The sequence below is a fragment of the Protopterus annectens genome, chromosome 3.part1, assembly GCF_019279795.1.
Source record: "Protopterus annectens isolate FY-2018-M chromosome 3.part1, PAN1.0, whole genome shotgun sequence".
Classification (NCBI taxonomy): Eukaryota; Metazoa; Chordata; order Ceratodontiformes; family Protopteridae; genus Protopterus; species Protopterus annectens.
The window spans coordinates 1,650,519,289-1,650,663,467 of NC_056732.1; positions in this window are offsets into that span (position 1 = coordinate 1,650,519,289).

The following is a 144,179-nucleotide window of genomic DNA, read 5'->3' on the forward strand; positions in this document are numbered from 1 at the left end:
GAATGACATGGCATTCTAATCAGCTGTTGAGAAGTAAAATATCCCCTTTAAATTTAGTAATGTAAAAGTAAAAGTAAAACATCGCCATCAGTTTAGCAGCTAGAGTTGAGAAATAAATCTACTTATTTTGATAGACAATTTTTATACTGTTTTTGTAGGATGTAGATGTTATTAAATGAAGAGCATCTTCAGGCTCAACTAACAAAATACCTTTTCCTATAGTTAATCTAGCAGCAAATGGGAGAAAGTATAAGAAATGTACATTCCCAAAATAGAAAGTAATTGATTTTGGTCCTGTTTTTTTACTACATGAACAACTGGTCAGGCCAAATGCCCAAGTGTTTAAAATATGTTCATACAGGGGACAGGCATATGGCCTTTTCTATACAGGTAACAAATGCAGAGTTTAACAATCATTTGACTTATCATTCTTTAGTTTGACATTTGGCTTATTCTTTAGCATGTTGCATTATAATTAGCTTCCATTAGGCATGGGTATTATGCCATCTTATCAGGGTGAAGAATGCTATATGTGTCCAGAACACACCTTTAAATATTCATTATATCAGAAGGAAATATCATTCATATTTCACTAGAAAGGCATATCCTTTTTCATTCTAAACATGCATAACCAAAACTGTTTGGAGAGAAGAGACAGTGAGATGTGGTTAAATTCAGCATTGAGCTGCACCGAAGCCCTTAATGGCAGAGTAGCAATTTTAAGAAATGTGCATATTGTGCCCGAGTAACTTACTATTGTTCCCTGAAACTATATTCAGGGATTCTGAAAGGGGAATAACATTTTTTTATACAGACACCAAATGTAAGGTGTGATATGATTATATAATTGCTGATTAAAGTTAAATAATTCATCTTTGCTCTCTATGTCTATATGATAGCAGATGTATATACATCGTTCATTTTAAGTTGTTTGTCTGAAGTCCCTAGCTGAATTATTTGAGCATAAAGACCAGTTAATGTATGTGCAAACAAATAATTTTACTCCAAATACACTCGTGTCCCATAGAATTTCCTTACTTCATAGCATTTAAATCATTTTACATTTAATCGAGATTAAACACTTTTAAAGATCTACTGTCTTTTTAAGGAAATGAGGAAGTGTCTAGGGGCACATACATTTGCGTCGCTAACATGTATTTCTTCGGACTTGTATAAAAAGTTATGTTGTAAAGGATAAGATTCCCTCAGTATTTAGTATGATAATCATTAATTTCACAGAAAGAGAGTTTGGATTACACAAAACGTTATACGGAAGCTGGTTTCCTATGAAACAAGCAGAAGACAGCTGGTAATTGAATTTTATCATTAGACATCATTGTTGACTTTTTATACACTTTGAATTGTTATTAAACCATTTAGTGACATGTGTTAACTAAAATGAGATGCTTAAAAACTGAAAAGGATGTTTCCTCTGAGTGAATGAAAGAAATGAGCATTCTGTGAACAAATAATGCGATGAGCGCATTTGTATGCTCATGAGTTGAACAGAAAGATTGTTCACAAGACACGAGTACAGGAAAGACAATTTTTTAAAAAAAAGATAGTTTAACTGAAAAATCAAGACTGCGCTTGATATAGTGATGCCATGGAAACTATATATCATCACATTTAATCAAAAATCTTGTTTCATTACGAAAATCAAATAAATATCCACTTGAAACTCAAATGTCATTTAGCAAAAAATACTTAATAAAACAAAGATATCCTATGTGAATTTATTATTACATTTCAATGTACAGGAAGTGCTAGCTGGCATCTTTCCCATATATCGTTTTTTACACTTTCCCATCCCAGATTGGTAAGAAATAGCAATGTCAGTTAACTTTTATTATTGGTCTATTGTGTAAAAGATAACCAGTGAACCTAAAGTATATAACTCAGATAATGACAATAGTTAAAGGAAATTTGTAAAATTCTTGAGTATATAGATAGACAAGACATATTTTATTACCTTTAGCAAGGATTTTTAGTTTTAGTTGATTCTTTGAGACAAGCAGCTGAAGCAGTACTTTTTATATCAGTTCTTTGCTTTTTTTTCTTCACATCAATCCAAGTATTTTTCTCAGAGGTTCTTTTCAGTAAAGTAGTAGAAGACCAATCCATTTCCTCTGGAACTGTCATTATGTTGTTGTTTTTTGACGAAATTAATTGCTTCCCCAATGCCATTAAATGACCTCATTTCATTTGAAAAAAAAAATCCTTATTTTTGTAGGGTATGCCAGTTGTGCCTTTATTTTGTTTTGTTTGATTAACTTCACAAGTGGCCAAGCTTTTTTTCTCAATTCTAAGACTCTGGAGGAATAGTCATTATCAAATCTGATTAGAGACTGTTTGTACTTCAGTGGTGATTTCCTCCAAGCACATTTAAGAACTAGTTCTTTGTTAAGATAAGAAAGACATTTTACTACAATAGATCTGGGTGTGGATGTTGAGGATGCAGGAATGGGTTTCCCAGTAGCTCTATGGGCTCTTTCTATACCATATGAGAATCCTTCTTTTAGATCTAGGAAGTCAGGTAACCATGAATTAAGAAATTATATAATGTCCTCACCTTCAGTCTTCTCAGGTAACCCAAAGATTTTTACATTAGATCTTCGTTCTCTGTTTTCCAAATCATCCATCTTGTTGGTAAGCCACTTATTCTGTTGCAGAAAAAATTCACCCTGGATTTCTTCCTCTCTAAGCCTTCCATCTATATCAGACAGAGACTCTTCAATGTTTAATATTTTGGTTTGATGTTGCTGTAGTAACTCTTAAAAGGTTTTTGTTTGGTTATGACAACTTTCTGTTAAATTTTCTAAGTTGTCCTTTTAAAACTGTCCATTTTCAAAGATAACTCTTGTAAAGTAGAAGATATCAACTAGATCTCTTTCCTCAGGGTAGATTCAGCATGAAAATTATTTGAAGCACTCATTTTCCCAAAACAGTTTTAAACTCCAGATATTTCTGACATGAAATTTTTCATGAATATATAACAAAGTTAGTATATTGGTAGTAAAGATGTTAAAGAATGTTATTTAACAGTTTTTTTTTTCTAGAATAAATTAATTATTTTCCTGTTACTTAAAGTAGTTTTATGGAGCCTCTAAACAAGTGCTGCCTTCAAACTGCCATCTAGGCTCCGCCCCCAGAAGCTCTCTTTCTGACAAACGGAAAGTCTGTCATGCAGTATTACAAGCAAAGCTAGTTAGATGTGTGATTCTTCATTTAATTTGGTAATAAGGACATGTATGTAACCTGTTACATCAATGGAAAATCATGTAATGCTTTATTACATGAAGACTTAAACAGTACACTAGCACTGGCGGACTGTATATCCTATATAAAACCAAACAGATTTACTTCCCTTTAACGCTTGCTCCGACTTCTTCACTGCACTGCTCACCTCTACAAAGTGTATGTCATGAAAAAAAAAAGCAACATGCTGTCATTGCAGTTAAAGAAACAACAACAGTATGTTGTTAACATTTCATTGCTAAGACTCCAGAAAACAAACTGTATTACTGAAAATAACACAGTATTTCACATTTCAGCAACATTAACAAACACATTTCAGGATCAGGAAGCAACCATTACTGTCGTGAAATATCTAGTTGCAATAATAAGTAAGTACCATATTGCCTTCCAATGGAAATGCCAGTAGTGAAATGTGCACAAGTTTAATTTTTTCTAGCAATCCAAATAACTCCAATCCTTAATTGTAAGGGTACAGTTAATAAATATTCTTTTTACGGATTCCAAATTATGCATGTACAGAAAACTGATGTATAGTTATTACATAAATAGTCTTCCCTTCTGGCAGTCTTTTACCCTTCTAGTATATTACACAGCTGGTTAAATTTGATAAAGTTTAGACATTTTTTGTGTTTTGCCTGTCAATTGTATTTATGAATATTTTACATTTTGCACATTTACTTAAAATCTTCTAGACCATAACTACTGAATGTGTCCATCACCTTATAGATTGCTACTTGTTATAATCCTAGTTTGAGTTTACAAAATAATTCTGTATAAATGACTCAGAACAAAAAGGATTAGAGCTGATGTCACTGTTATTCTGGTTACTGAACAATGTGGTTTTACGTATAAAACAAGAAAACTAGAACTGATATTATATAATCAGCTAATTGTTATTTAAAAGCCACAGAAGGTATGTGTTTCTGAAAATTATAACTTGATAGAACAGAATGTATAAAACATATATAGCCAATCAGACTCAGAAATGTAGAATGTTTACCTACTAATACAACCACATATGTTCAAGTGTTCAGCACTTACTATTTAAGCAATAACCCACACCTGGGTGTGGGTAATGCTGGATTTACTCACAGTTGGTGTGATTTGGTCACGAGGGCGAAGCCCAAGTGACCAAACAAAGACAACTGTGGGTAAATCGAGCATTACCCTCACCCAGAAGTGGGTTATTGCTATGATACAATGACATTATTTAAGAAAAAAATACTTACTTTTCTTAAATAATGGCATTGTATAATGCCTCCGTGCTGCCCTTCCTCAGCTGTCCGGTATCCTGGGGCAGTTCTGATGTAATGAGCATGCATATGCTTCTGCAGTACATCAGAGCTGTGTGTAGAGGAAGCAATGGAGAAAGGAATATCTCCGTTGCTTTTTTAAAGCTGTCTTGCTATGTTAAACGTGAGATATCTTTAAAAAAAGCAACGGAGAAAGGAAGATCTCCGTTCCCTTTGTCAAAGCTGAATCACTATGTTAAACAAGTTTAACATAGTGAGATATCTTTAAAAAAAGCAACGAGAAAGGAAGATCTCCGTTGCTTTTTTTTAAGATATCTCGTTATGTTAAACTCATTTAACTTTTATTTTATCATTTGTTAGCTAGGAAAGTCCGACTTGGAACAAAGCCAATTTTCAGCGGAGGCCCAGGGAGAAATGCTCAAGATGCATGTCTTTGTAATGTGGGAGGAAACCCACACAAACGCAGGGAGGACATGCAGACTCTACACAGAAGGCACCCCAGCCGAGAATCAAACCGGAGAACCTCTTGCTGTGAGGCGACAACCCTACCGCTGCACCACTGCGCCATCCATATAACATAGCGAGATTACAGCAACGGAGCTCTTCCATACTCTGTTGCTACCTAACACACACAAAAAAAAATCAAGTATTATACTAATGGAAAAAGTCCGGGTGACCGGACCTTTTTCCATTAATATAAGTCGGAGTTACAACAGGCACGCTGGTTGGGCAGGCCAATCATGGTGCACGTTTCAGAATACTAATAGGCAGTCATTGTATAATTCATCATAATTTAATATTGTTGTAGAATGAAATAATAACTCAATAATTCTAAGCTAAAATATCAAGAAAAATATGGTCAGAAAGATCAGATAAAGAAATAAAATAGGATTAATACTGACACAAAGAATAATAAATTGCAATAACTATGATGGAATAAAATGAATGAAGATTTCAAAATCTGTAACTAAGCCTGATGCTATTTAATAGAACAATTTGCCTATCTAAACTGTAGATAGTTCAATATGCTAAACATTGAACTAAATGCCACCTAGTTTCAAATTTCAGACTACTGTTGCTTAGACTCTCCAGAAAGTAAATAACATTACCTATAGCAAAACCAAAAATTGAGTCAGAAGTTGAGTTTAATGTCATCTAATTTCTGTTTAAACTAATAACATATATTATGACATACCTTTCAACTTCTTAGACCAAAAAATCTGGACAAAGCCTAAAATAATGGGGGGAGACAAAGGCGCAGATTTGGTGCAGATTTTTAATGATGCACTTAGAATCTTAGAAAGTTGCTAGAATAACATGATTTGTGTTAGCATGCATTTTATGAAGGATATGAAGTCTGTAACTTAAATATATGTCATTTTTCAGTGAATTCAGTCCTCAGTGATTTGCCAGAAAACAAGAAAGTTTATAAGGAACATACCTAATATATGAGACAAAAATCTGGACATTCTATGAACAGCTAGGCAGTTGAGAGATATGCATTGAGAGCATAAATGAACACCACAGAGATAGGCTGCTACAGAGGTATAAAGATTTTTCCCAATTAAAAATGAACTAATAAAGTGAAAAAAAGCGATATAGTTCAAACCTACTACCCTTTGGGAGGAGGTGTAATGGTATAATAAAATATCCTCAGAAATTTACCAAGTCACCTGGGGTCATAGAATAACACAAATGTGCAAAGTGCATCTTTGCATTTTTGTGTAAGTGCAAGATGCTCTGCTTGCATCCACTTGTTGAAAGGAATGTTTTAAACAAAACAGCAACCTACTATTGAACTCTTGACTAGCACTATGTATTAAGAAGTATTGTCTTGTGTTTTTATTATTTATTATTAAATATTTTTAAACCTTTCAACTGTGGCTGTTTTGTGTAGAGATAATTTACGCTCTAAGAGTACATTGCATGTATATAGTGATACTGTACCAAGTCACTCCAAATAAATCTTGACTCTTAGGTTGCACTTACCATTTGGATAATAATATTGCACAGTAATAATTGGACACCCTTTTAAGGGCTTTTGAGTAGCTGATAAATATTAGCTGGGTGGTGGCAGTGATTTCTACCATATAGTCTGGGTAAAAGGGGCACAGCTGGAAAACCTGTGCCAGTCTTCCCCAGGAGTGTCTGTGTGGTTGTATAAACTCTTATCTCATAGTGTGTGTGTGTCAGTTACTTGGGCAGGGACACAAAGCACTGGTTGGACCGAGAGGGTGTTGGAGGTTTAAGATTGCCCATTAGGCTGAGATCTGAACCCTATAGCTGTGCCAGTGGGGAGTCTTACTGGAGACCTGGAGAGAAAGGGAGAACCCAGCCCCAGACTGACTGTGATCTCTGTGTGGTCATAAGGGAAATTGTACTTTACTGTGTGTGCATTTATTATCCTTTCCCCATATGGACATCCCTCACTGGTGTTAGTGGTGAGGATTGAGGCTCCTTGATTCCTGGGCCAGTGCACAGGCATCACATAGGCATTCAAGATGAATGTGAAAGGGCTTACATACTTTTTACTTTGTCCGTTGTTTTTGTTTTGTGAAATAAAGCCTTTTATCTGTGACACTGTGATCTGTAGCCACATCAGTTAAAGCACTTAAAGCTCTTACTAATGGTTTGTTTCAGACCCTGTGCACTGTAAAATGGCATGTAAATAATATATTTTTCATTGCTTTACAGTAACTCTGAAACTGTTTTTGTTTGTTTTATTTATTTTTCTTTTTTTGGAACTCGGAGAAGTGTTATAGATGTTCATGGCTTCTTTCTCTGTGATATACAGATTTGTAGTACACTGCCTTTTCAGATACTCCACTCAAAGGCAGGAATAAAGTAAATTTCAAGATCCATGTTACAAAAGCAGTTTATTGATTTATACATTTATTTCTTCTTCTCAGCTTTTCCATTACTTAAAAAATGTTAATTTTTTGAACCCTGTTGGAGATGGTGTCGCTTTTGATGAAACTGGAAATATAATTGGTATATATGACATTTTGAATTGGCAACAGAGACAAGATGGTGCTATGAGATACCAGAGTGTGGGAACATTTTATCCTAAAGCACCATTAGGCCAAACACTTTTTATTAATGATACTGCCATCATGTGGCGTGGAGGTCAAAAACAGGTAAAACATGTTGAACTATGATTTATTTTTAATTAATTTAGCACTTTCTAAGATGTCTTTGTGGGTATCCATCTACCCCTATAACTGCTAAGCTTTTGAAAAGACAGTAGCATACTCTCTTACGTTCTGCTCCTTATGGATGAACATATAAAGGAAGTGATCATGGCATCAAGCTCCTATTATTTTTCTTCACTTAAATGCTGCTTGAAAGAATTCTTTGTAAGTATCTTGTTTAAAATATTTGCTTTCTGACCATCTCAAATTATTCCATTATTACTACAGTAATTGCTGCATTTAAGCTGCCTCATTTGATGCAAGTTGAGAGTCCAATGTGGTGAGCTATGGTAATGAGCTGCAGATGGCGTATTGACATTTGAGATTCATTTCATCTATTGCAACATCTAAGTGTAAAGTGTAAGAAGTCCTTCCCTCCTGATTTTAACCGAGCTAAGATCATTATGTTACAAAAAACCCACAGAGATACATATAACATAAACAATCATAGACTTAGTTCCTTTTTACAGATAAAAATTACGATTTTTGTCAAAGTGTTGGCTATTAGACTAGAATCAGTCCTGGCACAGGTATTCCCAACAAGCCATTAGGGGTCCATTAAAGGGAGGATGGACAGTCAAGGGCTTGTTAGATTTGGGTTGAATATGCAAACTTGGGAAGTTTCTAACAATAAAACACTGTCCTTTCTGAGAATTAAAGACTGATTAACAGGACCAGATGCTGGATTTTTCAGGATTTAACTTGGCAAACATTAGCCAGCTAACAGATAAAAAAAAAAAGTACTAGGGGAGGTGATCTCTTTGAGACTGCAGAGCATGGCATGCAGAGCCAAAGACCAAGGAAAGCATTCACAAGCTCAGTGGCCTCCCTACTAAAAATGGTGACAGACAAAAATCACACAGAATCACAAAGGAAGGCAGGTAAGAAATGTCAGCCTGGTCAGAATCCCTTCAGAACCATAATCTTATTTCTGACAAGATGGTTGGTTAGGTGACCCAGAATTTGAGTTGGACATGGATGCCTCTGGGACAATGGGTATGGTGATTATTTTGGAGGGAAATGGTTCCAGTATCTTGGCTTGTAGCCTGGGTGTAGTCAAGGATAGTTGAGGACATTACATTGTTGGAGCCGATGCCTATATGAATCATTTCACTGTATGGGCATTTCAGTTAACCACCCAGAGTATAATACTTTGAGCTGATATCCAGGAAGTAGCTTATGGACTGATCATCAAAACTGATGAGAGAATGCCTTCTCAACAGCTATGATTTAAGTATAGTTCTATGATCTTTACCCTCATATTTAGCCTTGCTCCTAGATTTACTGATTTTCTTTACAAAGTTATACCTACTTATAGATGCATCCTTTATTAAATACCCGGATTAAGCTTACATAAAGACTCATCATCAATAACTCAACATGTTTAAGTAAAAAAATATTCTTTTTATTGACCCTGCTATGAATTTTAAAGGCTAGCGCTATGATTTTTATGCACAAATGTTGAGCGGTATTATTGAGGGTTCAGGTATTGCTGAAGAGACAGGTGTTGCAGAGTTTGAATATTAATGTGTCTGTATGTACTGTCCAGGAACTACCAACGTCATTGCAAAGGGTTTATCATGGTTAAAGTTTTACAGGTTCCGGACATTGGCTTCATAGGCATGTAAGTTAAATATAAAATGTGGGTCATTGGTGGTATCAGGAAGACTAAATGATAAAGGAATCATGGACCTGTGTAGTATTAAGAAAACCTATACTTTAGCTTGTAAGGCTTTCCTATATTTCATTAAAGGACTCTGTACCCAAGAAACAAACCATGTCCTTGCAAGTGCTATTGAGGTATTTCTTGGACAAATGGCAAACAGGGGTCTCAGAATCTTGAGGGTGCAGCTAGAACCACTAATCTTTTATGCCAGGTACTTGCGAGGTGCAAGGACTATGTGCAGCATTGAGTAATAAACATGATACTGAAAGGGTAAGTCTGGCTTAGGTCTCCACAGGTAGATCAAAGGCAACCATCAGGTTCATAGGTTCATAGGTTCATAAGTTGGTACTAGGCTATCAGTCCTAGGGCCTATACAAGCCTAGCCATAACAATTCCCTGGCTATTTCTTCCCACAAGGATAGGGTAGGAGTTTCTCATTATGCTCATATAAGAAATATATAGGCTCAGCATCACATATGATGTCTGTACAGTACAGGTTAAGCTAATCACATGCATGTATCATGGGATGTCCAGAACCAGTGAATTCTTGGACAGCTAAAAGGATGGAAGAATTCATCTGCAGCTGTATGAAAAATGATACAAAGGAGCAGTTGTCATATTGTTGAATCAATCTAATACTGATTATTTGGGCAAACAGCAATTGATAGTATTACAAAAACATGGCAAGTATTTTACTTGTCCATTCAGGTGGACAAATAGTTTAAGCTACTTATATGGGAAGCAATAAGGGTCCTTGCTAGCTTTGTCAGTAAGTTAGGTTACCCTTGTGACAGTAGCTATATTTATCAGGCTGCTAAGGAATGTGCTGCAGTAAATGGGAATTGATCAAAATGCATTTTGCTATGCATTCCTTTAGATTTTGCAGTGGAGATGGAGGACCACAGTGGCATTCATAAGAGGTTTTAGGAGGGTCATCAAGAACTTGGTAACTTACGCTTTGCTAAAAAGATATAGATAACACCCTGACCCCCTGGACTCCTACTATTATCCTGTTCCCCAGCTAAACTCTGGAATTCTATCTCTACCACCCTTCAAAATACTCAGAGCCACTCAAACTTCAAAACTCTTCTCCAATCTGGCCTCCTTTCAAAGTGGGAATGTTCCTGTACCCCTATCACATAAACTGTTTAACAACATCTCCCATGCACTATATACCTCAACCTTCTATCTCTGTGGTCTCTTACCCTTTGCCTCTACTTCCTCTCCTATCCTATACCTCATAAACATCTCCACAACCCACTCCCTTTCTCTACTATATACCACTTTTTACCTCACCTTCTTCTCTCTTTCCTCTCCTCATATTTCTAACTTCAAAAAATAAAAGTTTGTTTTTTTTATCTGCACATAAATGTTTTACTTACATGTTTTTTTCGTCTGAAATGCCTGTACTTTTAATAGTCATCAAGCAGAGCACCTCACTGGCCCTCTTCAAGACAAATATTGATGAGTGGATGGGAAATAGAAAGCTCACCCCAGGGATCACTCCAGTGGCTCTACTTGATAGAAGGACTAGAAACTAATGTCGGGCAGCACAATGCCAGGGCACTTCTATGGGCTAGGCTTGTAAAGGCTCCTGGGCCATTAGCCTAGTACACACCTATGAACCTATACATACTAGAAGGAGAAGAAAGAAGTTGGCAACCAGAAGTTATACTCACTTTCTATCAAGGTCCTCTTTTACAGGTCCAAAAGCAATCTGTCTAGTTAGTGATTCTTTACAGGACATGGCAGAAAGGAGGGACCCAATGTCATCCAGGAAGGCAGCATTTGGACATGGCTGTAAAGTGGCACTTTTGTTGGAAGAGATAACATGACATCAGATTGCACCAAATGAGGTCCACCTTTAATCAGATGCCAAAGGATCTGGGACAACCAAGCACTGTGTAAGCATATGGGGAACAATAATATTGCCTTATTCTCAAAATAGTTTTTAAAGAGCTATGTGCAAAAATGTTGCATTGGTACAAAATTAAAAATTACTGGAAATAGGAGACATATGAATGGGAAATGTATGGGATAACAGCACACATAATTAGAAGATAATGATGTAGTCTGGTTTTACACAGCTATCCAGATGAGGTATACCTCTCAGATGTGGGGAATGAATACTCTGACTTCCAGTTCAGCATTGCTTTACGGGAGTTAAAGGCATAGGATGCAATTCAAAAGGAAAAAGAAAAAAAAAGAAAGAGAGAAAAACAAGAAAATAAAAGAAAACGAAGGGCATTAGGCCCCCATGACAGCACCCTTGGAGATTTTGCTAAAAAAAGTAATATCTAAGGGCATTCAATGCATTATCAATGGGGAAGGAAATAACAGAGGCTCTAGTCTTGGTTGAAGCCAGAAGTGGCAGTGAGAAAGTACTAGGGACGTTTTGATATCTAGTGGTACACCAGGAAGAGGATTCCTCTCCCTTACTGTTGGAATGGTGTAAGGGGGACATCTCATTGAGAACATGTGTCAGTGGAGCCCTGTTCTCAAATGGCATCAGCAGAGCTAATCTCCTTAACACCTGTAGCCATTGGGTCAGTTGGTAGAGGTTTTAAAGTTATTGGTTATGGACAATTGACAGCATTCTAAATTCTGAAAGAATAGGCAAGTACAGTCTGGATATGTGGATATCTAGTCTTTGGAGTCAAGGTTATGAAAGAAGGTCCATCTGACAAAATGTCTAGCTGTGCACATGTATTACTGACTGGAATCAACTGAATATGGTTTGAAGATCAATAAAAGAAATAACCATTAATTCAATATAAATGTATTATTATGATAATGAAATAAAGGAGATAAAGAAATGAATTTATTTGGATTCATAGGTTCATAGGTTCAAAGAATGCCCTGCATAATAAACAGTGGTGTAATTCAAGTCTATTGCTATTTTATGGTGGGAAGGGCAAGGCAGACAAATTTTATGTCACTGACTACAGTACCCTGCCCTTCCTCCTCACAAGGTCAGTGCTTCATTTTCATTTTCACTGTAAATGGACAGGACATTCCAGAGTGATTCACAAGGGAAGAGGAATGAATGAGAAAGTGGGTCACACAGCAGAAGAATGAAAGGCAGCTGTGTAGCAAAAGCAGGAAGAGCTGAAACAAAGCTATATAAGATGAGCACATAGCAATCTCAGCTTCTTTCTATGACATATCTACCCAGGCTCCCAAAGTGGAGAGTATATACATAGTGGGAGGTACAAGAGGGTAAGGACAGTGAGTCCCCACCACAGCTTCTATAGGGCTGTTTCCAAAAATAATATTTACGTGCAACTTGGTGGTCTTGGTCAGTGGCAAAGAACAGGACAGAGATCCTGGCTTTGGTTGATAAAAGTAACAGACTGGAAATACTCTGGATGTTTTGGGGCCTGGTGGTGCACTAAGAGGGAGGTACCCCTCCCTTACCAGTGGGAGTATGTGATGAGATAGTCCATCAGAAACATGTTTTTTTTTTCCAGTGGAATCCCTGTTCTCTGAGACTCTCTGAGTCTGCCAGCCAAGCTGATCCCATTAAGATGTGCAGCCTTTAGCTCAATAGGCGGAAGGTGCAAATGATAGGCTCAGGACAGTTGTTGGAGTCCTAAATTCTCAAATAATATCAAGCTGCAGTCTGGATGCCTGGTCTTTGGTGTCAGGGTTATGGAGGATGGGCCTGCTGATAAAGAAGCAAACTGTGTACATAAATTACTGACTGAAATCATCTGAAAATTATCTGAACATCAACAAAAATGATTTAACTATTAAAGAAACAGAAATATATTACTGTAATGGCAGAATGAATGAAATAAATTAATGAAGTAATTTGGATTTATAATATGAATTTACATAAAGATTGTTCTACATAATAAACAGTGCTCAGGTCCTATCAAACACCCTGACATTGGGTGATTTCAATTACCCAAACATTAACTGGGAGACCTACTCAAGTATGTACTCCCTTGCCCAACATTTCCTAGAATTTATAAACTCAAACGCCTTGGATCAACTGGTCAACACCCCCACCAGAGGTGACAACATATTGGACCTGGTCATCACCAATATGGGTGACGGGTGTTCAACACCGAAGGTCAACCCCTCGCTGGTTAGATCTGACCATAAACTAATCACTCTGGATATCCACATTCTGCCCCCACCACCGGTCAAAGAAACCACTATGAAAAACTTTTCAAAAGCAAACTTCATGTTGCTTAAGACTGAGGTGGAAAGTTTCAAATCCCCCATGCTAAAGGATAACGCTGCCCAAACTGCAAAATCCTTTACTAATGCACTCTATGGGCACCTACAAGAATGCATGGATCAAGCTATCCCAAACAAAACCAAGACTCACTCCTCCAAGAAAAGGAAACCAGCCTGGTGGACCCCTGCCATAAACAAGCTATGCAATAGAAGGAGGAAACTACTACAGAAAAGAGTAAAATCCCAAGAGGGGAAGACATCCCTGATCAGTATCAGTAAGAAACTATGATCCCTCATAAAATCATCCAAGGCTAGCTTTGAAAGAAAGATTGCCAAGGACTCCAAAGATAACCATAAGGCATTCTTTAGCTATGTCAAGAATCTAAGTGGCAATTCCCAGATCTGCTCAGAGTTAGTGCAGAATGGCACAAAATACCCTGAACCAACCAATATCGTCAACATCATGGCAGACAGGTTCAGTGCAATCTTCACCCCCCCCACCCCCAAAAGGGCCCATAACCATACCAGAAGAATGAAGGGTCCCTGAAATCACAGACACACAAGTTAAAACAGCCTTCTCCAAAGCCAAAAAAACACAGCATCAATGGGACTGGATGGTGTCCCAGGCTGCGTCCTACATGAGCTCAAAGATGAACTAACCCCTCATCTAAACACACTGTTCAAACTCAGCATCTGCACAGGTTACATACCCATAGAGTGGTGCACAGAAACGGTTATTCTGCTCCACAAAGGTGGAGCCACAACAGACCCCGGTAACTATCATCCTATAAGCCTGACTAGCTTGGTCTGCAAGGCTATGGAGCACATCATCATGGATCTCATTAACAGAGACATTGGGACTGCCAAACACTGGGCCGTACCCAATTCGGCTTTGTTAAGTGCAGAGCATACCTCCTAACCCTGGTGGACTTCTTTGAGACAGTTACCAAGGCTATAGATGAGGGAAAGGTGGTCTACACAGCCTACCTAGACTTCGCAAAGGTCTTTGACACTATTCCCCATTCTGGTATTACAGACAAGCTCACCAGCCTGAACATAAACCCCTACATTACGAGATGGGTTGCCACCTGGCTCATGGACAGAACCCACATGGTAAGAATTGCAGGAGCTAGGTCTGACTCTAAACCAATTACAAGTGGCATTCCCCAGGGCCTAGTTCTAGGACGCCTCCTGTTCGGCATATACTTCTAAGAGGTGCAGGCAAGCACAGGAGGATTATGGCTGACCAAGTTCGCAGATGACTGCAAACTAGGGGCTATAATTGACTCTTCGGCTGACACAGACATCCTCCAAAAGGGTCTCACTGAGACAGATACCTTGTGTCAAAACCATGGCCTCAAGCTAAATGCCAAAAAGTGCATAGTCATCCCCTTTGGAAAAAACAAAGTACCCACAAATTACCACATAGGTGGTAGCTCCCTAAATATGGAAGATGAAATAAAGGATCTGGGGACCCAAGTAGATAGCAATCTCTCCTTTGATAATCACATTGCTAAAGTGGTTAGAAAATCCTTCTATGTGGCCCACCTAATCACAAAAAGGTTTGCATCCAGATCAAAAGAGGTCATTGTGCCCCTCTACGCATCACTCATCAGAACCATCATAGAGTACAACTCCCCATTTGGGATGTACCTTACAAGACACCTACAACAGCTGGAAAGACCACAGAAGTACCTCACCAAGAGGATCACTGGCCTCAAACAGATGCCCTATGCAGCTCGACCAAAGAAACTCCAGCTCTACTCAGTTGCATACCACCTACTCAGAGGTGATCTCTGCCTGACATACAAGGCCATGTCCAACCCAGAATTGATGGACATGCTCCACCTAAAGAAAATCATATTCTCTCGAGCCACACTCTCTAGGGATCTAAACCTCACCACAACAATAAATAGGACATGCTGGAGAGATAGATTCCTGTCCCAGAGAATTACCATGCTCTGGAACAAGATTCCAATCTATATTAGACAGAGCTCCTCACTAATACTCTTCAAGAGAAACCTTGACGAGTGGATGGGAAACAGGAAGTTTACCCCGGGGATCACTTCAGTGGCTCTGCTGGACAGAGGCACAGGGAACTAATCTAAGGGGGCGGCAAAAGCCAACACATTCTGGCTAGGCTTATAAATGCCTTTGGGCAGATAGCCTAGTACCTGCCTATGAACCTATGAACCTATGAGTGAACTGAGGGCACTATTTGGTGAAGTGACTTGTTCTATATCTAAGAGTAGGTAAATGGGGGTGGTAGGAATCATACCCCTGTATCCCTCACTCAGAGCCTTAATCATTTGTCCTAGATGCCAGACACTTAACTACGTCTTTTCTTTTCCTTGTTTACCGACTCCTATGCAGTTTTTCATTCTTGACTTCTGTCTAATTTGTTTTCCGTTTTAGTCAGTTATGATCCCTTTCTAAGGATTAATTGTCAAAAAGTTTCTGTATGATTCAGAAGTTCACTTATTTGTAAAGTTTCAGACATTCATTCAGTTGAGGAATCTTTGTCTTCTCCCCATGAACCTGACCCTTGGTTTCAAAATAAATCATTGTTATTCTGCTAAGGCCTGGCACTATATTACTAAGTCTTTTTGAAAAGGATGTGGGATGGCATTGTGGATAAAACTATAAAGAAATTAATGTCCATATAAAGACCAGACCAGCTTAAGATTCAGTCACTGAGTAAAATGCAGCAAAGGGCCTTAGTTCTGAATAAACTTCATTTTCCCAGCTGATACTATTCTTCTGGTATGTTCTTCCAGAAAGAATCATACACCATAACTTCATGTGTATCCTGCTGATAGTACTTATCTTCAAATTTTTCAACATGTACAGTTATCAATCAGAATGCAAGTATCATTAAAACTGTATTCTGCCCCATTTTCATGTTTGGATATAACTGTAAATTCAAAGCGATAACTACTGAAACAAAAGCCACATTAATTAGAGCCTTTATTGCCCATTATTTCATGCTTTCTTTAATATAATAATTCTGCACTGATCAAGCATATTATTCATATATGTTAACATTTTTGAGGAATTATGCTTAGTAACAACATGCTAAAGTAGAAATAGCATCTAAAAACACAACAATTTTTCACATTTTTGTTTACTGTATTTCACTGATTTTGTATTGAACTCACTGAACAAAGCTCAGTTTTTCAGTACTTACATAAGGAAACAGACATATGATGCAGGCTGCAATGGTGATGAGTTATATAAACAATTAAACACAATAATGACAACCAATGTATATCTGGCATTCTATTCATTTGTAATGCTAATGAAATTCTGTGAATGATTTTGTCTTGTGCGTGTGATGGCTTTGCCAGTTTTAGCTTTTTAGCTTGCGGATGTAATACAAAAGGGATTCCAATTTTATTCAAAGAAGAGCTTCAGCTCTGGATAGTGTGTATCCTGCACATCCTGATGTCGGTTGTTTAAGATGGGGTGGTCTCTGCATCACATTTTCAAGTCTGTTTTCCTTCCTGCATGATTTAGTCTTTGAGTGTTAAAAACATGTTAACGTGGTCTTCATCCCAATGAAAGGTAATACCATATGCATCAATAAATGCTTTGAAAAAAAACATGTTAGCGTGGTCTCCATCCAAATGAAAGGTAATACCATATGCGTCAATAAATGTTTTGAAAAACAATATGTTAGCGTGGTCTCCATCCCAATGAAAGTTAATACCATATGCATCAATAAACGCTTTGAAAAAAAACATGTTAGCGTGGTCTCCATCCAAATGAAAGGTAATACCATATGCGTCAATAAATGCTTTGAAAAACAACATGTTAGCGTGGTCTCCATCCAAATGAAAGGTAATACCATATGCATCAATAAATGCTTTGAAAAACAACATGTTAGCGTGGTCTCCATCCCAATGAAAGTTAATACCATATGCGTCAATAAATGCTTTGAAAAACAACATGTTAGCGTGGTCTCCATCCCAATGAAAGCTAATACCATATGCATCAATAAACGCTTTGAAAAGCTAAGGGAGACAAAAGCTCAATAACTAACTCAATTGTTTGTTTGTGTCTTTTCGGCTTTTCCCGGTTAGGGGTGGCCACAGCGGAACTCTGGTTTGCTAATGATTGGTATTTCATTTTTACGTGCCGAGTTACCAGCCCTGATGCACAACCTTCAACACAGATGAAAAATAGTTTTCCCTCACACATGCCCATCAAGGTTTTAGAAATTATTTATTTCATGAACTGTTTCTTCCAGTGTTTGGGATACATTCTCATCACTTGTGCAGTTTTTGTACAGTTTACCATATCTCTATCAGTCAGTCCCCATTCAACATTCCGGAAAATTTATCTTCATCATTATATATAGTATCCTGTTTCTATAGTAATGTAAGTAACCATAGTAGCATCTGTGTTTTAATTGAGCAATAACTGATGATGTGGTGTGGTACACTGAAGATTTACCCATGGTTGGTGTGGTTTAATCATGAGGGTGAAGCCCGAGTGATTAAATAAAGCCAACCGTGGGTAAATTTCAATATATAACAACCATGCTATTATACAATGACATTATTTAAGAAAAAAAATTCTTACTTTTCTTAAATAATGTCCTTGTATGACGGCGCTGTACTGCCCTTCCATGGCTGGTGGTATCCTGCTGCCTTGTTTTGATGTACAGCGCATGCGTATGGGACTTGCATTCCCATGCATACCCAGTACATCAATGCTTTGAAAAGGAAGCAACGGAGAAAAGAAAGTTTCCGTTGCTCCATTTTTGTTTTGTTTTTTTTTTTTTTTGTTTTTTTATTATTATTAAAAAAAAAGTTTGGGCTACTTTAGAGGTAGAAGAGAGAGACAAAATGGAGGGAATGCAAAAAAAAAAAAAAAAATCAGGTACGTGTCTTCAGTTTTAAATAACGTACCTGCTTTTATTTGTATTTCCTCGATGCTGCCTCTCGGGTATGTCCAGAGTACAGACTATAGCTTTTTTTTTTTAAATTTTTGTTGAAAAAAAAAGTTTTGGAATATACGAACGGAAAGATGTCCGGGTGACTGCACCTTTTTCCATTGGTATATTCTGGGCTTTACAACAGGCACTCTGGTTTGGCTGACCAATCAGTGTGCACATTTTTGAATACTAATGGACAGTCATTGTATAATCAGCCTTATTCTCCTGCTAAACATTTGGATTTCAGCTGGAGATGAAGCAATGAAGTACCATAAAGTAGCATAATGTATATATTCATACCACAATTCTACAAGATATATGGTTTTGGAACCCTGAATAGACTGCCCTTCACTAAGGGACACTTGCACATTAGTTAACTGTTAGAAGACAGATACGAAACAACTCAGACTTATCAGAAAATTGAAAACTTGCTGGGATATTACAGAGAAATGTACACACACACACACACACACACACACACACACACACACACACACACACACACACACACACACACACACAGAAACACGTATATACATACATACATACATACATACACCAGATGTGACTCTAAAGATCATATTCTCAGCTCAATACTTTATAAACAAAACTTAGCTTCTCTCATTTTCTCATTCCTTATACAACATCAAATTTAACTGTTTTTTTTTTTACCACAGATGAATTATAATATTTTCATCTATATGCACCCCTGAAAAGAGACCAAAACAGAGTGGTGATGAAGTAGTTATCTCTGATGCCTTTCTGATATGATATTTAAGGTTCATTACTGACCTCCAGCAAGCATTTGAGTAGCGTTTACCCATATTACTTGTATTTGTGTTGGCATCCTTTGCATATTTCTCTTTCTTCTCTTCCCTCCCATCTTACAAAGAAATGTTGCTTAAGTTAAATATATGTTAAAAAAATAAGCAAATTAATAAAATAAGAATTCTTACAGTTCATGCTTACCCCAAAAAAATATACCATAAAGCCTCCTTCATGCTCACTGTTCTGGTATACATAATGAGCTATACAAGTTTTCTATCCTTTCCTGAAAGAAGCAAATTAATTATGCTAGATACTCACAACCTTAGCCATAATTTTTGTATACTGAATCTCAGCAGACTAGCAATTCTCATGAAACTCACTTAATGTCTGTGCTCCTCCTCCATGATGCCGACTCAGGTACATGCCTTCTCATTTGCTGTTGCTGCTGTAGGCAATGCCCTTGTCTGTAGCTTGTTTGTAGCCTTAGAATAAACTCTACACAAGCAGAAATGTACTGCTTTTCCCACACCCCTTTATATATGCCCAGACATCCCATCTCGTACCTCTGTCATTCTGCCAGTTTGCTCACTCTCTATCATTCCAACTAATAGCACAAGATGTTATCTGTTTCATTGATTTCTGTAATATATTTCTCCATTTGAGTTATTTTACTACCTCCTCAGTGGCTCAATGAAAGTACAGATGGATCTCACTCACGTACCAGGCTAAATGTTAAGTATTTTGCTTTACTTGGTATACTGTTGCCAAAAGTACTATGATGTCAGCTTGTTTATCTGTTATTCTTCATCAGGGTCTGCTATCAAGTATCACAAATATTATTTATGTTCTGAATTTCTATTATTCCAAACAACAATTAATGCATAAATGTAACTATTAATACATCCTGTAATTAAAACTACATAAACCACATTTATGAAAATGTATCTCATATGTCAATAATTGTAAATGGTTTAGAAAATGTTTATGTATCATATTTAACTTCAATAATTCAAATGAAATCATCAACCAAATAAAAACATTACCTCAGCAATCTCTTGGACTAAATATTTCTATAAATTAGATGTTGGTGTATTTAGGTTCAAAGGTTCATAGGTAGGTACTAGGCTATTGGCCCTGCGGCCTATATAAGCCTAGCCAAACAGTACCCTGGCTTTTGCCACCCAAGAAAATTATTTTCCTGTGCTCCTGTCAAGCAGAGCCACAGAAGTGATCCCTGGGGTGAATTTCATATCTTTCATCTAATCATCAAGATTTTTCTTGAAGAGTGCTAATGAGGAGCTTTGTTTGATATAGATAGGTAGTTTATTCCAGAGTATTGGAAGTCTCTGAGACAGGAATCTATCCCTCCAGCATGTTCTGTTTATTGTGGTGACAAGGTTTAGGTCCCTAGAGCATGTAGCTCGGAGGGATTGGGATTTCTTTATGTGGAGCATGTCCAACAGCTCTGGGTTTGACATAGCTTTGTATGTTAGGCAGAGATCACCTCTGAGTAGGCGATATGCAATGGAGTAAAGCTGGAGTTTTTTGAGATGGTCTGCGTACGGCATCTGTTTGAGGACGGTAATCCTCTTTGTGAAGTATTTCTGTGGCCTTTCCAGTTGTTGTAGATGTCTTGTGAGGTACATACCAAAAGGGGCATTGTACTCTATAATGGGTCTAATGAGTGATGAGTAGAGGGGAACAATGACCTCTTTTTTCCAGATGAGAAACCTTTTGTGATGAGGTGTGCCACATAGAAGGATTTCCTGACTACTGTGGCGATGTGATTATCAGAGGAGAGACTACTGTCCACCTGTGTCCCAAGGTCTCTTATCACACTTTCGGTGTTAAGTAGACTACTGCCTATGTGGTAGTTCATGGGTACAGAGTTTCTACCAAAAGGGATGACAATGCACTTTTTGGCATTGAGCTTGAGGCCATGGCTTTGACACCAGGCATCTGTCTCAATGAGGCCCTTTTGTAGGATGTCCACATCATTAGGAGATTTGCTTATGGCTCCTAGTTTGCAGTCATCTGCAAACTTTGTTAGCCAAAGACCTTCTGTGTTAGCCTGTACTTCAGGGAAGTAGATACCAAACAGGAGAGGACCTAGGACTGAACCATGTGGTACTCCACTTGTCACCGGTCTGAAGTTGGATTTTGAGTCTGCTACTTTCAAAGTGTGGATTCGGTCAGTGAGCCAGTTGGCAACCCATCTTGTGACATAGGGATTTATACCTAGTTTAGTGAGTTTGTCTATAATTCCAGAGTGGGGGATGGTGTTGAAAGCCTTGGCGAGATCTAGATAGGCTGTGTGTATCACCTTACCCTCATCTACAGCTTTGGTGACCACTTCAAAGAAGTCTATCAGGTTTAGGAGACATGATCTGCCTTTTACAAACCCGAACCGGGTAGGGTCCAAAGTTTGGAGATTACCAATGTCATTGTTTATAAGTTCCATGATGATACGCTTCATAGCCTTCCAGGCCAGGCTCGTCAGGCTAATGGGGCATTAGTTCCTAGGGTCCATGGTGGCTCCCCCTTTGTGGAGTGGGATAACCATTGCTGTGTGCCATTCAGTGGGCACAAAGCCTGAGGTGAGGCTATGATTGAACATGGTACTTAGGTGGGGTGCCAGTTCGTTCTGTAGTTCATGTAGAACGCAGCCTGGGATGTTGTCAGGTCCCATGGAAGCTGTGTTCTTGGCTTTGGAGAGTGTGTTTTTTACCTGTGCAGCTGTGATTACAGGTATTTTGCATTCTTCCGATATAGAGAATGGCCCTTTAGGGGATGAGAGAGGGGTAAAGTTAGCACTCAACCTATCTGCCAGGATGTTGGCAATATCAGTTGATTCTGTATATTTAGTGCTATTGTGCTGTAACTCAGAGCAGATCTGAGTATTGCCATTGAGATTCTTGACATAGCTATAGAATGCTTTGTGGCTGTCTTTAGAATCAGTGGCGATTTTGTTTTTGTAACTAGCTTTGGAGGATTTTATGAGGGATCTCAGCTTCTTACGGAGGCTGACCATGGAGTTCCTCCAATCATGGGATCTTACTGTTTTTTGCAACAGTTTCTTTCTTCTGTTGTAGAATTTGTTTATAGCAGGGGACCACCAGATTGGCTTCCTTTTTTTAGAGGATAGCATCTTGGTTCTGTTAGGGATTGCACGATCCATGCATTTGTGATCTATATTATAATCTCGAAGGTTTAAAACTTTGAATCACTAAACATCAAACTTTAGTGATCGATGTCTTAAACAGTCGAAAGCAAAAAAAAATATACTAAATTAAAAAAAATAAATAAATAGTGTGTAGGCAGGGGGCAAGCTCCCCTGCACCCCCCACACCCCCCTACTTAAATATACCAACTCCAAGAATGCACTACAGTAAAGTAAACGGAATTCTTCCCCTACTGAGATTTTCCGTTTAAACGTTCAATGTAGTACGCTTTCGCTATTCTTGTGTCGACAATATCATATTCGATATTGTCAGACTTTGAGATTATAATATAGACCAGTGTATTTGAGCTAATGCACAGCAGAACAGTAACAAAAAATGTGAGGTGTCCAATGAGTATTAATAAACTAGGAATAAAGAGTTACATAAAGTCAGTTCAGAGAAACGGTTGTACTTTGGCATCCTATAATATCAGTTCACATGTTTTAGAATGTGGAATCCACAGTATGATGATGATCTACTATTAAACATTTACTTTTAGAGGTCATATCAGTGTTTCAAACCATTAACATTTATTGGAAATATATTATGTGTGCTTTTTACTGTCTCATAGAGTTTTATAATGTCATCAATTGAACTTAGTTTGTCTTCCTATATCAAACTGAGGTCATGTGTATAAAAATCTTATCTGTGTATTTATAAATAAATTATTTCCCTAATGTATATAAAAGTGAATTATGTGGATTACATTAACAGTATCACTTTCTCCAATTACTATAACCAGCACTACCTCCTACAACCTCAAATTATACATGTATCACAGCTACCTATTCCACTGCCAACATTCTACCTAAATCCAATCAAAAGGGCAACTTACAACCCAGTACAACTAATTCCACCTAACAACAACCACATAGTTTATTAAGTTAAACCTACATTCTAGCTAAATATATCCCAACCTACCTACAACAGCAGTACAAATGAATAATGCAAAATACAATAACATTACACGTTTTGATAATCTTATGACTCGCTATTACTGCCAGCATCACCTCATACCAAAATAATATTAGCCCCAGCTTAATAACTCTATCACCCACTGGCCTAACCCCCTCCAAAACAAGACTCAACACTCATACCTCCCTCACCAATAATTGTCAAACTTCCCCACATACAGTTAGCCCTGCTTATCCTCCCCCAGTATAAGATCAAAAAGTCACTTCTCTCTATATGCAGGACCAAATACTTACAAACCATTGTCCATACTGCATCACAGCTACTAATCAGCGATGACATCCACCCAAAGCCTGCCCCAGCAATGAATCCCAAAACCCTCTCATTCTATCCCATATCTACAGTAAACTCCCAGAGGAATATAACAGACCTACTAATACATAAGCACAGTCAACAAAATAAAGGAACTGCATGCAACCCTGTTCCTATACTCCCCTGATATAGTCCTCCTCAAAGAGACCTGGCTCAAGCCATACATTAATGACAATGAGTTACTTCCCCAAGGCTATAATCTACTCAGAAAAGACAGGACAACCAAAAGGGGTGGTGCCATTACCATATCAACAAAAGCAACCTTACAATAGACATTATGAACACAAATCTCCTTACATTTAATAAGGCAGAAACTCTATTCACCAAAGTAAAACTCAAAGCTCAAAAACAACTGAACACAATTTGTGCGCATATTCCCCCCAGTAACAACATTGACAAACTAGAAGCATTTCCCCACTGGTCATCTCAGGCCCTCCCCCATGAATCACTCATACTAGGCAACTTTAATATCAACTCGTCCACATGTATCTCTCCCCTTCCCACCATTCACATTCACCTACATGGCTTTACTCAACTAATCCAAACCCCTACCAGAATTGACAAATCCTCCAAGAAATAATCCATTTTAGACTGCATCCTCACCAATCAGCATTCCCAACCCTACAGCCCTGGGACACTACCTGACAGTCTCAGAGACCACCAACCTACTTTTGCCCTAAGGCACCACATTAAAACCACAAAACCCTCCTCTCTACAACAAATATGCTATACAAAAAACTTCATATCCCAAGACCTCATATATGCTCTAAATCATTGTAACTGGTCACCCCTCTTAAACTTCCCCATGGACAAAGCAGTGGATTACTGCAACTCTACTTTCCTAAACATACTCAACCAGCTTGCTCATACTAGAACAATAAAAACAAAATCCAGCTATGCCCCTCGGCTTACCAAAAATACCCGGCAACTCCTAAAACATAGCGCTAAAGCATGGGAAGCATGGCGGCAAAACAAAACCAGCCAAAACAGGCAAAACTACCTCAAGTTAAGAAATAAGTCCAAAAAAACAAATAAGAATTGACAAGCAAAACCACTACTCTGAGGTTCAGGCTAAACACAGAACAAACCCTCAAAATTTTGTGCAGCCATCAACAAAATACTTCAACCAGGGAAACCGCTACCCCTCCACCTAATATTGACATGTCCGCTAGTAACACCACAACTTAATTTAATGGATACTTCATCAACTCCATTCAAAATCTGATTAATAACAGCTTTTCCACAACTCAAACAAACCCATAAGCACCAGACATGGACCAAAACAGTTATCTACAACCAGTCCCAACCAATGCAAAATATAAATATCTGACAAAATGAAAACCCACTACCCTTGCAGCTGATAGACTCCCAGGTGAATACCTCAAGATTGCAGCCAAAGCAATCTCAAATTCTGTCTCCATACTAATAAACAGGTCAGTTGCCGAACAACATATTCCATCCCTCTGGAAAATCTCTCATATAATACCAATACACAAAAGCGGCAATTCAACTGAATTTACAAATTACTGTCCAGTTGCCATACTATCCCCCTATCAAAAATCTTTGAGAAATGTGTTCACTCCCAAATACTAAACTACTTACTAACAATCTCCTGGCTGAAACACAACACAGATTTCTCCCAAACCATAGTACCACTACCACCCTTATCAGTTTCTCCAGTACTGTAAATCAACAAAGGAACAAAGGTAATCTTGTCTCAACTATATTCTTGGACATCTCTAAAGCCTTTGACATGGTCTCCAATTCCAAACTACTAACCATACTCTCAGAACTCAAACTACACAACTCCACACTATCACGGTTCAAAGATTATCTCTCAAACTGTCAACAATCCATAAAATAGGAAAACAGCCTATTCCCCCTTCTCCCTGTAAACTTAGGTGTTCCACAGGGATCCATCCTTGGACCCCTTCTCTTCACCATATTCACCAACAACCTACACAAAGCTACCCTCCCAACCTGGTCCAATATGCTGATGATTCTATCCAAATCTGCTCTGGCCATCACTCCACCAATTACAACAAATCACCCAAGAATCCTTTACAGCAATAGAAAAATGTCTATCTGACTCACAACTAATACTCAATCCAAAAAACAACTGATTCTATTCCATCCCTCTAAAGCTACTGACCCAATTCCATTATTTAAAATAACATCCTCTAATAATACCCCATCACACCAGTTGCCCAAACTAAACTATTAGGAGTAATCATAGATCACAATGTGAAATGTGACAAACGTAGCTCAAACCATCACAAAAGTTCAGAAAAAAATAGGTACCGTCTATAAATGCAAAAATTACCTAACCTCTGAATGTAACGTCACCATTGCAAGAACCCACCTACTCTCCACACTACTGTATGCCTCCCCAGTACTAATCAGGCTAAACAAAGGTGACCTAAATAAACTATCTGCTATAACAAAATAGCAAAATTTGCCTCTGACTCATCCTGCATATCCCACTATTGCCGATCCCTTAAAAACTATCCTGGCTAGAATTACCAAATCTACTAACTTTTACCAGCTTACAAAAGCCAACCAAATCTTCTATCACCCAAAAAAAAAGAGAATCCCAGCCCTACAGGAACTACTACACCACTATATCAGCAATCGTCTATTAAGAAGTACCAACAAATCACTGGTTGACGTTGCTAAAAGCAAATATAACTCTGGGGACTCCCTCTATGAAGCTGCTGTTACAAAATCATAGAACACACTTCCTCTAGATATCTGGTCATTAGAAAACACACATGACATTAAGAGCCTTCTTAAGTCACACCTTTCCGACTCATGGACTTGCTCCTGCACTAGCCCTGGGTAAAGCAATGTTTTTCAGCTTTTACCAGTTAGGGGGCATCACAACAAATCACTGGTCCACAGATTGATTTGCAGTGGAGTTTTTATGGTGTCGTCTTGCCAGCCCAGCCCAGCCTTCACAGAAGGCACATCCACACACACCTACCTGCATGTGTTTAAAACTCACTTGACCACAGGGTGGACATGCAGACTCTGCACAAAAGGAGCTCCAGCTGAGAATCAAACTGGAGAGCCTCTTGCTGTGAGGCAACGATGCTAATCGTTGCACCACTGTGGCTTCTCTAGCCCTGGGTAATTACTACCAATCCCTGTACTCAGACCTCCTCTTTCTCATCTAAGCTATCTCATTCAGTACTTGTAGCCCCCCTAAAAGCAGACAGAATGCATATTAGTATTATTAGTACTCCATTCTCTTATCTCATTCAGTACTTGTAGCCCCCTAAAAGCAGACAGAATGCATATTAGTATTATTAGTACTCCATACTCTTATCTCATTCAGTACTTCTAGCCTCCTAAAAACAGACAGAATGCATATTAGTATTATTAGCACTCCATACTCTTATCTCATTCAGTACTTGTAGCCCCCTAAAAGCAGACAGAATGCATATTAGTATTAAAGTACTCCATACTCTTATCTCATTCAATACTTGTAGCCCCCTAAAAGCAGACAGAATGCATATTAGTATTATTAGTACTCCATACTCTTATCTTATTCAATACTTGTAGCCCCCTAAAAGCAGACAGAATGCATATTAGTATTATTAGTACTCCATACTCTTATCTCATTCAGTACTTGTAGCCCCCTAAAAGCAGACAGAATGCATATTAGTATTATTAGTACTCCATACTCTTATCTCATTCAATACTTGTAGCCCCCTAAAAGCAGACAGAATGCATATTAGTATTATTAGTACTCCATACTCTTATCTGATTCAGTACTTGTAGCCCCCTAAAAACAGACAGAATGCATATTAGTATTATTAGTACTCCATACTCTTATCTCATTCAGTACTTCTATCCCCCTAAAAGCAGACAGAATGCATAGTAGTATTATTAGTACTCCATACTCTTACAGTTTGCTGTGAGTGCCTACTGCTGCATCCATTATATGTACTCACCACTGAACGCAGAGAACTGACTATATTTACTAGAAGTATAAAGTAGTAAAGAGTCTTGACACTATTTTCAGTACATGTATAATCTTACCTATTTGTATTAATTAATGTAACTACAAAATTGTTGCGTAAATGTTGCCATCATTGTAATCTTATATTGACTGTATTACTTTGTGTTTTATTACTGTATGGAGCTTTTCTCCCGAGCCTCCACTGAAAATGGGCAACTCTGCCCAGTTGGTTTTTTTCCTGTTAAACAAATGTAAAATAAATAAATAAATAAATATAAATAAATAAATAAACAAAAATAAATGTAGTTATATAAGTACTGAATCTGTGTATGTATGATAATGAATTTGTAGCAACTGTTGTGCCGTTGCACTGGGCCATGGCTGAAAACAGTACATGGGCCAACCTAGTTACTTGATTAACAAATAAGTAAATAAACAAAGCAAATGGCTGTTGTAGGGAAAAAAGGTCATCTGATCAATGCAAAAGGGTTAAATCTAAACAAACTGCTTGTCTAAGGAGATGACCAATTATTGCTACAGACCTTAATTACAACATAAGCTTTTGATAAGGGAGGGTCAACAAAGGATAAAATAAAATAAATAAATAAATGACCCTTTCAGAACAAGCAACTGTATTATTGCTTTGGCTGATAGCTGTGCATAAGACAAAATATGTTTTAAATTGAAAAATAGCTCACAAGGTAGCTCAGCAAGAAAACACTACTGAAACAGCCACTACTTCAGACTTTTATTTTACACAAAACAACAAAGATTTAGTGCTTTCATCCACAAGGACTTCTTCAGGATTTTTAATAGTTTGTTGCGGTGGATTCAAAGAACAATTGTGCTACAAAAAATATTTTCTCTTGCTACTGAACTAAGTAATGTAAGATATGAGGCAGAAATGTTCTGTAAAGTTATATGATTCTTTTCCCTACATAATCGGAAGCTTGATGTAGTCTGATTCATATAGTACTTCTCTGTTGTAAAGCAGCATAAACTAATGATTAATAACAGTTCTGTCACTGTGAGAACAGAACTGGTAAGACAACCTTGCTTCTTACAGACAGAAGAATCATTGTTCCTAAGCGAACTGTAAACCATTCCTCAGACTAAGGTCTCTATAATGTCTTCGGAAAATTACAGTCTTAAAGTACATCTTAAGACCCACACATAGCCCCAGAAGATTTAGGTTGTGACAGTGGTAGGTCCTATAGGCTGTGCCTGTTGCAAATCTAGCAATATGTTTATAACAGCTGGAGAGTTTGCTAAGAGTGGATTTGTTCAAATTAGTGAGTAGAGGGGAGGCATAGAGAAGAGTGGAGAGTAGATGGGAATGAGCAATAGCAGTCCTAGCAAATGGGGTAAAGAAAGGTTTGATCTTATAGAGGGAGCAAAGTTTTTTTTGTTATGTTAATGGTTTTGATAGTTTGATTGACATGGATATCAAATTTGATGGTGTTGTCTATTGTGACACCTAAGAGTTTGGTTTGTGCATCTGGGGGGATAATGGTACCATCATTAGATTTTATGGTAAAGAGCAGTGAGGAAGACTTACAAGTGGGGGAGAAAAGAAGCAATTTTGTTTTGTTAGGGTTTAATATCAGCTGACAGTTAGATAGCCAATTTTCAACTATATTAAAAGTATTCTGCATTAATGTCATTAGATCTGTTGGGCAGGTGGCCGAACAACTCAAGGTGGAGTCATCTGCATATTGGATACAGGTAGCATTTGGGATGACAGTGGGAAGGTCATTAATAAATACAGAGAAAAGAAGGGGTCCTGGTACGGAGCCCTGGGGGACACCTAGGGTGACGGGTAGATGGGTTGATAGTTTGTCCTGCCATAGGATGGCTTGTTGTCTCCCATACTGGTAAGATTGAAACCATTGAAGCACATGGCTATTTAGTGAGAATGCCTTAAGGGTGTGCATGAGTATTTGGTGGTTGACCATATTGAAGGTCTTGGAGAGATCTAAAAAGAGGCCTGAGGAAAGCTTGCTTATCTGAGTCTCGCTAAACCACGCCATCAATCATACTTGGTACTGTGACAAAATATATAAAATTATGTCTATTGGCAATGACTATATGTGAACAAAATAATGCATTATTATGTTACTTGTAAGACAGCACAAATAAAACATACAAGGAGACATTAATGCATGGATTTTTGCTGTGTCATTGCATTACATATAACATGCATTATCTGTATGCAGCATTTACCCTTTGAAGGATAACTTTTTTAATTCAGAATTTTATGGCTTGTTGTGAAAAAAAAGTATTTCCTTCTTTAATTATTTATGACATTATATGCTTACTATAAGGTTCCCAGATCTGTTTGCACTGAGAGTTGTCCTCCAGGGTTTAGAAAAGCAAGACAACAAGGGAGACCTGTCTGCTGCTTCGACTGCATTGCATGCTCTGAAGGGGAAATTTCTAACCAAAGTGGTGAGTAACATAAAAACTTAGCTCGACTAATGATTCATTTTACTCCAGTGCTTTAGTCTAACATTTGTTGCATCACAATAAACCACTGCGACACAGAGATGATGTAATACCTTTTATTGAACAAACATAGGTGTCACAGTTATTCAGTATTTTGGACTGACAGGAGCTTGTCATTAGGGAGTTAATAAGTTGTTGATGTCATACAGTGTTTTCATACCCACTTGTGCCTAGAAATGAGGAAGAAAGAACATCATTTATTTCTCATTGGCTAAACAAAAGCACTCAAAAATTCAATTGTGAGGAATAATATTTGGGAATAATACAGAAACAATGGCCTCCATTGCACAGGATTGCAGACTTTTCTGATTAACAACCCACACTAGTTTCATGGAGCAGGATTATGCAAGACTCATTGGGTAATCCTGCTCTTTTACACCCAAATTATCTACCCTCCCTGTGCTAAGGAGCTTACCTCCTCAATTGTTCACCAATCACAGAAAGTACAATAGTCTTTTATGTTCTGCATCCCATAGCATAAACTAAAAGTAAGAACTACAACAAAAACTGCCACGGTTGAAGCAGTCCCCCTAAGTGTTCAATAGATAGCAATGAGTAATATATTAGTATTGTCACCTGTTGAACCCCTTAAACCTCTATTACATGGCAGGAAATCCCTAACTGTAATGATCAGGCAAACATTTTAACATACATTACCTTATCTTTCCCTTCCTTGTGAGACTGCTGAGCTCCCACCAATGAGAGCAAGCAGAACATCAGATACCCTCATTATCATAATGACCTCAACACTAGTAGCATATAGAATGACTGTGACTGATTAATAAAGTTCAGTGATTCATACCAGTGTTGTATGATTACTACTGAGTAAGGCAGCTGACTGTGGGCAGCATGCCTTAGCAAGTAGCTATTCATCTTAGCTGGTAAGGCAAACTGTACAGTAGCACTGTGTAATGCTGTCAAGCTAAAAAGTCTGTACAATGGATTAATGCAATGACTGGTTAATGTGCTGCTTCCTGTTGTCCAGGATTTGATTCTTTCAACTTCAATTTGCCTACTGTGTTACTCTGAGCAAGTCATTAAGCAGGTGTTGCTTTGAGACAATTAAGAAATTGGGCTAGGCTTCTCAGTGGCATCATAGACTACATGCCTAGTAACTACCACTTGACCTATGAACTTAGTCCCAAGGGCAGAACTGCCTGGTCTCTTGAATGCATACCCGACACACATGTCAGCTGTTCAGGAAAATGGGACAGTACCTCTCCTGCCCCAGTGAAGAACCATGATTCAGGTCTTTGAAGATAGTACATGAAAGGCATTTGCTTGCACCTGAGCTGGTATGTAGCTAGGATGCTTAGAACCATGACAACTCTACCTCAGAGACAGATACTTTGTGTGTGAGTGTGTGTGTGTGTGTGTGTGTGTGTGTGTGTGTGTGTGTGTGTGTGTGTGTGTGTGTGTGTGTGTGTGTGTGTGTGTGTGTGTGCGTGTGTGAGTGTGTGTGTCTGTTTGTTTTTATAAGCATGAGTGTGTGTGTTTCTAAAATGTTAGAAGACTAAGTTGTAATTTGTCATAAAATTAGATTTTCTACATAATTCATTATGGTCAATGTTCCTTTAGCAAAGAAGAAAACAAAACTCAACATTAATTCAAGTCATCTACTTTGACACCTAATGGAAAAATAATATTCAATCATAAAAATAGATATGTAAGAAGGTTCTTTTAACCCAGAATAGGAAAACAAGCATTTATAATTTGTCATTTATAATCTATAACTTCTTAATCTGTACAACATGAAACATTTGTGTAAGACAGATGTTTTAATTAAAAGGATGTATGATAATAGCTATGAGATTCAGCACTTGAGTTTTATTGTGTTTGGTTACACTCTCTCATACTTTTCAAGATGAAAGAAACACCTGTTGCTTAGTTTCTGACTTCCTGATTTGGAGACTGTTTTTTTAGCCAATCAGAGCTCTCTCTACATTTAACAGAGCACCAATCTTCAGTGGATATCAGATTCAGCATTTAACAGTGGGAAACAATAGGAAAAATGTTTGTGTGATTTTATTATGTGCTTCACCTTCCTTACTTTTCAGGATATGAAGGCAGCACAAGATTTATTTTGCTTAGGCACTCTCCATTGTCTTTTCAAAGATGAAGATAACATTTATTATTTGTTTTTCTTTCTTCCTGGTTTGGAGAATGCCAATTAGAGCAGTCTTGAAGCAGTTAAAAGGATGCCCATCTCGAGCAGATGCAAGACAAGTTGGGGCAAGTGTCTTATCAATCCAAAGATATAAAGAGACACTTTGCATGTCTTTGTATGATATTATATTATAATATTATATTATGATATTATATATTATATGGGTGTTGAATATTATTTACTGGGAATCAGTTTGGAAATCATTATAGTTTCCTAAGGTAATTTTGTTTGTAACTAGTTCTGGTTATATTAAGAGTGGTTGGTGTACTTAATTATTTTACTAATATTTGGTTTTATATTTATTATTTTTGCAAAACTGCATAAGGCAAACTAAGATTAATTGTTCATAGGTTCATAGGTAGGTACTAGGCTATCGGCCCAAGGGCCTATGTAAGCCTAGCCAACAAGGTTTCCTGGCTAATGTCACCCAAGAAAGTTATTTTCCTGTGCCACTGTCGAGCAGAGACACATAAGTGATCCCCCGGGTGTATTTCCTATTTCCCATCCACTCATCAAGATTTTTCTTGAAGAGTGCTAAAGAAGAACTTTGCTTGACATTGCTTGTTTTCTGTTTGTATTAACTCAGCTGTTATTATCCTTAAGTCAGGACTTTATAACAGTTTTAGCTTATGCTTTAGCTGCTGTTTGGTATATTTTGCTGTTAGCTGTGGTACTGTATATAAATTAAGACCTATGGATTTTTGTTTAATTTAAAGTACTGCCATAAGGAAAGTACTATCAATAGCTGCTAAGTGCACAAGGAAAGTTTTTCTATCAAGCACATTTATGTAATTAGTTTAGGATTAGGGTGGGAAAATTTTTAATCTAGATATGTTTCTTATATCATTACTGTTTCATATTCTTTTCTCAGTTGATTAAATATGATAATAGACATTGGTAGCTCTTGTATTTCATTATGTACAAGGACTAATTTCTGTATCTTGGCTAAGAATTTTTATGCTCTTTGGACATTTTATCTGTAAAATTCTGTAATATTTTTTGCATGGTTTCACTTTTTTATTTCTTTTATTTGGGTAATTTTATCTTTAAAACTGAGTGTAAAATGAATACTTTAAATGCATATTTGTTAAAGGATCTAAACAAATATAATTTTTTGAAGGAATATATTGTGTACAAGGTTTATTTAAAAATCAGTTTGTACTTTGACGAGAAGTGTTTTAATTCTAAAACACTGGCGGAATTAATGGCAATAGTTAGATGTAAAACTATTAATTTAATAGAAAACTGTCAATGTTACAATGGAAAACATTTCAGCACAATTGTCATTTGAATAATTGGTTTGAAGATATTAAATCTTAAGTCTTGTTCTATTAATGATCTATGAAATTCAGGAAGACTTAGCAGATACTTTGGTTGTGACACCTATAGAACTGGCTAATGAACAGTCTAATATTAGCAGAGTTTCAGGAAAGTGAGTACATTCTTTGAAAATTTCTACAAAGTAATCAAGGTTTTAACAGTGAAATAAATATGAGAGAAAATATAGACAATTTAATTGAGGCAACCACAAAATGGAAAAAGAAAGCAAACTATTTAAAGAAACTTAAATGACAAAGAATAAAGAAGGATTCAAGAACAGGAGAATGGCAATTTAAATCAGTCTAAAAAAAGTTGCATTACTTTTTCTCCCAGATTGGATTGTGACTGGATAGCCCATTAAATAGAAGAATGATGAGTTCAATTGGTCAAAAATTGTGGTCAATAATATAATGCCACCTAAATCTAAAACACATTCTAGAAAGAGGTTGGGTTCAGGGATAAGAAAATGAAAAGAAGAGCTTTAGGTGGGAATGAGAATTTGTCCATTCTGAATAATTTCAACTTTGGTGAACCTATTGTTAACAGTAAAGTTACTGCTCCTACTATAGAAACTGGTAAAATCCCTGAAGTAATAATTTTTGGTGATTCTAGGATAAAAAATACTGTGAATGAAAGCTATGTACTATTGACAAGGAAAATGTAACTATGACCCTTTTTCATGGTTTTAAATTAATTGATTTGTCCAATATCATGGACAAATTATTATATAATGGACAGATTACCATATAATAAAATTAAATATTCCACAATATTAATTCATGTTGGAAAAAGTGATTTGAGATCTGTTCCTATTAACCAGTTCTAAGTTGCACTGAAAATGTTCACTCTAAATCTGTTCAAGTCATACTTAATGAAACTATCCCTTCCTCAAATAATGCCTTCCTCAAAGTGGAATGATTATATTTTTATCAAGGCTCATCAGTTTAACAGTTGATTAAGACAGTTATGTATTGTTTATAATTTTATTTACTTATTTTATTTGTTTGACATTTGTTTACTGGGAAAGTCCAACTGGCCAAGTAGTCCATTTCAGTGGAAGCCCAAGGAGAAAAGCTTCACATTACAAACAAAATAATTAACTTAACATTTTACATAATAGCAGATTAGTGCAACAATAGTAACAACAACAATAACATGACAGTAAACAACTATGGTCATTATATACAGCAATTGTATGACACAAAAAAGAGTGAAAGTGATAGTGCAGGTCATAAGAAGAAGATAGATTGAAAGTATAAATAATATTCCAGTATTTATAAATTGGGAAGATCATGTGCATGATATAAGGATGTATTACACAGATTTACTTTATTTAAGTAAGTATGGGGCAAAATATATTGGAGGTAACATATTTTAATAAAGTTGTCCATTTTTTAGGAAACCAGTCAAGAAATTTAGCAGAAGCAAAAGACTGTGCTATGAAAATATATTTTGCAATGCTCAAAGTATTGGAAATAAATGTGACAAAGTCAAATATATTACTTCAAATTAGGATTATGACATAATCATAAGTGAAAGTTGGAACTCTTGATATTCTGTCCTTAATGATTATACTAAATATGAGTGCATAAAAAATAATTTATGGCCGAGGGAGTTATGATATCTATTAAATACACAATGCATAGTATTTCTGTCCTCATTGACTGTGATAAAGGAATTTTAATAGAAGATATCTCTGAAGCTCAGTCAGGCTAATAGCATGATATCGTAGTCAATGGTTGATCAAAATTTTGCATAATGATTGTTTGACTTAGCTTAAATCTATATTTAATGATACTGATGTTATCCTTCTGGGTAGTTTCAACTACCCAGATATCAACTGAAATACTCTGACCTCAGTAATACCTATTCTAATATGTTTATTGAAATTCTTGTTTAATATGGAATGATTCAAATGGTCAAGTGTCATACTATCAAGGATAAGTTATTGGAGTTCATAATAACAAATTATGGGAGTCTGATTTGTAATGCATGCCATTAGGGAGGTCAGATCATAATTCCCTAAAGTTCATTATAAATACCAATGTTAAATCTGTCAACAAGTCCCTCTAAATTTAATTATAATTAATTATAGCAAAATTATAAAGGATATAAGTGAAATTAAGTGGGATGATATGTCTATGGATACACAAGGGTGATATAATATTTTAAAGTATATTCTATCTTTTGCAGTCAAAGACACTATAGGTAAAAATTGCAATGTTGTTAAAAATACCCTTATTGGAGGAACAAAGAACTTAATTATATAGGAAAAAGTGAGATTATTCAGAATATATTATAAGCTTACAACTATAGTATATGAAAGAAATTTCAATAAAATAATGAAAGAATTGAATAACTTTAAGGAAATCCTCTTTTGAAGTTAGCTTGGCTTCAGAATAAGATCAATAAAAAAAGAATATTATAAATACATAAATTCTCATAAAAGCTTAGCAACATCAGCTAAGTCGATTAAAATTAATGGCAAAACAGTTATGGACAACTTCATATTATCTAATGAATTTAATAAATAGTTTGTTAATAAGTCACGTTTTCATGGTAATATTCTGGCACAAAGTAAAAGAATTGACTGTTGAGCCTAATAATTACCCTTTAATTCCATAAATAATGTTGGCAAAGTCTTACAAAATGTAGAAATTACGACGTCAACTGGTCCTGATAAATCTCTGTTGTATTAATAAAAACAAAAATTGGATAATTTAACAGTTCCTTTAATCAGCATATTTAACTTGTTACTTTGCAATGGGATACTTCCTTTGGCTTGGAAATTTTCAAAAGTTATTCCATTATAAAGAAAGGGAAGGAAATCTGATAGGATTATAAACAAAAAACTCCACACCCTAGAAGCTGTTTTCACCGAAGAGAATGCTGACATCTGCGTAGTCACTGAGACATGGTTTAAAGCTGTGGAGAACACACTCAAAGTGCAAAGTTATAATGCCTCCACATATTTAAACCAGATACTACACAAATGGGGACCAAAGGTGCAGGTGTCTCAATTTACATAAAAAAATAAATATACCTCAAGACTGGTCAAGCAGGACAATGCACTTAAGCTTCTCCACATTCATAATCACCATAGGCAAAATCCAACACCACTTCTTTGTAAGTTGTAGGTCCCACTCTATGACCCAGGAAACCCATACTTATTGCAAACACTCACCATCCAACCCAATACAATATTCATGGGTGACTTTAATTACCTCACTATTAACTGGGAATCATATATGACTCCAAACATACAGGCACAGAGATTCCTGAATTTTGTAAACAGAAACTCCCTGGACCAGATTTTCAATACACCAACCATGGGTGCAACCATACTGGATCTGGTTCTCACTAATATGGGAAAGTGCTACACACCCTCTAGTGTATTGTCTTCTCTGCTAAGGCCAAACCACAAAATGGTCTCCTGTGAAGTAAAAATAAAGCCTGGATTTAGAAGGGGTATTATGGGCAGTAATTATTATCAACTGAAATTTTCCACATACAGTGAGGATGGCATAAACAGATATTGGGCCTTTAGTAATTTAGATGGGACTGGCAATCTAAACTGCTTTTGGATGTCTTTCCCATACACTGATCTATTTCCTTCCAAAAGCACTTTGGGTGAGAAAGGATAGGCTGAATGAACAGACAAAATAAGATTTTAAGTCACCGTGTCATTTAAATAGTCTGGTAGAAATTTTCTACTACATGTTTTCAGAAGGATCAGAACTGCACTCTACATTTTAGTAAGACATTTAATTCTTATGTTATCCATTTATTTTGTTTGGATTTACAGACTCTTGGTAATGGAGAAATGTAGATCCTGGAGTAAAGTAAGGTTATTGGCAAAAGTCTCTGCGGCCTGGTTTATCTATTTAGACTGGAGAATATTGCACCAGTCAGTAGATAAGTTAGTATATGTCAGGTGAGAGGTTTGTTTTTCAATATTGATGTGACTTTTTAGCATGAACACTATTCTCCAATAGGTTGCTGTTTAGCATTAAGTTTGTTAATGGCAGACATGAAAAGTGAGTCGTTAATAATTTGGGGTGGATTAATTTTAATGGAGATTTCATTTAGAATGTTGGTGATTAGTGGATCTAGCAGAAAGTGATTATTAGACTTAAATGTGTTAATAATTAGTTCACTGTTGCAATAGCCTAAGCCATATGGGTTATATACAGCCAAGGATATCAACCAATCAGCATCCAAAGCTTCAGAACACCATCCATGCACCATAACTACTGAGTATATACAGTCAAGGATATCAACCAATCAGCATCCAAAGCTTCAGAGCACATTCCATGCACCATAACCACTGAGGGACATGTGGAAACCCATATAAAGTCAGTGATTAGAGAGCCAAACCTTCAGAACTGTCTTGCACTTTTTCTTTCTGTAGGCTTTGAGTGATAGACTGTTAGCTTTCAGTTCTCCTGGGTTTGGCATATAGCTATCCATATGGGAAAAACCTTCCACCTTAACTATTTTTCTGAAGAAAATGTAATTCTTTCTAGAGAAAACTTTATATTTAAGCTAGAAAAGGTGTTCTTAGTGGTTGACACTACAATTTTTCCTAAAAAAGTTAATTTTTAGTTTACTCTTCAAGCTAGGGAAACTTATTTTAAAATAAGTTTTTGTGAAATAAATTGTTTTGTGAGTAAAACGTATTGATAGGGCTTTGGACTAGTTCCTTTTGGGGTAATCACTATAATTTTTACCTCCAAATTTAACATTTCCTGTTAGTATGTTCATCCACTCTTCCAGGTTCTGTTAGCAACTTATGAGGCCTGTCTCAGCCAATTCATGGAACATGCTTTGGGCTCTTCAGTTCTTCACTGACCCATCCAGAAGAAGAAAAAGAAAATTTCATGGGAGTCTTTGGTAGCCAGGTCAGCTTCCTCACTGCTTCATACACCGGTGAGCGACTCGACTTTGGCCAAATCAGGTACCTTGGACTACTCACTGTTTTCTCTTCATCCCACTGACATTGATCCTTGGGAATTGCAAAGGACCAGGGGTTAGACGTGGCAACTGTGGCTGTCGGGTTGTCCTTAATGGGCAAGAGAAAACCACTCTTGTTGGTCTTAGAGAAAGAAGCAGATGATGCCTTACCACAAAGCTGGCCTAGAATGCCTGATTCCCTGGAAAAAGTCCCATCCTTGGGTTGGTCATTTTATAGGATGTCTCCTAGAAAAATGAAACAGAAAGTTATGTATATTTCTTCTCCTGTTTCATGGAGGATGGACAGGAAAAGTGGCAGAGCTTTGCTAAGGGTTTATTTATTTAACGTTTAATTCCTCATAGAGTTTGAAAAAAAAAAAAGATTTTCCTCTCTGTCAGATACTGGTTCCCAGTCAGAAGGGCATGGATTTGGCAGGGAGTGTAATTTTCTAGTCCCTACACCACAGGAAGGGGAATTTCCCTCAAATTATCCTCTGAGGAGTTATCTTTTTTTGAACCTACTGCCAGAATAAAATAATTATTTCAGTGAGAAAAGAGTAAAATTCTAGTATCCCAGCAAAAAATATTATGATTTATTACAATTAGATTTTCCTCATCCTTCAGCTGTTCCTCATGTGTTACCAGATTAAGAGGATATTTTCATGACAGTCTGCAGCATACCTGACAGCCAGCCCCCTACCCCTAAAACATCTGACAGCTTGTAAAAAGTATGTCAGACCCACAAATGATGTTTTTCTAATCCCAAATCAAATCTTGCAGTTACTTCTTTGGCAAAATCATCTGTTGCCAAACACCTTGACAAACCCATTCCTCATGACAAAGATATAAAAGCTGTTGATAGGTTTGGGAAGAAACTATATTTGTGTTCTGCTTCAACCATCAGAATTCTGAAATGTCATCCTTGTATATCAAAATACTTGTGCGCTTCTTTTGAAAATATGAGAACATTAACTGCTAACCCCCTTCTTCAGAGACTAATACTTTTTTGATTTATTTAATATCTTTTGTTTTGTAATAAATAAACACTCTTGGAAATGTACTTATAACTCTGCTGATGCTATACGCAGAGCAACTGCTACTAGATCACAAATGAAAAGGTTTGATTGGTTACATTCACAAAATTTACAACAAGATGTCAAAGCTGACATCTTGAATTCTCCACTGGATAGAGGGTTATTGTTTGGCCCTTTTTCTGCTGAGGTCCTCAAAATATTTGATAAAAGAAGTAAGTTAATTCAGGGAGTCATACAGAATTTTTCAACCTTATTTTCCTAAAGTTACCAGGATGTTTTCTTCCATAAGAAACAGAATAAGCAGCCTCAATAAGATACAAAAACAGAACAAACAGTTTCAGCAAGGTACAGATAAACAGAATTTCAAAATGCAATGACAAGGAAGCTCTAAAAAGAAGCGGACCGCTTCTCTGTACAAAGAATAGTCCAAAAAATTGGAATGACTATAAATGCACCTTCGGGTTCAGGCTGATGAACAGTGACACATTTCCCCATGCTACATTTAGATGAGGACATATGGCATAAGCGACATTTAGCTGCAGAGACATATGGCTATTGCAAATTTCTTGTGGGCAAAGAGAAGCATGTGTACCATATGCACAGTTTGAATAATCAAATACATACTGAGAAAATGATGGCAAGACCCACAAGACATCTGGACAGTGTATACCAGGCATTAGTAGCAGGATACTCAGACAGCATGTCAGTGGTAGAGAAAATGCAGTGTACTATGTTCAGTGCATATGTGGAGCTTTTCTCCCTGGGCCTCCACTAAAAAAGGGCATATTGTCCAATCGGACTTTCCCGGTAAACAAATGTAAAATAAATGTATTAAATGGTATATGTGGACCATTACCTCCTTTGCAGTGTTTAGGGAAAATGGCCTAAAACATATACTGGAGCATAAATGTGACTACAGTAGCATGCAGGATTTCCTCCATGCTAAACCACACTTTTATATGTTGTAGTTACAGAACCATGTGTTGTACACCAAGCACATTACACATTATTTCCCTGTCACACATCCACTTGGTTATTAAAGTTGTGTGCATGTTGATGCATGCTTTTCTGTGCATGCAATGAATGTATGACTGCCTGTTGTCTTAGCAGCTAAAATTTACTTCATTCATCTGTCCACAGCTAAATTGTCACAGGGAAATGTCTCATGGTCTAGCAGACTGAAGCCACCCCTTCAGGAATTTTCCCTTTTCCCCCTAACAATTCACTAAATCATTTCCTAAGTCTAAGTCTTTATTTGTCTCAGTGGCATCACAGAACTTCAGAAAAGTGACTTCTAAGAATCATGCAGAAAGGTTCAGTTGGCGGTCTATCTTTTTAGGGGATTTTGCCTCATCCCTCAAATCAAATTTCATTATTTCCTCTAGTCCTGGAATAGAAAAAGCAAAATAAAAACAAACCTAATGTTTATTTTTTTCTGAACTTTAACTTCTAAAGGTATAGCAGGCAGCTTATTTATAAGTCTCAGCATTAAATAAGGCCAGCTGGCTAAGTCTTTTTCTTTTCTAATTTCTCCTGGCACAGGATCCCTAAACTCACTTAAAGCTATTTTAATATAGTGTAACAGTGCTTGGAAGGATCCAACACATACCTTTGTTGGAGATTGTTTTTCTTCTTTTGCTTCTCTTCAGGGCTCAACCCATACCATTTGCCCTTGCTACTCTCAGACTCACTCCGCTCCACTACTCTACCCCCATTCCCACCCACCCTGTCTTCAATTACATTTATTCATTCTAAGGCACCACCCCTAATCACTTGTTGCTCAATCCCAGGCTATCTCCTACTTTTTTAATAGTAACCCTACACCTAACATATTTATCTCTCATACAAATGTTATCTCACATTACCTGAATACTTGCATGCCCTATTTCCCCTCACAATCCATCCCTCTAAACACACCTATCTTTTTTCTTCTTAATCTTTCTTTATCTTATACAATACAAAATGTTACAACTTAATTATACTACTCTTCTCACCTTACATGCAGTTGTAGCTCTTATACTATTAACACATACCACTTCCCTCAATTACTCACAAACAAACCTAGATTCAAAATCACCCACCATTTCAACCCACCATGAAAAACATCTAAATAGTTTTTCAAACATATAAGATAGTCTTATCGAGCCTAACATGCGATGCTTTTTAAAGCAACAAATTCTAGACTTCTCTCTAGAACCCACTGCACAGTTATATCTTGCCTCACTTCTGTATAAAACACCAACCGACCATAACAAATATTTCCCCCACCTTAATAACCTAACCCAATGTGGTGATATCCACTCCAGTCCTGGAGCCCCTCAGGACCACACCTGACTTCAAACTCCATTAACAAATCATATGATGCTAGTAACCCTAAATACATGCAGCATATGTAACAAAATAACCAAATTTCACTCCTATCACAATACTCCCCAGATATAGTAGCTGCCACAGAAACTTGGTTAAAACCACACATCAAAGACATAGAATTTTTCCCACCTGGCTATAACATACTAAGCAATGACAGAATCAACATAAAAGCAGGAGGTGTAGCATTAATTTATCTCAACATTTATATAGTTCTACCTCTCTCCAAATCTATTCCGGCCTTTGGTAATGCTGACATTCTCATTGCATCATTGAAAATAAACAATACTAAACAACTCTGTATTGCAGTAGTATATATACCCCCATTCCAAACAGCCATATACTAGAAGACATTGCTTCAAGGATGTCAAGAAATAACTCTAATGAAACAGTAATAATGGGAGATGTCAATATCAATTGGCTAAACCTTTCCACTGACTCACCAGTAAATAGTATCAATCTCTACAGCTTTGCACAACTCATCACCGCTCCTACTAGAACACAATACAACAATAACTTAAGTTCTGCCCTAGAAGGTATCCTTGTCTCTGACCCCCTCAAATACTCTAACTCCAATACACTTCCCAATACATTAAGTTTCCACCTACCTGCATGTACTTGTAGAAGCACTTCCCAAAACCCTAAAACACATCCCTCCAAAACATCCAGAAACCTAACAAAACTTCAGGCAAAAACTGTTTAATAACTTATTAAAATCATTCAACTGGTCTATATTAAAAAATCTACCTCAGGATGACACTGTTGGCTATTTCAATAAGACATTTTTAGATACCCTAAACAACTTAGCCCCTCTTAGAACAAAAAGAACAAAGGCTAATCATACACCCTGGCTAACCAAATCCACCAATAAAGACTATGAATCAGAGACAGAGCATGGAAAGACTGGATAAAAATAGAAACAATGCAAATCTCCAAATCTATAGCCAACTACGTAAGAAAGTAAAAAAAAAAAAATCAATGATAAAAAATTATTTTTCAGAGTAATTAACCAACCATAAAAACAACCAAAACTTTTTCTGGAAAATCATCACCATCACATCACTTCTTACCCCCTGGATCCACACAAAACCCTTCTCCAAACACAAACAAGACTAGCAGAAGAGGCTAATATGTTTAATACTCACTTCTTCGACAGCATAGCTACATTAGCCATAGGCTCTAACTCTAGTACAAATTCTAATGCTGTTAATAACCCCCCTCCCTCATATAACCAGTAAGGAAAAAACAAACAAACAAAAAATACTTGTTTTCCTGCCTTTCTAAGCTAGTATAGTCCAGTTTTCAGGTTAGTGCTGAATTCAGGGCTGTGTTACAAGTTTCTGTGTTTGCCCATACCTTACTTGGATAGAAGGAAGTTTCTCTGCTCACCTGTGAGAGAGGGGAGTTTTGAGCAGCCTATCTGTCCCTGGAGGAGTGGTTTCAGCCCAGAAATTAGTAGTTTATTGGCCATTTTGGGCTAATTTCTATCTCTTTCATTTCCCTGCTATAAAGCCTGCATTTGTGCAGTTTTACTCATTAGGTAGTGCCGATTAACTGGGGTATAACTATTCCTGGCTCCACAAAGTGTATTCTTCAATTTTTCCCTTGGAATTAGACAAACTTTCAACGTAAGCACTCAACGCATTCACTTCTCAGCCTGGGACTTGCTCAAAACTCATAGCACGCACTAATAAACCTTAGCACTAGACCCCCCCTATACTGTAGAGGACAAGGCTCTCTATTCAACCTTACCAGCCAGTCAGTAAAACAGTTCACAGTACCTATACAGGCATGTCCAAAGGGCAGTTTCAGGTGTACTCTCTGGTCCAACTGGTGAATCTGGGCATTTTGAGGCAATGTTATAACTGCCTCATGTACACAGACAACCTTCTCATCCTACCACCAAACACTAATACATGCGAGAGATGCAATTATACAGCCAAACTTGAGGCTAAGCTATCTCAACCCAAGAATGGACCAGGCAGTCAAGAGGAGAAGGGAATTACTTGCATCACACCACCAGTCTCACATAGACCTATGAAATCAGCACTGGCAAAAAACACACATAAATACACGAAAACATACTCGGAGGCTCTAAATAAAAATCTGCTAAAGCAACAGAGACCTCCAAAGCAGACATCCAAGCAACTTCCACCCCCCCAACACAAACCATGAAACACATACTTCACAAAACCAGTGTGCCATGCAATCACAGCCCTTAAGGCAAAATAACATGCCCAATACACTAGTAATAGGTGAATCTATAATCAGGCACACTGATGTCCCACTCATTAGGCTGAACAAGGAGAAGGTTACTGTTAGCTGCCTGTGGGGCACCAGGATCCACCACATAACACAAGCACTCAGGTTACTCCAGAACAAGTACAAGTATGACTATGTCATTGTCCATGTTGGTGTGAATGACCTGAGCCGTACCTCCCTGGACTACATGAAAAGAGACATGGTCACATAGCCCAGGCCGGTATGACCCTGACCCTTAGCAGCATTCTGCCCTCACCAAGATTGATACCACAGTATAAAGAAAAAATTATCAATTTCAACAATTGGCTAAGCTTCTGGTGTCATTCAAAGGGGATCCAGTGTCTGTCAGCCTGGGATGACATGCTTGACAAGCCATGCTGCTTCACTAAAGATGGCTTGCACCTGTCATCCTTAGGCTTTTGAATACTGGCCAAGGCTCTTGTCATCCCCATAGTGCCTTTTTTCGGCAAGGCTCAAAAGACAAACCCACCGCCGTAAATAGCCCAAGTAACAAAAAAACCTAAGGGTAATGTTACTCAATGCCAGAAGTCTAAACCTCAAAATGCACGGACTCGAGGCACTCCTCAGTATGGAGAAAATTGATATATGTGCAGTAACAGAAACCTGGTTTAAGGCTCCAGAGAGCACCCCAGCACTACCAGGCTACAACTCATACCATACATTTCGGCCACAAAACCCAGAGCGAAATACAAAAGGCAGGGGGGGTATCCATATTCATCAAGGATACCCACACCTCCAGGTTAGTGGCACAGCACGATGCTTGAGAGATCATCCACATGCAACTAACAACGGGCAAAACTGCAATCCAAACTGTAGCTTGCTACAGACCACCCACTATGTCCCAGAACCACCATTCCACATTTCTGGAAACAATGGGAAACATAAAGGTCCTACCAAACACCCTGATATTGGGTGATTTCAATTACCCAAACATTAACTGGGAGAACTACTCAAGTAATAACTCCCTTGTCCAACATTTCCTAGAATTTATAAACTCTAACACCCTGGATAAACTGGTCAACACCCTCACCAGAGGTGACAACATATTGGACCTGGTCATCACCAGCATAGGCAACTGGTGTTCCACACCGAAGGTCAACCCCTCGCTTGTTAGATCTGTCCATAAACTAATCACTCTGGATATCCACATTCCGCCCCCACCCCCGGTCAAAAAAAAACACCATGAAAAACTTTTCAAAAGCAAACTTCACGTTACTTAAGACCGAGGTGGAAAGTTTCAAAGCCCCCATGTTAAAGGATAATGCTGCCCAAGCTGCAAAATCCTTTACAAATGCACTCTACGGGCACCTAGAAGAATGCATGGATCATGCTATCCCAAGCAAAACCAAGACTCACTCCTCCAAGAAAAGGAAACCAGTCTGGTGGACCCCTGCCATAAACAAGCTATACAACAGAAGGAGGAAACTAGTACAGAAAAGCGTAAAATCCCAAGAAGGGAAGACATCCCTGATCACTATCAGCAAGACACTACGCTCCCTCATAAAATCTTCCAAGGCTAGCTTCAAAAGAAAAATTGCCAAGGACTCCAAAGATAACCACAAGGCATTCTTTAGCTATGTCAAGAATCTAAGTGGCAATTATCAGATCTGTTCAGAGTTAGTTCAGAATGGCACAAAATACACTGAACTGAACAATATCGCCAACATCCTGGCAGACAGGTTCAGTGCAATCTTCACCCCCCTCTCACCCCCAAAAGGGCCCAAAACCATACCAGAAGAATGTAGTGTCCCTAAAATCACAGACACTCAGGTTAAAACAGCCCTCTAGAAAGCCATAAACACAGCATCAATGGGACCAGATGGTGTCCCAGGCTACGTCCTATATGAGCTGAAAGATGAATTAACCCCTCACCTAAACACACTGTTCAAACTCAGCCTCTCCACAGGCTATGTGCCCATAGAGTGCTGCACAGGAACGTTTATTCCACTCCACAAAGGTGGAGCCACAACAGACCCTGGGAACTATCGCCCTATAAGCCTGACTAGCTTGGTCTGCAAGACTATGGAGTGCATCATCATGGATCTCATTAACAGAGACATTGGGAACCTCCAAACACTGGACACTACCCAGTTCGGCTTTGTTAAGGGCAGATCATGCCTCCTAACCCTGGTGGACTTTTTTGAGACAGTTACCAAGGCTATAGATGAGGGAAAGGTGGTTCACACAGCCTACCTTGACCTCACCAAGGCATTTGACACCATTCCCCACTCGGGTATTACAGAAAAACTCACCAGCCTGAAAATAAACCCCTACGTCATGGGATGAGTTGCAAACTGGCTTACAGACAGAACTCACACGGTAAGAATAGTGGGCTCCAGGTCCGACTCTAAACCAGTCACAAGTGGTGTCCCGCAAGGCTCGGTCCTGGGATCCCTACTGTTTGGCATATACTTCTCAGAAGTACAGGCAAACTCAGGAGGACTACGGCTAACCAAGTTCACCGATGACTGCAAACTAGGAGCCATAATTGACTCTCCAGCTGACACGGACATCCTCCAGAGGGCCTTACTGAGACAGACACCTGGTATCAAAGTCATGGCCTCAAGTTAAATGCCAAAAAATGCATAGTCATCCTGTTTGGGAAAAACAAAACACCCACAAATTACCACATAGGTGGCAGTCCCCTTAATACAGAAGAGGTAATAAGAGATCTGGGGACCCAGGTAGATAGTAATCTCTCCTTTGACAATCATATTGCCACGGTAGTTAGGAAATCCTTCTATGTGGCCCATCTAATTACTAAAGGGTTCGCATCTAGAAATAAAGAGGTTATAGTGCCCCTCTACTCGTCACTCATTAGACCCATCACAGAGTACAATGCCCCATTTGGGATGTACCTCACAAGACACTTCCAACAGCTGGAAAGACCACAAAAGTACCTCCCCAAGAGGATTACTGGCCTCAAACATATGCCCTATGCAGCCCGACTGAAAAAACTCCGGCTGTACTCAGTGGCACATCGCTTACTCAGAGGTGATCTCTGCCTGACTTACAAAGCCATGTCCAACTCAGAATTGATGGACATGCTCCACCTAAAGAAATCCAAGTCACTGTGAGCCACATGCTCTAGTGAGCTAAACTTCACCACAACAATAAATAGAACATGCTGGAGGGATAGATTCCTGTCACAGTGACTCCCCATGCTTTGGAACAAAATTCCAAACTATATTAGGCAGAGCCTCTCACTAACACTCTTCAAGAGAAACCCTGATGAGTGGATGGGTAACAGAAAATACACCCCTGGGATCACTTCATTGGCTCTGCTTGACAGAGGATCAGTTAATTAATCAATGGGATGGCGAAAGCTGATACACTCTGGCTAGGTTTATAAATGCCCTTGAGCAGATGGCCTAGTACCTACCTATGAACATATGAACCTTGGTGTAGTGTTTAAGAATTCTGAGGTGCTATACAGATGATTAGCCATTTGGTTATAGTCATTAACGTAACTGATTATGTAATACATTTGTCCTGAATGCTTATTTTCAGAGTATAACTACCCTCCCACCCACTCTTTTCCCTGATCTTGTATTAAATAAGTTCTAGCACTCAAAGAAATAGCTCTGTTGGACAAAGGGTGTCCAGTGAATGCTGTTAGAAGAATGGGTAATGTTAAAAGACTGTTGGACTAAGGATGTCCAGTGAATGCTGTTAGAAGAATGGGTAACGTTAATCTGCTGTTAGACAAAGGGTGTCCAGTGAATGCTGTTAGAAGAATGGGTAAAGTTTCTGTTATAAGTCTTGAAGAGGTCCCTTTCCAAGAGCAAGATTATTCTAAAAGGCTGAATGATTTGCTTCTTGGGGCCCTCCAACTAACATTAATTTTGGCTCTCTGTTTATCATGACATAGATTGTCTTGACTCTCTGTCATGATAAATTATTTGTTGGCTTATATACTGCAGGAAGGAGGGAGGGATTCTTATCTATGATGAAGCTTTGCCCCCAGTGATAGGAATGTGATATAATCATGTAACAGATCACCAGTAAAACTATAGCATGACGGGTTACTGGGCCTACCTGAGACTGAGTACAGTGATATGAACATTATCCCTAGCTTTGCCCAGAAAAGACATACCCAAAAAAATCCTTCCTAGAATGCAGGGCCAGTATATGTGACTCAGGTGGCTGATTAAGTCCACTTCCATTGCCTGTTTCAGTGCGGTTTTAGCCCCAGCAAATGGTTTATGGTTATACTAAGGAAAAATGACGTAGCTGGGTAACTGATGGTCAACTAGGACCACATAAATGGAGAGAAAACTAAAAATTCCAATTAAGAGGTATACTTAAGTCCTTTATCGGCAAGTATCTGAAAGTTTAATATTTACAGTTCTTCTCTCTGCCTGTATCTCTCACTCTCTCTCTCTCTCTCTCTGTATAAATATATATATTTCAAATCATATACTAGTATATTAGAACCAGCCACTTGTCCTCTGTGTACCACCTTAACAATGTATGCTATCCCTAACCCTGCATCTTACCTTAGAAAACCCCGTTTTGTAATGCTACCACTGTACAAGACACTTAGATACATAACGCATACCTCAGCATACGTGAAAAACACTAAATGTATCACTTTGCCTAGCCTTTACTCTAACCCTAATCAACAACCACCTACACACTTGTTCCTACCTTCTAATGTTGAAATGTTCAGTATTTCTGAAAGTTTCCCAATTAACATCACAAATCAACACTTACCTTCTGCAATCCATTTCTTCCATTCAGTATCTGCAGCATTCAGTGATAAGTGCCTGCAATAAAAAGAGAATTTGATGAATTTTCTAAACACAGAACTCTTTTCCGGAAGAGCCTTTTTATCAAGTAAGGTGGACCCTTTAGATTCAGAAATAACCACTGCATCTAAAATATGCAGTTGAATACTATTTATATCAGTGATGTAGCATTCTCTATATTGCAAGGTAATAGAGACCATACCTCTTAACTGCCCAGATTTTCACAAATGTCCAGATTTTTGCCTCTTATTTTTGGTCTTTTCTTCATAAAATGTGGAGTTTTCAGGCAAATGATTGAGGACTGAAGTCATTAAATAATGACATACCTTTGATTTTAGACTTCATAAACTTCAGAAAAATGCCTTATAACACAAATCTTGTTATTCTAACAACTTTCTAAGTTTATAAGAGCAATATTTAAAATCTGCCCCTATTTTTGGGTCTTTGTCCCCCCATTATTTTAGGCTTTGTACAGATTTCTTGCATTAAGAAGTTGAAAGGTATGATAGAGACAGTAAAAAGAATGTGAAATACCCTCAAGATTTTCTGACAAGTGGTCTAAAGCATTTCTTCTCTCCATCACCCCAAAAACAAGACTGCAAAAGAGAGTATGCACAACTCTTTCAGTGGCCGTTGTATGAAGTTATTATTTCATTGGGAATTTGGTCACAAAACATACAATTTTTAAATTAAATTCACACACATCTTGGACACCAAACAATATGTTTATGTTTTCTGCTGTTGCTGCAATCTTGTCTAAAGAGGAGAGATGAAGAAAATCTTTAAATTATCAACTAAGGAAGAGACAAGCATTGTTGATATGAATTAATTTAGTTAATGGTTAACTGGTTTCTATTTAGCTGTTGATTTTTGAATTGTTGACTTTTATGTTCCTGGAAATGCTTTTTGCTTAAGTTGCAAGGGATATTTTTAATAGATGTATTTTCATCTCCTGTGAGCTCTTAGTTCTTCTTCATTAATTCCAGACATAGCCATCTGTGAATAATTATATATTGCCTTCTGTTGGTTTCTTCCTGTTACTTGCATTTACGTGCATGCATACCACAGTTCATTTAACTATTTATTGTAATCAACTAGTCTTATTACTGTATTGTACTGAGTACAATAAATACACGAAGATAACTGTTTCAGTTAATACGCTTTACTTTCACATTTTTCTTTTCAGATCTACAAGCATGTAACACAGATACTGTCAGCTCTCTATGGCAAATACCCAAAGCTTGTTTATACACAGTCACATTTAGACCAGAAGGTCTGATATTTTTTTTCAAAGTCTGATGTATAACATTTCTTGTTTTGTATAACAGATTGCCTTTGTTGCCTTGTCCTTGGTTCTTTATAGTTTGATGATCGATGGAAACTCAGTCTTGCATTACCTGAAAGGTGGTGTTCCAGCACTATCTGAAACTTGATGTTACAGCTCTTTAGATCATTGATGTCCTTCCAGCTGCCATCTGCACAGTTATTTTTACAGACTTTGTTTGTCAATAACATACTCTTTTACATGGATGCCAATATCTAAGTTATGCCAGCACACTTACTACTTCTTATTTTTCAGCATTTTATACTATTTCTAAATTAACCCTTTATATAAAAGACAGCGAACTATCATTCTTTCAATCTGTTTTGCAGAAACTTTTCAGATGAATATATCATCTGTATAAAAAAGAAATCAATGGAAATGTTTCTTCCTCAAGAATGACACTTTGGTGCTGACTGAAAATGTTAACCTCTCTCATCAATAAAGCCCTAAATAATCCATGCAAAACTGAGTTAAAGGATATCTTCATTTTACTCCTGTCCCATTTAAATTGTACTCATATATATTCAGTTACTATTGGTTTAAGATATGATATGCTATAAGCATCTTGCAGCTAATGTTAAAACTTCATCTAAAAACCTTTATTTCTTAACACAGCTCTAATATTTATGTGTGAAAGCTGATCATACATTTATTGCCCTCTATCTTTAAGTTTACTAACATCTAAGCTCCATAAATACCCTCCCGTTGTTCTTCCATCATCATCATCTAAACAAATATTTCAGCTGCTATAACAACTAAATATTCATCAGAATGTCCAAAAATAACAGACACTGGAGATGTGCTTCCAACCTCCATGAGGCCTTTAGCCTGTGTCTAGTAGGAAGTGTACCACATGGCATATACTTCCTGTAGATAAGCATTAGCATATTAAATATACACATCCCCATATACTATATATGTTCTCTTTTTCTTAACTATAAGTATCACAATTTTCTGTACAGTTTATGGAATAGCATGAACTAAGTTTGAATTATCTTTAATTTTACACTAAGCATTCCTTTGCCTCTTGTACATCAAATAATATAGTTTTGCCAGCTCTGCTGGCTTATAAGGATAGACCCGTGAGTATGACCTAGATGACATGAGTTTGGAGATAACATGGGAGGAAGGGGTGAGTGACTGATTTTTTAGCTTACCTCTGTTTAGAGGAAGGGTAGAGCCCATCTCTAGACATTCATTCTCACTGTGGAATCCCAAGTGAGAATACTGGCTTGAAGGGGGTAAGGCAGTCTTGAGGGTTACATCACCCATGAAATAAGTGCCACTTCCCAGCTGATAATCACTGCACACCATACTTTGGATCAATTACAAACAACTGCAAAGAAATTAGGGCCTTAAAGCTATTAAAAATGTAACCTCTGATGGGTGATGACTCCATTCTTCACTATTCCCTGTCCTGAAGAATCAAATAGGTTTTATGGGGACAGCACAGATGGGGAGATTAATGGTAACTGGGGCACTGACAAAAAAAACAGTGAAAAAAAGAAAAGAAAATAATAATACTGTTTTGTTCATGTGAATAAATGCAGCGTTATGGTCCTTAGTGCCATGATCAATGCTTGCAATGTTCTTACAAATCTAGAATAATAGAGAGGACTGTTCTGTGTGGATATCTGATCATCTTTTTGAGACAGTTCTTGCTTTCTTACTACTTTAGAGACATGCTAGAGGAGTGTCTCGTTACAATTCTTAATTATCGTATTTCCTCACATAACTTTCTTGTGGAATGGAACCTTTTATGCTCTTCTTCCTTGAACGTTGATGCACTTATCTTATACAAATAATGGTGTTCTTCCTATACAGCTTTCCATGCATTCATCAATAACATGGGATCTTCCTTTAGCCCTTTGCTTTTGCTTCAGGATCTGCACTTTCCCATGGCTTTTGTATTTCTACTTTATCTCAGCTTCCTGTCCTTTTTTTTTTTAATCCCCTGAGACCACATTTATACCGGCCCATTCTCCACCACCCCCCATCCATGCTGGTTCTACCAGATCTTCCTACGCCCTTGGTCTTGCTCTGGTGTTGCTGGGGCCAATCATGGATCTAAATGGTGTCCTAGAGGCTTGACCATCTGTGCTTCCATCTATTGTTTTTTCCCCTCTTCCCACCTCCTCACTCTGTATGCTCTACATTCTGACATATTATGGCTTCTGTATGTTGTCCTTCTTGTAACCATCTCATATTTCTTGCACCTCCATCTATATTCTCAGATATGCAAGTTTAACTCTGTTTATAAGCATCTTTCTGTTTTATCTTTTTAATGAAGTGCAAAGTGACTAAATCATACTCTTGCCCCCCCCCCCCCAGGAAAAATAATTGGATGGTGTTACTTTCTGTAGTGAAAAAAGAGAGGGCTCTATTGACACCGACTTTAGTGCTTGTTTGCATTTTTGCAGCTATTTACAAAAAACATTGACATCAAATTAAAATAATTCAAACAAGTATCGAAAAGTATTAATTGTGCTAAATAGGAGAGTTATAACAAATCGAATCAATTCTTTTCAAGAGTCATAATATATTAGAGTGGAGGACTTCTGATTAAAGTGGGAGTGTAACAGCAGCCGGATTTATCTGTCGCTCTTCCCCTACTAACATTTGTCAGGAATTAATAGGTTAAGATGAGCTGTGCATTTTAAGTGTTAACCAGCAGAGGATAGACATTGGTATTTTAAGTTACCTCTGCCAAAAAATGATAATGGTTGAATAAACCAAAGTTCTTCCATCATGAACATGCCTCAAGGCACCCTTGTAATTTGCTATCTTAGGCAGAGAGCTGCACTTAAGCTTAACATGGTAGCAAATTCTTAAATCTCTAAACACTGAGAGTTCATAGCTTCAGTCTCTCCAAACTCCCATGAGTATGCTTCCATAAGTATATGTACGGATTGTAGAATGGTAGCATCGATATTTCTAGTTGTATATAGAGAAGGTATATAAGAGGGTCACTGAGATCAGAGAGTTTTATATTTAACTTAAGATCACTTGGTGGACCTAGACATTTCCCATATGGTGATTGACCACCATCTGGTAAACTTGAAAATTAGACTGGATGTTTTGAAGACAAAAATCAATCAGCTTTGATGACAGAGCCAGATTAAAAAGCATGTAGATTTTGGGTATACCAGTAAATGAAGATATGGGAGATTGTCTATAGTATATAGTTGGTAAACTATCTGGATGGACAGAGATCTCTACTGACAAGATCCACGTGGAAAGGGCTCATACTGTTTTGTCCCACAAGTGTTAAGGACTAGGATGTTCTGCCTTATCGTAGTCTGTTTTGACACATACTCTGTAGGACAAAATTGCATCATCTTATTTGTATCTGGAAAAGTTTGCACAGTGAAAAGCACCCACATATTCTTCAATCAGGACTATTAACCAGAAGCATGGAAGCGGCAGGCCTTCTTTCTTCCAGTTATAAAATATGTAAACAAACCCAATTAAAATTCAAACTGTTCTATCCTGCTACTCCCTGGGTCACTTTTTCAGGGGGATCTTTTTCGTCATCTGAGGATGCTTTGACCAGAGTTAAAAAGGAGATTGGCTCTGCCCACTTATCTCAACCCCTTGCATCTTCTGAAGGGAAACTGTCAAGTAAACCACAAGTGAGAGCTCCTCATTATTCGCTGGACCCCCCCCCCATGTTTAAAAGATGTCTACAAGAAAAGCAGTGAGTCGTGTTGAAGAAAGAAAACCAAGGCCTTCTTGTAAATGACTTCTCATGAAGAGACTCGTTTTTCTCTTAGAGGGCATTGCATAGTTAGGTGCTAACTTGTCAATGCTGTATAGACATTTGAATTACTTTAGACTAGACTAGACAGTGTGTGGTTGAATGAAGGAGTATACACATTACAGGTTGTCCATCTTCTTTTTGAAACCAGTCATGATCATGTTTTTCAGCTCTTTTCACCAAGACTTTTTTCAGATTGGACTCACTTGTCCCATGTCACTTGTACTATAATTAACATAGAGAAATAACTATTAACCTGTGGACTGGCATCAGCGCACTCAGTGTCATCTTTTATAGGACTCCTGGTCTTACCGAAGTTGATCATAAGACTGTGGTCATGAAGGCTGTACATGGTGCAAGCCCATTTTACTGCTTACTGAGAACTAAGTTTATTTTTGTTTTTGTAAGAATTTCTTTACATTCACTGACATAGTTTTGTTATGCATTTTAGATTGCATTTCACTCACTTTGTAGATGTATTAAGGGGATGTTAATGGTTGATGGTTTTATAAAAATCTGGATGTAACTTTCTGATACGGGATTCTAACCTCAAGCTTCATGTGATCTACAAAGGGTAGGAAGGGGAGTGCCATTTATTAGTGCACAAAATTATACTTTCTTCTTTCAATTTTGCATATTCACTGCTATCGTCACTCAACATTTTCTTTGTATTCATAATACTTGTTAACCTGCTTACCTATTTTAATTTATATTTGTGTGGTTTGAGACTGAAATAGATCTATTTAGATCAGTGCTCTACCAAGCTAAATAAATAAATACATTTAAATGATGCACCCCATTTGCTTGTGTGTACTCATTTCTGCTCCCTTGAATCTTATCAGAGGCATATTGTAGCCTCCTTGAAAGTTTTTATCTAGATCTACTGTTTCACTTTTTTATAATAGTTCTACAGTATTTTATTGGTTGTTTCTCTAATGGCCTTAAGAACTTCATACATGTTACCCATTTATTTCAGCATTACACAATAGTGCCTTAAGTACATATTGACGGAGAGAAGTCATTTTGTGCATCACAATGTTTTTTTCTACATTTCTTACTTACATTGAGATACGCTAAAGGAATATTAATCTCGGTTTTTGAGTACATTGCAGCTACTCTTCCTGAAATGTCAATGCAGTCTATAACCTAATTAAAAGGTCAAAGACTTTTGTGTATGTTTCCAAACTTAAATCAGATATGGTATTTTTCCAGGAGAGTCACTTGCTTACTCAAGAGCAAGTGAAGCTGGAAAGAGCTGCTTTTTTTTTTTTTTTTTTGGGGGGGGGGCTCCTCTTATTCTGATGATCAGAGAGGAGAAGTTGTTGTTCTCTACCTCAGAGGGTTGCGGCTAGAGATTTTAGATACAATAGTCGGCTACTGGAGAAGATAGTGGAAAAATTCACACTTTTATAAATCGCTATATTTCCCCTGGTATTACTATCAGGAAAGTGAGAATAGGTCTGAGAGATTGGATATTTTTTCAAGAGGGTGTTACACAGCATTTAGCTTTAATGAAGGATATGCTGCCATTAGATTGTGTTTTGTTCCTCCACTTGAAAAATTCTAGCCCGCTATGTGAGCGTAATGAGTACAGATGACATATGTAGTTTATTTCCTCGTTAAGAAAAATATATACCTGCTACTCCCACCTGGTGCTTCAGTTTTTCAAGAATAGATACAATTTTCATCTCTAAGGAACATTTTTGATTCAAAGCAAAATACTCTGCTATTTACTATCTCACATCACTACCCTTTGCAATTAAGATGGCAAGCTGTGGCCTTCCCCACTTTGAGGATCTGGAAATTTTTTTTTTCTGTTTCATTTTTGTTTCTTCTCCACTGGAGACACTTAAGGTTTTTGCTAAATATTACTCTTGGCTTTACTTGGAAGATGGGCCCCTGACTCAGTAACAGATTACCCACTATCTGCCATTTTTCCCCTTTCCATCTCTATGTAAGGGACAACTGGACACATTTATGAAGACATAAGCTCTAAGACTACAACATATATCCATAACTGGAAAAGTATATGGGTGGATATTCTTCAGAAAGTGCAGGAGATATCCTGGTTTCTTGCCCCCTTAGTTCTTTATGCTTCTAAGGGAATATACTCCCCTTCTCAGCTCCCGTTCTCATCAGATGAAGCAGCTTATAACAACATTTTTTATGGCATGAGAACAAACCAAGATTCCTAGCATGGCTAGGCTTAAAAAGGCCACCATGGGGATCATTAGCCTCGTAATCTCCCATGACCAATGAGACCTTCTTCCGCTCTTCTTCGAAAGGATTTGTTCTTCCTCACTTTGATGTATTATAATAAGGCTGTCTGCCGCAAGATTCTATGTACTCTTCTGTGGAATTTTATTTCCTCATAGTGCTGTTTACTGAGTTTGGTCATTTTGGGCACTAGTTTCCATTTATTTTGATTGGTGACTTCTGTGGAATTTGACACTTTATTGAAAGGTTGAGTGGTGTCTTTTGCACTTTTTATGATACTAGGAGAAGTAAGCGTCGAGTTAGGGGTAAGTCTAATAAGATTGTCACAGGATTTTATAATCAAATCATTTGGGATTTTAAGGAAACTAAATCTCAGGAATGGCTGCAAGGCATAGATCCTCTGTCATATTCAAAAGTAAGGCCCCCTCTCTCTCTCTCTCTCTCTCTCTCTCTCTCTCTCTCTGTCTCTCTCTCTCTCCTTCACTCTCACATAGACTGAAATTACAGCTGTCTCATTTTCCTAATTGGAACTCTGGGATAAATCTGCTGATTGATGATATATAATAACCTGGGCCAACTTTGTATAGATGTTTGAAGCCCAGCCAGACATTGACCTGGGAATTCCTTAAAGGGCCTAGCATGAACTCTACACTTGCACTAGAAAGGCCTTGTTCCCACAATGCGGTATTTTGCAATTCAAAGACATAACTGTCATGAGGAAAGACTTAATTACTTTCTAATTTGCATGGCTCTGAATTATAGTTAGTACCATGACTTGCAGATCATAATTGATCTGCATGTGGAGGTAGTAAAATGCTACTCATGTAAGCAATAGCATCCCTCCCCTGTAATTCTCCCTCCCAACACACACACACACACACACACACACACACACACACACACACACACACACACACACACACACACACACACACACACACACGCACACACACGCACACACAGGCACACACACACACAAAACACAAACCCACACATGCACACACAAATATACACACACGTACAAAAATGTGCTCACGCATGCACTCACACACACATATATGCACATGCACACGTACACACAAACACACACATATACACACACACATACACACACACACACACACACACACACACACACACACACACACACACACACAGACAAACACGCTCATACAGACACACTCACACATACCACAGTCCCTGTAGCTCTCTCTGACCTGTCTGCCTTCCTGTCGGTTCATCTACATCCTCCAATCCCCATAATAGCTGAAATGCCATTATATCATGTGTTTACTATTCCCTGGTGGCTAGTGTGTCCCCTATCCCCAATCACCATAACTATTTACATCCCATCAGGGCACATTTGTAGACTCCCTGGTGTATAGTGTTTTTTCCACCCCCATTCCTGTACTGCTGTACAGGTCATTATGGCACGTAAAGGTAGAAATCCCTGGTGTCTAGTGTTTCCCCTCCATTCTCCACTTCCTGTCCTGAAGTCAGTGCCTTTCTGTCACTTACAGGTAATATAATCCCTTATGCTTAGTGTTTACCCTCCCCAGGCCCAATCCCAGTTCTAAAGTCTGTGCCTTTATGGCACTTACAGGTATGTAATATCTGGTGCCTACTGTTTCTGCTCATCTACCCAGTCCATGTCCTGAATTTGGTGCTGTTATGGCACTTAGAAGTAATATAATTCCCCAGTGCCTAGTGGCTCCCTCTACCTCCCCTCCCACCAATCCCCATACTGATGTCAGTGCCATTACGGCTCTTCCTGTTGAGTTATCCCTGGCATCTAGTGGCTCACCCCACCCCTGATCCCCATACCACAGTTGTGGTAGGTAGTACATTTGACAGGTAAATGCCTTCCTGGGGGCAGTTCTGGAGGAGTGAACACATTACTAATTAACATATGCCTTTCCCATGGACCACTTCCTTAGCATTTGATCCAGCACTACATGGTGCTGCATGTTTTAATGCTAGAAACTGTGCAGTAGCAGGGCTGTTGCTGAATACCAAAAGTATATTCTGTTGTATACACAGATGTGTATGCTATGAAGACTGGCCAGCATGCATGCAGTACTATGAAAGAGGCACTGAGGCACCTTCATTTTCTAGGGGGAAAGGCATAACCAAGATTTACAGATATTTGTTGGTAGATAAAGTGTGCACTAATAACAGGCATCATCAGGACTGGAGAGGAGTTCTGGGTGTTCAGATTCACAAGCAGTATGGATAGATATAATTTAAATCCCTATATATGGCCACATGATCTAGAAGAGTTAGGTTCTCCAGATAGGAAAGCCTTTTCAAATACTTTTATACACCTTCTCACCTCTTTCAAATGCTTCTTATACAGAATATAAACTACTAGAGTTGTGTAGAGAAGAGTCTAGGGACTTAAATCTCATATTTTGGGAATGTTCTCATCTAGATAATCAAGAATTAATAATACACTTTCGGTGAATTAAGATATGGCTGGGTAAAATTATCTTCATTCCCCCTTTGTTTCTAATTGGTTATGCTCCTACACTGAAGTTGGTCCCAGATAAGAAGTGGCTACTGTTCCTGTTGCCATTGATGGGGAAAGTGAAATCCAGGGAATGGAAGAACAAAGGCCATGCAGATGAGGAGGAGGTAGGGAATATTATGTAGAGATTATATAAAGTAGAACTGAGTACTGGTGATCCAAAACATAAAGAAAATACTGGAAGGAAATGATCTTCATGAATAACAGCAATACATGGTATGCAATGTTAGCTTTATTACAAAGGCATGTAGAAATTATCATATATAGCTTTTGTAATTGTGTACAATTATTATCCTATCCAGCCAGTATAAATATAATTTCATTTTTTCTCAAGCTGCATATTTGTTGAGGTTTTGGTATTACTTCTAGCATGGATGGTTTAATTATTTGTTTCTCATATTGTACAATTAGAGAAACCAACTGGCATAATGGTGAAGGTCTTTGCCTCCCATGGACAAGGTACAAGGTTCGGTTCTGTCTGGCGTTTGTATGCTCTCCCTGTGTTTCTGTAGGGTTCCTCCCACCTCCAAAAAACATGCTGGCTGTTTCCATATGAAACTCACCCAAGAAAGGAGCTGGGGGCAGCAGCACAGGCTCTACATGGTGCCCTTTGAGGGGAAGAGTTGTATTGACCAACAGCTGTGGGCATATAATGCGTTATCCTCAAAACTGGGGAACACGAATCACAGACTGCATGCTGTGACAGGACTAGCGACATGGTGTAAAATGATGTCTCTAGGTGAGTCAGATATGTTGACTAATGTTGCTAAATGGACATGGCTATTTGAAAGTGATAAACAGGTTGAAGACACAGCCTACTCTGACCTATGCCAGGGATGCATGTTAACAGTAGGAGAAGTGTAGGTGTCCCTATTGGCCAGTGTTTACCTGCCATAAAGTCCAGCTTGGGTTATGTGGGATAGCTCTGTTGAGCAAAAGCTGGATGTAAAACCAATCAACCTGTCAAACATTAACTAAGAACTGCTACACTCAATGTAGGTTCACTGACAGGACACAGCTTGGAAATGGATGACTTGATGGTAAGGAGGAGGCTGAACATCATATGTATCTAGAAGACAAGATGGAAAAGCAGTGCAGCAAAGCCACTTGGCTTGAGGTCCAGAGTCTACTTCCCAGGAGGAGGACAAACTAGAAATGGTGTGAGAAATGCAGTGGAGGAGAGGCTTCAGAAGACAGTGAGGGATGTCATCAAAATTAATGACAGACTCATGGCAATCCAGCTGCAGCCAAATAATAGGGCAGTATTCATAATTTCAGCCTATGTCCCATAGCAGGGTTGTGATACTGAGGATAGCAGGACCTAGCAGATAAAGCAAGACAACATGAAATGGTGTTGATAATGTGTGACCTGAATGCACATATCAGGACAGACAAAACAGTATATAAGGACTGTCTGGGTCCACATGGGCAGGGCAGCAGGAATAAAGAAGGAGAAGCCATTCTAGACTTCTGTCTGGCAAATAAATGACTTGACAGTAGCCAACACATGGTTCAGAAAAAACGACAGTCATAATATTACATACAGGACTGGCCAACATGCAACTCAGGTAGATTTCCTCCTAGTAATGAAAGGGCAGTGGGGTAGAATCAGCAATTGCAATGTCATCCCCAGTGAAACAGTCATCCTTCAGCTTAAACCACTGGTTGCCATAATCAGCTGCAAGCAGTGGTCAGAGATGGCTCTCAAGTCAACAGAGAATTGAAAGTTGATTGGAGAGAAAGCACAACAGTTCAAGGGATTACTCAGAGCTCTAGCACCTCAAGAAGAAGTGGAAATGGGTAGAGTTGAAGAAGAATGACAGATTCTTCAAACAGCATGTGTGAGGACTACAGAACAGATCTGCAGCCAAGCCAGGTATGGATATAAGCTATGTAAGAAAAGCTGATGGTGGAATGCACAGGTCCAGGAAGTCATCAAAAGAAAGAAGGAGTGCAGGAAAAAGTCGGAGATAAAGAAAAAGGCATCAGAGGCACTTTACCAGCTAATGGAAAGTGACTCAGCAGCTGACACAAAGAAACTATATCAGGTTGCAAGGCAAAGACAGAAAGATAAAGAAGATTGACAGACACTCTTAATAAGAGATGCCAGCAACAACCTGTTCACCAGTCCACAGGACATCAAATGTAGATTGAAGGAGTACTTCCAGCAGCTTCAGAATGAAGAAAACCCCACAGAAGCTGTACTGCCCTAGACAAAACATATGATGAAAGAAGAAGAGGAGCCCACCCTAGAATAAGAAGTAAGAACAGCAGTAAGGAAAATGAAGTCAAAGAAAGAAGCAGGCTCAGATAAGGTCACAGCAAATATGATAAAGATGTTGGGTGAGAGAGAGGGGAGAAATGGGTCTTGATGGTACTCATAGCAGTATGGAGAGAAAGGTATATCCCAGATGACTGGAGAATAAGCATATCCAACAAAAGGGACATTCACAACAGGGGCAGTACGGAGATACTGCTGTCCATTGCATGAAAGTTCTGGAGAAGGAGATTTGCCAGACAGAAGTCTAGAATGGCATCTCCTTCTTTATTCCTGTTGCCCTACACAAATGGACCCAGACAGTCCTCATATCTTGTTTTGTCTGTCCCAATTTGTGCATTCAGGTCACCCATTATCAACACCAATTCATATTGATCTGCTTTATATAGTAGGTCCTGCAACTGCTGTCTGAATACACTCATTTCCATGGTATCACAACCCTGCTTTGGGGCAAAGGCTGAGATCACAAATACTGTCCTATCCTTGCACTACAGTTTGATTACCACGAGTCTGTCTAATTCTGATGACATCACTCACTGCCTATAGAAGCCCCTCCCTCATCACAATTCCTAAACCATTAATGTCCTCCTCCTTTATAGTAGACACTGGATCCCAGACCAAGTGGCTTTGCTGCATTTCCGTTCCATCTTGTCTCCTGAATACACAGTATGTCCAGCTTCCTCCTTACCATCATGTCATCAACTTCTAAGCTCCACCCAGACAGTAAACCTGCACTGATGGTAACAAATCTTAGCTCATGTTTGGCAGGTTGATTGTTTTTTTTTTTTTTTGTCAAGTTTATGATCAACAGAGTTGTCCCAGGTAACCCAAGCTTGGCAATGAAATACTGGATAGCTGCTGGATTTCAGGGTGGGCACACACACTGGCCAATAGGTGCACACACACACACCCCTTCCACCATTAGCATGGGTCCCAAGCTTACGTCGGAGTAGGCTGGGTCCTCAACTCACTTATCACCCAATATAGATCCAATATCTACATAACTACATTTGGTGACATTAGTCAACACAACCAGATAACCTCATTTTACACCATGTGGCTAGCCCTGCCACAGCATACCTTAACCATTATGCCAACTGGTCGCGAAGACAACATTGTTTACATATATATATATATATATATATATATATATATATATATATATATATATCTTTTTTATAAGATCTATCACTCCTACTACTATTGGAACTGTCTGGGTATCCTTCTTCCACATTGCCCTTGTTTCTGCCTGCAGATCCTGTTATTTTATGACTTTGTGTCTCTCTGTACGTAAGACACTGTAGTCACTGGGTGTAGCAATTTCAATAATCAATGCTTTACTTAACCTATTAATTCCTGACAAATGTTAGTAGGGGAAGAGCGGCAGATAAATCCGGCTGCTGTTACACTCCCACTTTAATCAGAAGTCCTCCACTCTAATATATTATGAATCTTGAAAAGAATTGATTCAATTTGTTATAACTTTCCTATTTATCATAATTAATACTTTTGTCTTCTTTCATGGACTACTATATCTGGCTGACTCACGTCTATTTTTTTGAACTGTTGATAATGGGTGATCCCATGTCATATAAACTTCATCGTTTTCTATACTGCTTTGGGGTTAATGTTTCCAGTGGTTTTCAGCTACTTCACAATTATGTTTGCACAATTCCCAATGCAACAATCTTGCCACATTATTATGCCTTCAGTATACAGTCCTTCTGCCATCAGTATATCACAACCAGCAACAAGGTGTGCGACTGTTTCCAGTTCTGTTTTACAAAACCTCCATTGGTCTTTTTCTTCCACATGTTCAATGGACTTTGTAAACTAACATATACGTAGTCCACTATCTTGTGCAGTCAATATTAAAATTTCGTCTTTTGGTTTAAATTCACCTCACCTTAACCATTCCTGTATTTGATCCTGATCAACATGCGGTTGTTCCAAGAGTTTTCTGTACTTGTAACCATATTTATGCATCTTCTACATTTCTTGCCTTGTCATCTGATGCTTCACGTTATATTCTTTCTTTTGTTTTTTGGCAGATTCAGTTGCTGCCTGATATTTACCTACTTCTGGTTTCATTTCCATTCCAGCTTGACACCAAGATGCTTCTGCTAAACTAAGCAGGGAAGTCATCTTAGACTTATTCTCCTCATGTTTTAAAACTTTCACTACATTTGGGTCTTGTGAGTTCAGTAGATATGTATGCAGTCCTACGATTGCAGTTCTATATAAGTAATCAATTTTGAGGAGGCTCATACCTCTTTCAGAACAGGGAATATATAGTCTTGATATATACTGATTTTTGTAAATCATTTGATAACCATGAAGCATCCTTCTGTTTTTCTGAGCAAACAATGCGATACCTTTTGGGGCCAGTCAATCAGTCAAAAAATGTAGGTTAGGACAGAAAGAGGAAATTGGTTTATAGCTTGAATTTTGTTCCTAGATGTTAGCTCTGTTTTCAGTATTAATTTTAGCCTTCTAAAGTATTTTGTGCTAAGTTTTATTTGCAATTGTTCATGTTTTATTGTTGATACTTCATCATTTCTCAAATATTTATGCACTCTCTTTTGCTCAAGTTCTTTTATATCACTTTCCTGTCCCAGTCTGATGTTTTCTTGGTGCTGCAACTTTCCTGCTTTAAATGTTGCTTCTGCATGTTTATCAAGACCAAATGACATTCTTATATCATCTGAAAAAGTTTTGACCACTTGCAGTTGTGCCTTCAGTTCCTCATCTGATGAACTATACAGTTTTAAATCATCCACAAAAAGAAGATGTGAAATCTTTGCATTTTTTTCTTTTCTGGGAGTCAAATTGTAGCCATGACCTAATCTGTTAAGTAGACAGCTTAATGGGTTAAGGGCAGGACAAAAGAGCAGTGGTGACAAAGAGTACCCCTGTAATAACCCTCTTTTAATTTTTATACCTGGAGTAATTTTCTGTGGAAGACTTCAAAGTATCTTCATATGGCAAATGGTCAGATGTTTCTGGCTCCACTGGTTTCTCCTTAAACTGAGGATTCGTTGTTCTGTCCTGCTGTGGTGTTATCAGAGTTAGATTTTCTACACTAAGTCCTTCACTTCGTAGGTAATTCATAACGTCAGTTTTAATGTATTTAACTTCTCCGCTGCTAATCTTCTTTTCTACTTTTCCTCTTTGTTTTCTTATTTTCTCTACTGTGAAATTTTTGATATCCAGATGCCTTTGCCTGCATTTCTCTTCAAATATCTTTGGTGCTGCTCTTTTTGTATTGGTTAGTTTTGCTTTCTCCTTTGCATAAATATTGCACCATATTAAATCTCTTTTCCTTTCCCCTGTCCATATTTCTTCTTCAGATGTCTCCTGTTCCTCCTGTTTCTCCTTACTTAAGGGTCTTATTGTTCTATCATGCTGTGATATAACCTGTTAGACTTTCTACAGTAAATCCTTCACTTCACAGGTATTCCAAAACTTGAGCTTCTGTGTTTTTTTTACCTCTATTTACTAATTCTCTGTTCTATGTTCCCTCTTTGTAGTCATATATTTTGCTTTGTGAAATTCTCCATATCTGAATGCCTTTGCCTGTATTTCTCTTTGAATATCTTTGGGGCTGCTTTTTAGTGTTGCTTAATTTGGCTTTTTCATTTGCATAAATATTATCAGATCTAATTTTCTTTCCCATGTTCATATTTCTTTTTTATACCTTTCAAAAAAACCTGTGTATTTTCTTCTTTATATTTTCTCACTTCCCCTGTCTCTTCTTTTTCCAAACAGCCCAAGATTTCTTTGTGGAGGTTGCCATGGTACCAAAAACTCTATCAATGCTCAGGAAAGTAAAATGTTCTTAAAGATGTATAGACAAGTTTCAATATATAGTGTTCCTGTTTCTTTCTGCACTTCAAATCACTGATATACCGTGCAATTCTAAAATTCCTGGGGGTGGGAAGTCTGGCCAACATAAAATGATCCACATTGGCAGATAACCCAATACATAATCCAGTCCCTCTGGCAGGTTATTAGTGACTTAATATCAATGGTTTTGTTGCTATTGACCAAGGTAAAATGTTTAATCTGCCAAAGCCTTCCACAGTGAGTAGAGTATCCATGGGGAAAACGGCAAGATAATAAAAGCTTAAAATATTGCATCTAAACTTATCTTTTCTACAGGTGAATAGTAGGTACTAGACAAATTTGAGCTGAATGCACCCTGAGGTTTTGGTGTTCCAATCACAAAAGAAAGCCGTCTGTTTCTTTCTGTGATCATTATTTGTTTTGATGTTTTAAGTTTGTCAGTATGTTGAAGTCTGGAATGTTGGTATCAATGACTTTGGTTGTGATGCTTTTGCATTCCAATAATTCAACTTATATTCAAATATATATATATATATATATATATATATATGGGATCCATACAGATCCCTGAATGCACTTTCCACAGAAGCAGAAATCACCGAGCATACTTAACCGAAAGTGGTTTTCACCAAAGCAGCACTTTTGGATAAGTATGCTCGTTGTGCCGTTCGTGCTATGGTGCGGATAAGGGAAAATTCCCTTTTCCCCACTGTAGTGCAACATCGGAGTAAGAATATTAAAGTAGGGGGGTGGGGGTGCAGGGGGGCTCCCCCCCCTGTGTAGAAGTAGGTTTAATGTTGTTTTTTTTTTGTTTTTGTTTTTTTTAAACATACTTTACCATAAGCGCTTTTTCAGTGAAAGCGCTTTCGGTAAAGTATGTTCGGTGATAATGGATTCGGACGTTTGATCTTTCGATCAAAAGTCCTAGATCTAGATATATATACATATATATATATATATATATATATATATATATATATATATATATATATATATATATATATATACACACATATATGGATTTAGCGTGCATGATCGGATTGCTTAATTGTCAACAAGCGAACAGCACTATTGTAGACACGGTTCAGTGTATGCTCCAAGGATTAATCTTGAACCATGCTAATAAAAAAACATGTTCTTGCAGTGGGGCAAGCCTGTTAGCACCTTCCATGTGGGGGCCACACACCCCCATGCTCCCTGCTAATTACATATACTAACTCTGAAATTGCACAATCCTACCCGGGGGGAACTGTCAGTCTCACATATCTGTCAAACATCTATGTGTTGACATTACAAAGATCAATTAAAACTCAAATCAAGCAATGCCACCAAAGCCATAAGTATATAATTATATATAAAACATAGACAGGCTAAAAGGCTGTCATATAGATAAACAGCTTAAACAGAGGTAGATGGACAGATAGATAGATAGATAGATAGATAGATAGATAGATAGATAGATAGATAAACAGCTATCATTGCTTCGAGTTATTTACAGTATTCATGACTTAGTATTAGATAATTACAACTCAGAATGTTATGCGTATTTAAATTCTTTAGAAGTTCAAATAAAATATAGTAGAAGCATGTAATTACAGCCAGTTACATGAGGATGAACTCTGCATACAGAGTTCTGTGTGGGTAGTTCAGGCTACCCCACACACAAGAACACAATAGTCAATATACTACATTTGTTTTCATTATGCTTTGGCCAATATGCAAACATTATACAGTATAGAATATTTAAATGCTAACAGATATGAGATCAAATTTGATGGTATTCAAATAGGTTTAGAAATTAATTTTTTAGTTATAACATTGAAAGTAAAAGTAAAAGAGAGAATTCATACTACTATACATAGGAAATTTAATCAAATTAATTGGATGCTGCATGCTACCAGCTGCCGTCCTAGTCATACATTGGAATCCATTCCTTTTGGAGAAATGCTGAGAAAAAAAAGATTGTGTAGTGATATCAATGAAGCACGGAAAGAGGCTAAAGAAATAGTATCTACCTTTATTACTAGGGGTTATAACCCAGAAGAAGTATATAGAAGTTTTGGTAAAATTTATGGAAGTAAACAAGTTAGGACATCAGAAAAGGGTACAAAGCAGAAAAGAACAAAAGACAGAAAAGGAGAGATAGATAGATAGTACTGTAATGTTTTTTGTTACTAAATATACTATTTTCTCAAAAAAACTTAATGAATTAGTTAAAGGTTATTGGAAAGAGATTATAAGAGAAGTCCCCTCATTGTCAAAAATATAATTGAGAATTTCTTATCAAAGGGGATGAAACCTTAAAGATTTCTTGGTACGTGGGAAATATATAAGACCAAAAGAAAACATTTTGAATAATCTGACGATAAGGGGAACTTTTCCATGTGGAAAATGTTCTATTTGTCAGTATATTACAACCAAAGTGGAAAGAACAGGAAGGAAAAGATTTGACACGTTGGGAACATATTCATGTTTAAGTAAGGGAGTAAGTTATGCTATAAGCTGCTCATGTAATAAATATTATATAGGGGAAACTAAGAGGAGTCTAGCAGAAAGAATAAAGGAACATGTAAGGGATGTGAGAAATAAAAAGGTTATATGTCCTGTAGCGGAACATTTTAATAAAGTACATAAAGGGGAAATTAATAGTATGAAAGTAACTGTTTTGGAACAAATATTATATCAGTATGGGAATGTAGAGTTGTTGAAATATGCACTGAGGAGAAAGGAATCCATTCTCATAATAAAATATAACACTCTGCAACCCAATGGGTTGAACAAGGAATGTAACTGACAAAGTTTTATGTAAAGATGTTTTAACTTTAAGAATAGATTAGATAGTATTTTATCAATTTGTATTTAATTGGTTAATTGAAATAGGTTATGTTAAGATGAGGTATTAAATGAGTGATTTTTAGTATGAAAAGTTTTTTACTCTGTAAAGGCTGTGGCCAAGGCGCTAAGAGAATTTTGTTCAAACATTAAAGAGTGTATGGTGGAAAGCAGAACTGTTATTCACTGGTATACTTTTGTTTTTGGTCGTAACAAATTTTGGAAATTTTAACTGTTGTTGCAATTATACAGTATAGTATACCACATTCAAATTTAGTTAAGAAAGAGATTTGGTGACATATTTAGTTTTTATATAGACATTAAATTTCAGTATTTGTAATATTCATTGTAAACACCTGATCATTTTTATTTTTCATTTTTCATATGTAAGAAATTTAAAAAGTAATGCAGAAGTGATTTCTATATTGCAAGAGTTCTTTATTTACTGATTTTATAATATCAAATTAAGTAAATTACATTTTTATTTTTTCACACAACACTGAGACTACTAGTTCTTGATAATTAAAGCAAAATATTTTGTGGCAAGTGTTGAAATTCTTTTTTGTAAATGTATTGAATTGTTTCCTGTAAACTTTGAAAAATATGCAGTGGAAACTGATACTGTGAAGTAGCTTTTGGTTTGTAGTTTTTCTGTGGTCTTTTTCTCAGTCATTTCTGACCATAAAAATGGGAATATAAAAAAAATTTTGTAAACTCATTTATTGCCTTATTGTACGTTTTAATAGAAAAAATGCTTATCTGTTTATTAGTTATCTACTGCATTTGATATCTAATTTTGTATACTTTGTAGATGTTGTCAAATGCCTGCAGTGCCCTCCAGATCAGTGGCCCAATGGAAAACAAAATAAATGCATCCAGAAACCCGTAGTGTACCTCGGGTATGACGATCCTTTAGGAGCGACCCTGGCCTCCTTTGCCATCTGCAGTTCCCTGCTGCCAGGAATTATCCTTGCCATCTTTGTCAAGTTTGCTGAAACTCCTGTTGTGAGAGCCAACAATAGAAATCTCAGTTACTTGCTTCTTACTGGACTTACAATCTGTTTCCTCTGTTCTTTGCTCTTTGTTGGTCAGCCAAGCACAGTTTCTTGCAGAATGCGACATGTTGTATTTGGTATTATTTTTGTTGTGTCCATATCATCTGTGTTAGCCAAAACAGTTACTGTAGTGATTGCATTTAGTGCTACAAAGCCTAATAGTTCCCTAACAAAATGGGTTGGGTCACAGCTGTCTTATATGATAGTTGGAATCTGCACATTTCTACAGGTAGCTGTTTGTGTCACTTGGATTATTTCCTCCCCTCCCTTTCCACAAAAGATCTTCAACTTGCAACCAGGAAATGTCATTATTGAATGTAATGAGGGTTCAGCCATTATTTTCTCCTTCCTGTTAGGATACATGGGCTTTCTAGCTAGTATCAGCTTTGTTGTAGCATTCATGGCTCGCAAGCTTCCTGATAGTTTTAACGAGGCCACATTTATAACGTTCAGTATGTTAGTTTTTGTAAGTGTTTGGATCTCTTTTATTCCAGCCTACTTATGCACACAGGGGAAATACACAACTGCTGTGGAAATATTTGCCATCATTTCATCTGCTGGTGGTTTGCTGGTCTGTATATTCTTTCCAAAGTGTTACCTAATTTTATGGAGATCTGAGAAGAACACAAAGGAATATTTAATGGGGAAAGGAATGACTACAAGTAAAAATGTTAACTAATTTGAGTTTGCAGTACATTTATGTTAAGTATTTATTCAGCTGTTATTTGTTAACCAAAAGTATCACACTTTTTTCATGGAATTCTGAACAGTCTGCTCTATGACATGGATGTAAAGACAAGGGTTCTAATACTACTGAAATTAAAAATTACAGACTGAAAAATAAAAATTAATACTCATATGTATAAATGAGTGTAAAAGCACCCCACACCCCACACAGAGGGCTTTAGCCCTGTACCCCTAAATAATATAATCAACTGCAAGGTCACTGCTCTTCAGGGAAAGGGGGGGTTTGCCTCAGTCATTGTTGTTTGCTCTTATAATGTTTATAACTATTGCATGCTACTAAACAATGTGGGCAAATACATTTTATCTTGGGGCAGGGCAGTAAATGGAATTTTATTTCTTGTTTCAATACCGTTTGCATATTACATCAGATTTTTGTGATTTATCTTATGGTAATTCTTAACATCATTTCTCTTCTGACTAAAGACCAGTACTTTCTGCTGACAGCCCTAAACTGTGTAAATTATTACACCGGTAAGAAATCAGAAGACCAGGTGATGATTTCTTGAAGGAGTCCTGTATAATACCACAATACAAGTTGTTAAGAGTGCAGCCATTGCTACAAGCCAGTTCCATCACTTTCAAAACTAAGTAAAATGGATTTAAACTATTTGTGCATACTTAAATGACTAGACTAGGACCACTATATACAGAAAATAACAGACGATTTACTAAAAAGGCTGTAAGAAAGATAGCTGTAATACTGAATGTGTCTGCATATTCAGATGCCTGTTTTCTGTATGCACGAAAAGGTAGCATTTGTAGAATCATGTGCTATGAAGGCCATAATAAAAGGACTGCCATTTATATTTTTATTTCAGAACCTTACAATCATCAACTAAAATGGAAATAAGCTAAGAGATTGCAAACTGTAGGCAGGAGAGAATGTTTTAAAGAAATATTTATAATCCCTCAAATGAGTCTAAAACATGCAAATTTATTGAATTTAATATGCTGAAATAGTGGCCAGTGTCATTTTACAGGTTATACATCGGGATTCAAAAAGGCTTACTGTGATGCAAAATAATTAACTCAGTTGTTCTGCATCCTGGTAAACCTGACTGATTCAAAGACTGCTCTTTGGTCACTGGTTTTCACTGGCAGCAGCCATTGCATGGACAGCAGTCTTCTTGGCAAATCCACATCAGTTTGGGGAAGCAGCTAATGCAAGTTACCTGTGTACTCACCCCCTAAAATGTAGCTGGCAGCAGATTGATGAGATGGGACAATTCAGTGAATTGCTGTACCTAGTTCATTTTTCCTTAGGAGAAATAAGTGAATCCTAATTTTTGTCAGTGTTCACCTGTTCACCACTATGGGAATGAATGCAGCTCATACTGCATCTATATTTAGATACCATGGAGTCATGGAGAAGTGTGTGTGTGTGTGTGTGTGTGTGTGTGTGTGTGTGTGTGTGTGTGTGTGTGTGTGTGTGTGTGTGTGTGTGTGTGTGTGTGTGTGTGTGTGTTTATATTTGGGTCTATGTGTATGGGGATGTGAGAGTCGGTGTGTGTGTGTGTGTGTGTGTGTGTATGTGTGTGTGTGTGTGTGTGTGTGTGTGTGTGTGTGTGTGTGTTTATATTTGGGTCTATGTGTATGGGGATGTGAGAGAGTCGGTGTGTGTGTGTGTGTGTGTGTGTGTGTGTGTGTGTGTGTGTGTGTGTGTGTGTGTGTGTGTGTGTGTGTGTGTGTGTTTATATTTGGGTCTATGTGTATGGGGATGTGAGAGAGTCGGTGTGTGTGTGTGTGTGTGTGTGTGTGTGTGTGTGTGTGTGTGTGTGTGTGTGTGTGTGTGTGTGTGTGTGTGTGCGTGTGAGAGACTGTATGGGTCTATGTGTATAGCGATGTGAGACAGTGTGTGTGTGTGTGTGTGTGTGTGTGTGTGTGTGTGTGTGTGTGTGTGTGTGTGTGTGTGTGTGTGTGTGTGTGTGTGTGCATGTGTGTATGCATGTTGGGGTGTGCCTATGCTACTAACTTTTGAGAGGTGATCTTTGGCATACGAGGCACCTGTGGATCCTGTTTTGATGAGTGTTTTGAACATCCGCAAAACAAGAAGCATCAGAAATACTAGTTAAAATGACCCACATTTTGCTTACAACATAAACAGGACATGTTGGATAGACAGACATGTTTCTCAGAGAATTCTCATTCTCTGGAACAGACTCCCCATCCATGTGAAGAATACAATTCAATTTGTCATATGTATTAGAGGTAACATCACAAAGTACAATGAAATTCTTATTCTGCAAGTCCTCCAGCAACATATAAGAAACAATGACAATTAACAAAAAGAACTAATCTAAGACAACAAATAGACAATAATATAAATACCAATATCAGTATATAACTGTGCAAAAGTGCACATTGTACAAAAAAGTTAATTTCCCTCCAACTGTGAACCAACCTACAATTCTGGAGGGAGTGGTAGTATATGTGTTTTATTTACCAGTCTAATAGCTTGAGTTATAAAACTGTCTTTCAGCCTGGTTGTTCTGGCTGCCATGTTCTTGTAATGGCTCCTGACAGTAGCAGCATAAAGAGTATGTCTTGTGTGTGGGTAGCATCCATGATAATGTTTTGGGACTTCCTTAAAATTCTTCTGGTATAGATGTACTTCAGTGCAGTGGGTATTACTCCAGTGATGTTTTGCACAGTTTTTACTACTCACTGCAAAGCCTTTTGATCCTGTATTATACTATTCCCAAACCATACTGTAATAGAGTAGGAGAGAATGCTCTCAACAGGGGTGGTCTATACATTGGGCTGTTCATGCAAAAATATGTGGTATATAGGACAAACAAAAAGAATGGTAAGGGTACGCATTTTAGAGCATTTAAAAGACATTAGAAACAAAAATTTGGTTAGTCCTGTTGCTAAGCATTTCCAAGAGAAACATAGTGGCTCTTCTAGTAGTTTAATATTCAGTATATTGGGAAAGCCCTTCCTTCAGAGAGGAGATGATATTGTAGCAAAGTTACTGGAGCTTGAAACTAGAATGATTTTCAAGTTTCATACTGTAAAGCCTAATGGTATGAATCAGGAATTAGGCAGTTAATGAATTATTTATACTTTGTATACATTCATATATTTATTCATTTATTTATTTATTTCATATTTTATATTTATAATAAGTTTATAATAAGTTTATGGTCACTTTAAAAATTTTTCATTGTTCAATCAATTAATTAAGAGACTTAATTGTCTTATTGAGTATGTATATAAATGTGATGTTTGTACTCAATTAATTGTGATCCTTGAAGGTGAATTGCCGAGGTACCAGATCACTGGAATTAAAGAAAGTAAGATACTGGTGAATTACTGGCTGTTTGTGTGTTTTCTTAACTTCATATTGACTGCAAGGTGTTTTAAATTGCTCTCAATTGTATGTCTGCAGACGTTGGTGAGGATGGTGTTGAGCATGCCAAACCTCCTCAGCCTTCTCAGTCACTGCTGGCTTTTCCCTACCAGGTCTGTGATATTATGAATCCGGTAGGGTCCTCAGAGATTTTAACACTGACAAATTTGACCTCACCTCAGACTCACCAATATATATGATGGTCAGTGCTGCCCTCTACTCCTCCATGTATCAATGATCATCTCTTTCATTTTGCTGCTATTAAGAGAGCGATTACTGTTCCAACACTATTTTAAAAGGTTCTCCACTTACCTCCTATACTCTGACTCATTACCCCCCTCCGATGATTAGACCAATCACTGTTGTATCATTTGAAAATTTGACAATACTGGTGTCATGCTGAGAAGCCACACAATCATAAATGAAGATGATGTGCAGCATTGGACTCGGCATACAGCATTGTGGAGTTCTTGTATTTATTATTAATGTTTTAAAGATGTCATTCCCCAGCCTGACTGACTGTGGTCTGCCTGTTAAAAAATCTTATTAATAAGCTTTGTTGGTATCACCATATTCAAGGCCAAACTATAATCAATAAACAGCAATTGAGCATAACAGTCCTTATTCTCCAGATGAGTAAGAACTGTATGCAATGCTGTGCTGTCTGCATCCTCTGTCGACCTATTCAGTCTGTATGCAAAGTGTAGGGGATCCCTTGTATCAGGTATAAATGACTTTAATATGACTCATAATGATTCTCTCAAAGCATTTCATCACTATGGGAGTCAAGGCAACAGGCCGGTGTTCATTTAGGCAGTTGGCACTGACCTTTTTCGGTAGTGGAATGACAGTGGTTGCCTTATAAAAAGTGGGAATTGTTGCTCATGCAAGGGAGGGATTGAATATATCATGCAGAATATCAGCAAGCATTGAAGCACAGGTTTTGAGTGTCCTTCCAGCAGTATTATCTGCACCAGCTGCCTTCCGCTGATTTATTCTCCTCAAGGATTCTACCACGCTTGCTGGTGATATTACGAAAGGTGGTGGCACTCTGTCCCTCTTTCTTATGGTGGCACCCTTTAACACAATGTTTTGGGCCTCAAACAAGCATAAAATTCATTGAAATCATCAGGTGAAAACTGACTGTCAGTAGTCATCCATCTGCCTTTGTCTCTGTAGCTTAAGATGTTATCCATGCCTTGCCACATATGCCTTGTATCAGCAGTCGAATAATAGCCTACCAGCTTATGGCTATAATTCTTTGCTGCTCTGATAGCTCTGTGTAAGTAATATCTATATTTTTTATACTTGCTGATGTTGCCTGATGCATATGCCTTGGAGCGGGCATGAAGTACAGAGCGAAACTCTGAATTAATCCATGGCTTATTATTTAGATATATCCAGATGTCTTTATAGGGCACAATGAGGTCAGTCCCTGTGCTTATGTATTTGGAAACTACTGAACTGTATTCCTCCAGATCAATAATAACATCCTCATTTATAGCAGCTGCCTTAAAAATATCCCACTGAATACACTGAAAACAATCCTGAAGCCCTTGTTCAGATTCCTCTCTCCATACCTTAACAGTTTTTCTTACAATGGGAACTTTTATTTTTATTTATTTATTTATTTAAATTTGTTGACCGGGAGTGTCCGACTGGATGTGGGTCCATTTTCAGCAGAGGCCCGGGGAGAAAAGCTCCACAGTAAAATAAACAGACAGTAGTTACATTGGATTACATAGCGATTAACAATTTAACATAGAAATTACTTACAACATATTTACAGATGAAGAACATAGTACATCAGTAGACAACTAGAATCTTTATCTGTGAAGTACATAACAGGCATTAACAAATGTAACAATGAGAAGTTCCTGCTGTATAATAAGTATTAGGCTTATGAGCATCTGAGCTTGCTATAATCAAGGTAGTTAGTGGAGTGGAAAGAAAGGTAGTGGTTGGATGAGGTGGATGATATTAGAGTGGGGGTTGCAAGGGCATAGCCAGCATGTTTTTAGGTGCGCTTTTAATAAAGTTTTGAAGGTGGTGCATGATGGTACGAAGGTAATTGTGGGTGGGAGTGAGTTCCATAATTTGGCTATGGTGCAAGAGAATAGTGCTTCACCAGCAGAGTTATTGGCTTTAGTGATCTGCAAGTGATTTTTGTTGCTGCATCTTAGTGGTCTGGTGGTGCGATAGGGTTGGAGTAGATTCTGGAGGGATGGGACATTTAGTGGATGGTTTACTAGTTTGTGGGCGAGTGAGAGTTGATACCACTGAAGGAGGTGAGGGAGTTCAAGCCAGCCCAGTTCAGCAAGTGAGAGACAGTGGTGACTACGGTAGGATGCCCCTGTGGCGAATTTGGTGATTTTGTTGTAGCAGGTCTCTAGCTTGTTTAGGTCATATTGCCTTAGGTTGGTATATACTGGAGAGGCATAAAGTAGGGTGGAGATAAGGTGGGAATTTGCTATTGAAATCTTTGCTGTTTTGGTGAGAAATTGTTTATTTCTGTATAATGCTCCTAGTTTTTGTGGACTTTTTTTATGGTCATGGATATGTGAATGTCAAATTTTAGTTTATTGTCTATTTCCACTCCTAGCAATTTGGTGTGTTCAGTTGGGTATATAGTGGTGTTGTCTTTTGCTGTGATGTTAAAGTGAGAGTTGTTTTGAGTATGTTTGGTGGGTTGGAAGATGAGTAGTTTAGTTTTGTTTGGGTTGAGTATTAATTGGGCATCTGATAACCATGTTTCAACAGAGGAAAAGGCTTCCTGTGTGACTTTTTGCAGTTTGGGTAAGGGACTGGGCTGAGCAGATGATGGTCGAGTCATCTGCGTATTGGATGAGTGTGCCATGTTTGGTGGCAGAGGCTAGATTATTGGTGTAAACAGAGGAAAGTAGGGGTCCAAGGATGGATCCTTAGGGAACCCCTATGGAGACAGGTAGTTGGGGATATATGTCATTCTGCCATACAACGGATTGTTGGCGGTCACTTAAACTTGTTAAGATGTCTATATGCCAGACAGAGAAATACAGAAGTATGACTGGACTGACCAAAATGAGGGTGAGATACAGCCTTGTATATCCCCTTCACATTACTGTAGACATGACCCAGTGTAAGTTTGTTTCATGGTATTGTTAATTAGAGATGCAACTTTATTGTGCTTTGCTGATGGGAGAAAGTATGCAATGTCAAGAGTTCCTTATTACTGGCCATCACCAGCAAATTCACTGAGGCATACAGAATTTAATGGCAAGAGACAGCTACTGAGATAACACATAATGCAAATCTAAACCTAGCATAACAGACTACAGACATTAACTTAAGTACATGAAACAAAGCACTGGCTAGCTGACATGGCACTTTCTGAAATATTATTTTTCAGTCAGAATTCATATTCTCAAAATGACAGCAACATCCTGCAATTATCATTTAAACAATGATAAGACTGTTACTTTTAAACATGTTTTCATACTATTTCTCACAATCTTGTCCGTAATTTTCCTTTACACAAACAATGGTGCATCTATTATAGAACTTCTAATAAAAGCAAGGGAAAATACAATGGCATACTATCAATGTTTCTAACTGCTTCTCCTTGGCAAGCAAAGTTCCATAATATTCTTTTGTCTATAATAAGTCAGAGTTGTGCCTCCTTATCCAAACTTGCAACATACAACTGCAGTACCCATGTCTCGCAAAACACAAATGCATTTTGCTAGCCTAGCTTGTCTAGGAATAAATGTTGAAATATAGAAATCCATTTTTACGGTTGTAAAATAATTCTGCTGGAGAATCCATTATGACTCTTATGTTTTTTGTATTTTCATATTTATTAAAATGTGAATGAAAGAGATATTGGGTGATGGCTGACAGCTACATATTTGGGGTCATGGTCATTAAATAATGAGTTCTGTGAGCAAGAATTAATTTCAAGATTTTTTAGACAAAAAATAAGTTCCACCACCCATGGTGGATTCTTTTTGACACTGAACAGAAATGTTTAGCAAAAAAAGTGGATAGATAGGTGGGGTAGATCTGGTTTTACCCATGATTCAGTTACTGCATCATTAGGGGTCAGATTCCAAAAGAGTTGCTCTCAGTGTAAGTCTGCCCTGATTCCAAAAGACCTGTTGGTTTAAGGCCTATCTACCAGGACCACATTCCAAAACACCTGCTCTCAGTGTAAGTGACCAACACTTTTGAAATCAGGGCCTAGGTGATTGAATGGATAAAAATCACATAGTTTCATCAGTTTATTTAGCTTACTGCCTGCATTAATCAAGGTTACTTTGAGAGCAGTGAGATTATGTAGATTAGATCTTGCATTGATGGAGCAGTGATCCAGTATTAAATTCAGTGTTTGGAGGAGGTTGTTGTTAGACGAGCGGTAAATATGAGGACTGTTTTGTGGTGAGTGATTTAGTGATAACACATGCAAAGGGAAGTTTGAGGTTAAGAAGAGATGACTGGGGGGTGTCAATTGCTTATGATTTAGAGTGTTGTATGGTAAGTGTTGAGGTGGCAACATTAAATGCTTCGGGATTACGTCAGGAAGGATACTGGGGAAGGTTTGGGGGTGAGGAGTTGGTGGAAAAGCCTTGCTTGTGTGTACTGAAACTGCTTGGTGGGTAGCAGCAGGAAAGTTGAAAAGAATGAGTTTTGTCAGGCTGGGTGGTCGGAGAACTGGGTGGCAAGCTATCTTCTATATTGTGTAAGACTGTGAAAACTGGGGAAATTGGTAGAAGATCTTATTTTGATTTTATTTTATTTATTTTATTTTACATTTGTTGACGAGGATAGTCCGACTGGATATATGTCCATTTTCAGCAGAGGCCCGGGGAGAAATGCTCCAAGATAATAATACACATTGAACATTTAGTAAATGCTAGTTTCAAGCAGACTGCAGTCATAAGCAATACCAGTATTTAGCACATGTAGTACTAACTTATTATAAAACACTTTACAAAACATAACATTATTTTCAAAGTTATATATATATAACATTACATTCAGGTTTAAGACACATTGAGCAGCAGTTATACAATTGACCCTTCCTGAAATGGTGTGTTAGAAAAAAGTTAGAAGTAGTTGAAGGTAAGGCACATAAAATAAAATAAATAAATAAAAGAATTCCAATCACTTTTAGATTCAAGGATCAAGATTAAGCTTCTTGGACATGTGCATGAGGCAAGAGAGAGAGAGTATCCTATAACGCAAGAGGAAATGTGAACTCTTCTATATAAGTTTACATCCAGTTGCTTTATTGCCTAACTTAACCCATGATATGATAATTGATCAAGACCTAGCATAGTTTAAGGAACTCTGGAAACTGTTGTAGGAGAGCAGTACAGTCAGAAGCACACAGCTATAGTAAAGACAATACTGTTAAGGTAGAAACCTTAAAAGGCACCAATATTAAGGAGTGGGTGGAGGATGTATATAGAGCCATATGCAATGACTGCCCTGCATTTTATGTGGCTATGACTATGAATAAACTGAAAAGGAGGATTTCAGATCATCTTTCTGACATCAGACATAAATGCCAGAGCAAAGCCTTATCCAAACACTTATTAGAACACCCCAGACATTCTGGTTTTAAGTTTATCATTCTGGACTGTGTGGCATTGGATGAGCTTGAAGGGGATGTCAGGGGTGTTTTGGAGAAAAAAGAATTATTCTGGCAATTGAAATTAATGCATTAAAAAAACAGGACTTAATTAGTATTGCTCTGTTAAGAGTGTATTGGATTTACATAAGCTGCCACACAATCAGTAAAGGTTTTTTAGAGAATTTTTTCAGGAAATATTTTTAGTACTAGAAATATACTAAATAACAAAATAAATTATGTGTAGAATGTGTATAAATGTATAAATGCTTAGTTACTTTCACCTCAATTCCATTTTGATTAGATTTATTGTATCACACTAGAGATTTAAACAGTAAATTCAACACACATTTTTTTCATGCCGCTATTACCATGAAGTATTTGTATAATTGATAATTCCCCTATTTACCATACTGGTGGACATTCATGCACACTCACGCACACACACAGTTTTATGCATTACTGGGTTACTTCATCCACTGTTTTCTATATTTTTGCATGGCTTTTCTACTAGTTTTCTTTGCTTAAACATGTTGGGGCTGTAAACATGTAAAGTGTCATGACATTTTTTTTTTTCAAAGCAATGATATTCTTTCTGTTTTTTTTTTCAGAGATGTTAATTACTTAGTTTTTTTATGTACACTAATACACATAGATGGATATTTACTAGATGATATTATTAGACAAATGTATTTTCATATTTATAATGTTCTAGTTAGATTATATTTATGTTTACATAAGCTATGTGTTTTTTATTGATTTTAGTTCTTGTCACAGACCTGATGAAGGCTTTATTGCATTAGGTTGCCGAAAACTAATTTAGTTAAAAGTCTTTTTATGTGCATTTTATGTTTTTCTTAATACCTGATCTTGGAATGTGGGTTGCAAACAGGTAGTGTTTTCCTTAACTAGGATTTAGTTTGATCTTATCAGCAGTAGTGTGTGGAGGTTGGTACTTGTTCTAAAATGCACTTTTATGGCCCTGTTTATATGGTTTGCCTTGAATAGGCTGGTTTAAAATTAAACGATACACACATTTTCCACACTTACTTTTAAGTATACAAAAGCTGATATGTTTAACATTGTTAAAATAGTTCTGATTTTTTGTTACTGAGGTTCACTTGTCTGTAATGAATAAAGGCTTGTGGCTTTGCAACACTACCTGGGTTTAATGATTTTTGAAAATTACTGACTGAGCTCATCAAAGAAGTTTTAAGACCACTAGTTTATTTGTTTTTTAAGGTATAGATGAAGCTGATACTGAGTCTTGCCAAAAGACTCCAGTAGAAAATGCCATAAAAACTCAGTGAAGGGACTGATAAAAAACAATCAACAGTTAAATAAAGAGCACAAAAACCTCTGGTAGTCAGAATGATGAAAGAAACTGGTACTGAAGCTAATTTAGATGAACCTGTAAAAGAAATTCAAAAGGGAAAAGATGGATGCAATGCTGAACAAGAGAGATGGCAAGAGAGACATATGGACAGAGCCCTATGCTTCTTTCTACAACCCCTATGCAGAAAGCTAAAGAAACACAGAAGCAGTATTCTAATGTTAAAACAAGGACGTGCAAAGTTAATCATGTTTATTTATATTTATTTATTTTCTTTGCTTACCAGGGGAGTACATTTATCACAATAAAGCATCTGCAGGCACAGCCTTATTGAAGAAATTCACAAAAACAGAACAAACTCATATAGTTATCACAGAGGGTAGATAATCCCACAAACATTTGATGATATATGTAAATATTATTAATAGAGTACAAAAACAAGTGTGAATTGATTTTATTAGTAAATGTGAGAGAGGAACAGCAGCTGAGAAGAGAGGGTCAAAATAGAAGTGATGTAGGTGAGGGGGGTTGGGTAATGTGTCCAGTGGAAAAGCACTTGCAGTTAAAGTTTTGATGGAGGTGTCTTTTGAGATGAACTCTGAACATAGTAAAAGAGGATACTTCCTTTAGGTGAAGGGGAAGGACTTGCCAGAGTTTGAATGCAATAATGGAGAAGGAATGGTTGGTACACTGCAGTTTGGTCTGGACTGTCTAAAGTGAGGGAGTCAATTGGTAGAGGTGGCAGAGATTGTAGGAGTAGTTTTATTATAGAGTTTGGCTGCAAGAGAGACCCTAGGAGTAGCTCAGCTCTGTAGGAGACAGGTAGTCATTGGGTTTTAGAGAGGGTAGTGCAATGCTCTTCCTGATGAATCAGTAGATTTTGGAGTGTAGAGTGGATGAGGTTTTTTTTTTTTTTTTTTTTTTTAGAGATTGTGCCTATGATGGGGAGTCCCGTAAGGAGGACTCCTTTGCATTTGCAGCTCTAGCTGGTCTGGAGAGAAAGGGAGATATTTTTCTGGACCAGAAGAAAAGAAAACTGATCTTTTTCTGGTGTTTTCGGTGTGGATCTAGAAGCTAAGTGACTGATCTAGCTACAAACCTAAGTATTTAAAGGATGAGGTTGTTTCTATTGGGGAATAGAGCCAGACCCAGCACTAGGTGACCTGGGCAGTTGTCTAGGGTCTAGGGTTGGGGAACAGCCGCAAAATGTGATTTTCATTAAACAATTAAAAATTACACTCCTTTACAGACACAGTCTTGTGTCTGTGCGTGCATCTTTAGTACACCACATACATGCTATGCAATGCGAGGGATATGATTTCTCCCACTGCAGCTTCACTTCCTTTTGGGCTGCCATTCCAAACAAGAATTGCTTTTGCTTTGCTTCTGTTTGATTTACTGTTTCTGATGCTTTATTTGCCAGTGAAACTTTTGGAATGGACTGGAAGGCGAGCTTTCCTTCAGAAGATACTCATGCTCTAATCAGGTGTGTGTGTGTGCATGTGTGTGCGTGTGTGTGTGTGCGCGTGTGTGCGTGTGTGTGCGTGTGTGTGTGTGTGTGTGTGTGTGTGTGTGTGTGTGTGTGTGTGTGTGTGTGTGTGTGTGTGTGTGTGTGTGTGTGTGTGTGTGTGTGTGTGTGTGTGTGTGTGTGTGTAAAATGTCCTGGTTAGGTTAGGTAGGTTAGTTAATTAACTTGCTAAAGCTCAAACAGGAGACAAGAACTTTAATCCTTTGCAGCAACTACCACGCTGCTCACTTAGTCATCAGAGTTGATTGAAATGTTCTGAATTGGACAATTTTGGAGGGGGGGCTTGTCCATTCCCCTGCCTATGGCCCCATTTAACCATGATCTGGCTCTCTTGTGGAACTAGTAAGTAGTAAGATCTGTGATTATGTGATTTCTAGGAGCCTTTTTCCAGCTTCTGTGAGGTTCCAAATATCATGCTTTCTGTTTTGGAGGGGTTTAGGGGTATCTTATGGTTGTTTAGCCAAGGATTAAGGGAGTGGAGAGATAAGAATGGAGCTGGTTTTGATCAGCTGAATGTGAGGGAATGGATCAAAGAATAACCATGCCTTCTGCATGAGGAATGACAGAAAGGTTAGGGAGCTCAGAGGTGAGCTTGTTAATAAAGACTGAAAACAAAACTGGTGTGAGTATGGATCCCTGGGGCACTCTTCTGGTAACGGGTGATGGAGGTGATAGGAATGAGCCTATTTTGACTCTGAAATAACTAAGAAATGGTGGAACCAGGTGCAGTGCTGGGGTTAACTCTGATTTCATGTAAGGAGTGAAGAAGCAGGAAGTGGTCAATAAGATCAAAAGCTTTGATAAGGTTAATGAAGAGAGTGCTTGATGGTTTCCTTTATCCATTCTGAGAAGGATCTCATCCGTAAGTAACCATAATGCAGTCATTGTGCCCCGGCCAGCATAGAATCCAGTCTGTTTAAGAGTGAGGAAGTGGGGTTGGATATAAGTGGACAGTTGGTTGTAGATTTGTTTTTCAAGTATTTTCCAAAGTGTAGTAAGGGTGGAGACAGGACAGAAGTGGGAGGCATTTTCTGGTTGAAGCTGTTTGGAAAGAGGTTTAACAAGAGCATTTTTCCATGTCTATCAATGTGTTTTGAGTTAAACAGATGTTACAGATATGTAGAAGAGGTGCGGTAAGGCAGTCTTTGCAGAGTGGTATAAACCAAGGGAGTAGGTTGTGTGTCCCAGGGTGTGCACCCTGAGGTATGTTTCCTAGTAGGTGAACAAGTTATTTGTGAGAAATTTTCTTAAAGTAAAAGAGGGGGATAAAAGGAGGAGCGTGCTGGGTAAGTTGGGGGTAGAGGTAAAGGTTGTGGTACTACAGAGGTATCTGACTTTCTTGACAAACAGAGTTTAAGAGTTGGCCTTTAGAGGACTGGATGGTGATAGAGGAGGAGGAGGTACAATCAGTAGAGTTTCAGCCTGTGAAAACATTTACTTCTTATCAGAAATGTTTGGGTTTGCCTAGCAGAGCAAGTTGTTTGTTTCTGAAATAGTTGATTTTATACCTGTGTATGGCTTGCTTAGCTAGTTTACATAGACAGGTAAAGGTGGTATAATTTTCTGGTGAGGGGGTTGTGTCCATGAAGACAACACATTTACCCTATGTTTGACCACAGCTTTCAGTTCAGTGGTTAGCAAGGTGATTTTGCTGTATTTGAAAAGGAGCTGCATGAGAGGGAAGAATTTGTCTTGAAGCTGAAGTAGGTTATGTGTAAGTGTTTTTGCAGCCCCCCACCTGGAAGGGTCCCTATTAAACTGCCAAACATTTCAAAGTTCGAATGTCATCTGATCGACACCATATGATCAAACTTTGAAAAGTTCGAAGGTGAAAGGCAATGGCTCTGTACACGCAGAATGGGAAAATTTCTCTTTTCTGCACTGAAGTGTGGTATCGGAGTTGGTATATTTAAGTAGGGGGGGTGGGGTGCAGGGGGCTTGCCCCCCTGCTCATAGCGTTAAGTTTTTTTAAGGTTTCAAGTTTCGCTCATATGTTGTTGAACATATGAGGTTCGAAATTTTGAAGCTTCGAATATATAATATAGACCCCAGCTGGAATCAGTCTTTGAAAGTGTGCAAGGTGAATGCAGGGAATACAGAGGACACACAGCCCAAGCACAGCAGTGCTGGGACAAAAAAAAAATTAAATAACATGGGAAATATCAGAAACAAATGTGCAAGGTGAGCTTCAGATTAAAGCAAGCTAATGAAATGGAGTTCCCTTCCAGGCACTTGAGTAAATGCAGCCTGTTTCCCTGGTTAAGGAGGGAAAACCTACTAAACTGCACTTTGCCAGGATGAGGGGTAAGATACCATTATATTTATTCTTAAAACATCTGCTATCCTCATCACATAAAATGGGACGTGTCCTTCTGTGATGGACTGCTTTAGATACTATGTCACAGACACACTACCCTTTCTCTATTCTGATTACATTTCTGTAGTTAGCTGCTGTCTTCTACTTTTTGCAGGCACTGTGTCGCCTTTATCTCGATTAAAACTGTCCCTTTTTCACCCGTAGCTAATCATTCTCTCCTTGTTACACTGTACCCTCAACATTTATGCAGATAGTAGTATCCATCCTGCAGTACTGAGCAGCACCCTGCCTGCTGAGTACATACTGATGTTTTGTGTGCTACAGATTGTACCTCCATTGTCACTGCACTGGTACGATATAAAATGTTCCTGAATGATTTGCAATTTTATATTTTGCAAGTTTTAGAAATGAAGTTAAAGTGGCATGAATGAATGCAGTTTGGAGAGGTTTAATAACTTTTATTCTTTATTAGCAATAATCATAATGTTCATAATAAAGTTTCTACTGACATTAGCAAACTTACAATTAATGAGCACACAGGTAAGACACTTGGCAACACCTGTAATTGTTGTCAGCAGGGTTTTACAACACCCTAGGCATTTTATTCTCTTTGGAATTTCATGCTTCTGGAAGCTCTTGACATTAACAAAAGTATAGTTTTGGATAATTATATAGCTAGTATTTCCAAAAATAAAAGGTAAATGATGACAAAGACTGCATTTTCTAAAAAAAAATAAAGGTTATGCATGTACAACAGCATCTGCAGCTTGGAGGCAATGATAATAAAACCATGTAAAATTCAGACATATTTCATAAGTGCAAAATGTAGATTTGTTCCTGTTTTGTAATGCTTTATAATTACCTTAACTGAAACAGCTTATGTTTATATGGATAAGGGGTAAGAATACTTGTCAGTGACCCAGCCATGTCAGTGAAATTGGTTTCTTGTGTGTCCATGTAATATAACTTTATAAAACACTATTTTATATTAGGAGTTTTATGTGCTGACATAATAGGTACAATCACTATACAGAATGAGGAAACATAGAATTATGAAATATTTTTAATTAAAAAAAAAAACTCTACATTGTAAAAGCACTAAAGAAGACAAAGTCATACCAAACACTGCATGTTTTCTTATGAATCCAAATAAGGACATTTTAATAAAGTAGCTGGTATTCATAAAAATATGAGTCCAACAAACAACTGATGGAGCGACCAAGGCAGCATACACTCTCTTACTTTAAATCATTTATTAATATACTGGAGGTAAGCGCTTTCACATAAAAATGCTTCTTCAGACCTATACTAACAGGAGTGGTCCCATTACTGAGCCCTGTGGCACACCACTAGTAACTGGCCAGTTGCTGGATTTGGATTCACTCACTTTAAACACGTGTCCTACCCGTTAGCAAGTTGGCTATCCATCTGGTGGCATAGGGATTAATGCCCAGTTTTGTGAGTTAATTAATAATACCTGAGCTGGGAATTGTGTCAAATGCCTTGGTGAGGTCGAGGTAGGTGGTATGTACTGAAACCAAATAATTGTAGCAAACTGGTGAAAATAAAAACTAAAAACCACAAATTCACCAGTAGGACTAGTAGACACAAGTTTATTTTTCAGGTTAAGCGCTTTCATCAAAGTAAAATTGACTTCCTCAGAACAATATACAAACAGTCATGTGGATTTAAATATATTACACTGTCACAGGATAGATGAGGAATCCCACCAGCCAAACAAAAGATCTCTTGAATAAATTAATACCTTAAAGGCATACACTATAAACACTAAAAATACAATAAAATACATTTCTGTAAAGAAATTATATAAAATTAAACCCTTTCCGCTTTTTCTTTTAAAGCAGGCAAGATAGATATAAAATCATTTAATCCTGGACACAGATTAGCTGCCAAACGAAGCTGCCACATCAGTTCCCTCTTGTTTAAAGTTTTTTTTCCAGTTGCCACCCCTGGGATTTATTTCAATGGTATCTAATATCCCAAACTTAAATCCAGAGAAATGAACACATATTTTACTATGCCTAAATAAGGCATTGCTTTCTTTTGAATTCTTAATATCATATAAGTGTTCATATATCCTGGACCTGAGAGCCCTCTCAGTTTTCCCAACATAAAACCCCGGGCAGGAATTACACTTTGCCAGATAAACTATTTTGCTAGTCTGACAGTTGCCTTTTTTGAAAAACACTGTGTCCTGGTTGATATTATGAAGTTTCAAACTAGCAGCCGATAGTATATATATACACTGTGTACAACAACCACCACAGGCTTTGGTGAATTCATTCATTTTTTTCACTACTATTGTTCATGTTACCCTCCAAGGTAAGTTTCAAGTTGCGGCCCACTTTAGTACAAAAAATAGGCTGTTCACCCACTGCTTGTAAAATATTAGGGTCACCCCTAAAAATGTTCCAATTCTTACAAAGTATATTTCTGATGTCATTATAATGTGTACTATATTGCACCACACATGCCTGGGAGAAGTTATGGGTAGAACTCTCTGTTGTTTCACAAGTTTTAGTTTTAGAAAGACCGCTACCTAGTAGAGGTTCAGATGTAGAACCCCACTCTCTCAAAACCTCTTGTACAATTCTAGTGGATAATCTCTCTCCAGAAACATGTTCCTCAGGTCATTGAATTCCTTAATGACGTCCTCAAGATGGGAAGTCATTCTAGAAATTCTGATTGCCTGTCCCTTGACAATACTTTTTTTCTGGTATAGTGGGTGGTAACTTTGAAAATGGAGGTAGGAATTACAAAAAGTTTTCTTTCTATACACCTTGGATCTAAAACAACACACATCTTTAATGATGGTGGTATCAAGATAGTGAATTTCTTTCTCATTACACTCATAGGTAAATTTCAAATAATGGGTAGTGCCATTTAGATATTCAACAAAACCAGCAATACTTTCCTTGGTACCCTTCCATAAAATAAAAATATCGTCCAGGTACCTGCTGTAAAACAAAATATCCAAATGAAACCTACTTTCAAAAATAAACTCTTTCTCCCACCCTAATAAAACAAGGTTTGCATAAATGGGGGCACAAGCTGCCCCCATAGCAACTCCTTTGGTTTGTTGGAAATATTGCCCTTCAAAAAAAATATAGTTGTTATCTAAAATCAAGGCCATAATTTTACAAACAAGCTGTACACGCTCTGGAGATAAACTAGAATGATCAAACAGCATTTTTTCAAAATAATCCAAACCTTCCTCTCTAGGAATACAGGAAAATAAATCTTGTATATCTATTGTCAAAAAAAATCAGATCAGGATTCCATAAATCTTGCTTAATCTCTCCCAGAAAGTCCCAATAATCTTTCACAAGATGTGGCATACTCTCAACTACATGCTTAACCATCAAATCCACAAAGACTGCCAAACTGTGTGTTTTAGACCCCCCTGCTGCCACAATAGGCCTAAATGGGGGTGACAAAACATCTTTGTGGATCTTAGGGATGCCAAATATACTTGGTACCTTGGGAAAATTATTTAATAGAAAAGAGTAAACTTCCTGACTGATCCTTTGTTCTAGTAAATATTCTTCCAAAAACCCAACAATACGCCAGTAAGAAATATTAATCTGATTCTTGGATACCTGCAAATAACTTTCCTCCTGAAACAAAATACCTTGAATAAGATTTTTATAGTCTTCACTGTTGAAAATTACGACCCCTCCCCCTCCCTTCTCTGGGGTCATTATGCGGATACTTCTGTCATGTTTTAAAGAAAAAAGTAGTTCTTTCTCTTTAGAACTCAAATTAAAGTAGTACTTCTTGGTATTAGCCCAAAGTTGGTACAACTCTTGTTTAACCACATTCTCAAAACTAGCTACCAAAGGGTGCAAGGGAGGGCTGAACACACTGTTTTTTTCTCAAGGCCATAGATTTATGCTCAATATTACCAATATTGTTTTTAGGAAACAGCAATCGAAAATTAATTGTCCTAGTAAACAGGTGAATATCAAGTAATACTTCCACTATATCTGGTGTCTTAGCAGGAACAAATTTAAACCCTTTAGAAAAAAGTGAGAAATATTCTTCAGAAATAACTCTGTCTGTATAGTTGTAAATATTAAATCCTTTAGAGGTACAGATGATATCAGAATGGAAGGAATTTCCATCTAATACCTGCCCCCGCCTCTTCCCTTGTGGTAGTCCAAATACAGGCTTTGCTGTATCATGGACTTTTGGAAAGTTCCTGTGTTGCCCATTTCCTTTCTTGGATAAAGGGAGGCTTCTTTGTTCACCAGTGGGAGTGGGGAGCTTAGAGCAGCCTATCTATCCCTGGAGGAGTGTTCCCAGCACAAGAATCTGGTAGTCTATTGGCCATTTTGGGCCAATTTCTAGCTCTTTCAAGTCCCCCTGTATAAAACCCGCTTTGGTGTGGCTTTGCGTGATTTTGCGCATAGCGCTGCATCGGGCAGTGCCAGTTAATTGGGTTTACACTTTTCTCGGCTCCACAAAGTCTGCTCTTCACTTTTTCCCTTAGAACTGCTCTAGTACTCATAATAAACACCCTATTCCCAGTCTAAAGCCTGGCACTTGCTCACTAAAGCAATTATATAAGCAAACACTAAAAAATTAAAAGCACTACATCCTCACAAACTCCCCTTGAGTATCTTATTCCCCAGTGACCCTTTTTTCTATTTTTAAAGGAGTTCCCTGTACTATTCTAGCATGTCCAAAGGTCAGTTGGCAGTCTCCTCACCGGTCCAGCTGGTGATTCTGGGAATCTTGAGGCAATGTTACAACTGCCTCATGTACACAGACAACCCTCTCCTCCTCCCAACAATTTCCAACATATGTGAGAGATGCAACCATATAGCCAAACTGGAGGCTAAGCTCTCTCAACACAGTACTGGCGTTACCAGTCAGGAGGAGAAGGTATCCACACTCACTACAATTCCAGTCTCACATAGACCTACCACGGCAGCAAACCAAACACATAAACACACAAAAACATACTCGGAGGCTCAAAATAAAAATCTGCCTAAGCAGCAGAGACCTCCAAAGCAGACACCCAAGCAACCGCTACCCCAAAACAAAACATGTGCAACACTTGGTTCACAAAGCCAGTGTGCCAAACAGTCACAGCCCTTAAGGCTAAACAACACACCTGACACACTTGTAATAGGTGATTCTATCGTCAGGCACACTGACGTCCTGCTCACCAGGCTGAACAAGGAGAAGGTCACGGTAAGCTGTCTGTTGGGAGCTAGGATCCACCACATAACACAAGCACTCAGGTCACTCCAAAGCAAGTACAAATATGACAACGTCATTGTCCATACTGATGTAAATGACCTGAGATGTACCTCCCTGGACTACATGAAAAGAGACATAGAGGAGCTCTCTGAGCATGTAGCCCAGGCCGGTATGACCCTGACCTTGAGTAGCATCTTACCCTCACCAAGAATATTGCCACAATATGAAGACAAGATGATCAATTTCGACAATTGGCTTAAGTATTGGTGTCATTCAAAGGGGATCCAATGCCTGTCAGCCTGGGATGACATGCTCGACAAGCCACGCTGCTTCATTAGGGACGGCTTGCACCTGTCACCCCTGGGCTTGCGGATATTGGCAAAGGCTCTTGCCACCCCATAGTGCCTTTTTTAGGCAAGGCTCAAAAGACAAACCCACCTCCATAGGTATCACAAGGGATAAGAAACTAAGAGTAATGCTACTCAACGCCAGACGTCTAAACCTCAAGATGCATGCACTCGAAACTCTCCTTAGCATGGAGAACATCGATATCTGTGCAGTAACAGAAACCTGGTTCAAGGCTCCTGAGAGCACCCCAGCACTACCAGGTTATACCTCATACCATGCTTTTCGGCCCCAAAACTCGGACCGAACCACAAAATGAGGGGGAGTATCAATATTCATCAAAGATTCCCACACCTCCAGGTTGCTGGCACAGCACAAAGCATCAGAGACTATCCATGTGCAACTAACAGTGGGTAAAACTGCCTTCCAGTTTACAGCCTGCTACAAACCACCCTCCCAAACCCAGGAACCCCACTCGGCCTTCCTGAGAAGACTGGAAAATATGAAGGTCTCTCCAAACACCATTATATTGGGTGACTTTAACTACCCAAACATAGACTGGGAGCATTACTGTAGCTCCAACACCCTAGCCCAAAGGTTCCTAGAATTTATAAACTCAAATGCTATGGAACAACTGGTGACCACTCCCACAAGAGGGGAAAACATACTGGACCTGATCATCACCAACATGGGGACTCTATGCTCCAGACCAGAAGTGTATCCCTCACTGGTAAGATCAGACCATAAATTAATCTCACTGGATATCCGCATCCCGATCCCACCCCCTGCCCAGAAAACCACAGTGAAAAACTTCTCTAAAGCAAACTTCACACTACTCAAAACCAAGGTGGAATCCTTCAAAGCCCCCGGGCCTGTGGATAATACGGCCAAGACCGCAGAATCCTTTATAAATGCATTCTATGAACACCTTCAGGAATGCATGGATCATGCAATCCCAAATAAAACTAAGACCCAATCCCCCAAAGGCAGGCGTCCTGTCTGGTGGACCCCAGCCATAAACAAACTATACAATAGAAGAAGGAAGTTACTACATGATAGAGCAAAATCCCAAAAAGGGAAGGCACCTCTGATCAGTATTAGCAAAAAACTACGGGCACTCATAAAATCATCGAAGGCCAGCTTCGAGAGAAAAATTGCACAGGACACTAAAGATAATCACAAAGCTTTCTTTAGTTATGTTAGGAACCTGGGTGGAAATTCCCAGATATGCTCAGAATTAGTCCAAAATGACAAAAAATACACTGAACCCACAGACATTGCCAACATCCTAGCCAACAGGTTCAGTGCAAACTTCTACCCCCCAACCAAAAGAGCAGATATCTATTCCAGCAGAGTGCTGCCCCCCTGGCATCTCAAATGCTCAGGTAAAAACCGCCCTCTCCAAAGCAAAAAACACAGCATCAATGGAACCAGACGTGTCCCGGGCTGTGTCCTACATGAACTCCAAGATGAACTGAGCCCAAACTTAAAGCTACTGTTCAATCTCAGCCTTACTACAGGATATGTACCCAAAGAGTGGTGTACAGCAACAGTGGTCCCTCTCCACAAAGATGGAGCCTCAACGGATCCTGGAAACTATCGCCCCATAAGCCTGACTAGCTTGGTCTGCAAAGCTATGGAAAGGATCATCATGGAACTCATAAATAAAGATATTGGGGACCTACAGACACTGGATCCTACCCAGTTTGGCTTTGTTAAGGGCGGATCCTGCCTCTTGAACCTGGTCGATTTCTTTGAAACAGTCACAAAGGCCATTGACGAAGGGAAGGTGGTTCACACAGCCTACCTGGACCTCGCAAAAGCCTTCGATACAATACCCCACTCGGGCATCATAGATAAGCTATCCAGCTTAAATATAAACCCCTATGTCACTAGATGGGTTGCAAACTGGCTCAAGGACAGAACCCACATGGTTAAAATTGCTGGAGCCATGTCAGACTCCAAACCAGTTACGAGTGGCATCCCTCAGGGCTCAGTCCTAGGACCTATCTTGTTCGGTATATATTTCTTGGAGGTACAGGCCAACATGGAAGGACTGTGGCTGACCAAGTTCGCAGATGACTGCAAACTGGGCGCCATAATCGACTCTCCAGCCGACACAAGCATCCTCCAAATGGGCCTCATAGAAACAGACAATTGGTGCCAGAGCCATGGCCTCAAGCTAAATGCCAAACAGTGTATAGTCATCCCATTTGGCAAAAACAAAGTGCCCACACATTACCACATAGGTGGTAATCCATTAAGTACAGAAGAAGTAATTAGGGACCTGGGGACCCAAGTTGATAGCAATCTCTCATTTGACAACCACGTGGCCAAAGTGGTTAGAAAAACATTTTATGTAGCCCACCTAATCATGAAGGGATTCACATCTAGATCAGGGGAGGTCATCGTGCCTCCTTACTCATCCATCATCAGGCCCATAATTGAGTACAATGCCCCTTTTGAGATGTACCTTACCAGACACCTGCAGCAACTGGAAAGACCCCAAAAGTACCTCACCAAGAGGATCAAAGGGCTCAAACAGATGCCATATGCTGCCCGGTTAAAGAAACTCCAGCTCTACTCAGTGGCATACCGCCTGTTCAGAGGCGATCTGTGCCTGATGTATAAAGCCATGTCCAACCCGGAATTAATGGACATGCTGCACCTCAGAAAATCCAAATCGCATCGAGCTACGCGCTCGAGAGACTTGAACCTTAGCACTGAAATAAATAGGACATGCTGGAGGGACAGATTCATAACCCAGAGGCTCCCTTCACTCTGGAATAAAATCCCAATCCAGGTTAGGCAGAGTCCCTCATTGACTCTCTTCAAGAGGAATCTTGATGAGTGGATGGGAGATCGTAGGTTTACCCCAGGTATCACTTCTGTGTCACTTTTAGACAGAGGCACAGTATACTAACCTCGAAAAAGGGCATAGCAAAATAAATTTAAAATGGGTGGCGAAAGCCAAACACACTCTGGCTAGGCTTATAAATGCCCTAGGGCAAATAGCCTAGTATGAACCTATGAACCTATGTACCTTGTTCCCCATTGGCCCTATGTGCTGTTAATCACCATGGTAATCACAATACTATGGTAGCATGTGCAAAGGTCACTTGTCAGTCACCTCTATGGTACAGTTGTGGAATATGTGGGTCATGTGGCAATGTCACAGCTGCCACATGTTCACAGTCAACCCTCTCCCCTACACATGGACGTACAACACATGTATGAGATGCAACCACATAGCCAAACTGGGGACTAAGCACTCTGAACTCAGTACTGGCATAACCTGTCAGGTGGCATGACATACTACAGTGACTACAATACCAGTCTGATGTAGACCTACACTGACAGCAATCCAAACATGTGAACACACTGGGCCATTTGTGGAGCCTCAAAATAGCATCCTGCCTGAGCAGCAGACACCTCTGCAGCTGGCACACAGGCATACGTTAAGCCGGAACACAGCACACAAATCCTGTGTGCCAAACAGTCACAGCCTGTATGGCTAGACAACACACCTGCTACAGTTGTGTTGGGTACCTTTATTGTCCGGTACAGTGAGGTCCCGCTCACCAGGCTGGACAAGGTGAAGGTCACAGTGATATGCCTGTGGGGCACTATGGTCCACCAAATAACACAAGCATACAGGTCAGTCAGAGGCATGGACACATATGACTCAGTCATGCATTATTGTGAACAACAACCCACACACATGGGCATTCTGTGTGACAAAATAACACGTGGCATGTGTTTAATTCAAAGCCATAACTAATTGTGCTATGACATTAGTGGGAGATGCATTAGCAGAGTGTGCTATTTGCATTACTGGGGGATTTGCCCTCTTCCGCTGTACTTGTAGGGTGCTGACATCATCTCTGTGTAGAGATTGGAATATGAAGCAGCTGGTGTGTTGTACTGGTTGGCAAAGGGGTCAGTTTTCTCACACATGTAATTGCACACACCTTACTTTCACTCCCCACACACACACATTTGCAGGATTCAAACCCCTACCTAACTATGTTATGACACGCAAGACGGACGCATTAGCGGAGTGTGCTATTCGCATTACTGGGAGGTTTCACTTCTCTTGCTATACTTATAGGGTGCTGACATCATCAGTGTTTAGAAAGGGGAATGTGCATCCTGTAGTTTCTCCTAGTTGCCAAAAGGGACATTTCCCTCACACAGAATTGCACACACACTAACCCCCCTCACCCAAACACACACACTTGCAATTTGCAGGATTCAAACCCCTACCGAACTATGTTATGACACTCAAGATGGACGCATTAGTGGAGCACGCTATTCGCATTACTGGGAGGTTGCTCTTCTCCTGCTGTACTTATAGGGTGCTGACATCATCAGTGTTTAGAAAGGGGAATGTGTATCCTGTAGTGTGTTCTCCTAGTTGCCAAAAGGGACATTTCCCTCACACAGAATTGCACACACACTAACCCCCCTCATCCAAACACACACACTTGCCATTTGCAGGATTCAAACCCCTACCTAACTATGTTATGACACTCAAGACGGACGCATTAGCGGAGTGTGCTATTCGCATTACGGGGAGGATTTTCTTCTCCTGCTGTACTTATAGGGTGCTGACATCATTAGTGTTTAGAAAGGGGAATGTGCATCCTGTAGTGTGTTTTCCCAGTTGCCAAAAGGGACATTTCTTCACACAGACTTGCACACACACCAACCCCACTCACCCACACACACTGAGCATTTGCAGGATTCAAACCCCTACCAAACTATATTATGACACTTGAGGGAGACGCATTAGCAGAGCGCACTATCAGAATTACTAGGTATCTGGTCTGCACCTGCAGTATTTATAGGGTGCTGACATCATTATTACTACAGAGGTATGTACATCTAGTACTACCTGTCAGGTGGGGGATAGCATATGTATGCATTTGCAGCCACCTACTTCAGGGTCAGATATGCACATCGCACTGGCAGGTTATGTTCTATACCATGCTTCGTGACCACAGGACCTGTAACACACAACACAACCAGTTCGGACCACCCCTCCCACATCCAGGACACACACTTTGCTTCCCTGGGAACAGTGCCAAAGTATGCAGGTGTTCACATACACCATTCCAGTTGTTAATGTCAGGTACAGGTATATTGTGTGTGGGAACTACTCAGGCCTCTATAACATTACCCTACAGCCACTACCATTTGTGAGTCCATGTGCTATGGCACAACCAATCACCACAGCCACAAGGGGGATTACATATTGCACCTGACCATCTGCAACATGGGTACACACTGTTCCACACCACAGGTAGACCACCATTTTTGATATCTGACCATACCCACCTTTCCCTGGACATCCATATCCCATCCCCATCCCCAGGCAAGGTTGTCACTGCAAACAAAATGTATTTATCAAAAGCAGACTTTACCCTTGTGAAGACTGGGGTGGAAGACTTCAAAGGTCCCATGCTGGGAGAGTATACAGGCCATTCTGCATAATCCTTGACAATTGCATTCTATGAGCATGTGGAAGGTTTGCATTGATCATGCTATCCCAAATATACCCATGACTGCTCCACAACAGGGCACCTGTCAGGTGTACACCAGCCATATATGGTCTGTCCAACAGACAGAGTGAGCTAATACATTGCAGAGCAGTAGCCCACAGAGGGAGGACATCTCTGAACAGTACTGGCACGACACTGCAATCCCTCATAATCATCATAACAAAGTGTTGACAGTGAAATTGTCCAGAAAATGCAGATAAGGCTCCCCTCAGTCTGTTATTGACGCCCACTTACTGTTAGAGGTCCTCACCAACCCTCTTCCAGCACACACCAACAACATGGATGTGGCTTAGCAAATTCAACCCCTGGGATCTCCACTGTGTCCCTGCTTGACAGAGGCACAGCACACTAGCCTCACACCGTGCCTTATGTGACCTACTTTACAGTGGCACAGTAGCCTACTGTACTGGGGAGGCAGATGCCAAGCACACTCTGGCTAAGCTGTCATTCCCTAGGGCAAACAGCCTAGTGTTGGCCTCTACACCCATATGTTTAATTGTCAGATGCACAATATTTGTTGCTGATAGACTGTTTGCAGGTCTTTATTGTCATAGCATTCCCTGTTTCTATGAACAACTTCTGTATCTGTGGAAGATGTTTGAATATGAGAGGCATCCACTATATCACGTATGTCTCTGTAGTCATATAACTGTGTGCACTGGGCAGATTGCTGTAATGTGGTTGGTTCCTGGCATAACACGTACAAATACCAGATATGTGTGGCCAACTGCTAAACTGAGATTTGGCCTAAGTGTGTGAGCATGCCCAGTTCAGGCTTTCCATGGCTTGTTGCCTGACATATGTCTCATTTATCAAAGTGTGCGAGCATGCCCAGTGTGAGCTTTCCATATGTTGAACTCTGCAGCCCACCACATTTGTGGATGAGTGTGAACTTCAACAATATCTCATGTTTATGGTTGTGTGGCATGTTGTGTAGTTACTGTCCAACTGCTTTGTGTCTGAACACAACAGGGATTATACTGTGCCTGCAGGGTTTGCATGGGATACTTTGCATACAGTTGTCAACATCCTTTAATACTGACCTAACACTGTAGTACCGTATAGTGTACTGGTTCAGTACTTTCACTGTGGTGGACAGTATCCTGGGCTTTAGTCCTATCACTGCTTTACATTTCCATAGTGAGCACAACAGCCTGGTTAGGGGCCAGTTGTGCACATCTGACCATGTTGCATTATGTTCAGATATGAACTACGTAAACCAGGCTTGTCCAACATTGGTAGTGTATTCCACAACATAGGTGTACATTGGCAAACACTAGCGCTGTGCCCTAGGCCATTTCTAATGCTAGTCGGAGAGTGTGTTTGTCCTTCGACACACATTGTAAGTGAAGTTTGCCATGACATATGTCATGGTTAGTATACTGTGCTTCCGTCTACCCATGACATAACAGTGATACCAAGGGTAAACCTACCATCTCCCATCCACTCATCAAGATTCTTCTTGAGGAGAGTCGATGAGTGACTCTCTGGCTAACCTGTACTGGGAGTTTACTCAAGAGTGGGGGTGGCTTCTGTGTTATGGATCATTCAGTACAGCTTGTCCTATGTATGTCAGTGCTGGGGTTCAGGTCTCTCATGTGCATAGCTCACCGCCATTCAGATTGTACAAGGTGCAGCATGTTCATTGGTTCCAGCTTGGACATGGCTTTATACATCAGGCACAGCTTGCCTCTGGGTGGGCAGTATGGCAGTGTGTGGAGCTGCAGTTTGTTTAATCAGGCAACACATGGCATCTGTTCAAGCTCTTTGATACACCTGGTGAGGTACTTTTGGGGACTTTACAGTTGATGGAGGTGTCTGCTGAGGTACATCCCACAGGGGCTATTGTAGTCAATTGTAACGCTGATGAAGGATGACTGCAGAGCCACAATGACCTCCCCTTATCTAGATCTGACAACCTTCATGATTAGGTGGGTATATTGTATGTTTCTGTAACCACTACAGCCACATGCTTGTCCAATGCAGGATATCTATCAACTTGTGTCCCCAGGTCTCTCATTACATGTTAAGTACTTAATGGGTTAACACCTATGTGATAATTGGTGGGCACTTACTGTATATCCACAGGGGTTGACTATACACTTTTCTGCAATTAGCTTGCTAACATGGCTATGGCACCAGTTGTCTGTTTCTATGTGTCCCTTTTGATGGCTGCAGCATGTCTGACCATGTCAGTTCTGTCCTTGGTCTGGTTTGCAACACCTCTACTGACATAGGGGTTTATATTTAAGCTGGTGAGCTTATCTATAATGAACACGTGGGATATTGTATGGAAGCCTTTGCAAGGTCCAGCTACGCTGTGTGGACCACATTGCCCTCATCAATGACCTTAATGACTGTTTCAAATGAGTCAAACATGTTTAAGGGGCAGGATCTGCACTTAAGAAAGCCACACTGGGTTGGGTCCGGTGTCAGTAGGTCCCCAATATCTTTATGTCTGCGCTTTCCATAGCTGTGCAGACCAAGCTTGTCAGGATTCTGGGGTGGTAGTTTGCAGTATCCATTCAGGCAACACCTTTGTTGAGAAGGACCACTGTTGTTGTACACTGCTCTTTGGGTACATATCCTGTGGTAAGGCTGACATTGAGCAGTAGTGTGATTTGGCATTCCATTCTTCTTGGAGTCCACGTTGGACTCAGCCCAGGACACCATCTCATACCATTGCTGCTGTGTGTTTTGCTTTGTCGATGCTGACTGTTACCTCAGCATCTGCAATGTCAGGGGGGCAACAGTCTGCTGGGATAGATATTTTGCATTCTGGCAGGGGGGGGGGGGTTTGAACTGCACCTGTCAGGTTGGATGTTGGAATATGTATGTGTGTTTGGTATGTTGTTTGTAATATTTGAGTGATTTAGAGCATATCTGTGAATTCCCAACAAGATTCCTACCATCAGTTAAGAAAGCCTTGTGATTATCCTTAGTGTCCTGTACAATTTGTATCTTCATAGGTTCATACTAGGCTATCCACCCTAGGGCATTTATAAGCCTAGCCAGAGTGTGTGTGGCTTTTGCCACCCCTTGCTATATGAATATTATGGCCATTTATGATTTACTTTACTGTGCCTCTGTCTGGACGTGGCACAGTGAAGACCCCAGTGTACATCTACGATCATCCATCCACTTGGCAAGATTCCTGTTGAAGAGTGTCAGTGAGGGGCTCTGCCTAACATGGAGTGGGATTCTGTTCCAGGGTGTAGGGAGCCTCAGGGTTATGTATCTGTCCCTCCAGCACATCCTATTTCATTATGTGTTGATGTTGACATCTCTCACTCTCACAGCTCCAATGGCTTTGGGTTTTCTGGGGTGGAGCATGTCCATTACTCCTGTGTTGGACATGGCCTTGTACAACAGGCATACAACGCCTCTGTGTAGGCAGTATGTGACTGCATTCAGCTGGGGTGTCTACAGCCAGGCAGCATATGACATATATTTGAGACCCTTTATCCTCTTGGTGAGGTACCTTTGAGGTCTTTCTAACTGCTGCAGGTGTCAGGTAAGGTATATCCCAAATGAGGCATTGTACTAGATTATGGGTCTGATAAGAGAACAGTATAGGGACACAATGACCTCTGTTGACATAGATGTGAATCCTTTCATGATACGGTGTCCAATATAGACAGTCTTCCTAGCCACGTTGGCAATGTGAGTGTCACATAACATTACTGTCAGCATGTGTCGCTAGGTCCCTGATTACTCCTTCCATACATAATGGTTTACAACCTATGTGGTAATTTGTGAGTACCTTGTTTGGTATTTGGTGGGACATTCATACTGTCCAGTGTCTTCAGGATGGCTGGGTGGGGTTCCTGTGTGTGAGAGTGTGGTCTGTAGCATGCTACAGACTGTACAGCAGTTTTGCCTATGGTTAGTTGCACACGGGTGGTCTCTGATGCTTCGTGCATTGTCACTTACCTGGACGTATGGGTGTCTGTGCTGAATATGGATACTCCCCCTCCTTTCATGTTTTGGTCCAGGTTTTGGGGCCATAACGCATGATATGAGGTATAACCTGGTAGTGCTGGTGTGCTGTCAGGAGGCTTGCTGCAGGTTTCTGTCACTGCACGGACATCAATGTTCTCCATACTGGGGAGGGCCTCGGGAGCATGCACATTGAGGTTTACACGTCTGGCATTGGTCAGCATTACCCTTCTGTTTCTTTCCACTTATGTTTTCTAGGGTGGTGGGTTAGTCTTTTCAGCCTTGCCTACAAAAGGCTCTATGGAGGTGGCAAAAGCCTTATCCAATATCTAGACGCCCAGGGGTAACAGGTGCAAGCCATCCCTGGAACAGCAGCGTGGCTTGTCAAGCATGACATCCCAAGCAGACAGACATTGGATCCCTTTGGAATGACACCAGTACTTGTGCCACTTGTTAAAGCTGATCATTCTGTGTTTGTACTGTGGCATCATTCTTGTTGAGGGTAGGATGCTGCAAATGGTCAGTGTCATACCGGCCTGGACTACATAATCGTAGAGCTCATCTATGTCTCTTTTCATGTAGTCCAGGGAGGTACATCTCAGGTCATTCACACCAGCATGGACAATGACTGCATCATATTTCTACTTGCTTTGGGGTGACCTGCGTACTTGTGTTATGTGGCGTATTGTAGCAGCCTACAGGCAGCTTACTGTATCCTTTCCCTTGTTCAGTCTGGTGAGCGGGACAGCAGTGTGTCTGTCTATGGAGTCACCTATTACAACTGTATCAGGCATGTTGTTTCTCCTTCTGGCCTGTGACTGTTTGGCACACTAGCTTTGTGTACTATGTGTTGCATGTGCTATGTTTGGAGGTTGTGGTTGCTTGGGTGTCTGCTTTGGAGGCCTCTGTTGGTGTGGTGTGTTTGTAATTAGGGCCTCTGGGAATGTTTTTCTGTGTTTGTCTTTGGTTTACAGTTGTGATAGGTCTATGTGGGACTGGGTTTGTGGTGTTTGTGGTTACCTTCTCCTCCTGACTAGTTTTGACAGTACTGAGTTGAGGGAGCTCAGCCTCCGGTTTGGATAAATGGTTGCATCTCTCACATATACTTGTATTTCTTGCGGGGAGTTCAGGGTTGTCTGTGTACTTGGGGCAGGTGTAACATTGCCTCAAGATTCACAGATTCAACTTGTTGTAGCTGGCCTTAGTGAATTGTATGTGGACATATTTTATTGCCATATTACTGATCAGTGATTACTTCCCTTTTTATGTTTGCTGTATCATGTAGTAGCTTCCTCATTCTCTTGCATGGTTTGGTAATGGCTGGAGTCCACCATGCCAGATGCCTGCTTGTATGGCATTGTGTCTTGGTTTTATTTGGGATTGCATAATCCAATCATTCTTGGCAGTGTTCATGGAATGCCTGTATAACAGGTTCTGAGGTGTGGCCCATATTTTGCACCTGCACAGGGATTTAATGGAATCCACATCAGTTTGGAGGAGTGCAACTTTTGCTTTACACATGTTTTTCACTGTGGTTTTCTGGCCAGGGACTGTGGTCAGGATGTGTATATCCAGTGTGATTACTCTATGGTCTGGTCTTACCAGTGAGGGATACACTTCTCATCTTGCCATCCAGTACACATGTTGCTGATTATCACATCCAGTATGCTTACCCCTCTTGTGGGAGTGGTACGTTGTTCCTGGGCATTTTGGTTTATGGATTCTAGGAACTTTTGTCCTACAGTGTTGGAGCTAGTATAATTCTCCCAGTCTATGTCTGGGTATTTTCAGTCACACAATATAATGTGGTTTGGAGGGCTAGATATATTCATGTATTCCAACATAGGCCAGGTGCAGTTCCTGGTGTTAGGATGGTAGTCTGTAGCAGGCTATAAACTGGGAGGCAGTTTTAGCCACTGTTACTTGACCATGGATAGTCCATGCTGATTCTTGTTGTGGTACCAACATGGGGGTGTGGTTATCATTGACAATTATTGCTAGTCACCCTCCTTTTGTAGCTTGTTCCATATTTTGAGGCTGTACAGCACAGTATGTGGTGTAACCTGGTAGTGTTACGGTGCTGTTGTGAGCCTTGACCCAGTTTTCTATTACAGGACAGATATCAACATTCTCCATACTGGGGGAGTTTAGACTGCATGCATCTTGCTGTTTAGACTTCTGGCATTGGGTAGCATTACATCTAGGTTCTTATCCCTTGTGATACCTATGGAGGTGGGTTTGTGTTTTGAGCCTTACTGATTCAGGGCACCCTGTGGGTAACAGCAGCCTTTGCCAGTATCCATAAGGCCTGGACTGATAGGTGCACGCCACCCCTAGCAGGTGGAGCATCATGTCATGCTCAGCATGTCATCCCAGGCTGGCACACATTGGATCCCCTTTGACTAACTGCAATACTTCAGCCAATTATTGCACTTGATCATCTCATCATCATATTGTGGCATCATGCTTGGTGAGGGCAGGATGGTAGTCAGGGTCATCAAGTGTGCATATACTACATGGTGTTACATTGCTTAACACATGGCATTCATGCCTCAGGTGGTGCTGCAGGGCTGCCTCTGTCGGATGCACATACTACACTCCCTGTACAAGTTTGAGAGCAGGTTATGTCATTTTAGGCATCCCTGTTATTATATGAGTGAGTCAGAGAGGGGTATCATTCCCAGGGTTCCTACTGAGCCAGTGTATGTGCTATGCGTTGCCTCTTTGCCAAGGCCAGGGCATACTGGGCATGCCTCCTTCTGCCTACTTGGGCAGGCTCAGGTTGTTCCTCCTCTGAGTCATGCTCTGCCTGTGATGGCCTTGGCAATGGTGGGGGGCTGTTTGGCCCGGCCCTATGCTGGTCCTGCTGCAGCTGTTTTCACAAGATCATATTATGTAGCATAGCACATACCATGACAATTTGGGTACATGTAGTTGGTGAGTACTGCAAGGCTCCACCAGATGTGTCCAGACACCGGAACCGTGACTTGAGCAGCCCAAACACATGCTCTATTACATTATGTGTTTGTGCGTGTGCCTCATTATGGCGTTCCTGTTCAGGTGTGTGTGCATTTCTGATGGGTGTCATCAGACACGGCTCCAGTGCATAACCTGCATCCCCCACTAGGTGTCCATGTGGGATGTCCCCATTGGCAAATGTTTGGTACAGCTGCATCAAATGCCAGATATGGGAATCATGGTAGCTCCCAGGGCAGCCAGCAGACACATTCATTATTATGCCCTGGGCATCACACACGACCTGGCAGTTGATGGAGGGGAAGCCCTTGCGGTTAATGTAGGCCCTACCCCGCTCACCGGCTGGTGCTTTGATGCGTATGTGCGTGCAGTCTATTGCACCCACTACCTCAGGGTATTCCGCTATTTGCTGGAATAGACGCATATTGCTGGCCAATACCTCACGGGCATTGGGGAAATATACATGATCACCGACATGTGCTGGCATGGCATCCAGGAACTGGTGCAGTACCCTGGAGGCTGATGCCTGTGATATCCCCATCATATCACCAGTTGATCTCTGGAAGGTACCTGTTGCTAGTATTCTTATGCCAACACATACCTTGGTTTCCACTGGGATGGGTTCCCCTCTGTTTGTTCTGTGTGTGAGGCGTGGCCTGCACAACTTGACAATTTGCTGCAGGAGGTCTCTGTCCACTCTATAGTGCTCTACTATCTCCAGCTCATGTAACCCATGGTAGGTGACCCTGGGCCTGTACACTCTTCTCCATCTCCTCACTGTGGGTTGTCTGGCACCATCTGTATTGTCACCACCCTCAGCAAGTAGCCTATGTCTCCTTATGACAGCTATGGCAGCCCCTAGCATTTCTGCTCTGAGTTTAGCTTTTTCAGTTTTCACTTCTAATAGCTTACTCCTGTCTTGCAGTGTCTCTTGAGAGAAACATCCTGCACTGCTGTTTGCAGAGTTTTAAGTGCTTGGCTGAGCTACTATTCTGCCTGTGTAATTGCCTGCTTCTAATTGTTTTCACCTGCTAGCTCCAACAGTATTCCCTGCTAGCTTCCTACTAATTCTGTTGCTTCCTTTTTCCTTTCTGTTTCCTCAGGGGGGAGCAACGTGCATACCAGCAGAAACACGCTCACAGTGGCTTACACGCATGCACACATGCTTACACGGTTCAGAATCTGCTTATTTAGGTTAAGACGTGCGCACACCAGTGCAAACAGTGTTACAACTTTGCCAACAGGCTCCCACATGCTCAGTCTGCCTTACACGCGCGCACACTGTCCTACTAGCGCTTCATGGCGCGCACACGTGCGCATGCACGCCCAGCAAGAAACTTTGGAGTAAGCAACAGTGTACACCTTCCATTTCTTGACTTTCCCATGCTTATGTTGTGGCACTCCTCTTTCCATGATATGTGTCTGACATCTGTCATGTAACACTGACCTCCAATGAACTGCATTTCTTTCTACCATTCCCCCCCTGTGATGTCACCTATCTCCTACTCTATTCCTCCCCCTTATGTATCTCTTACACTACTCAGAATGTGCTCATTTGCTATGTGACAGTGGAATTCAGTATCCTAACACTCATTTACATCAGATTGCCTACTAATGCTTAGTTACATGTCTTAGACTTAGCTTCCCCCCTTAGCAACCACTAAACGGTGGCAATGTTGTTTTTGGTCTGCTGGTCCCTGCATTGTAAATCCATGTACTGCATAAAACCCACATCTGTGGGTTTATAACCTTCATTTTTATGTTTTATACAGCGCAGCCCGTTTGCGCGGGGCTGCGCTGTGTTTAAACATCGGTGATCGCCCAAAAAAAAATATTTATTTTTCATGTTTGCATCAGGGTACCTTGCCAATGACCACATATTTGGCCATTGGCATGCTGCCTGACACATATGCACCCTTTATTTGGAGCTGACATGGCTCCATTGTGTTTTTTGCAGAAACGTACTCAGTTGTCAACTGAGTACATTTCTGCAGCTAAAACGGCTCTTACCCGGGCTGCTTTGGGCTTCCTGGATCACTAATCTACCTTATTTGCATGCCTTTGGGCTGCAAGTGAGGTGATTAGCATATCCACGCCCACTCTGTGTAAGAGATGTTTTAGCTGGTCTCTTACACAGAATTTAGGGCTGTTCCTGGATCGCGAAGGCTGCATGGAGTCTTACACTACTCTTAGACTCCGTGCAAGCATTTGTGAATCCTGCCCTTAATGTTAACAGCGTCATACAACCCAGGTGAAATGTATGAAGCAAGTTTAAATTGCCATTCAGCTTCCCTCTGTTCCACAAAATTCCTTTAGCTACCTCCCCTTGTGTCCTGTCTTACAACCTCTATTATAGAAAATGTAAAATTTCTCCAATTTGCACATACTAAGGAATGTTTGTACAAAGCGTTATTGAGATTTTTAGTCTTTATAGCATACTGATGTTCCAATACTCTCTGTCTTAAACTTCATGTAGACATACCAATGTAAAAAGCTGGACATGTGGTACATAAATCAACATATACTATCCCAAAACTACCACAGTCCAACCTACCAGGAATGGGGATAGTATGGTCCGAATGTTCCAATAAAACAATGGGGCCCTTGTGAATGAATCTGCATGCTCTACAACGTAAACATTTCACCATACCAATGTTAACCAAAGGTGAGGGTTTTAACCCCTGCCTTTTACTTTCCAGCATTTGCTTAATACTGTGGTCTTTCTTGTATACAAAGTGGGGACTATCCCCCAGAACTTTAGCAATGTCCCCATTACCTGAAATAACCTTCCAGTTTTCACAAATTATTGTATGTATGGCATAATTGTCAATACTCATGTCTAAACAAAACCTCGGTCTATCATTTTTCCCAACATTCTTATGTCCACCGTTTTGATCATGAATACTTTCCTTTTTAGAAAAAAATGTTTTTGAAAACTGGAGGGAAATCCAATTCCTTTCTGGAAATAATTTCCCTAGTCGTATTATTTAAAAGATCTCCAGTGTATCCTCTTTCCAGAAATAACCCCTTAATGAATTCCACCTCATCTAAAAAAACCTGGTCATCTACTGTCATACATGAAGCCCTGATTAAATGGCCTCGGGCGATGTTCTTTTTCATAAATTTAGGATGACTACTTTTAAAGTGTACATAACTATTACAAAATGTATTTTTGTGATGAATACTACTCAAAGGAGCATTTGAGTACATGTCCCACTGGATATCCACATCCAGAAAGGACACCTTTAGACCACTGTCACCCACCAAAAATGTTAAAAAGTTAGTACTCTGACTTAATGCTTCCGCAAATTTTTTTACATCAAAATTGTTCTTCTTAGCTATAAAGAACAAATCGTCTACAAACCTTTAGTAGAAAACAATATTGTCAAAGGATGGAGTGGAGGGCAGAATTTCCACATCCCACCACCCTAAAATCAAATTAGCATAAGTTGGTCCAACTGTGCCCCCCATTGCCACTCCCAATAACCATTTGTAAAAACAACCATTAAACATAAAATAGCTGTTTTCCGATAGTAAGTCTAATAAAAGCATATAAGTGGTAATACTATTATTGTCCACATTGGTGTACTTGCCTAAAAACATCTAATATAATCCACCCCTATATCTTGGGGGAGACACGTAAAAAACAAGACAACATCTACTATAAATATAATAAAATTGTCTCCAATAGATCTCAAACCAGTGAAAAACATCCTCAATTGATCAAAAAAAAAAAAAAAACAAGAAACAGCAATATATGATGGTAATTGCTTGACAAAGGGTTTCAAAATTAAATCTAAATACATAGAAATACAATCAGTACAATTACCAGAAGCCGAAATAATAGGCCTAAAAGGGAGGGTTTGTAATGCTCTTATGAAGCTTGGGGATCCCAAATAGTACAGCAATCCCGGGATTCTCCACATACAGAACTCAAAAACATCCTTAGAAATTTAACCATTCATTAATAAGTCATACAAAATGCTGAAAATGGTTACATAACTCTTCGGAATCTCAGACTTAGATACCATTTTGTATTCTAACTGATTCATTAACACAGTAGCCTGTACGCTACTGTTTTTTGGTACTAAACCTACTTCGAATTAGCACAACCAAATTACTATTGCATCACTACTTCTCTGTTAACATTCAAACTTGCTTATCTCCTCTAAAACTTCACTCTGTTGTATTTCTTAAATTACTCCTACATATCTTATACACCACTTTTTTGTCTGTAAATTCTCAGTACAAGGCTTGTAAATGTAATATTTGTGAATATCAATGAAAATTGTAATATACCGACTATTATGTTATGTATTTACTGAAACTGTATTACAAAAGTTGTTATTGTAAATATTGATTGCATTAAATACGATATTTTGGAGATTTTCTTCTTGGGCCCCCATTGAAAAAGGGCACCTGTGCCCAGTCGGATCTCCCCAGTAAACAAATGTCAATAAATAAATAATAAATAAATTATACGATGTGTACACACAGGTGCAATATAAACTGACACTGTTAAATAATATTCCAAATAAATAAATATGCACTATCTATGGTCTGTGCTGCTGCCCACAGCTCCATTCAAAACTGGGTAAGTATGAGGTGAAAACACTCAGCATGTTTTTTAGGGGTTGGTGGGAGGGACACTACAGAGACAGAGGGGGAACATGCAAACTCTAAACAGGAATGGGGTGGTGGTGAGGATTGAACCTCATACCATGTGTTTGAGATGCAAAGCCCCCCTGAGTGGCATCCTGCCCTCACCAAGAATGATACCTCAGTATAAAGAAAAAATGATCACTTTCAACAATTGGCTAAGCTTCTGGTGTCATTCAAAGGGGATCCAGTGTCTGTCAGCTTGGGATGACATGCTCGACAAGCAGCGTTGCTTCGCAAGAGATGGCTTGCACCTGTCACCCCTTGGCTTTCGAATACTGGCCAAGGCTCTTGCTGCCCCCATAGTGCCTTTTTTAGGCAAGGCTCAAAATTCAAACCCACCTCCGTAAACAGTACAAGTAAAAAACTGAGGGTTATGCTACTCATTGCCAGGAGTTTAAATCTCAAAATGCATGCGCTCGAAGCACTCCTAAGTATGGAGAACGTTGACATCTGTGCAGTAACTGAAACCTGGCTCAAGGCTCCAGAGAGCACTCCAGCACTACTGGGCTACAACTCATACCACACATTTCGGCCACAGAACACAGACCGAAACACAAAAGGAGGGGGGTGTATACATATTCATAAAGGATACCCACAACTCCAGGTTAGTGGCGCAGCATGATGCCTCTGAGATCATCCATGTGCAACTAACATCGAAAAAATCTAAAATGCAAATTGTAGCCTGCTACAGATCACCCTCCATGACCCATGACCACCACTCCGCCTTTCTGGAGACACTGGAAAACATGAAGGTCCTACCAAACACCCTGATCTTGGGAGATTTCAATTACCCTACCATTAACTGAGCAAACTACTTGAGTACAAACTCCAAGGCTCAGCGCTTCCTGGAATTTATCAACTCAAATGCCCTGGATCAGCTAGTAAACTCATCTACCAGAGGCCACAACATATTGGATCTGGTCATCACCAACATGGGCAACAGGTGCGTCGTACCAGAGGTCAACCAGTCATTGGTTAGATCAGACCATAAACTAATCACCCTGGATGTCCACATCCCACCACCACCCCCAACCAATTAAACCACAGTGAAAAACTTTTCTAAAGCAAACTTCACCTTACTTAAGTCAGAGGTGGCAAGTTTCACAGCCCCCACGCTAAAGGATAACACTGCCCAAGATGCAGAATCCTTTACAATTGCACTCTATGAACACCTACAAGGATGCATGGATTGTGACATCCCTAGCAAAACCAAGACTCACTCCCCTAAGGGAAGGAAACCAGTCTGGTGGACCCCTGTCATAAACAGGTTATACAACAAAAGGAGGAAACTAGTTCAGAAAAAAAGCAAATCCCAAGAAGGAAAGACATCCTTGATCAGTATCAGTAAGAAACTAGGGTCCCTCATAAAATCATCCAAGGCTAACTTTGAAAGAAAAATAGCCAAAGACTCGAAAGATAACCACAACGCCTTCTTTAGCTATATCAAAAATCTAAATGGCAACTCGCAGATATGCTCTGAGATAGTGCAAAATAGCACAAAATATACTGAACCTACTGATATTGCCAACATACTGTGGTGCTGCGGTAGCGTTGTCGCCTCACAGTTAGACGTTGCCCGTTCGATTCTCAGTTAAAGCGTCTACTGTGTGATGACATGCGTGAATGGGCGTTCCTTCGTTGAAGGTTGTGCGTTAGGCCCGGCAAGCCAGCATGTAAAACTCTACTGCCAATCATTAGCGGACCGGAGTTCTGCTGTGGCGACCCCTAACCGGGAAAAGCCGAAAGACGCACACACACACACTGGCAGATAGATTCAGTGCAAACTTCACCTCCCTCTCACCTTCAAAAGGGCCCACAACAATACCGGAAAAGTGTAGTGTCCCGGAAATCACAGAAGCACAGGTGAAAACAGCCCTTTCAAAGGCCAAAAACACACCACCAATGAGGCCAGATGGTTTCCCAGGCTGCGTCTTGCATGAACTACAGAACGAACTAACCCCCCCGCCCACCTAAACACCCTGTTCAACCTCAGCCTCTCCACAGGCTACGTGCCTATAGAATGGCGCACAGCAATGGTTATTCCGCCTGACAAAGGAGGAGCCACAACTGACCCTGGTAACTATCGCCCCATAAGCCTGACTAGCCTGGTCTGCAAGTCTATGGTGTGCATCATCAAGGAACTCATTAACAAAGACATTGGGAACCTCCAAACACTTGACCTGACCCAGTTTGGCTTTGTTAAGGGCAGATCATGCCTACTAAACCTGGTTGACTTCTTCGAGACAGTTACCAAGGCCATAGATGAGGGAAAGGTGGTTCACACAGCCTACCTTGATCTCACCAAGGCGTTCAACACCATTACTCACTCGGGTATTATAGAAAAACTCACCAGCCTCAACATAAACCCCTACATCACAAGATGGGTTGCCAACTGGCTTACAGACAGAACTCACACGGTAAGAATAGTGGGCTCCAGGTCTGACTCTAAACCAGTCACAAGTGGTGTCCTGCAAGGCTCAGTTCTGGGACCCCTACTGTTCAGCATATATTTCTCAGAAGTACAGGCAAACACAGGAGGACTATGGCTAACCAAGTTCGCCGATGACTGCAAACTGGGAGCCATAATTGACTCTCCGGCTGACACGGACATCCTCCAAAAAGGCCTTACTGAGACAGACACCTGGTGTCAAAGTCATGGCCTCAAGCTAAATGCCAAAAAATGCATAGTCATCCCGTTTGGGAAAAACAAAACACCCACGAATTACCACATAGGTGGCAGCCCCCTTAATACAGAAGCGGTAATAAGAGTTCTGGGGACTCAGGTAGATAGTAATCTCTCCTTTGACAATCATATTGCCAAAGTAGTTAGGAAATCCTTCTATGTGGCCCATCTAATTACTAAGGAGTTCGCATCTAGAAATAAAGAGGTTATAGTGCCCCTCTACTCGTCACTCATCAGACCCCATCATAGAGTACAATGCCCCATTTGGGATGTACCTCACAAGACACTTCCAACAGCTTGAAAGACAACAAAAACACCTCACCAAGAGGATTACTGGTCTCAAACTAATGTCCTAGGCAGCCCGACTGAAAAACCTCTGGCTGTACTCAGTGGCATATCGCTTACTCAGAGGTGATCTCTGCCTGACGTATAAAGCCATGTCCAACTCAGAATTGATGGACATGCTCCACCTAAAGAAATCCAAGTCACTGCGAGCCATGTGCTCTAATGAGCTAAACCTCGCCACAATAATAAATAGAACATTCTGGAGGGATAGATTCCTGTCACAGAGACTCCCCATGCTTTGGAACAAAATTCCTAACTACATTAGGCAGAGCCCCTCACTAACACTCTTCAAGAGAAGCCTTGATGAATGGATTGGTATCATTAAGTACACCTCTGGGATCACTTCATTGGCTCTGCTTGACAGAGGCTCAGTTAATTAATCAATGCGGTGGCAAAAGCCGACACACTCTGGCTAGGCTTATAAATGCCCTCGGGCAGGTAGCCTAGTACCTACCTATGAACCTATTATGCTAATACTGGTATAGAATGCCACTTCTTATTTAACCTATTTGTAAGATTAGGGGGAAAGCCATTTGGGCCTTGTGTTTTTTTCCTCTTTTATACTCTCTGCAGCTATCCAAATCTCCAATAACATAATAGTTTTAGTATTTAATTTCAAGTGGACTTCCTCACCTATTGACTTTCCATTCATTGTATTCTGAAACCATACTACTATCTGTTCTCCTTCATATCTTTGATTTATTCTTCAAAATAAGCTCTAAATGCTTCCCTTTATTAACTGGGTCAAATTAGCACCCATCCTGTCTTATCCTTTATACTGTCCATGCATTGCACTCTACATTTTTCTTTATATGGCATGTGGTATGTTTCACACTTTCCCCCCCTAGCAGCCACCAGAAATCACTCCTAGTTATGTATTCTATCTCTGCCTCTGAAAATTCTTAAATGCTCTAGCAATACCCTAAGTATGTAGGTATCTTTAATCCGAATAAATGCATTGCTAGCCTCTCTTAAAATAATTTCTGTAATTCTTTTAATCTAGCTTACTTCCAATTCATTACTCTGGTCAGCATTCACCTTTTCCTGCCTTCCACTGCCATTAACTAAGTCATCAGTGCTGTGTTAACTTCCTCCCACCATAAGATATGCAGTGTATCCTTCCCATTTTGGCATTATTAGATACTACCAAGCATGTTAACTCTCAATGCGTCTACTAGATTTCTCTCACTTACTTACAAACACAGTAAGGACAGAATAGACTACCTGGACATAGACCTAAGGAAAGATTATGACAACAAGAAATGGCTATCCAAAATACACTGCAAGGAAACCTACTCCAACTCCATGCTGCACTATTCAAGTTGCCACCCTATACACCAAAAGAAATCGGTGGTAAAGGGGCAACTTGTTAGAGCAGCGCAGATGACCAGTGACGACGAGGACTTTTTGGAAGAATGTCATACCTTGACTCAATTCTTCCTTAAGCGGGGGTACCCCCCCCCCCGGGTTTTTGTTTGAAATTACTGAAGAGGTTAAGCGCAAAAGAAGCTTAAAGGAATATGTCCCCTTGTTGAACAATGGTGGTGTAAATAAGGTTGGAACAACTACACAAAGACCTGGTGGAATGGACAACCCAGATGTCCTTTGTGGATTTAGTTGTACATTCAACTTGGACTCAAATAGGATTAAGAACATTATATTGAAGAACTGGGAGTTTATGATTAACGATAATGAATTCCAGTCCATTTTGGCAGATAGACCTAAGATAATTTACAAACATGGCAACAACTTAAAAGAGTTACTGGAAGGCACTAGGCAACCTTATACAACTAAATTAGGAATGTTTAAGTGCCAAATGTGTGAGTATTGTAAGTACATAGATGAAGGACTGAATTTTGAAATAGGGGATCAAAAATTCCGAACAAACTCTAAGTTTAATTGTAACAGCAAACTAGTGGTTTACCTGGCAAAGTGTTCTCAATGTCCGGCATTCTATATCGGGAAGACCGATAGGAAGCTAAATGAAAGGATATATGAACACTTGTATAGCATCAGGAACAACAAAATGACTAATGCTTTAGCCAGGCACCACTATGGCAACACTGGCCATGAGTTTAAATTTAGAGTTATAGACCAGCAAGTGAGGGATATAAGAGGAGGGTATGACTCACTTAAACTAGAGAGGAAAGAACTCCTCTGGCAGTTATGGACTAATGCAAACCAGAAACCAGGTATTAATGAAATGACTTCAATCGCATGTATTTTGAAGCTAAAAAATTTGGAGAGGTGAACCCTGATGTTAGTCGCTAGGGTTTGAGCCATGGCATTTAGAAAATTATCATTTTTTATACACTGGGTAAGGTGCATTGACCACGTTTAGTTTGAATTTATTGTACTGGGGGAAGGAAGCACACTTAAAAGGCCACACCAAGGATATAGCCTTTTTTGCTTTATCTACTATTCTTGTTTCTTCACTCCCTCATGAATTTACTAGTACTATTTATTAGACCAACATGCAGTTGGAATTTTGATATTTGTTAGTAATACACTAATTTTGGGAGGTCCAATTCAACTAAAGTAGTTGAGGTAGGGGAGGTTTACCGAGTATTATTGATTGCACATATAACTACTCATGCACGACTGTTAATAGTTCATTGTCCAATGGTAGCCCTAGTGGTATTGAGTTATACGATCACTTGCATGCCATTAGGGTGTTGGGAACGACTGGAAGGGGAAATTTTGAACACATGATTGTTCAATTATACGAGTTTGAAAGGGATCTGTATACTCTCTATTATGCAGAGTGCCCTAACCCCAATTTTAAGATTATGTTAATTTTAACTAATTCAAAACTGAGAAGATAGGTTTGGAATATTTGGTTTAGTTAATAAAAGAATTGTCGGGCGGGGTTTTTATATTTTATTTTACATTACATTCTATATTCTATATTATATATTTTATACTGTATTTTTAACGGCCCACTATAAATTGTTGTGCTAGACTTCCAGTTACTATATTACATTGTAATGTATCAAATTGGTGGTTTGTTGTAGCCATGCTCATTGTAAATATAAACAAAAGGCGTGGTAAACAGGAAAGTAAATTACTTCACTATGGTAACGGATTCACTAACAAGGTGAAGTACCAGCCCACTAATTGATTCATTCAGGTATATAATAGCTGAATTCCTGTTGTTCATTGTTTTAAACTTCTGAGGAAGTCGAGGATATATACTCGACAAAAAGTGTACTGTAATTAATCACACTTAAAGTCAATAAATTACTGGTTTTATTCGTGAAGAAGGTGGCCTGTTCCTGGTGTTCATTTACTGGTTGCCTGTACGTTTCATTTCCTGGTTTATCCTTTATACTGTCCATGCATTGCACTCAACATTTTTCTTTATATGGCATGTGGTATGTTTCACACTTTCCCCCCCTAGCAGCCACCAGAAATCACTCCTAGTTATGTATTCTATCTCTGCCTGTGAAAATTCTTAAATGCTCTAGCAATCCCCTAAGTATGTAGGTATCTTTAATCCGAATAAATGCATTGCTAGCCTCTCTTAAAATAATTTCTGTAATTCTTTTAATCTAGCTTACTTCCAATTCATTACTCTGGTCAGCATTCACCTTTTCCTGCCTTCCACTGCCATTAACTAAGTCATCAGTGCTGTGTTAACCTCCTCCCACCATAAGATATGCAGTGTATCCTTCCCATTTTGGCATTATTAGATACTACCAAACATATCTCATTCCTTAACTTTATATGTTGATCTTTTGTTCTCTGCTTGTACCAAGCTCTTCTCCAAGATCCTGTTCTGTTATCTATTTGTATTTGGTTAACTACCACTGACAAAATTACTGGAGAATGATCTGAAATGTACCTGTTTAATATGGTCATATGGTCATCTGAGTTACTCTAGCCTGATTTTTTTGTACTTAAAGTAGTATACCCTATTGCCATGTGCACCCGCCGCCTTTGAAAAAGTAAGTGATATCCTCTCCCCTGCTTGTTCATCCATGTCTATTAGATTGTGTTCATTCATTTTTACCCTTTAGCCAGTTCTGATCCCTAACATTGTGCTTCTTTCTACCATGTGACTCATCCATTTCAGGTTGTAATGTAACACTGTAGTCCCCCTCCCACTAGCTGTATATCCTCCACTGTTTCTTTCCAGGTTTTTAAAAAAGTGTTCATAGAATGTTGGATTGTTAGCATTAGGAGCATAGATGAGTCCTATCAAAACTTTACTATTTTGAATTGTATCTCTCCACCTCCCACTGTGCTTTTTCTACTAGATTCAGAAAACTTTTAATCTCCTGTGAATAAAATTGCCTCCCTTCTCTTTCCTCCACCAGCTTTATGATCTGTCACCATACATGGGAATATCAGTTCCTGCAGTGTATGTAATTTTAAGTTTAGTCACTTGTATAAGGACTACCGGGATATTCAAACATTTTAATTTCTGAAAAAAATACAGTTTGTGTGTTATAGGATGAGACTATACTCCTGCATTTCAATATCTAAAATTAGTACATACTGCCTGTCTGTGTTGCTCAGTTGCCTTTACATCCATTTACTGGCCTATGTCTTGGTCTCCCTCCCCCACCTACATTTTGATGAACTGACCCCTGGGCTGATGTATAACTCCTCTATCAATTCTGTAGGCCTATTCCCACTATGGTCAATTCATTTGACTTGGTCCACAAGGGAACAATAAGAGACAGAATAAGTAGACCCATTTCAACTCTACCACTAGCCTCCTTACTAAGTAGTCAATATAGCATGAGTCAGTCCCCCTCTAAGGAAACCTTTCCCTATGAGTCTCACAACCCCTTTATGCTGAACAAGTATCACTGAATAATAGCTCTCGACATTCCCTTTCTAAAATGTAGAACACTATCTCTCATATTATGCAACACATAGGAAAAGATGGAACACTTACTAACAGCTAATAACAACTTCAACTAGAAGGCTCACAGGATGGTTAAAATGTATTAATTTATAGTTATAAAATGTTATTTTAATGAAATAACATGAGCCAGTGTTACTGAATATGATTATCACTTAAAAAGTCTCATCACTGAATGTGTGACAGAACCTTTCAATATAAAGTTGCAAAGAACATGACCTTTTTTTAGGACTTAAAATGAAGAACATTCCTCATAATGAGGTACACTTGAAAGGTATGCAGAGAACATTTTCAATTGTTTTTCTGTAGGAAACACTTGGTATCTAGCGTATTTAATGTATACTTATCTGAAACAGACAGTTGCTGCAGCAGAGGGCCTATGTAATTGGATCAAGCAGATAATACGTCATATCCATAGTGGCTGTTTTCCATTTCTCATAAACATTCACACTGTATCACTGCAAGAAGAGCTCTTAATATTTCATACAAATTATGGTAAATTCTGCCCCATTCCCATCAGCAAAGACATATCTGACACAGACAGAAAAAAAAAAAAACAACCTCAGCACTTGACTGGAGTATCGAAACCATCAACCCATAGATGCTCTGAAATGGTCTTCATCTCACTGCCCGAGTGACACGTTGTGCAATTTGCCATCTTGCATATTATGAGTACCATTACTTGGTCCACTAGCCCAAGTTACAGTTTAATGATAACTTGAGATGGTGTTTGGTATTTTATATCCGCACCTTATACACATCAAACAAAATTATGCCAAGAGCTTTTCGCATAGTAAAACAGAACTTTAAAAAATAAAATGAGTACCCTCTATATGTACTAAAATATCAATACTGAATGGACATTTTTAGTTTTCCATAAATTATTTGACCCATGCTTAGAGAAGCTTATTTTCTGAAGTATGCAATTTGTGTACAGTGGGGTTGCTAAAGTACTAGAAGTACTTTAGCCTCTTGTGGTTAGTCTAGAGAGTAGAATGACCTGGCCTTTAATTATATTTTAACTGCTTGGGATGGACACTAGGGGAATTTACACAAGTGTTGCATTTCATATGTTTTCTGCAGATTCTTGTAAGTAATCCTCCTGCAGTTAAGTACTTACAAACGTGCACATCTAAATAATTAACTAAATAATTAATTGTCTTCAAAGACACAGTAGCTGAAAATTCCAGATACCTAGTTGACTGATTAATATGCCTTACAAATCATTAAACACATTCAAGTTATCTTGCCATACCAAAAACAGTTTATCAATAAAACAGTATAAGACTATTAAAACCTGAACTGTAAATACGCTGCTTGTCATTTGGCCATGGGCAAGTTAGCAAAATTGGAGGCCATTTGTACTTCAGAGACCTGCTTATAAAAGGTTCTGCGAAACACTAAGTTATTGTCCAAATGTAACTGTAAAAAAGGTGATAAACACATTAATATCAGTGGCAGAAAACTGATTACTTCTACTCAAATCTTCCCTAATTGTAGTGGTCCCTTTGTTCTGGGGCATCATTGAATGCAAGGTTCTGACATCTATGGTGACTAACAAACTTAAGTTCAGCAATACATTCAGATCTAATTTTATGTACAAAATCAAATGCATCCTTAACACATGATAATATTCTTCACATCTTCTCAACATACAAAGCAAGCAGCTCTATTTTAGAACCATTAGTAGAGACACTGGAATGGAAAGGAGAGACAACTAGGTTTTGGTGAACATTAAGGATTCCACAAAAGTTGCAATGTTTGGTTTACATACATTATGAGCTTCAAACAGAGATCATGATATTAAATCAGAAGGCAACGCATCAAATGAAATATTTTTAACACCTTTATTGAATTATCAATATCGTAGGCTGCAGTGGTGCAGCGGTTAGCACTGTTGCCTCACAGCAAGAGGTTCTCCTGTTCAATTCTTGGCTGGAACACCTTCTGTGTGGAGTCTGCATGTCCTCCTCCCGGTAGAGTAACATTAAAAACATGCAGGTAGGTTCGTGTGTGAATGGGTGTGCCTTCTTTGAAGGTTGGGTGTCAGGTTGTCAATTTGGTATCATAAGAATCCACTGCCAATCATTAGCGGACCGGAGTTCTGCTGTGGCATCCCCTAACCAGGAAAAGCCAAAAGACTTTTTTTATTGAATTATCACTTCTGACATACGCACATTTGCATTTACATAAAAGTAATCAAACTGTAGTAAGTTAAAATTAACAAACATTATGCTTCACATATATTGCTATTTATTATATAACCTAAGAAACATTATATAAATTATTCAGCTCCTGCCCTTTTTTTAACAAGAAACATCTTTATTAAACCATCACTTCTGACATAAGCAATCATGCATTTATATAAATGAAAAAAAATACTGACACACTCCCAGTTGCAAACATTATACATCACTTATAATCTACCCAATCTTTTCCAATCAGACATTACATTGCTCATTTAAGCCCTGCCTTCTTTTAAATCTTATTCCTCCTCTGTATATATTGTTCCCACAATTCCAGTTTTTTTCCTATGTAGTTTGCTCTTACCCTTTTCTAAAGATCTCAATTCCAGTTGTTTTATCTCTGTTACTATATTCACTGCTTCTAATATAGTTGGTTTAGATTCTGATTTCCATTTTCTAGTAATTGCTTTTTTGGCAGCCACCATATTTAGAGACAGCAAGGCCTTACCATGTCTAGGCAATTCCAATGCTGCATCATAGCTCAAAAAAAATCATCATTTTTGATTGATTGGTTAAAATTATAAATATATTGTAGATCAACTTCAGAATAACATGGTCCCCTAACAGTCCTGGGTCCATAACCAACAATGAGTCACGTGTTATATTTAATATGTAGCCACCCCTCCTTCTAAAGTATGCCTCAAGCTTACTAACGGACACGTATACTTTGGTGTCAGTGTCATAAAAGGAGTGTATAGTAGATTTACTTAATAGGCCCCTAATTTTCTGTTCACAAAGAGCTTGGAAACACTAATGGTAGTGGAAAAGGCTGGGAGGAAGCAAAACACCTTCAAAATTTTGTTCTCATTAATCCCTTTCGAGTTATCATTTGCAGCTAGTTCCTGTAAATGTAACTGCCTGAATTATATTAAAAATACTAATGCCTCTTCTATATGAACTCTACAGCTTAGGGAAAAGGTAAGTCCTTTCAGAAATACCTGTGCTCATGTCAGTAAAATAAAGACTGTTAGAAATCTACTGTACCTGCATGAGATGCAAAATTGATATGTGTATGCACTCCTGTTTTTCTTTGATAATGCATCTTCATTATTAATTTCATGCTAAAACAAACTTTTGAAGTTCAGTCCTTTTACTGGAAAACAAGTAGAACCCTCAGCACTGAACAGGTGTGTATGAACTACAACTCACAACACTGCACAAGCGTGTATAAACTACAACTCACAACACTGAATATGTGTTTATGAACTAGCACTAAACAGTTCTGTATTACCTTGAAGAACTTTATTTCTCACTAATGACATCTCTAATGGAAATGACATCACATCCATTCTCAAATACCTTTCCTCCATGGTCATGCGTGCAAGTGGCTTGTATTTACCAGCCCTCCCTGTCTTATTTTTACTTTTTATATTTTCATTTGTTAACTAGGTATGTAAACTGGTCCTCAGATGGAATAACTATGTGAAATTCTGTGACCATCCAGTGTGAGTCCCAAAACACAGACCCTGGGATTCATTAACACCTGCACAACGTGCAGGAATAGTGCAGGAGATGCTGCATGCAATATGTCCACCAAGCGATTCAGCATAGAGCTCCCGGGATGTGCACGAGCACGCCTGCACTATTCCTGCATGAACACCACTGCATTATGCTAATTACCTCATTTGCTGGTGAAAACCATGCAAATGAGGTGAATTAGCGATTCAGCAAGCAGGCAGGTGTTCATGCAGGAATAGTGTAAACTGCAGAAATATATTCAGTTACTAGCTGAATACATTTCTGCAAATAAGAAAATGGAAGCATGACAGCCTCAAATAAAGCAATTATTCCATTTATTAGGCATGCCAATGGCCAAATATATGGCCATTGGCATGAAAAATAGTTTTAATTTTTTTTAAATAAAACTTTTTTTTTTTTTGCGGATCTGTGACGTTTAAGCATACGGCACGGGTGCGCAAAAGGTATCATGCTGAAAATGAAAAGAAAAAAAAGGGAAAAAGCAATTTTGAGAGAAATCTGCATTTTACCATTATAGTCAATGGCATGCAGAATGAAAACAATACCAGGGAATAGTGGTTACTAAGGGGGAAAGGCTCAGTGTAAGTCTAGGTGGGAGATTGGCATAATGGTTAAGGTGTTTACCTTGCAAACACAAGGTGCAGGGTTTGATTCTCACATGGGGTAATTGGCTAGGCTTGAAATGGCTCACAAGGGTAGTTAGCCTAGTACTAATCTATGAACCTATGAACTATAGTAACTTAGAAATAAGGCAGTGATGTATGCAAATGAGGGGATTTATACTGAATCACAAATTTATTCTAAGTGTCAGACTGCACCTAACCGTGTAGGTGCTCTAACACCACTGTGTAGACAGGAGGAGCAGCTAACATGAAAAGGGGCTGTAAGCACATTGGAGCTCAGTGGCCTGTGTTTGCCCTTAGCTAAGGAAGGTGATGTGTCTGAGGCTGCATTTTCTTATTCCATGAAATGCAGAGCGTGTTTGCATCTAAAGAGGGCCAGTTCTGCTTAAAAGTGTTTACTTTAGCTAAACGGGTGTGCGCAGCATGCACCAGGCCTAAAAAAAAAAAAAAAAAAAAAACACAGGGAATAGCAGAACTGTTAACATAGAGTGTGTGGTGAGCATCAGGGCTTAAACAGGGAGGAAATAAGAAGGGGAAACTGCAGAAGGAAGGCAATCAAGGAGAATGAGCATAGCTGGCAGGTGGAATGTATCAGAATCAGCCAATTACACATGCAGCAGCCCGGCACACTACTGTAAACTATGCAAACACCTTTCAGTCTGTTTTTTCCCCACAAACTCTACATCGCTGGTGTACACATTAGGGGGAATTTTAAACTGACAAAACTAAAAAAACATATTAGGGGCTGCTGTTGCTTTGATCTATCAGTATGTGCTAGAGACTGAGAGTGGTGAGGAGGAAATGCTGACAACCAACTCAGACAGAAGAGGAGGAGAAGAGTGTTCAGACCCAGGGTAACCTACCAGGGACTACATGATCTGGAGATAGTAGAGCACTACAAGGTGGACAGGGACATACTTCAGCAACTTGTTGAGCTGTGTCGGCCTCACTTCAGACGCAGAACCAACAGAGGGGAACCCATCCCAGTGGATACCAAGGTATGTGTAGCATTAAGAATACTAGCTACAGGTACTTTCCAAAGACCAACTGGGGATACCATGGGGGTCTTACAGGCATCTGCATCCAGGATACTCCACCAGTTCCTGGATGCCATGCAACTGCATGCCACTGAGCACATTTACTTCCCCAGTACCCATGAGGACCAGCAATATGCATCTTTTTCACCGTGTAGCAGAATACCCATAAATACTGGGTGCCATAGACCGCACTCACATCCACATCAAAGTGCCACCCAGTGACCAGGGTAGGGTCTAACTAAACCACAAGGAGTTCCACTCCATCAACTGTCAGGTCATGTGTGATGCTCAGGGCATTATCATGAATGTGTATGCCGACAACCCTGTAAGCTATCACGTCACAGCTGTACCAGGTGTTTGTCAGTGGGGACATCCCATATGGCCATTTGGTGGGGGATGCTGGCTACTTACTGGAGCTGTGGCTGATGACACTCATCAGAAATGCACACACACCTACACAAGAATGCCATAATGAGGCACATGCACAAGCCAGGATCATTATAGAGCATTTGGTTGGAATGCTCAAGTCACGGTTCCGCTGCCTGGACATATCCGGTGGAGCCTTGCAGTACTCTCTAGCCACATGTGCACACATGTTCATAGTATGTGCCATCCTACACAATATGATCCTGTGGAAACAGCTGCAGCAGGAACAAAATGGGGAAGGGCCACACAGCCCCCCGCCATTGTCAAGGTCTCCAGAAACACAGAGGGACTCAGAGGAGGAACATCCTGAGCCTGCCCCTATAAGCAGATGGAGGCATGCCCAGCATGCCCTGTCCTTGGCAAAGAGGCAATGCATAACACATACACTGACACTGTATGACCCAAAGGACTGATCTCTCTCTCTTTGACTTGCACACACAGTAAAATGGATGCCAAACAACACAGCACCTATACCCTACCATGTATAGGCAGTGTACTATTTGCATCCAACATAGTCATCCCTCAAGCACCATCCTCACAACAGCCTCAGGCACAAAGTAAGTCAGTCTCCTTAACAAAATTAATGAATGGAGTGGAATGTTCTGATAGCATAGCTGTGGTATTGATTAAAGCATGCAAGGGGAATGGGGTGGCTTACTGGGATATCAGCAGACAACTGACAGCTCTGTGGGACAGCAGGAGGTTTATTCCCAGTACTGATCTACCCACACCATTCAGTACCACCCTAGTTGACAAATACCACTGCAGTATATGTGGTGACCCAAATAACTGGGGGGGGGGTCATAGGTCACACGCATGGATGTCAAAGTGGGGGTCTCATACCCAACCACAGCCTCACCCAGCAGATCAGCTGTAGAAAACCATACAGAAATGCCTGGTATGGCCCCCACATGGCGACATCCATGAAATCCCACCCACAGACCTTTACACAGTGATATCACAGCAGGTCTGGCAGTGGCAGTATGGCTTTGAAAGGTAACAAGTCTGAAACTACAAATGTCTATACCAGAACAATCTGCCTGTGGTCAATACTGTTATGCCTGTAGTCTGAAAGATAGGGAACACCACTATGCTAAATGGGACCAAACTGTTAAGCAAATATCAGCACAGTCTCTTCAAATGTGTATTGTGTCACCCTCCCAAAGTCCCACAGAAATACAGTAACATCTCCCTAGGCTTAATCATCATCCAGCCATCACCTAGAATGATGGCTGAACACAAACAGAAAGCAATTTTCAGTAACACCCACAGTTAACTTACCGGTGCTATCCCAGGATTGTCCACTGCTGGCAGCCTGGGAACATATGGTCATCAGAATGCACTGCCTTGCTACAGATGGCCTGCATCTGTCACACCTGGCCTACAGGCCTGTGGCAGATGCCCATGCCTCACCCACAGTGCCCTGTTAGGGAGTGTCATGGGGTCCATAAAACCAATATAACACAGTCTAAAAAAGGCAAAGAAAGGCCATGCTACTAACTGCTAGGAGAAAACCTGCCAGTGTCAGAGAGCCAGAAAACTGGCCAAAGCCATGAATAATGGGGTGAAAAAGGTCCAAAGAGAAGGACACATTTGAAATACTGCTCTAATAATGTAATAAAGTTGAAGGAATGACTGTTATAGCATGGAATGTCTGATGGGTACGAAGTCAGAAACTGCAATGTTAAATGTCAGTAATATCTGATTTCAACCCTGAGTGACTTGCAAAATACTTTTCCTTGAAAATCACATTAGTTTGTGTAACCAACAAGATATATGAGTCATGAATGTGGACATTCTGTGATACTCTGTACAGTTGACAGGCAGGGCTAGGAGTCTAAACATGGAAATGCACTCACTGCAGGCAGTCCTAACCCTGAAAGATGGTGACATGTCTGCACCCACAGAACCCTGGCCTACAGCCATGGGGAGTAGCACACCTTTCCCTGATCACTCATCCTATGCAACATCCTGACCCCAAAATATGGCCAGCCAAGCAAATGAGGTGGGCCATACGTATATGTCAGACAAACACACACCTCCAAGCTGGTCAAACAGTCTGACACACACAAGACCCTCCTAGTGCAGTCAAACTTTGAGCAGACCCCAATGCAAAGCACTGGCAGCTATAGGCAAACATATCTGACCTAGGACACCTCCCCCCATATCTTATCCCCTACAATTCTATCTGGAGTCTGCCTGTCTCCCTGATCCTGTCTGACTTATATTACCCAACTGTGGACTGGAAATCAGACCAGGCTAGAACAGAAATGCACAGAGATTCCACCATTGTAATATATCACCAAGCTGCTGGACTGTTTCCACAGCTCCAGCAGTCAATTGCTTGTAGACACACCTCTCAGGCTGGATTGTGCAAGAATGCATAGCATTTGGCCCATACTTCTGGTGTGTACCTCATTCCCTCCTGTATTCCTCTGGTAAATCAATGTGATGATCTGAAGAGGTATGTCAAGTGGTACTGAAACAATACATGACAGTGTCAAACAGCATATATGTCAGATGTCTGCAAAAAACAAGCCCTGTAACCCTAGCAACCCATACATTACTGACAGAAATAGTCACAATTACCGTATGGCCCATTGTCCCCCCATTTTGATAGGCTATCTCCAGATATCCTGCACCAACAGGTTGAGAGGTATGGCTGTAGCACAAAACAAAGCATACTGGAGTACAACAATCCATGGAATGGAGTCCCACATGTACTATAGAAGGTCACACTGGGCATGCTCATATACTTAGAGAAATGTCAGTAGGATCTAGGAATGAATAGGCCTTCCCCACCCAGTGCACTACCCATTGCCCTACATTATGTGTAACATTATAGTACAAATAACTAGTTAGGTAGGAGTTCTAATCTCAGTCACTGCAAATGTCAAAGTGTGTGTGTGCATGTGTGTGTGTGTGTGTGTGTGTGTGTGTGTGTGTGTGTGTGTGTGTGTGTGTGTGTGTGTGTGTGTGTGTGTGTGTGTGTAAGCTTTTGGGTCCATTCAAACCCAGTACACTTCCCCTTTTCCTACTTTAGCAGTACTGCAGATATTAATCACCTTAGAAGTCGTTTTCATCAGGCATCAGCCGTATAATATAACTGAGTAACACTATAGTACAAATAACTAGTTAGGAGGAGTTCTACTCCCTGTCCTGGCAAATGTCAAAGATGTCAAAGTGTGTGTGTGTGTGTGTGTGTGTGTGTGTGTGTGTGTGTGTGTGTGTGTGTGTGTGTGTGTGTGTGTGTGTGTGTGTGTGTGTGTGTGTTTACAAGTTAAAGGTTTTGGGTCCATTCCAACCCCAGTATACTTCAGCTTTCCCACTTTAGCAGTCCTGCAGATATCACTCAACTTAGAAGTCTCTTTTGTCAGGCTCAGCCCCATAAGCTTTGTGGTGTCTGCCATAACTAAATAACTAGTTAGGTAGGAATTCTAATCTCAGTCCTGACAAATGTCAAACTGTATTTGTGTGTTTAAAAGTTAAAGCTTTTTTGAGTCCATTCAAACCCAGTATACTTCCCCTTTCCCACTTTTGCAGTCCTGCAGATATAACTCACCTTAGAAGTACCTTTCATCAGGCCTCAGCCCCATAAGCTCTGTGGCACGTGCAATAACTGCATAATACTATGGTACAAATAACTAGTTAGGTAGGGGTTCTGCTCTCACATCTGGCAAGCTTGTGTTTATGTGCGCCTGTTTGTAGGACAAAGTATTTTGATAAGTTTAACACCCACTACCCTACTTTATCAGTCCTGTTGATGTAATTCCCCTTATAGGTTCATAAGTGTGTAGTAGGCTAATGGCCCAGGAGCCTTTACAAGCTTAGCCCATAGAAGAGCCCTGCCATTGTGGCACCCGATGTTACTTAACAGTGCCTGTATCAAATAGAGCCACTGCAGTGATCCTGGAGGTGAACTGTCTATTACCCATCCACCCATCAAGATTTCTCTGAAACAGGGTCAGCTAGGTGCTCTGCATGACATGTATGGGAAGTGTATTCCAGGGCATGTGCAGTCTCTTGGTGAGTGACCTGTCCCACCAGCAAGCTGTGGTGATTGTGGTAATGAGGATGAAGTTGCTGCAGTGTGTGGTGTGGAGGGATTGGAATGTCTTTATATGTAGCATGTCTAAAACAGCTGGGTCAGACATGGCTTTGTAAGTCACGCACATATAGCCTCTAACTAGGTGATATGACACAGAGCATAGCTGGAGTATTCTGAGTCTGTCTGTGTAGGATGTGTGTTTAATGCCTAGGAACCTCTTTGTGAGGTGCTTCTGTGGCCTTTCCAGCTGTTGCAGGTGTCTACTGAGGTACATGGTAAATGGGCCAGAATACTTGATGAGTGGTCTAATGAGGGAACAGTAGACAGAGATCATTACCTCTGTCTTCCTGGATGCAAAACTCTTGGTAATGCAATGTGCCACATAGAAGGACTTCCTGACCACAGTGGCAATGTGGTGGTTGAAGGATAAGTTGCTCTCAACCTGTGTCCCCAGATCTCTTATAATGCCTACAGTGTTCATTGGGCTCCCATCAATGTGATACTTACTGGGAACTGAGTGTTTTACCAAAGGGGATGATGATACATTTTGTGGTGTTAAGCTTCTGGCCATGGTTTCCATACCACACATTGGTCTCAGTGAGGCCTTTTTGTAGAATGTATGCATCACATGTGGAGTTAATGATAGCTCCCAGCTTGCTGTCCTCTGTGAACTTGGTCAGCCAGAGTTCCTCTGTGCTGGGCTGAACTCCTGAGAAGTTGATGCTGGACAGGACACTACGTAGTACTGATCCTTGTGGGACTCCTCTTGTGACTGCTTGCCAGTCTGACTTGGATGTTGCCACCGTCAACACTGTGCATTCTGTGAATCAGTTTGCAACCACCCACTGATATAGGGGTTCATGCCTAGTTTGGCGGATTTAGCAATAATTCCTGACTGAGGAATGGTATCAAAAGCCTTAGCCAGATCAAGGTAGGCTGTGCCTTGCTGTCATATGTTTTTTCAGTGTATGTCAGGGCTGTCATAGTGGGTGTTGTTGAAATATCACGATCCACGATTTATTTTCTATTGTTCAAACACAAATTAAAATCATTGGTTTAGCGCTTTCATCTACGTGTTGTAGACTTCATCAGAACAAAATCTGCTAATAACAATAGTCCTTATATAGTGTAAAAAAACCCCATATATGCTAACCTCATATTATTAGACTGGGAGAAAGAATTTGTGCTTAACTCACTGTGGTATAAGTATATGTCATTTTATGTGCGTTATCTGGATGACATTTTTATCTTATGGAAGGGAGAAAAAGAGGAATTCATCCAGTTTATTGAATATATTAATAATAGCACAACATATCTTAGGTTTACATATAATGTTGATTACTCTGGCATTAATTATCTAGATTCTTACATATATTCTGATGGCCATCAATTTCAGTCCAGAATATTTAGAAAAGAGACTTTTTGTAATAGTTATCTTGAATATAACAGCAACCACCCTTATTCCCAGAAAAAAAGCATTATTAAAGGACAGTCAATCAGAGTTGCTAGGATGACTACGGTTAAGGAGGAATTCCTTAAGGAAATGCATTTTGTGAAGAAATTATTCATAGATAGAGGTTATCCTGAGAACTTGGTTCAGGACGTTACGAAGTATGTTATCAAGGAATGGGGGAAAAAGTATACACCAGTGTTGGGCGTAGGACCATCTAATACACTCACTAATAATAATAACAGTACCTACAAGAAGGTGTCAGAAGGCCAAAGCTTCCAAAAAGCCTGCATAGTAAAGTATGGTAAGCAGGCTAACCAAGTTAAACAGATTATAGATAAAAATTGGAACATAATCACTAGTGATGATGGAATTAGTGATAAGTTGCGAGCAAAGCCTATATACGTATATAAAACTGACCAGAATATAAAAAGTATACTTGAAACAAGAATGAACAACATGAATAACAGGAATATATAATCTGGAAAAGGAGGCACCACCAAATGTGGCCATTGCAAGCAGTGTAGCAATATTATTAAAAAAGAAAGCATAATATTGGATAACATTCTTCGAAGTAAGATATATTTTAGCAATGGGAATTGTCAAACACAACACCTGATTTATTTAGCAGTATGCTCAACCTGTGGTTTCTTTTACGTAGGCAAAACGGATAGGAGACTAAGAGAAAGGATATATGACCACCAATATTGCATACGTAAAAAGGATACCAACAATGCCTTGTCTGGGCATTTAATTAGTAATCCCAATTGTATTGGATTTTTGTTTGGTATCCTGGAAGTGATAAAAAATAATCCCGGGGGGGGGGGTGACACTAAGGGCCTAGTATCAGAGAAAGAAATAAAATGGCAAATCAGGTTAAATGCAGCAATACCCCCGGGACTAAATGAATGTATACCCACCAAGCCTCTTTTAAGAAATTAATTAATTCAATTTAATGAAATTAATTAAATGTGTTGTACTTGTATTTTTATGTATATTTGTATATTTATTTTTATGTTTATTATTATAAGCACTTATATTTGTATATCTACTAGGATATTATTTAAGTAAATATGTTGCATATTATTAGATATTATGTATAAAATAATCAAATAGGTTTATCAATTCTGGAGTAGCACCTTATTAATAGGCATCATATACATTTTAAATGCGTTTTTAGAGACTTTTAGTAGTATTTGTAGGCTAGGCTTATGTATAATTTTGGTAAATTTTTATATAGTTTTCTATTTTGCATATGTAGCACTATAAAAGATTTATTAATCAAAGAAGTTTATATGATTTTATAGTGTGACAGTTTTTAACAGGAAAAGTTTAATTAATTATTGTATTCAATGTTATGAGTGACTTATGGGATGTATCTGCAACTTTAAGCTGACCTACAGCTGATTGATGTAATTTTGAATTTTGGCGGTTTTTTACACTATATAAGGACTATTGTTATTAGCAGATTTTGTTCTGATGAAGTCTACAACACGTAGATGAAAGCGCTAAACCAATGATTTTAATTTGTGTTTGAACAATAGAAAATAAATCGTGGATCGTGATATTTCAACTGGAACTGTTTTTGTGCTTATTGTATACTGTGCTGTTGAGAGTTCTAGTTGCATTTAATTTGATAGTGGGTGTTGTGTCAAGTTATGTGTTCCACATGGTGTGATGCAAGTGTTGACCTTATCCTCTTGACCAGATAGTGCAGTCTTCGCTGGAGAGTGCATATTACCACATTTGGTGATATAGGAGTAACTTTCACAGGTCTGAGTGTTTGGAGTTTAGAGGAGAGGGTTGTCTGTGTACATGAGGCAGTTGCAACAGTACCTTAGAATGGACAAGTGCAACAAGTTAATGGGTGGAAGCACAGAAAACTGCACTTCAATCACACCAGGAGGGGTGGTCATAACTACTAAGTACTGGGGCTAATTCTGTGTGGAACGAGTACTGCTGATGGCTCTCAACTATGCTACACTTATTGATAAAATAACCTGTTGAAGTGCAAAGCTATAATGCTATCTGAAGTGCAAGACAGAAATAACTAGCAAGATGTAAGGGAAAAACTGAAGGCAGACTTTCTGCCACCTGTAATACTTTACCTCAGCTGTGCAGTTATCAGCACTTTTGCCCAGTTGCTAGTCCAGTAAGCTCTGCAGCACGTGCGGTAAGTGTGTAACACTATACTACAAATAACTAGATAGGCAGGGGTTCTAATCGCAATACTGTTATACACTCTTCACTCAACAACTACTCTACACTAACTCCTTTCTCTACTATTTACCTTACTTATTAGCTAAGACATTTATTCTAAGTTTCACTCCTTAAATGTATGCCTTCCTCACTGGTGTCACCAATGTAATCCATTATCAATTCATTGCATACAATCTCATAGTTGTTATATGCTAATGTTGTCTTATAAACCCTGTATTGTTCAATGTTTTTGTCTGTATGTAATAATTGTGGAGCTGTTCTCCCCAGGCCTCCACCAAAAATGGGTTCTTCTAGACCAGTGGACTATCTCAGTAATCAAATGCAATAAATAAAATAAATACTGGAAAGAGTGTGTGTGTGTGTGTGTGTGTGTGTGTGTGTGTGTGTGTGTGTGTGTGTGTGTGTGTGTGTGTGTGTGTGTGTGTGTGTGTGTGTGTGTGTGTGTGTGTGTGAAAATCATATACTGTATGGGTTTGAGTTGTGTATCACCCTTTACACCTCCCTGAACCCTAATTTAGTAGTCCTGTTGATGTCATTCACCTTAGAAGTACCTTTGGACTAGGTGAAATTGTATAAACTCTGTGGCGTGTCTGACAACTGTGTAACACTATACTAAAAATAACTAGATAGGCAATAAATAAAATAAATACTGGCAACTGTGTGTGTGTGTGTGTGTGTGTGTGTGTGTGTGTGTGTGTGTGTGTGTGTGTGTGTGTGTGTGAATCATATACTATGTGGGTTATACCATTGAGTTGTGTACCACCCTTTACACCTCTCCTCACCCTAATTTAGTAGTCCTGTTGATGTCATACACCTTAGAAGTACCTTTGGACTAGGTGAAATTGTATAAGCTCTGTCATCTGATAACTGTTTAACACTGTAGTAGACAGAGATAGATAGGTAGGAGTTCTAAACTCAATACTGGTGTGCGTATTATTGCGTAACACTATAATAGACATAGATAGATAGGTAGGAGTTCTAATCTCAATACTGGTGTGTGTGTGTGTGTGTGTGTGTGTGTGTGTGTGTGTGTGTGTGTGTGTGTGTGTGTGTTTGTGTGTATGTGTAACTGCATAACACTATAGTAGACATAGATAGATAGGTAGGAATTCTAATCTCAATACTGGTCTGTGTGTAACTGTGTAACACTATAGTAGACATAGATAGGTAGGAGTTCTTATCTCAATATTGGTGTGCGTGTGTGCATGTGTTTGTGTGCATGTGTGCACATGTGCTTGTGCACGTGTGTGTGTGCATGCACGCATGTGTGTGCGTGTGTGTGTGTGTGTGTGTGTGTGTGTGTGTGTGTGTGTGTGTGTGTGTGCGTGTGTGTGTGCATGTGTGCATGTGTGTGTGTGTGTGTGTGTGTATATACACTGTTGTCAACCACTGTAGTGGTAGTTGTGGACACTCTGCAGCCCAATAAGTTGTGTGCCATGTGAAATAATTATGTAACAGTACGGACACAAAAACAAGATAGGCGGGTCTTCTAATCCTGTGATACCATTCCCCACTCAGGAATCATAGACAAACACAGCCATCTAGGCATCAACCCCTATGTTACTAGGTGGGTTGCAAACTGGCTCATGCATGGGACCCACAGTGTAAAGGTAGCAGACTCCATGTTAGACTGCCAACCAGTCATGAGTGGATTACCACAGGGTCTGGTCATGGGTCCCCTCATGTTTGCCATGTATGCCTCTGACATACAGAAAAGAAAGGGACGCTGGCTGACAATGTTCGCAGACAATTGCAAGGTGGGTGCTATGTGTACATTTCCATATTATGTTGATATCCTGCATAAAGGCCCCACTTAGACATCCGACTGTTGTCAGAACACTGGCCTTAGGCTGAATGGAAAGAAACGTGTCACAATCCCATGTGGAATCAATGTGGTTAGCATGAATTAACACATTGTTGGTAGTCCAATGGACACAGAAGTCCTTAGAAGAGGACTGGGAACCAGGCTGACAGAGACATCTCTTATGGCCACCACATTGTTATTGTGGACAGAAATAACTTCTATGTGGCACATCTCATAAATAAGGGTATGTCATCCAGTAAGGAAGAGGTCAATGACTCCCTCTACTCTTTCCTCATTAGGCCAACCAGCAGGTTTGCCATGTAGCTCAGTAGACACCTGCAACAACTTTGGATGTTGCAAGTTTACCTCACAAATAGGACCTTAGCCCACAAACAACTATCCTATATGGACAGAGTGCAATACCTCCAAGTATTCTTGGCCACATCTTGACTACTTACATGCAATCAATGCTTGACTGACAATGTCATGTGTGGCTAGCTGTGTTATTAATGTCATATCTAGTGAAACTCTGATCTGTATGCACCACATGCCATGGATGCCACAACCTCATTACCACAATCAACAGAACATGCTTGGGGACAAGTACATAACCCAGCGAGTGGACATGTAATGCAATATATGTCGCATATATGTCAGAGCACCTCACTGCCCCTCTTCAAGAGAAATCTGGATGAGTGGATGGGGTACTTAAATGTTACCGTGGCCATCACTCAAGTGGCAATGGGTGATAGACTCACTGGGACAAAATGTCAGGTTGCATAATGCCAGGCTACTCCCATGGGCTAGGCTTGTCATGGCTCCATGCCCATTAGCCTGGTACACACCTATGAACACATGAGCCTATGAATCTCATTGCTGGCAAATGTGTGTTGTGTGTATGTGGTGTTTGTTGTGTGTGTGTGGTGTGTGTTGTGTGTTGTGTGTGTGTGTGTTGTGTGTTGTGTGTGTGTGTGTGGGTGTGTGGGTGTGTGGGTGTGTGGGTGTGTGGGTGTGTGTGCAGTATTCTCTGTGTGTTGGGTCAACACAATACCCTTTGGGTGTGTGGGATTTACAAATCTGGGGTGTGTTCCACCCACTACACCTATCATTGTCCACTGTACAAGAGCTGCTGATGTCAACCACCATACACTTACCTGTATACACCCCTCAGCCCTGTAAGGTACATGGCACATGCAAAAACTGTTATACATCCCTGTTAATTGTGTATAGCTGTACCCTGGATATGACACACTCAATGTGTTACCACACTGCCATACTCCTTGTAGATAATGTCTGCAGGGCCACATCCTGCTGACACACAGACACCTAGAAGGCAAACAGAATACCTTATGGAGACCACATTCTGTCAGCATTAACAACAACAATAATGCATCATGGTTGGACAGCTACACACTGTGACGTGTAACCATTAAACATGCTAGCTAACAACACTTTACACAGCATTACATTGCTAAACTGTACTAAATTCACCCTGTGCATCAGACCCATATTAACATGTCCCTGCATCAATGGTATGGATGACAGGGATGTGGCACAGGTATCATCATATGCACAGGATGTGGTGTGGGTTTGCCAGAGGCTTAAGCTGGGCCATTTGGTTGACACTGTGTGTGTGTGTGGGGGGGGGGGTTGTTCATTAAATGGGCCATGCAGAGGTGGTGTGTGTAAGTCTGGAGGTGACCTGGGTGTGATGGTGATGTGTGTGTATGGATGGATGCACACAGTCATGCCATGTGGTTGCCCTACACAGGAGTATGTTGGACAACTGTGGACTATACATGGCAGGGTGTGACGTTCACCATCTCCAGCCATGGACATGGGAACTGGGCCTGCCATGGGACCCACTGGCACAACCAGGCACAAGGTCAGATGCAGTACTACTCCCCGATGGTGACTGCTGTCTGCTTGATCCGGGTTCCTGTTAGAACCAGCCAGGACCATGTACCCATGGCCTGCTGCATTGTGGCATGGACAGTGACCCCATGCAGTCATGCTGCTGGTATGCCACTATGGGAGCGAGAAGCTGCATGGCCAAGTGAACCCTCAGCTGTTTGTGCTGCTGTCCTACATCCACGTCGCCGATGGACAACTCCCACCACATGCTCTATCACAGACATTCCATGTTCAAGGATTGACATTCCACGGTCGAGGATTCCCACCATCTCACCCAACCATCTATCTATGACCTCAGCATAATAACGGTGGGCATCAGCACGATCATGGAGGTTGTCACTCATAGCAGGAAGAGTGGCATTCATGACCCTGAGAAGCTGTCTTGTGTTACATTCACTAAATGCCTGTGCCTCCATGACAGTCTGAAACATGCGGCTGGTGACACTTGCTGTGGCACTTGTGACAGGGGCATGACGGGCAGCAGTCCCCCTTCAATCACCCCTGCCCATCTGCTTGTGCGGGACCACGCCTGTTATCTGGCTATGGCTGGTGTCTATAGACACACTTGCCATAGTCACCACACTTGCCTGTCCCATGCCACCACCTGCCATCTGTCCAGTATCTATGGCCACTGGTGATGGGGTATGTGCGGGCATCATGACTGTGTGCAGGGAAGGGATGGACAACAGTAGGATTCCAACCAATGGCACAGATTCAGCCCCTGACAACCCTGCCTGTGCCTCACTATGGCTTTTATCATTGTCAGAGTCTGTGGAGACACTGACATCAGTTCCCACTTGGGAGGGCCCCCAACTCCCATTGCCACCTGTGAGGGGAAGACAATAAATGTAAATTAATACCTGTACATTATGGTTAGCTGCCATGCACACAGACACACACACACAGACATACACACAAACACTTACAGGTGAGGTGGCACAAAGCTATTACACAGACCTCACATTACCCAAAAGGTGACATGCATGGCATACAGCCCTCAACATCATGCATTGCAGCCATTCTTAATCCTTGTTACTACCAATATACATCTCTGGGATGCATGAGTGTTCTTAGTAGGTGACATCCATTCCCCTAGCACACACACATTATTGCTGTTCACCTGTATAGCACAGTGGCAACTACTGTAGACCATACCTCACAACTGCACAAATCATTGAAGAATATGTAGATGTCTGGCACATATGTTTGCTCTGTTCCTCACAACTCCTGTGTGTATGTCTGACACATAACTGGGATCATATGAGGATTGATGTCACTAATTAATGAGATATATTTGATTTGCAGACCTCATCACCAGCAGTGAATGTATGTTCAAACAAATCCTGTTACACCAACAACCTTATAAGTTTTAGGTGGCTATGATAAGTGTACACACCCCTGTTAACATGGCAGGCTCTTGTATCCTATAAAATGAGACCACAATACTGCATTCAAAAACATTACTCACCTTAAATGTGACCTATGACCTGTGCAATCCAATTGAAAAACAAACAAATGTGTTAGTTGTGAAATATACTGAGTGAGATGTGTATGATACAGTGGTTGCATAGGTGTGGACACCCTTAAACCAATGCTTTTTTGAAACACATGTTAAGTGAACTACAGCAGTCACACTTCCTGGGAAGGGGAGTATCAGCATAGCACATCTTGACCTGGCATTATTTCGTCAGTCTTCCCTGCAAAGGTCCCCCAACTCTGTCAGCTGGCAAGGGCAGCTCATGTGCACAGATGTTGGAAGTCACACTGGTGGTTTACTACTGGTGTTAAGTCTGGTCTTTGTCTGGCCCAATGCATACCCTTGATTGTATTCATGTGAAGCCATTCTTAGGCAGCTTTGGATGTATGCTTCAGATCATTGTCGTGTTGGAAGCTGAAACCCATCTCCATCCTCAGCCATCTTGCAGATGCTTGACGGCTTTGGCCCACATGTGAGTGTTTTTTGAACTGTTCATAATTCCCTCCACTGTGCCTACAGGCCTAGTTCCAGCTAATTAACATCAACCCCAAAGCTGGGCATTGCCACCAGTGAGCTTCAACATGTGGAAGGTGGTCTTCAGCTGAAGTAAGCTGTTGTTTGTGCAACACCTGTAGCTTTAGGGATAGTGGCTGTAAGTTTGAAACTTGGTCTCATTACATCATTACACATTTCAACACATGCCTTTGGGAGACTTGATGTTATGTTTTGCTAGTTGTACATACCCCTGCATGGTGTTTGGTGTGGGTAAATGCTTCTATCTACTGACCCTACCCCATAGGCCAGACTTATGCAGAATTCAGGCGAGTGTTTCCACACATATTACACAACCAGTACTTGCCAGAGAGTCCTGCAAGTCCCTCAGTGTTGCTGCATGTCTCCTGGTAGCATTCCTGATCAGTTCTCAACATGTCTTTCCATCTTTTTTGGAAGGACATCTGGTTCTTTTCAACAGCACTGTTGTCCCATATTTAATCTACCTTTTGATGACTGTCCCCACTGTTTCCATGGTATATGCAATTCTGTGTTAATATTGTTTTACCCTACTCCTGACTGATACCTTTTGAATGTGAGATCCCTATGATGCTTCATAAGATGTGTGCAAGCTATGGCTGCTTCTGGTACAGGCAGCTGAGCAAATGTCATGAATACACCGCTCCAGCAGTGGACCGTTATTCATTGTTACATTGAGTACCTGTACTTGATGGCAGGTGTGTACCCAAGCAGCGTGAATGCTGTCAGTACATCACAAACTGTTCATAAGTTCATAGGTTCATAGGTTCATACTAGGCTATCTGCCCGAGGGCATTTACAAGCCTAGCCCATAGTTTTGTGGCTTATGCCACCCCTTTAGTTTGGAGAAACTATGCCCATTATTTTGCTGTGCCTCTGTCGAGCAGTGACACTGAGGTAATCCCTGGGGCATATCTGTGATCTCCCATCCATTGGTCAAGATTCCTCTTGAACATGGCCAGCGAGGTGCTCTGCCTCACATATACCGGGATTTTGTTCCACAGCATAGGGAGTCTTTGGGTGATGAATCTATCCCTCCAGCATGTCCTATTAATAACCGTGTCGAGGTTGAAGTCTCCCGCCCTTGTGGCTCTAAGGGATCTAGATTTTTTGAGGTGAAGCATGTTCATCAAATCTGGGTTTGACATGGCCTTGTATGTCAGGCACAGGTCACCTCTGAGCAAGCGGTAGGCGACTGAATAGAGCTGGAGTTCTTTCAGTCGGGCAGCATAAGACAGATTTTTGAGACCCTTTATCCTTTTGGTGAGGAACTTTTGTGGCCTCTCCAGCTGCTGCAAGTGTTGGGTCAGATACATTCTGAATGGGGCATTGTACTCAATCATTGGTCTGATGAGTGATGAGTATAGGGAGACTATGACCTCCCTTGATCTAGATGTGAATCCCTTCATGATAAGGTGGGCAATGTAGAAGGTCTTCCTAACTACTTTAGCAATATGAGCGTCGAATGAAAGGCTACTGTCAACCTGGGTCCCCAGATCCCTAATAACTTCTTCTGTGCTCAGTGGATTGCCGCCTATATGGTAGCTAGGGGTAACCTTGTTTTTCCCGAAGGGTATGACTATGCATTTCTTGGCATTTAACTTTAGGCCATGGCTCTGGCACCAGTTATCCATTTCTGTGAGACCCTTCTGAAGGATATCTGTGTCAGATGTGTTTTCGACTATGGCACCCAGTTTGCAGTCATCTGCAAACTTTGTCAGCCATAACCCTCCTGTGTTTTCTTGTACTTCGGAAAAGTAGATGCCAAACAAGAGTGGGCCCAGGACTGAGCCCTGTGGGACACCACTTGTGACAGGCTTTGAGTCTGACATGGCGCCAGCAACTCTGACCCTGTGGGTTCTGTCACTCAGCCAGTTTGCAACCCATCTTGTGATGTATGGGTTTACATTTAAGCTGATGAGTTTTTCAATGATACCCGAGTGGGGTATTGTATCGAAGGCCTTCGCCAGGTCGAGGTAGGCTGTATGGACTGCCTTTCCCTCATCAATGGCCTTGGTGACTGTTTCGAAAAAGTCAACCAAGTTTAAAAGGCATGATCTGCCTTTGACAAAGCCAAACTGGGTTGGATCCAAAGTCTGCAAATTCCCTATGTCTTTATTTATGAGATCCATTATGATCCTCTCCATGGCTTTGCAGATAAGGCTTGTCAAGCTAATGGGACGGTAATTTCCAGGGTCGGTGGAGGCACCGCCTTTGTGAAGTGGGACCACAGTTGCTGTGCGCCACTCCCTGGGTATGTATCCGGAGGTGAGACTAAGATTAAACAGCTGTCCTAACTGCGGGTTTAATTCCTCGTTGAGTTCATGGAGCACACAGCCGGGGACACCATCAGGTCCCATAGATGCTGTGTTTTTTGCCTTGGAGAGAGCAGTTCTCACCTGGGCGTTAGAGATGTTTGGGGGGCTACAATCGTTTGGTATAGATATCTCTCCTTTTGGGGGGGGGGAGTTTGCACTGAACCTGTCAGCCAGTATGTTGGCAATGTCTGTAGGATCAGTAATCTTCACATCATTTTGAACTAATTCTGAGCATATCTGGGAGTTTCCTCCCAGGTTTCTAACATAGCTAAAGAAGGCCTTATGATTGTCTTTTGAGTCCTTAGCTATTTTTCTCTCAAAATTTGCTTTGGATGATTTTATGAGAGCTCTTAGCTTTTTACTTATAGTGTTCAAAGGTGTCTTACCTTTTAAGGATTTTGCTCTATCTTGTAGTAGTTTCCTCCTTTTGTTGTAGAGTTGGACGCTTGCCTTTGGTACAAAGAGTCTTTGTTTTGCTTGGGATTGCCTGATCCATGCAGTCCTGCAGGTGCTGATAGAAGGCATTTGTAAGTGATTCAGCGGCTTGAGTAATGTTTACCGCAGGCTCGGGGGCCTTAAAGGAGACCACACTAGTCTTTAGAAGTGTGAAGTCGGCTTTCGAGAAGTTCTTTACTGTGGTCTTTTTTATTTCAGGTGGGGGTGGGATGAGGACCTCCAGCGAGATTAGTTTGTGATCTGATCTCACCAGTGAGGGGTATACTTCCGGTGTTGAACATTGTGCTCCCATGTTCGTGATGATGAGATCAAGTATGTTTTCTCCTCTTGTGGGGATGGTGACTAGTTGTTCCATGGCATTTGAGTTTATGAATTCCAGGAACTTTTGGGCTAGAGTGTTTGGGCTTGAGTAGTGTTCCCAGTCTATATTAGGGTAATTGAAGTCACCTAGTATGATGGTGTTTGGTGATACATTTATCCCCTCCAATGTTTTCAGGAAAGCCATGTGAGGTTCCTGAGTTTGTGAGGGTGGCCTGTAACATGCTACAAATTGCAGAGCAGTCTTGCCTATGGTTAATTGCACCTGGATGGTCTCCAATGCATCGTGCGTTGCCACCAATCGTGAGGTGTGGGTGTCCTTGATGAATATGGATACCCCCCCTCCTTTCTTGGTATTGTCCGGATTTTGGGGCCGGAACGCATGATATGAGGTAAAACCTGATAGTGCTGGGGTGCTCTCAGGAGCCTTGAACCAGGTTTCTGTCACAGCACAGACATCGATTTTCTCCATACTGAGAAGGGCCTCGAGTGCATGCATTTTGAGATTGAGACTTCTGGCATTGAGCAGCATTACCCTTAGTTTTTTTCCTTTATTGTGTTCTAGGGTGGTAGGTTTAGAATTTGAGCCTTGCCTAAAAAGGCACTATGGGGGTGGCAAGAGCCTTTGCCAATATCCGGAATCCCAGGGGTGACAGGTGCAAGCCGTTCCTTGCGAAGCAGCGTGGCTTGTCCAGCATGTCATCCCAGCAGACAGACATTGGATCCCCTTTGAATGACACCAGAGTTTAAGCCAATTGTTAAAGCTGATCATCTTATCTCTGTATTGTGGCATCATTCTTGGTGAAGGTAGGATACTGCTCAAGGTCAGGGTCATACCTGCCTGGGCTACATAATCAGAGAGCTCCTCAATGTCTCTTTTCATGTAGTCCAAGGAGGTACGTCTCAGGTCGTTTACACCAGTGTGGACAATGACTGAGTCGTACTTGTACCTGCTGTTGAGAGACCTGAGTGCTTGCGTTATGTGGTGGACTCTAGCGCCCGACAGGCAGCTTACTGTGACCTTCTCCTTACTCAGTCTGGTGAGCGGGACATCAGTGTGTCTGACTATGGAGTCACCAATGACTAGTGTGTCAGGCATTGTGTTTGGCCTTAAGGGCTGTGACTGTTTGACACTCTGACTGTGAGTGTGTTATTTGTGGGGTGTGCACACATATGCATCCAATGTATTATAAGGTTTGTATACCCCATATTTGTTGGCCTAACATGTTGTTCGGTTTTACAAGTTAATTATTCATGTTATGGTCACATTACAGGTTGGAAAAGGTGTGGAATGAAATATTGTGGTCTCGCATTGCATATATATATATATATATATATATATATATATAAGAAACATTTTGCATCTTGACAGGGGTGTGTACACTGTGGTATCCACTGTATAGGATTAATGTGAAATACATGTCCCTACCATAGCCCATTTGTCCCCCCAGTTTGTTGGTCTCTGTCCAGATGTCTTGCAATGACAGGTTGTGAGGTATGCTGCAGGAATGTTACATTACCCTTCAGAAAGGCCCCATGGTGACTACTGTGATGCACTACAGTTAACACCACCACAAGTGAACATGGACATCAAGCAATATGGGTAGGTGTGTACGGGCAAAGCACAACAAAACAATTACATACTCACCAGCTATAGGCTGTTGTCCCACTTGTAGACCAGACGGAGCTAAATAGGTGCAGGAGAGAGGTACTGTCAGCAGACTTACATGTGGCCTTGGTGCAGGGGGGAAGCAGCATTTCTGCACATTAACAGTACAACCCCCAATACTATGAAATATGCTGCCCAGCACCATAGATGTGCACTTATGTGCATTACCAAACCCCGTCCACAACTACTATCTTATCTGACATATGCATGTAGATACTCTACAGATACAACCCCCAATACTACGAAATATGCTGCCCATCACCATAGATGTGCACTTATGTGCATTACCAAACCCCGTCCACAACTACTATCTTATCTGACATATGCATGTAGATACTCTACAGCTATAACTATGTATGCATGCTACAGTACTCTATTAATGTGCACTAGAGCCTTATCTGCACGCTCCTCGTCCATTGTGGGGGGCACCCACATCCACAATACTGAATTTGGCATGCTATTGTCTGCTTGCGGTGGGTGCCCCAAGGTTGGCAAGGAGCAACTTGGTGGGTGTCAGTGGGGCCTGCATGGATGGGCCCCCACCTGTGGCTGAGCTTTCTCTGACTATGGCAGCAGCCCTTTGCCAGGCATTATGTATGAGGTTGGTTGCACGGTGCCGGACCTGCTCATAGGTTCTTGTGTGCAGGCTGACATCATTTACCCTGTGAGTAGGTTATTCCACAGGGTTGTCCGCTCCCGCAGATGTTCCTGCCCACGGCCAGACATGACAGCATAGTAATGGACTATGCATTCCACAATTTCAGCTGTTTCAGCCTCTGAGTAGGGTGGGGTTTATGGGTGCTGCATCCCACCTGGAAGACAAACAGTAAAACACATCATATCACCTCATACAGTTGTCAACAGAATGGACAGAAATTGCACATCAAAAGTGTATATTCATTGCCAGCACTCACATCTACACCATACCCCTGTAATCTATCAGCACAATATTAGCTGTCATTTCACTCCTGGCCATGATGTGTCATATTCCCCCCTATGATGGACAATTAATTGCATAAACCACTATTCCCCATTAATTTCTGTGTAGAGGGATGACAGCGGCCATCTTCTATGTGGATGGGGTGTGGATGTTTTCAAGGCTGTGTTTGACTACAGTGTGTGATGGAACTGTGAGCACATGCCTGAGTTCATGTAGGATGCAGACAGGGATGTTATCAGGCCCCATGGAGACTTGCTGTTGCCTTTCAGTAGGCAATATGTACTTGCTCACCACTGATGGGGGTGTGATTGATGTGCATATCTCCCTATATGGATGGAGGAGACGGGGGGGATGATGTTCACACCTAACCTGTCTGATGCAGGTTGTCTATAGCCATGGCATGTGCGTATAAGGTGTGATTTACCACCAGTAGAGGATGAATTGTGTTGTTGCCTCTGAGACTGACATATGTAGAGACACCCTTGTGACTGGCCTTGGCAGTGTGGATATGTTTGATTTGTAGTCATAGTCAGCCTGACAGGGAGTCACCTGTGACCTTACATGCTTGTTTAGATAGAGGTGGACATGCTTCCAAGTTGTTGCCTGCACCTATGTAGCCCTGTACAGCCAATATAGCAACATATCATGTGGTTTGTGTATTGCTGCTTTCCACCAAAGGGGATTACTCTACCTTGGTGGAGGCGAGTTTTACAGGTCAGGTATTGCCGAGTCCATATAGTTGCAGTGGATATATAAGTGTACACACCCCTGTTTCAATGCCTGGTCTTTGTGCTATTATAACATGACACCACAATAACCCATTTCAACATAATTCCCACCTTTAACGTGACCCATTGTCTGTGCAATTCAATTGAAAACATAACAATCTGTTATGGGAAAACATGCAAATTAAAATCAGTGCAATAAGCTGGTTGCATGAGTGTGCACACCCTTAAGAAGATACTTTGTGGAAGCACCTGTTGAGATAATGACAGCATTCAGTCATCTTAGGTCAGAGTCTATCATCATGGCACATCTTTACTTAGTAATAATTGGCCAGTCTTCCTTGCAACAGCACTACAAATATGTCAATTTCTGAGGGCATCTCTTGTGCACAGCCCTATTCAGGGCAACCCACAGATTTTCTATTGGATGTAGGTCTGGCCACTGGCTGGTACATTCCCAAACTGTAATTTTCATCTGGTGAAGCCATTCCTTTGTTGATTTAGATGTATGCTTGGGGTCATTGTCATGTTGACAGGTAAAATCCTTCTTCATCTTCAGCTTTCTAGCAGCTGACAGAAGGTTTGGGGACAAAAATGATTGGTATTTGGAACTGTTCATAATTCCCTCCACCTTGACTAGAGGCATAGTTCCAGCTTATGAAAAGCAACCCCACAGCATGATACTGCCACCACCATGCTTCACCAGGGGGATGGTGTTCTTTTGGTGACGCAAAGTGTTGTTTTGGGCCAAACATACTTTTTGGAATTGTGGGCCAAAAGTTCACCCTTGGTGTCATCAGACCATGACACATTATGCAACATGCTCTTGGGAAACTTGATGTAATGTTTGGCAATATTTGGCCAGCCCTGGATGTTTTTCTGTGTAAAAAAAGGCTTCCGTTTAGGGCAGACATATGGGGAATACAGAAGATTGTTGTCAGATGTGGTACACACCCAGTACTTGGCAGGCATTCCTGCAGCTCATTCAGTGATGCTGTAGGTCCCCTTGCAGCCTCCATGGCCAGTTGTCGTCTTGTTATTTCATCCATTTTGGATGGACGTCCAGGTGTTTGCAGTGTCACTGTTGTCCCATATCTTCTCCACTGTCTGATGACTGTCTGCACTGTATTCCATGGTATATCCAATGTTGTGGACACTTTCTACTCTTCTCCTGACTGATACCTTTCCACAATGCAATCCTTTTGATGCTTTGTAAGCTCTCTGCCAAACATATCTTTGGCTGTAGCAGGCAACTGGATAAATGTCAAATAAATCCTACAAGGACAGTTGGACATTATTTGGGGTTAATCAAAATCTCATTAATTGATGGCATGTGTGTACCCAAAAAGAGAAGGCTGTGATTATTGCAAGAGGTGCATCGACCAAGTAGTGGTTTATGTGTGTGCACATGTATGCAACCAGCTTATAGTATGTTTTTTATGTTTTATATTTTCTCCCCTAACAGATGTGTTTGTTTTTCAATAGAATTGTACAGGTTATGGGTCACATTCAAGGTCAGAAACATTTTGAAATGATTTTCTGTGGTCTCCTTGTCATATAGTACACAAACCTTGCATTTCAACAGGGGTGTGTACACTCTTGATATCCATTGTATGTAGGTGTTCATATAACTGTTTGTGGTAGGCATGGACAGAGGGTCATAACACAGTTGCCCACTTCTCTGATTACAACCTGATAATCATGCCTATTGTAGTACCCATATCATTGTCATGGCAATGCAACAACCAGTACATGTAAACATTTATGTCTGTTGCATGCACTGAAACTGATATTACACACAAGTACAACATGCACTACTTATTTACATGCATAGATAAGTAAATTAATTACACAGCAGGCTTTGCTATCACAGTGGTATTCATAACTAGGCTATTATGTTACGATGTCATTGTTAACAGACTTGACAATGGTTTGCCTAACATAACACAACTCTATGTGTATCTAACTACAGATATCAGGCACACATGCTTATAACACTGTACAGTTGAATGGTATGAACTCACTATATTGCATGCATTTCAACACACACTTCTGCAACAGTACTTTACTATGCACATGCTTTGTATAGGTCTCTTAGATTTACAAGACAAACGTGTAGCATAGGTATATTCACAGGTAACATATGGATATGTGCAACATGCCAGTAGCTGGCCTAGCACTGGCACAATCAGTGGTGTTTGACAGACTCTCGAGGAGTTGTCAAATGTCAGCTGTCCTTTCCTGGGGTGAGTCAGGGACCTGAGCAGTGATCTATGTCACTGCATACAGAGCCACATGCTATGGCAATCAGTGCTGTTCAGCAGTACATCAGTACAGCAAGTCTTGTTGAAACATATTATTTCAAACTCCTCTTTTCCATTATTACAGACCACCTACTGAATTCAATTACATGCTTACTTTTTTCACGTACCTTTTTTTTTGGGAAGTAGTTTGGTGATATTCTCTTTCTGTGACTTGCAGTCAGTCAGTTTTGTTATATTGCACTCCTGTCTATGACAGAGGTGGTTTGAATAGGTGGCAGCTCGACATTTGTAGGCAAAGCTCATGACCGTGTGCTGGCCTGTGCCAATTGGTGTCCCCCAGTTGATAACTGCAGGCAGAACAGCTGTGTATTTATTCCAATAGCCAATGTCAGGGCAACACATTGCTATAACTGAGTACTTCATGTGGGCATTGGCCCTTTACCTTCATTGTGACAAAGACATCATGGAGGTGTGTGAGCTAATACCTCTTACAAGAAGACTTGTGGAGACAAGCCAACTAAATGATGGAGAAGGTTCAAGACTTAGGGGCAGAATGTGAGCATTGCTGTTATATGGTTTGAATACTGCTAGTTTCACATGGTTTGTCTGAACATGCTACTTCTGCATGGGTTTCAGTCTGACAAAGTTCTATGTCTTCATAGCTCTCAACTGTAGGGCTATTTACATAATAGGCAGAGGTTTGCCTGTTATCTTTGATCTGTTCCCCAGACAGGTGTTGCCCTTGGCAAATCAGTAGCATACTCTGGTGATTGCAATCACTAAATGCTAACATCCATTTGTGTTTCAGCCTTTGTAACCTTCAGAAAAGATATGGTACAACAAACCCTGTAACACCAGCAACTTTCTCAGTGTATAACAGCAATATTCCAAGTATGGCCATGTTTTTGGGCCTATGTCCCCCAATTATGTCAGGCTTTGTCCAGATGCCATGCAGTAAGTGGTTGATAGGTATGGTTCATTGTTATTTAGCATGGTCATTCCTGCTGTGGAACTCTGTACATTCTGTACATTCAAGAAGTTAGTGTATAGAGAATGCTCTTAGATGCCCTTGTAACATATTTTATGTGGAGGAGAGTAATAAGTGTTTTAAAATTAGGCTGTTAGAACATGGGAGAGATATTACTGATAAGAAAGAAGACAGTTCTATAGCTGTACATTTTTATAAATCTCGCCATGGGGACAGTAGTGGGTTACAAGGTACTGTTTCTGAAAATGTCTGTTTCTCAGTTTGACAGTCATAAAAGAACAATTGCTATGTACAGAATTATTAGTGTGAATTACTTCTAGTATGTAAGGCAAGTATTTCTTGCAATGTTTTACTCCCTGAAGGCTTTGGCCTAAACATCAGAGTATAATAAACTTGTGTGAATGACTGGCTGGTTGTTTTTCTCTTTACTATCTTCAGTCATGTTAGTTTATTTGCTAAGAGGTCATTGTATCTTGGGCTATTGTGTATGGCCTATCATGTTTTTGTAGCAGCGTATTGTTTACGTATTATTTAGATGGGGGGGGAGATGTCAGTGGCATGGGTCCCTTTTGTATCCAACTGTGCATGCTGCCCCAGTTATGGGTGGTCTAGTAGTAGTATGTGTTTGTATGGGCATTTTGAGACATGTATACATATGCTCATATGTAGGTACTAGGCTATTGGCCCTAGGGCCTATATAAGCCTAGCCAAAAAATGTACCCTGGCTTTCGCCACCCAAGAAAATTATTTTCCTGTGTCCCTGTTGAGCAGAGCCACAGAAGTGATCCCTGGGG